The sequence below is a fragment of the Protopterus annectens genome, chromosome 1.part2, assembly GCF_019279795.1.
Source record: "Protopterus annectens isolate FY-2018-M chromosome 1.part2, PAN1.0, whole genome shotgun sequence".
In the NCBI taxonomy this organism is placed as follows: domain Eukaryota; kingdom Metazoa; phylum Chordata; order Ceratodontiformes; family Protopteridae; genus Protopterus; species Protopterus annectens.
In genome coordinates, this window is record NC_056727.1 from 1212235977 (window position 1) to 1212380155 (window position 144179).

Below are 144179 nucleotides of genomic sequence, written 5' to 3' on the forward strand. Positions count from 1 at the left end.
TGAATCAGTTATATCACTATAGTCGAGCTAGAAAAATATTTCATTAATAACTGAAATCATAGCTAAATAGACAAGTCTCTCTTGTAGCATAGTACTTCTTGAATATGCTTGTGTTAGTTTTAGTTTGGAGAAGCTTCTCTCCCTAGGCACAACTGTCACTGGCAGTGTTAACAAAATGCGTACAGCTACCACTACCTTTGGGAATATCTCCACTAACTCTCCCTTTTTCATTAAGTTAATGACATCCAGCACTGATAATCCCCTCAGAATAATGTGACAAAGGGTTTGTAATTCTTCATACAGCTCTACTGTATCAATATCAGTGGAGTCATTCTGGGTTAAAACTTTGTGTAAATCTTTGCAGAGGTGAAGCATTTTTTCATCAGTAACTGCTGTTAGCTCCTGTATGTGGCAGAGGAACCCAAAAGCAACACTTTGAGCTGTGCGTTGAGCAAACCTGTCCTTCACTGATGATAGTGCAACATCAACAAGAGTGTTGAAAAAGTTAACTTTAAAATTCTGTTCAGGATTAATTAAACAATCATCATTTGCTTCATAACTGAAAAGCCTCCTCTTTTTCTTGGGTTTCACCTCATTCACATCAGGAAACTTCAATTCTACATCCAGTTCTTCAGCTAGCTCAATAGCCATCATCTTTGCCTTTTCATACCCAATGGCCCTGTATTCAGTTAAAAAAGTTTTTCGCTTTATCAAGTGGATTCACTATCTGATCAACCTGAATGGAAGAGCTTGCAAAAGTTTACTGACTTGTCCAACTTTTACTAGTATTTCATACCAGAACACCAGTGATATTAAAAGCTTTGGACTTTTTATAGTGCTACTTAGGGATGCTGCTTCAGAATATGCCTTAGGATCTCTATCTTTTCTAATCTCTGTTACCAAAACTAAGGCATCATAAACTGCACCCACTTGATATTACACTGCCCTCACACTTTCTACCCCACACTGCCACCTAGTCTCACATGATGGTTTTATAGTTAAATATGACACATAAGCCCAGAATATTTTGTACCTCTGAGTAGATGACGCAAATAGAGTGCACATTCGTTGAAGATTACCAAAAAGTGGGAGTGGTAAACACTAGGTAGACTATCTACCACAAGAGTGGTTTATGGCCCAGAAATTGTAGTTCACTGGCCGTTTGGGCAGTTTTTCCATCTCTTTCAACCTTCTGGTTTAGAAGCCCATATCTGTGCTTGTCTCCCACCTTTCCTGTAATTAGTCTAGTCCAGATAAAGATTTGCTGTATCCAGGACTGCTTGTAAGCTTCTAAGCCCCCCCAAGCCTTTCTGTGTTGGAGAGAAGCCTTCTAGCTTATCAGTGGAAGTGGTAAGCACTAGGTAGCTTATCTACCACAAGAGTGGTTTCTGGCCCAGAAATTGTAGTGTATTGGCTGTTTGGCCAGTTTTTCCATCTCTTTCAACTTTCTGGTTTAAAAGCCTGCATTTGCGTTTGTCTCCCACCTTTCCTCTAACTAGTCTAGTACAGATACAGATTTGCTGTATCCAGGGCTGTTTGTAAGCTTCTGAGCCCCCCCCCCCCAAGCCTTTCTGTGTTGGAGGGAAGCATTCTAACTTATCAGTGGGAGTGGTAAGCACTAGGTAGCCAATCTACCACAAGATCCAGGTACAGATTTTTAGTTTTAGCACTTGAATTTGCTTATTTGTGCTCAGCACTTGTTCAGAACTTGTTGTTAGCACTAAATAAGCTACAAATTACTACAGCACTCAACCTTCCTCTTTACCCAGAAGAAAACAGTTTTTGTACTTACGTTCCTCACTTGCTTAGAGAAAAACAGCTCTTATACTCACTTTCCTCACTTGTCTAGAGGAAAGTAGTTTTTATTCAGCTATGTCCAAGGGTCAGCTCCCAGTATTCTTTCCTGTCTATCTGATGAATCTGGGCAACTTGGGGCAATGTAGCAATTGCCTCATGTACACAGACAACTCTCTCTTTCTGCCACCCAACACCACAACCTGTGAGAGATGCACTTATCTAGCCAAAATGGAGGTAAAGCTCTTTCCAACCAAGACTGAACTTGACAGTCAAGATGAGAAGATAAACACTTGCACCACACCACATTCATCACATAGTCCCAATAAACCTACACCACCAAAATCCACACATAGAAACACAAAAACATTTTCAGAGGCTCTCAATAATAATCTGCTCAAGCAATACAGACCTCTAAAGCAGAAACGCAAGCAACCTCCACCCCCCCAACACAACCCAAATGACACATAGCCCACAGACTCAGTGTGCCAATAAACCACAACCCATAAGGCAAAACAATGTACCCAACACACTAGTCATAGGTGACCCTATAGTCAGGCACACTGATGTCCCACTCACCAGGCTAAACAAGGAGAAGGTTACTGTCAACTGCCTGTCAGGTGCCAGGATCTGCCATATAACCCATGCACTCAAGTCACTCCACAACAAGTACAAATATGACTCTGTCATTGTCCATGTTGGTGTGAATGACCAGAGACGCACCTCCCTGAACTATATGAAAAGAGACATGGAAGAGCTCTCCAATCTTGTAGCCCAGGCAGGCATGACCCTAGCCCTGAGTAGCATCCTGCCATCGCCCAGAATGATATTGCAGTACAAGGACAAAATGATTGACTTCAACAATTTACTAAGCTTCTGGTGTCATTCTAAGGGATCCAGTATCTGTCTGCCTGGGATGACATGGTCGACAGACCACGATGCTTTGCCAGTGATGACCTGCACCTGTCGCCCCTGGGATTCAGGATACTGGCTAAGGGCCTTGCCGCTCCAATAGTGCCTTTTTTAGGCAAGATTCAAATGACAAATTCACCACCATAACAGGAACAGGCAAGCAAAAACTGAGGGTAATACTACTCAATGATAGAAGTCTAAATCACAAAATGCACTCACTCGAGGCACTCCTTAAAATGGAGAACATCGATATCTGTGCAGTGACTGAGACCTGGTTCAAGGCTTCAGAGAGCACCCCTGCTTTACCAGGCTATAACTCATACCACACTTTTCGGCCATCTAACCTGGACCAGAACACCAAAGGCGGAAGTGTGTCCATATTCATTAAGGATATCCACACCTCCAGGCTAGTTGCGCAGCATAATGCATCTGAGGTTATCCAAGTGCAACTAACTCTGGGCAAAATTGCAATGCAAATTGTAGCTTGCTACAGATCCTCCACCATGCCCCAGGATTCAAACTCCTCTTTTCTTGATATACTGGAAAAAATTAGGGTTCAACCCAACACCCTAATAATGGGTGCTTTCAACTACCCCACCATTAACTGGGAAAACTACTCATGTACCAAATCCTTTGCTCAACGCTTTCTGGAATTCATAAATTCCAGTGCCCTGGATCGACTTATCTACACCCCCACCAGGGGCAACAATATCCTAGATCTAGTCATTACCAACATGAGTGACCGGTGTTCCACACCTGAAGTCAACTACTCGTTGGTCAGCTCCAACCATAAGCTAATCACCCTAGATATCCGCAACCCGCCCCACCCACCATTAAGGAAACCACGGTAAAAAATTTCTCCAAAGCCAACTTCATGCTTCTTAAGACAGAAGTGGCAAACTTCATGACACCCATGCAGATGGACAATACAGTTACAACTGCTGAATCCTACACAGATGCACTCTATAACCACTTACACGAGTGCATGAATCATGCTATCCCTAACAAAACCAAGACACTATCCTCCAAAAAAGGAAGAAAATCTGGTGGTCCCCTGCCATAAACAAACTCTACAACAGAAGGAAGAAACTGTTGCAAAAGAGAGTAAAATCACATGAGTGGAGGAGCACCCTGGTTAGCCTCAGTACGAAGCTGAGATCCCTTATATGATCCTCTAAAGCTAGCTACGAAAAAAAATAGCCACTGATTCTAAGGGCAACCACAAAGCATTCTATAGCTATGTCAAGAATCTCAATGGCAACACCCAGATCTGCTCTGAGTTACAGCACAATGACACGAAAATTACAGAACCAACTGATATTGCCAACATCCTGGCAGATAGGTTCAGTGCTAACTTTATCCCCCTCTCACCCCCTAAAGGGCCCATATCTATACAGAAAGAATGCAGAGTCTCTGTAATCACATCTATGCAGGTAAAATCTGCACTCTCTAAAACCAAAAACACAGCATCCATGATACCGGTCAACATCCCAGGCTGCGTTTTACACAAACTTCAGAACGAACTGGCTCCCCACCTAAACACCATGTTCAATCATAGTCTCACATCAGGCTTTCTGCCCACTGAATGGTGCACAGCAACAGTTATCCCACTCCACAAAGGGGGAGCCACCACTCATCCTGGGAACTATTGCCCTATTAGCCTGACGAGCCTGGTCTCCAAGGCCATGGAACGTATCATCATGGAACTCATAAACAAAGACATTGGTAACCTCTAAACTCTGGACCCCACCCAGTTCAGGTTTGTGAAAGGCAGATCATGCCTTCTGAACTTGATCGGCTTCTTTGAGACAGTCACCAAAGCCATAGACGAGGGTAATGTGGTTCACACACCCTATCTTGACCTCGCCAAAGCTTTCAACACCATCCCCCATTCTGGAATTATAGCTAAACTCACTAAACTAGGTATAAATCCCTATGTCACAAGATGGGTTGCCAACTGGCTCACTGACAGGACCCACACTGTAAAAGTTGCAGACTCCAAATCTGACTTCAAACCAGTGACAAGTGGAGTACCACAGGGTTCAGTCCTGGGACCTCTCCTGTTTGGTATCTACTTCTCTGAAGAACAGGCTAACACAGAAGGCCTCTGGCTAATGAAGTTCACAGATGACTGCAAACTAGGAGTCATAGTGGAGTCCCCAAATGATGTGGACATCCTACAGAAGGCCTCACTGAGACAGATGCCTGGTGTCAGAGGCATGGCCTCAAGCTCAATGCCAAAAAGTGCATTGTCATCCCCTTTGGTAAAAACTCTGTACCCATGAACTACCACATAAACGACAGTCTACTTAATGCCAAATGTGTGATAAGAGACCTTGGGACTCAGGTGGACAGTAGTCTTTCCTTTGATAATCACATCGCCACAGTAGTCAGGAAATCCTTCTATGTGGCATACCACATTACAAAAGGGTTCTCATCCAGGAAAAAAGAGGTCATTGCTCCCCTCTGCTCGGCACTCATTAGACCCATTATAGAGTATAATGCTGTTTTTGAAATGTATCTCACAAGACATCTGCAGCAGCTGAAAAGGCCACAGAAGTACCTCACAAAGAGGATTACTGGCCTCAAACAGATGCCCCTACACTGACCGTCTCAAAAAACTCCAGCTTTACTCTGTAGCATATTGCCTACTCCGAGGTGATCTCTGCCTGACATATAAAGCTATGTTAAACCCAGAGCTGTTGGACATGCTACACCTAAAGAAATTCCAATCCCTCCGAGCTACATGCTCTAGGGACCTAATCCTTGTCACCACAATAAACAGGACATGCTGGAGGGATTGATTCCTGTCCCAGAGACTTCCTATACTCTAGAACAAGCTACCCATCTATATCAAGCAAAGTTCCTCATTAGCACTCTTCAAGAAAAATGATGAGTGGATGGGAAATGGGAAATACACCCCGGGGATCACTTCTGTGGCTCTGCTCGACAGGGGCACAGGAAATTAACTTTCTTGGGTGGCATTAGCCAGGGAACCTTGTTGGCTAGGCTTACTTAGGCCCTTGGGCCAATATCCTAGTACCTACCTATGAACCTATAAACCTATAATCTCTTATCTTTTGCAAAATACTCTCTTGGACACACTTAGGCATTGGCACTATCAACTCATTCTGAATGGTTTTCCCCAAATAGTGGTCATGAATTTCAGCATTACTGATATGATGAAGATGATCTTGTATTACTGGATCAAACTTGACCAACAGCTGCACTAACCCAAGGAAATTAACATTACTACTTGTAAAAAGTGGTGGTGGTGATACGGTAGTGTTGTCACCTCACAGTAAGATGTTGTCCTGTTCGATTCTCAGCTAAAGCGTCTTCTGTGTGGAGACATGCATGAATGGATGTACCTTCGTTGAAGGTTGTGAGTCAGGGCTGGCAACTTGGTACGTAAAAATCTACTGCCAATCATTAACAGACCAGTGTTCTGCTGTGGCGACCCCTAACCGAGAAAAGCCGAAAGATACAACAACTTGTAAAAAGACAAATCTTCACTACCCCTAAATGCCAAGTTATGTTGTGACAAGTACTGATAGATTGCAAGCAGTCTTTCTAGAACATTTCTCCAATATTTTTTCAGATTGTATTGTGTTCTCACAGGGTCTATATTATAGGAACAAAAACTGACAAGAGCGAATATGGCTTGAGCAACACATACTGAACGAATGTCCGTTATATCGAAACACACAAACAAAACACCTAACACAGGAAAACTCTCAAAAACTGTTTTATGCAAGGGGGCAAGCCACAACCCCTGCACCCCCACACCCCCACTACTTAAATATACCAACTCCGAGATCGCACTCCATTGAAGTAAAGGAAAGAATTCCCTATGGCTATCTCCATTCACATTTTCGATATTTGTGACATTCGTTCAGTATGTGTCGCTCAAGCCATATTCGCTCTTGTCAGTTTTTGTTCCTATAATATAGACCCATTCTCACAGTGATAGTCAATGATAGAGTTATTCTTAAGCCTCAAGCTCAAGTCACTCCACTTTGCCGCGGCTTCTTTATGTTTCACTGACTGTTCATGTTCTACAAGTTTTTGTCCCAAATATTTCCAGTCACATGTTCCTGTGCTAGATAGGGCAATTACATGTGCACTGCTGAACAGCTTACAATAAAAACAGAATACTAAGTTACTACTTTTTAATACACCAACCAATACCTTCTGACTGTCTCACCATTTGTAAGTCTTTTATTATAAAATATGGGGTTGAATCTTCTATGGTGATCATCATAGGGGGAAACCATATGTCATTATTTGAACAAGCCCTGTAGCAATTAACAAACAGCAAACTTTTTCATCCATGGGATATAGCCATTTAGCATGGTCACTATTCAGTTTTAGATATACTTCTCATCATGAGTTATTCGATCTACTTTCTTATCATATACTTGGTTATTACACACAGTGTCTTCTTCTTCTTGGTCAGATACATGACTTGCTCCTAGCTTTGAAAACACAGGGATATCACAGTCAAAGGATGCCCCTGACACTGAAGGAGCAGTTTTACACTCTGTGTCATACTCAACATTATCACCAGCAAGGTCAGAGTCACTACCATAGATCTATTCTCAATGTCTACCATGCAATAAGCATAGCCACTCCCTCCTAGTTGAGCTAGCAAGTACGACTGGTGCAAGGCAACATAAATCCAACAGCATACAAAAAGAAAGGCCAGCACCAGGGACTCAAGCAAATAATCAGTTTATTTCACCTTAGTTCAGACCGGTTTCGGCAACATGCCTTCCTCAGTAATAAAACATTCATTTTCCATATTCCTTATATAGCATACATGTAAATCATTATGACATCACTTCCTTAACAAAATAAACACTCCAAAATATGCATACAAAAATACAGCATATGTCTCATGACCTTGTATTTAAAATAATATATCTACATATACCCCTTTCTTTCTATAATCTTTATTTTGAAAATTCATAATTTATCATTCAGCCCTGGATGGAATAACGCTCCTAATTTAAAGGAACAATCCCACCGTTTAAAATTCGGGTCCACACTATAGCTGACCAAAGTCACACCCACTTTACGACATCACTCAGATTCCCACCCACAGTGTCTTTTCCTTTTAAATATCCTGTCCCACTCCTTTTGTGTTTCCCCATGTAAATTGAATAGCTGACGTTCGAGTTCCTAATGATTTTTCAGTAAAAACTTCATGTTCATGCTTTTTATATTAGCAATATCGCAACAAGAAGTAGTAGGCATTTGTACTACTGGTATTTACTTAAGTGGTTATTTTAGCCAGATCAGCCCGTAATTGGATTGACATTTTCACTAAGGTTGCCAGTTTCTGAATACTCAGAGAAGTAGAAATAAAGTCTGTGGGTAATGATAACAGAACAGACTCTTTGCAAAAATAATCTATTTCTTTTTTTTTGTAATTTAATGAATTTTACAGTGGTGGGGCTGTTTGTGATGGTGAGCAGCAGCGGTTTCTGGTGACAATAGCAAGTGGTCTTTTTTTTTTTTTTTCTTTTTTGAGAAAGAAGCACTACAGGTCAGTTCCCTGGAGCAGCCGAGCCGGGCCTACCTTGAATGTCAAATGGAGTAAAGGCTCCCAATCTTGAACATATTTTTTCTAGAGAACAGTTGCCACATTAGTGGGCAGTGGTAACAGTACACACTGACCACGTAAACAATCATTTTGTTTTTACCCTTTTTTCAGTATAACAGTGATCGGTATCATCAGTAAGAAGACAATAATAATAATAGCGGCCAAGTTCGGTGCAACGCGGTCAGAACTAGCAATCGGCTTTCTAGTTGAGCCGATCTCCCATTGCATACCAGCGATGTTAAAGCGATCGAGTGTTCCTGTGCTTCAGGGATGTCTTTTCTCTTGCAGACACGATGTCGGTATGCATCCATGGGCAACAGCAATGTACAATAAGCACTGCCCACAGCAATCTGTTTTTTTTTTTTTTTCTAAACTTACAAGTGAATACAAAGGGTCTTGGTTTTGCCTGAGATGCTATTTCTACACTTGCTACACTGATGGGATTTAGTACTGCTGAGACTTTAGATTGTCACTTAGGCATGAACTTTCCTTTTTGCAGGAGTTTTTCTAAATTTTTACAAGGCGTCCCATACAACGTTGGGCAGTGATAACAGTACACACTGTTCACAGAAGCAATCAGTTCTCCTTCTCTTCTTAATTCTCTTTCTCATCTTAATCTCGCTGATTAGTGACCAACTTTCGGCTCATACCTCCCAAATGAGCAGTACTTCCCAAAATGTTCAAATGTGTTTACCTCATATATTTTATTCTCTTCCTCATAAAATTGTGGGTTTTCTGGTAATTCAGTGAGGATTGAAGTCACTAAATACCGACAGACACTTGAGTTTCAGACTTCACATTGCGTAGAAAAAGATTAATGCAAACATGTTATACGACGTTTGAGTAATATGTAAAATCTTCCCCCATTCGGTCCTTTGCCCACCCCCCCACCCCCCAATTAGTTTTTGCTTTGTCCAGATTTTTTTTTTTTTTTTGCTAACAGTTTGAGAAGTATGCCCTAAGATTAACTTGTACTGCCATTATGGAATGTCTTTCAAATTATTCTCAGTTCAAGCAGTTAGTGCATCAGTGGATATCAAAGATAATTGCAGGTAGCCTGTGCTAGTACAACAGACTGATAAACCCTGGATTCTGGGAAACCCAAGTTTGATCAGTGGTTTGGACACTTAATGGTACATGAAGGAAGGCTGGACATGACCATGGAGAGTATGGCCTGTGGTTATCACATTACATTAGTCATGTCTTCTGTGCAAGGTCCTCTGTGAAGAACTGAAGCTTTTTATGCAATGAGGGACAGGTTGGGAGGATGAGTACATGGTCATCCAAGCCAGTGATTGTAGCTGTTGTAAGCGCATGTGAGGCTGAATGAATGAATGTAGAAACTGAGGGGACATAAGCAGTCTTTGCAGTTTTGAAAATGCCCATGTCACTACTGTGGGAGGGAGATTGTTTTATAAAAATAAAAAATGCTGTCATTTATGGTATACTGAAAACATCACAGTGTACTTTCATAGCTGATCAGCTGATGCCCCCATAGAAGACTGATAGTAAGCATGGAGCAAAACTAATATAACTGAAACAAGATAGTTGCAAACCATACTTCTCAACTGCACAGATTTTTGCAGAAGGTACACATTTCTGCCTTATATTTTTGGACTGTTTCTCATAAAATTGTGTTTTTCTGGCAAATCATTGAGGGCCGAAGTCAGAAAATGACTAGACATTTAAGTTTCAGACTTCATACCCTTCAGAAAACGCATGGTAACACAAAACCTGTTCTATCAACTTTCTAAGTTTGTGAGAGCAATATTTAAAAAGTGTCCCTATTTTGGGGCCTTTGTCCCCCCATTATTTATACCATTGTCCAGATTTCTTGCTTTAAGAGGTTGAGAGGCATGTTACAAACCAACACAATGAGAGAGACATCAAAAGTTACAACTTGGAAAGGACTGCAGATAGTGAGCGACGGTAAAGATTATAGGTAAGTATTTTTGAGCAGATTTTATACAACAGATAGGACATTTAATGAATGGATATGTGATTTGATGTAAATAAAGATGGAATAAGACTGCAGTAAACTATCACTGCTTGCTTCTAATGAACTGAAGTCTGATTAAAAAGTAAGAGCAATTGTGGGATTTACTTTCAGTAATGTCCCAATATTTAGTTTATTGTAATCTTAAACAATATATTCTTTCAAGACGCATTTTTTAAAGATCTCTTTAGGGAAACACACTCATACTTGAGATCTTGTGTTTGCCATTTCTTTCTTTGAGATTAGTGACTCTTAGATGAACTCACATGAGACGTGAAGTTCATAGCTTGTCATGATCTTTCAAAACTCTCTATTGTAATCGGGTTTTACTGTCTTTTATGTGGCAGGTTAACATTAAATTTATTTTATTTATGTATTTAATTTTTTGGTTAGTGTAAGTGTCTTGATTCTTTTATGTATGTGTTGTTGTATAGCCAGGACTAAGATGTGGGAAGTTATGTTTTCATTTTAACATGATGAAAGCTTTTTGTGTACATCCAAGCTGTTCCAGCTATGCCAGCTGAGAACTTTCTTCTTTTTAATATAGATGCGTATAGTAAAATGGTTTTCTTTGGCAAATTCTACAGTGTTATCCAGTGTAAGCATGTAATTCTGCTATAATGAGCATGCACATCGGTCTATGTATATAAGCAAACAATATTTTCTGTCAGCTATATCTTCTGTGTTTTATATATCCTGCAGGGTTTTTTTGTCTGTGAATATGCTACCAGTGTTTCATCAGTGAACATTCTGTGTTGTATATATCCTGCTGGATTTTACCAGTTAGTGCTTGGGTACAGTAAGAGTGTTTCGTCACCTGAATGTTCTGTGTTTCAGACCACCTGAATTTTACTATTTTGCCTTAAATTTTTTAGGGGAAGTGACAGGTTTTTTGTTATATTATCAGTTTTAGTGCATTTTTATTTTCTGGTAGATATGCTTTATGGTGTGACCGTGTAATAACTTAATGTTTCCAACAAGCTGTCTAGAAATGGAGTGCACATTGAAACTAGTAAATACATTATTTTTACTTTCCTCATTTCCTAGAGGCTTTCATTGCTTTGCTCTGTATCATACTGGCTCATTTTTATACTGTCTACCACTCCTCAATAAACTATCCAAATCCCCAACGCATGACCTCAGGCTTAGTGACACTCTTGCTCTTGAGTCTTAATTTCATGTGTCTATGCCATGGCATGACCCACCTCTGGTTTTGTCCAGTACTCTACTGGTGTCTGCAACTGCTCTACTACTGATAATTTGCTACTAAATGCACAACCACCTTTTATAGCCTGCCTTTGGATGTTATAGGGTCACAGTATGACAGTCCATGCTTATACATTCCAGTCTGATTTATCTATTTATTATTCATTTACATTTGTTAACCCGGTAATTCTATACTAATTCCCCCATCTCAGACAGACACACGGGTACACACCCTAGCATATTGCTTTCACTTCTTCACCTTTCTTTATGCTTCTGGGCCGATTCTGTATTTGTGTGCTCTCTCTGATACAATACTCTTCATCTCCATTTAATATACAGAGTACTTTTCTGTTTTATTTAAAACATTTATGGACATTCTTGTTTTAATATTTTGCTCCTCATTTTAATGCTTTTCAGCCTGTATCCTATTGCTGTCATGTCCCTCTTAATACCAGCAAGCCCAGCTCTTCTGACAGTCAAATATTTACCAACAAATTACCCACTTAATGAGGGTTTTCAAAAATGTCTGCCCTCCCATCTCTATGACTTGTTATAGTTTATCTACTTTACAGACGGAATACTCACTACAATGAGACAAAGTTTCAGGCACTACTTATAGGTGGTCCAGGTCAGTGCATTCACCACTCATTCCTGGGACAAGTGGGCTTGATGACCACATATCTACAGTAGTGGTGGGTAAAGTCAGCAATCACATGTTGTCCTGTGGATGCAGTCACTGCTCATCTGAAGTACTGGGAGGTACAATCAACACATCTCTGGTACTGATAGGTGAACTAATCCTTTATCTTTGATACTGTCTGTACAGTCACCACATCTGTCATATTGGTGGGTGCAGCTAACACTTATCCCTGGAAATGGTGGATATAGTGACCACTTATTTGCAGTACTAGTGGGTGAACTCACAGTTCATTTTAGGTACTGGTGAGTACAGGTAATACTTAACTGTGGTAATATTGGGTAAGGTCACTACTTACCTGTGACTCTGGTAAGTGTAGTCACCATTTACTTGCACTTTTGGCACTATTATTCTTTCTGACAGGATTTTGTAAGTTTGCTTTCTGTTTATCTAAGGCTAATTTAGGCTGTTTTTATTCATATGTGGCTGAAATTAGGCATTTTTTTATTTAATTGGGGGTGGTCATGATATGCATTTGTGCTTAGTATTGGACTACCGAGATTACTGTTTTTTTCCTCAATACAGTATTCTGTTTGTTTCACTATATACATAGTCTTTTTATACTTATTTAAAAGGTGAATATTGGGGTTTTGTTTCTTTGGATACTGAGCTTATTGTTCCACCTGCGGTTGGTTCTGATTTGGCTTTTTGCCACCTGTCTTGGTGGACTTTGATACTGCTCCCCTATCTACCTTACAACTGCCACTAAAATCACTCTCTCTACGTCCTTTCTTATTCCCTCCCTTCTATATGGAGCTCCACTACTAACTAACCTACAAATCTCCCTGAAAAAACAACTTTCCTCCTGCTACAATAAAATCGCCAAGTTTGCTACCAACCAAAAGTCTTACACCCACCATTGCTCCTCTCTCCAACAACTAAAATGGCTAGAACTACCCCATCAGCTCACCTATACACAACTACCCCTTGTTCATAAACTTATTTTCAACCCCTCCCTCTGTCCCTCCCTGTCTTCTGTGTTTAAAATGCACATACCTGATAGAATATTAAGGTCCAACAACCAAAATCTATTAGAAGTGTACAAACCAACCCGTCCCCCTGGCAAATATCTTCTCTCACATGGGTTAGCTCGCCTCTGGAACTCTCTACCTCCATCTATCCGTACTACCTCTAACCATTTTATGTTCAAAAAATCTCTTCATTCACATCTACTTTCCCAGTGGGAATGCTCTTGCTCCCACCCTACTTAACTACACTGAACATCCCCATTTCCTCCTACTCCTGCTTACACCCTTGATTTCTCTCTCTCATTATCCATAACTCCCACTTCCCTGTTATTACTATAGAATATGTAAGAATACTCTACACTCTACCTCTCATATGTTGAACTCTCTTTATGAAATAACTTTAGTAGAATTTTGAATTTATGTATAATCCCTTCTAATCTGCCATCAGGTTTTAACACTGTTAAATTAATTGTAATTGTTGTGCATTGCATTTGTATTTGTCTACTGAGATTTTAATAATGTTTAAGTATGTCTAATACCTACTGTAATCTATATTGTCTGGAGATTTTCTCCCCAGGACTCCATTGAACATGGGTTCATTTTGGCCCAATGGACTATCCTGGTAAACCAACTGCAAATAAATAAATAAATAAAATCTTCCATCTACCTTATCTACACCTAAAAGCATAAAACTATATGGCTTGTGACTCTGCAGTAGCCTCAGCCAAGGGCAGGCTATCAGGCCACTCACTTTCTTTTATCTCCAGGTCCTGTGATGATGTATAGGCACCACATCTGTGCATGACACAGGAGTCATACACATCCTCCAGGGTTGTACTATATCCTGGCAAGCATAGGGCAGAATCCCAATTCTGAATATATATAGGATGCCAGTCTAGTCTATTATAGGACATACATAGACACTTGAGCAGTTTGGGGCTTCATCAATTCAGTATGCATAAATTCATCCAAACAGTAGTATATCATTAACAGAATGATACAATTTCAATAGAGAAACCTATAAATGTATCAATTTCTTAATGTTGTTGTTGTGTCTTTTGGCTTTTCCTGGTTAGGGGTCGCCACAGCGGAACTCTGGTCCGCTAATAAATGGCAGTATATTTTTACGTGCTGAGTTGCCAGCCCTGACGTACAACCTTCAAAGAAGGTACGCCCATTCACACATGTCTCCACACAGAAGACGCTCTAGTTGAGAATCGAACAGGACAACGTCTTACTGTGAAGCAACAACACTACCGCAGCACCACCACCACAGTAATATACTGTAGTAAAATTTCTGCTGCAACAAGAAACATAATGTTGTCAAGTATACTTCTAGGTACCTGGATAAATTGGCATGTGGCATTTTATGATTAGACGTTTGTGTTATTTACAGTAACTTTATGTCACTAATCACTATATGAGTAACCTTTTAGCAGTGTGCTGTTCTGGATTTACTGTGTCTGCTACCGCTCTGAATGAGTGAGATCGGGGTAAGGCACTTCTTCAGCTGCATATGCATGCATTAGCAGAGTCTCTGTAGGCAAGATGTGTCAACTTTTTTTTCTTTTCTGTTTCTCAAGTTCTTTTACTCTAGCTAGACAATATACACATACAATGGCTGCAATTACTTGTGGCCCTATTAGCATATCCAATTGATAAGCAAACAAGAAATTGTTACCACCTTCTTTCTCCTTGCTCAAATGTTAACTGAGGCTGCTGATATGACACACAGTGTCTTAGGCCTCAGAAAAACTCTGTTGGCTTATGGCAAGTAAGAGTAATAGTATACTCATAAGTTGACATTAGTGAGTCACCAGTTATAACATTGTGTGTGTTGCGGGGTGTTAAGGTACATGCTGGCCATTGGTTAATAATGAGATGGAAAACTTTTCTAGCATAAAGTTGCTTTAGTAATAGGACATAATTCTGCTGCTCTACAGGGGCACAGGAAAATAATTTTCTTGGGTGGCGAAAGACAGGGTACCTTTTTGGCTAGGCTTATATAGGCCCTAGGGCCAATAGCCTAGTATCTACCTATGAACCTATGAAAACATTGTTGGAACTGCATTGCAATACAAGGGTTTGGCAAATTCTACAAAGAAAGTCCAATTCTCTATAATAAAGAATTGTGAATGTTGACTACTATTGTTGATAAAACCCTGAAGATAAAACTGTTTGGGCAGCATAGTGCAGTGATTAACATTTTTGTCTCCCAGCACTTAGTTTTTCTTGTTTGGTTCTTGGCTGAGGTGCTTCTATGCAGAGTTTGCAAATGCTCACTGTGTCCGTGTGTTTTTTTTTCAGTGGGGGCTCTGGTTTCTTTTATAACTCAATGACATGCCATGCATGAATTGGTATTTCTCTGACTAGCCCATAGCTGCATGTGTCCTGTAGTAGACTGGATCTCCATTCAGGATTAGTTCCTCTGCTTTGTACCTAGTGAGTGCTAGGATAGATTCTGCCTTGTCAACACCCCTGCCTTGGGTTAAGTAGGTAATCTGTGAATGAATGAACAAGTAAAACTGACGGTGACTTGTGGAGATGGTAATGAATGGCTTTTCCCTGGGCAGAAAGTAGCGTACTCCCACAGAATAGCATAGGTTCATAGGAGATTACTAGGCTAATGGCTTAAGGGCCCTTACAAGCTTAGCCAATATAACTGATTTTACCCGATATATGGCCCCTAGGGGCAGGAAGATGGCATGGATTTGTGCCTATGCCTTGAGTATCTTACAGATTGCCCCTGTTCATTAGGTATATAGGCACCTTTGTTCTGCAGTTATTTGCGGCTCGGGAATTATGATGAGGGGTTACAAGATTGGTAGGGGGCTGTGAGAATGTTGCACAATGTCCAGATGTTTGTTAGCTTTGATCTGTTCATCAAAAATGTGGGGTCACACAACGCATGTTACTACAAAATCTTATTCTAGCATCGTTATTAGTTCATACGCCCAATATTTTAAATCCCTAATGTAATTTCTTTGTCTTGTGGTGTTTTTGCTTCATCCAGGCTTATTATAGCAATGTTTAAAACTATACCTTCATCTCAGTAATCCCCTTGGCTTTCTCATGTATGTCTTGTGTGTCTGTAGTTTTTTCTCTGTCTATTCCATGGCTGGATTTAAGTGCCTCTGCAGTGTGACTGTTCTGCATATCAGTAGCTGCCTTTGTCTTGTGTAATGGCATCAGTTTATCAAAAGTTTGTGTATTTCAGTCTTGCTATAGTGCTGTCATCATCTTCTTGGGGGTCTGTGTGGGTGTCTCAATTCTGTCCTGCGGTAGTGCTGCCTACATCTTGTGGGGGTCTCTGTTCAGTCTTGCTGTAGTTTTGTCTTGGTCTTGTGTGTGTCTCTGTCCTGAGTGAGGGAGTCTGCATATCTGTTCAGTCTTGTTATAATACTGCATTTATCTTGTGTAGGTGTCTGTCCTGTATGTGGGAATCTGTATAGGTGTTGATGTTATCTTGCAGTAGTCATCATGTGCATATGTCTATGTCCTGTATGCAATAATCTGTGTAGATGTCTGTCATGCATGTACCTGTCCTGTGTGAGGGACTCTGTATGGGTGCCTCTATTCAGTTTTGTAGCAGTGCTGTCTTTGTCTTGTGTGTCAATGTCCTGTGTGTGTGGGAATCAGTGTGAATGTCTTTGTGCACCTCTGTGGGACTAGTTACCTTGATGCAGTACAGAGGCTTGTTGCAATGTAACAATATTGGTAATAAATTCCAGTCAGTGTGTGCATGCACCTCTGTGAGTGGTTACCTTGCTGTGATACAGGAGCTTGTCATAATGTAACATTGGTACTAAATGCCAGTCAGTGTGTGTAACTTGGCACTTCCAAGTCTTTTTAACCATCTGAATGTAGTAACACCATAAAGTGATGGTTAAATGGTGCTGGATGAGCTTGACAGGGAAGGCGGCATGATGGCAATGTGGTCACACTTTATATTCCCCCTTGTGTGGCCCCCAACTGGAAACTTGCTGGGGGTCTCCAAAATGCTAGCACCAGCCCTGACAATAAGCATCTCTGGGACTCTGGCAGGAACTGTTACTCTCACCCTGTCTGGAAGGAATACTTGGCAACTCAGAGAAGTCTGATTCTTGAAGCATTTCAATGTCCCTGTCTTGCAGTTGATTGCTGTCAAACATCTGACTAGACTGCATAAATCACATCATTGAAGCACGTAAACTAGCCACTTGCAATTCTCTCTGAATGTTTCTTTTCCTATTTGCTGCACCAAAAAGCTTCTTTGGACCTTTTCCAGACTATCTGTTAAAAATAAATTTGTAAAGTCAGAGGTACTGGGATTGGAAATTGCAGTCTTAATGTTCTTCTTTCGGCTTTTCCCAGTTAGGGGTCACCACAGCGGAGCTCCGGTCCACTAATGATTGGCAGTAGATTTTTACGGTGCCGAGGTGATAGCCCAACCTTTAATGAAGGCACGCCCATTCACACATGTCTTTTGAATGCCACTTGACCATGGGGAGGACATGCAGACTCCAAAGAGAAGGCGCTCCAGCCAAGAATTGAACGGGAGAACTTCTTGCTGTGAGGCGACAATGCTACCGCTGCACCACCACGGCTAAATTGCAGTCTTAATAACCTTCCTTAAAATATTACATTAGAACTGTCTGCCCACTAAAGTCTTGCAATTATGACTGACCACACAACACAGCTTGCCCAACTTGGCCTTGTTATTACAACTGCTTGCATAACTGTAAAGTACATGCATTAGAGCCAGTTTCATACTATATAAAGTTAGAAGACAAGTGGAATAGTTTGTACAGACTTGGCTTTTCTTATTTTCGGGCACTAGGCAGCTAATTCAAATCAAGTACCAGCCACCTGAAATTAGACCTTGCATAACCATATTGGACAGTCACATTTACTTTCCCCTCTCTCAAAGTAGTATGCATTTAGTACCAAAAGGAGGAAAAAGGTGCAAAATGTAACAAACCAAACAAAAGAAGTAAGCACCTGGATAGCAGTTCAACCCGACCAAAATTTATTTATTTGAAGCACAGCAAACGCATAAAATGTATATGTACACATTTAGTTGTAGACATTTAAAATACTACAACTCTAGCCGTCAAATCACTTTGTGAAACACAGTCATTTTTTCATCTCATTCACAGTCCATAGTGATCGCACCTACCATGTAAGCTTCAGGAATTAAAGCTATTAAGTTTTCATGTTAATGTTTACCGATTCACAGATGGAGAAGATGTATTCATTGGAGGGGATGTTGCATTCATTGCACTACCGGAAGCTTCAAAATACGTGAACAGGTAGTGTTTTCCAGCAACAGTGGTTTCTATCAAGTTCAAGGTAACAAATCAGTTGTTTCCTGAAGATCCATGGACGACCAAAACAAAGTAAGCAATACTCAAAGATAACAAAAATATGGTGCAATAAATAAATAAATAAATAAACAGCTGACAGCATTGGTGCCTCCCACAGATGACCATGTTACTTTACAGCCACTTGTATGACTACTCTTCTGAACGTTACTATAATCATATGAACATACTTGCAGAGTTGCTAGAATGTATATTAAATTCTTCAGAGAAAGCATTCTAATGTATAAAGTCTGAGGCTCATGACTGCAATACTGATTTGCTGAAAAATGCAAACTGTAGGACACAGAAATAATCAAGGACCTTCTGTAAAATCTGGAGCAGCTGAGAGCAGTTATACCCTCCACACACAAACAAGCTTAAAAATGGGACACACTTAAGGCCAGTTACTGACTTGACTATAATCCTTGGTGATTAGTACAAACATCTCATGCAGGACACAGAAAAAATGTCGCATTGCAAAATTAGTGCCAACTGGTAATGAAAACAGTCATTAATAAAAGCAGGTCAAGTATACTACCATAAAGCAAAACACACACACACACACACACACACACACACACACACACACACACACACACACACACACACACACACACACACACACACACACACACACACACACACACACACACACACACACACACACACACACACACACACACACACACACACACACACACACACACACTCACGCACGCACGCGCACACACACACACACACACACACACACGACTTTTCTCATTACAGCCACTTGTATTACTGTCTGCTTCCCATTGCACAAGTTATTACATAATAAAAATGGTTATATTAATACATGATAAAAATGGTCATGAAAAATTTCAGCTAGCTGCTTTTGAAACCATGAAGTGGAACCCTCTGAACATCTCATGCCCTCTCAAGACTCATGAAATACACCCCCAAAATTAAAAAAATATTTTGCATACTGCTTCCTCTTACATACTTAGAAAGTTGGTAGTACAACATGTTTTGTGTTACCAAGCATTTTCTGAAAGACTTTAAGCCCACTGTTTTATTTCATGACTGCAAAACAATGTCTTGATTCCACAGCTTTTCTGGTCAAAAATATGAGCCAAAATCAGAGCTAGCCAAGAACTACACACACACACGCCATGCAACAGTTGAAGACACTTGTATAATTGTTGTATCTTTCGGCTTTTCCCAGTTAGGGGTCGCCACAGCAGAACTCCAGTCCGCTAATGATTGGCAGTAGATTTTTACATACCGAGTTGCCAGCTCTGACGCACAACCTTCAACGAAGGCACGCCCATTCACACATGTCTCAACACAGAAGACACTTTAGTTGAGAATCGAACATGACAACGTCATACTGTGAGGCGACAACGCTACCGCAGCACCACCACCGCAGTCTGAACAACTGAAATATCTGCTCGAGATCAAATAAATTATGGTCTGGAAATGTACTTTACACAGCTTGTTTCTGTCATAAACACATAGTACAACCACTGCAACCCTCTGCCATCCTCCCCAAATTTTTAGGTCAAGGACATTTCAAATACTGCTCTTATACACTTAAAAGTTCTTACCATAACAGGTTTTACATTACCAAGCATTTTCTGAAAGTTATGAAGTCCAAAATTCACATGCATCGCTGATGATTGACTGCAAAACAATTTGGCAATACCAAATTTTATCTGAAAAAAATACAAGCCAGAATCAGAGCCAGCTGAGCCCTGCACATACACACACACACACACACACACACACACACACACACACACACACACACACACACACACACACACACACACACACAATGTAACAATTAAAGATGCTGTTACAATTCTGTACATCTTCAATGTATGCTTGACAGATCAATTAAATAATTAGTACAAGTTAAGAATTCCCCCTCCCCTCCTCTCCTAACTTCTTAGCTCAAGACTTAAGAATTAACAAATAAATAAATAAACCCATGGGCAGATTTCAAATATTGTTTTCTGTATTATCATGGCACATCCGCAGAATACTTACGATGGACTGATTTTTAAATTTAGACAAAGGTACTAATATTCATCTTTACAAATATGCATTACTGATGACCTCATATACATAAATAAGGTCTTCTGTAATTCTTCTATAGACCAGACTGTATACGTTTATTCTTCTGCATGCACACAGACACACTGCTGTCAGTGATACCTGTAATGTGCACATTTTTATAAATATATAATGAAATATAAATGCATTGTAAGTTTAATGGTCTGAGAGTTAATTCGCCTTTCTTTTCAAGCTAACGGAAGGATGGACATTTTAGGTTGAGGGCAAGCTATCCAAAGGACAAATCAAGCAAAATAAAGTGCTGTGAATATCAATGTGACCAATGAAGTGAATGCAGACGACCTTGGTATTAATCACAGTACACATCCTTCCAGTCTAAAAACTTGATGCGTGAAAAACCTTACTTGTCCTCCAAAATGGAAAAACAGTTAACAGTGACCTATTTTGACAGCATTTTCATGTGTCCTTTTGAAGGAAAGTTCTGTCTTGCTTTCTCTAGAAGTAACTCTGTCTGTGTCTTTCGGCTTTTCCCGATTAGGGGTCGCCACAACGGAACTCCTGTCCGCTAACTATGGTACCATAATAAGAAACTAAATTGTGGCACTCATAAAGATGCTGTCAGCAGTGGTCTTTGTATAGACAGAGATCATACCTCTCAACATCTTAGTGCAAGAAATCTGAATAAGGCATAAATAAAGTGAGGGACAAAGGCCCAAATATAGGAACAGATTTTAAATATTGCCCTTATAAACTTAGAAAGTTGCTAGAATAACAGGATTTGTATTAGAATGCATTTTCTGAAGAATTTAAAGTCAAAAATACAAATGTAGGTCATGACATAGTGACTTCAATCCTCAGTGATTTGCCAAAAAAAAAAATTTATGTGGAACAGACCAAAAATATGAGGTGAAGATCTGGAATTTCTGCGAAAATCTAGAGAGTTGAGAGGTATGTGTATGCTTGTGTTAACAAGACAAAATTTTAATTATAATCTTGATTTTTTTTTTAAATCCCATTTGAATCAATAAGTCTTAGTAAAAAGAGTATAGTATCCATTGATTTATTTTCCTCAAAACAGATTTAGATCATGTCTGTAAGCTATCTTGGCTTTCCTTTTTTTATCAATCTTTTTCTATATTCTGTGCTTTTCTAACCAAAAATGAGTCTACTAGGATTCATTTTTTCTCCTAGCACAAAACTCCAGCTAACTCATAAAGCCAAGAGTTGCCTCAGGTTGGAAGGAGAGCTCAGGAGTGGTAACTAATTGCCTAACTGTCTTTAGGCCTGAAAAATTTGAGCTACTACAGTGCAGTACCATCTTTGATGCAAACGGGCTATTTGTTGGCTATTTGTTCACATTGTGTGCACCTAACCCCAATGCCGGCCTGCACACAAGATCCTATGACCTAGGCTGTACATGTTCCACTTCCAACAGACACGTAATTATCCCTTACAAATTGTGAGCCATCCATCCATTACAGTGACTTTCTGTTAAAGCAGAATGAGCAGCCTCCCTCCTCACTGTGTACAGTAGCTATTTTTCATTAAGGGGGGCACATAAGAAATGGGCAAAATCTAGACATTCTACTGTGAAAATCTGGACAGTTGAGAGACATAGATAACTTGGCTCTTACCTTTGGAGCATCTAATCTAACACAACAAAACCTCAAAATCAAACACCAGCCAGTAGTGAAGTTCAAAATTAGAGCTTTCATTCCTATTTATTTTTTAACTAAAGAGAAGTTCTGTTCAGTCTTCAATGCTGCAGGACATCAGTCACTGACTTGCCAGCACAGCACAGGCTAGAAAAATAAAGACAATCAGTCTCAACCTCATTACTGAAGAAATGGGATAAGAATTGGGATAAGTGAATTTTACACTTCAACTCAGACTGGAGGAGTCACCGGGGATGTCAGTGGCATGACAGAGTAAAGACATCTCTATTTGTATGCTTTAAATACTGCTCAGACATCCCAGCCACTGACTGATCATATGTTACTTGTAGATTCGGGGGGGGGGGGGGTGGAAGAGCAGAGCAGGGAATCAGGCTCGGTTTCTTGGCTGTGCATGCTTAAGTGTCCCTCTCCTCCCCATCCTGATTCAAGTTTTAATATTCAAGCACACCAAAAGGTATGGACAACTGAAGTGGGGGGAGGGTGCAAATGCCACAGTACAGTCAAGACGGACTCAGAGACAGGGCACCAAAAACAGTGCAAACTTTGTCTCTCAAGTCCTGGTGGCATAGTGTGTTTACAGATTGGAAAAAATAAATAAATTAAAATAAATAAATAAAAATTGTGCCTTTTTATGAGGCTGGCCTGTATGGTGCCCTAGGCAGTCACTTAGTTTGCCTGTGCCTAAGGCTGGCCATGAGTGGTGATGCCCCTCCATAAGGGTGGCCTTACAACTGACCTGGGTAATTGCAAACCTGCACAAAAGGAAAAACTGCTGTAAACTAGGTTAGGTAAAACCAATAGCCACAAAACAACCAAACCTAATGTAAAAGCAAAGCTTTCCGGCTTAATCCTTCCTCAGTGCTGACACACATTTTTGAACATTACAGATTATATAGGAAATCAATTAAATAACCACATGACAAAGCCATCCAATAAAAACACAATAAAAACAGACTGAATTCTGATGATAAACAGTGTGAGGACCAAATGATTGAGATGGCTAATGAGTTTAAAGAACGGGGATATAGCAGTACTGTCATACAAGAAGTTATGAATCATGTGACTCAGGATAGAAACGAGGGGATGACTCTTCTTGAATTGGTGGTAACTCAGGCAGATGTAAAAGATCTGTTGGCATGTATGACAAAGAGTAAGGGATGTTTCCCAATGCTCTTGGCAAATGTCCCCTTATAGTATAAATACCACCTCAGGTCCCCACTGAAAACAGGTCACTAGCCTAGTAGGACTAACCCAGTCAACAAAGGATAAGTAAATAAAACTAAGAAGGCAGCTTGCACTGAGGCCTTGCAGATGCTAAATGAAACAACATTTTTGACAGGGACTGAGAGTAGGGAGCCAAGCAATTCACCAATTGCTGTTATTGTAAATCCACATTGCTGAAAGCCATTTTCAGTGATCATTGAGTTTGCACTTTTGCCCACTATTAAACAGCTGTGGAGCTATTATACATAAGATCCCCTCTGCATACCTTTCAGTTGTCAAACATTTCACAGACTGTCCAGATATTTGCCTCATATTTCTGGTCTCCTCATGAAATGTGCGGTTTTCTGACAAATTAGTGAGGACTAAAGTCACATAATTATAGACATTTGAGGTTTAGACTTCATATCCTTCAGAAATGCATGTTAATAAAATTCAACTTTTTGCAGATGATGTTCTAATTACATCAGCAGGAACTAACTCTTCTATGCAGTCATTATTTGATAAAATGACAGACTTTAAAAATATCTCTGGTTTGACATTTAATGAAGAAAAAACTAAAATATTACCTATATACACACGAAAAAATGTCCTCTCTAATGATTTTCACAAATATATACCCAACTCAGGTCAGATAACTTACTTAGGTATAATATTAACTAAAGATATTAAATCTATTATACATAATAATTATAGTTACTGTCTTCATAATATACAAAATCTTTTCAATAGTTGTAACAATATGTTTTTTACCATGGAAGAGAGACTCACAATTATTAAAATGATAATATTCCCTAAGATATTATATTTAATACAATCAATAATACTCCCACCTACAAAAATAATTATTAAGAAATTGAATTCACTAATGTTAAATTTCTTATGGGCACCTAATAGACCTAGGATTGCTTTAAAGAAACATACTAATAGCTGGTCTCAAGGGGGCATTTCATTCCCAGACTTTAATTTATATACTATCTCTTCTATTATAAAAGTTATTACTTTGTTAATAGATCAGTCATATGTTGCAAAATGGAAAGATTATTGGGAACTAATTAGCATTCACTTCATGAAAATCTCCTTAATACATAAAAATACCTTTGTAAATAACCCCATGTTATGGTTATTGAAGGGATTTTGTACTTCATCTATTACACCAAAATATCTAGCTAGTTACTCATCAAATATTATTATTAGATATCGTGATTTTATATTTATGCATCCTAAGTATAAGGAATGGAATTTTATCCTATTCCCTATAATGTATACACAAGGTATTCTCTTATCAACCACCTCTGAAAGAATTCTTTTAGTCACAGAGAATGATTTAAAGTATTGGTATCAGTTGCTGTCTGACAACAAAGTAAAAAACTTAGACTTCTTAAAGCAAGAATTTGATTTGAGAGAAACATGTTGGTTAGAAATTCAGACTTTTAGACAGCATCTTATTAATAAAATTGATTTAATGTCTTTAACAGTTAAAGAATCTGTCCCAATTTTGATTGATTACTTGATATTAAATTTACAACATAGGGTTTCTGATAAAGGTAAGTTTTCACACATACATAAAATTATTAGAGAAGAAACTCATTACAGTTCAGATACTTATTGGAATTATTTTATTTCTGTTAATGGTGAATCACCAAAACAACAAGATAAACAATATATATTGGAATCTGCTTATAAAACTACTTCTTCCATTAATTGGAAACTTTTTACTTGGAAATTTTTACATAGATCTTTCTATACACCTTTAATGATGAGTAAAATAAATAATAAAGACAATTTATGTAAGAGATGTAATGTAGAAATAAATGCTGATTGGGCACATATGTTTTATGACTGTATAAAATTGAAGGAATATTGGATATTAATCAATGATTTTTTGCAGGCACTTTTCACAGATAATTTCATTGTCTCTAAATCACTTATATTATTTAACACTCCTGTTCCTAAAAGTGTCAAAAAAGTTAAACTTCCCTTGTTATGGTCTTTTCTAGCAGTGGCTAGAAAAATAATAACCAGAAATTGGATTTCAGATACTCCTCCTTCATTTAATGAATTTAAAAATGTTATGACAGAAGTGTGTCATATGGAATTAATGACAATAAAGTCAAGAACTACTAGAAAAACGTCTTACTATACTATATGGGATACTTTACAAAACCTGTTAAAAAAATCTTAGTTTCATTAGTAAGACATTACAGTTTAATCAATTGATTTGATTTGTAGTGGATGTCTCTGTAAATATTTTGGTTGTTTTATTAAATGTTATAACTATTTACATTTTAATTGCTTGTATAAGATTGTTATGATATTTATTTTGTATGTTAAAAACAATAAACTTGTTTTAAAAAAAAAAAAAGAAATGCATGTTAATGCAACATTTGTTATTGTAGTAACTTTTTAAGCTTATAAGAGCAATATTTAAAATCTGTCCTGAATTTTGAGCCTTTGTCCCACCATTATTTTTGGCTTTGTCCAGATTTCTTGTGTTGAAAGGTTGAGAGCTAAGGTCCCCTGCAAAACAAAGCATCTTTCATCTATGAAAGTACAGATGGCATCACAATTTGCAATAATTGCAGCTGGATGGCTAGTCTTAGATGAACTGATAGGATTGCAATGCATAGTGTCCCTGTCGGGAGCCAGAATCCACCACATAACACAAGTACTCAGGTCACTCCAGAACAAGTACAAATATGACTCTGTCATTGTTCATGTTGGTTTGAATGACTTGAGATGTACCTCCCTGGACTACATGAAAAGAGATGTGGAAGAGCTCTCTGATCATGTAGCCCAGGCTGGTATGACCGTGACCCTGAGTAGCATCCTGCCCTCACCAAGAATGATACCTCAGTAAAAAGAAAAAATGATAAATTTCAACAATTGTCTTAGCTTCTGGTGTCATTCAAAGGGGATCCAGTGTCTGCCTGCCTGGGATAACATGCTCGACAAGCCACGTTGCTCCGCAAGAGACGGCTTGCACCTGTCACCTCTAGGCTTTCGAATACTGGCCAAGGCTCTTGCTGCCCCCATAGTGCCTTTTTTAGGCAAGGCTCAAAACTCAAATCCACCTCTGTAAACAGCACAATTAACAAAAAACTGAGGGTTATGCTACTCAACGCCAAGAGTTTAAAATCTCAAAATGCATATGCTCAAAGCACTCCTCAGTATGGAGAACATCGACATCTGTGCAGTAACTGAAACCTGGTTCAAGGCTCCAGAGAGCACCCCAGCAGTACCGGGCTACAACTCGTACCACACGTTTTGGCCACAGAACACAGACCAAAACACAAAAGGAGGGGGTGTATCCATATTCATCAAGGATACCTACACCACCAGGTTAGTGGTGCAGTATGATACCTCTGAGATCATCCATGTGCAACTAACATCAAGCAAATCTGCAATGCAAATTGTGGCCTGCTACAGATCACCCTCCATGACCCAGGACCACCACTCCACCTTTTTGGAGACACTAGAAAACATAAAGGTCCTACCGAACACTATGATATTGGGCGATTTCAATTACCCTACCATTAACTAGGAAAACTACTCGAGTACAAACTCCCAGGCCCAGTGCTTCCTAGAATTCATCAACTCAAATGCCCTGGATCAGCTGGTAAACTCCCCTACCAGAGGTGAAAACATATTGGACCTGGTCATCACAAACATGGGCGACAGGTGTTTTACACCGGAGGTCAACCCTTCACTGGTTAGATCAGATCATAAACTAATCACTCTGGATGTCCACACCCCCACCACCATCCCCAACTAAGGAAACCACAGTAAAAAACTTTTCTAAAGCAAACTTCACCTTACTTAAGACAGAGGTGTTAAGTTTCACAGCTCCCACGCTAAAGGATAACACTGCCCAAGATGCAGAAACCTTTACAAATGCACTCTATGAGCACCTACAAGGATGCATGGATCGTGCCATCCCTAACAAAACCAAGACTCACTCCTCTAAGAGAAGGAAACCAGTCTGGTGGACCCCTGCCATAAACAGGCTATACAATAGAAGGAGGAAACTAGTTCAGGAAAAAAAGAAAATCCCAAGAAGGAAAGACATCCCTGATCAGTATAGAAACTAAGGTCCCTCATAAAATCATCCAAGGCTAACTTCAAAAGAAAAATAGCCAATGATTCAAAAGATAACCACAAAGCCTTCTTTAGCTATGTTAAGAATCTAAGTGGCAACCTGCAGATATGCACTGAACTAGTGAAAAATAGCACAAAATATACTGAACCTACTGATATTGCCAACATCCTGGCAGATAGATTTAGTGCAAACATCACCCCCCTCTCACTCCCAAAATGGCCAACAACAATATCGGAAAAGTGTAGTGTACCAGAAATCACAGACGCACAGGTGAAAGTAGCCCTTTCAAAAGACAAAAACACAGCATCAGTGGGGCCAGATGGTGTCCCAGGCTGTGTCTTGCACGAACTACAGAATGAACTAACCCCCCCCCCACCTAAACATGCTGTTTACCCTCAGCCTCTCCACAGACTATGTGCCCATAGAATGGCACACAGCAACAGTTATTCCACTCCACAAAGGAGGGGCCACAACTGACCCTGGTAACTATTGCCCCATACGCCTGACTAGCCTGGTCTGCAAGGCTATGGAGTGCATCATCATGGAACTCATTAACAAAGACATTGGGAACCTCCAAACACTTGACCTGACCCAGTTCGGCTTTGTTAAGGGCAGATCATGCTTACTAAACTTGGTTGACTTCTTCGAGACATTCACCAAGGCCATAGACGAGGGAAAGGTTGTTCACACAGCCTACCCTGACCTCACCAAGGCTTTCGACACCATTCCCCACACGGGTATTACAGAAAAACTCTCCAGCCTGAACATAAACCCCTACATCACGAGATGGGTTGCCAACTGTCTTACAGACAGAACTCACACGGTAAGAATAGCAGGCTCCAGGTCCAACTCTAGACCAGTCACAAGTGGTGTCCAACAAGGCTCGGTCCTGGACCCCTCCTGTTTGGCATATACTTCTCAGAAGTACAGGCAAACACAGGAGGACTATGTCTAACCAAGTTCGCCGATGACTGCAAACTTGGAGCCATAATTGACTCTCCTGCTGACATGGACATCCTCCAAAAGGGCCTTACTGAGATGGACATCTGGTGTCAAAGTCATGGCCTCAAGCTAAATGCCAAAAAATGCATAGTCATCCCATTTGGGAAAAACAAAACACCCATGAATTACCACATAGGTGGCAGCCCCCTTAATACAGAAGAGGTAATAAGAGATCTGGGGACCCAGGTAGATAGTACTCTCTCCTTTGACAATCATATTGCCAAAGTAGTTAGGAAATCCTTCTATGTGGCCCATCTAATTACTAAAGGGTTCTCATCTAGAAATAAAGAGGTTATAGTGCTGCTCTACTCATCACTCATCAGACCCATCATAGAGTACAATGCCCCATTTGGGATGTACCTCACAAGACACTTCCAACAGCTGGAGAGACCACAAAAGTATCTCACCAAGAGGATTACTGGCCTCAAACATATGTACTATGCAGCCCGACTGAAAAATCTCTGGCTGTACTCAGTGGCATATCACTTACTCAGTGGTGATCTCTGCCTGACTTACAAAGCCATGTCCAACTGAGAATTGATGGACATGCTCCACTGCTGTTTAAATCAGTTTGCATGTTTTCTATTGTTATATAAAAATGCACTTTATTCATCTGTTTTTACTGTATTTGTGTTTCTTCCTACTTTATTATTTTATTTTGCTTTTGCTGCTTATTCTTAAACGTACTTAATTGCATTTATTCTGCTGCATTTATTACTGCTGGTTAGTAGCCTGATTAAATTGTAACTGTTATTCTAAGCCTTTGGTTGAAGCACTTGGGTTTCAGACCAGTTGTTTACATTAAGTAGGTTTGTGGTCTGTACTGTTGTGGCAGGACAGGTAGCTTACATCCTTCTAAGTTGGGAGTTGCTGATTGAAGGCTGAGTGTCTGTTATTCTAAAAGTGTATTAGTTCTGGTTTAAGCACTTGGGCTTCAGGCCAGTTATTTTACATTAAGAAGGTGTGGTCTGCACTCTTGTGGGAGGAGAGGGTAGATTCTGCCCTTCTGAGCTAGGAGTTTCTGGTTAAAGACTTATTGTGCCTGCTTATTTGAACTGTTTCTTTCTGAAATTGGTAAGCCTTGTTTGCTGTAGCATAGACTAAATTCAGACCTGCTGAATCTAGCTTTGGTTGTATAACTTGAGCACTAATCCAGACCATCTTTTTTTGGAGCAAGTTCTCCTACATCCTAGTGGCAGGAGTGTGCAGTTAGAACTTGTCTGATTGAAGATTGCTGGAATGGGGCTCAGTTTTTAGCTTTTTATTGGTTAATTGGTTTAAATCAGTTTGCTCATTTGCTACTGTTATATAAAAAAAAAATACACTTTATGCATCGCCACTTAGCTAGGGTTAAACTATTCCCAGCGCCATAAAGTCTGCTCTTTAAATTTCCCCTTAAAACTAGCCAGTTTTTTAGTTTTAGCATTCAAATCTGTTTCTTTGAGCTCTGCATTTATTCAGAACTCAGTTTAAGCACCAAATAAGCTACAAATTACTACAGCACTCAACTTTCCTTACTTGTCTAGAGGAAAACAGTTTTTAGTACTTAATAAATAAGCACCTATCCAGGCATGTCTAAGGGTCAGCTCACGGTGTTTTCTCCTGTCTACCTGATGAATCTGGGCATCTTGGGGCAATGCAGCAATTGCCTCATGTACACAGACAACCCTCTACTCCTACCACCCAACACTACAACCTGTGAAAGATGCACTTATATAGCCAAACCGGAAGCAAAGATCTCTTCACCCAAGACTGGACTAGACAGTCAAGAGGAGAAGGTAAACACTCGCACCACACCACACTCATCACATAGTCCCTCAAATCCTACACCACCAAAACAGACACATAGAAACACAAAACACACACCTACATTCACAGAGGCTCTCAATAAAAATATGCTCAGGCAACAGAGACCTCCAAAGCAGAAACGCAAGCAACCTCTACCCCCCAACACAACTCAAATGCCACATAGCCCACAAACTCAGTGTGCCACTCAACCACAGCCCATAAGGCATAACAACATACCCAACACTCTAGTCATAGGTGACTATAGTTAGGCACACTAATGTTCCACTCACCAGGCTAAACAAGGAGAAAGTTACTGTCAGCTGCCTGTCGGGTGCCGGGATCCACCACATAACACATGCACTCAGGTCACTCCACAGCAAGTAGAAATATGATTCTGTCATTGTCCATGTTGGTGTGAATGACCTTAGACGTACCTCCCTGGACTACACGAAAAGAGTCATGGAGGAGCTCTTCAATCTTGTAGCCCAGGCTAGTATGACTCTAGCCCTGAGTAGCATCCTGCCATCACCCAGAATGATACCACAGTACAAAAACAAAATGATTGACTTTAACAATTGGCTAACCTTCTGGTGTCATTCTAAGGAGATCCAGTATCTGTCTGCCTGGGATGACATGGTCAACAGACCATGTTGCTTTGCCAGAGATGGCCTGCACCTGTCGGCCTTGGGATTCCAGATAATGGCTAAGGCTCTTGCCACCCCTATAGTGCCTTTTTTAGGCAAGGTTTGAATGACAAATTCACCACCATAACAGGTACAAGCAAGCAAAATCTGAGGATAATGCTACTCAGTGCTAAAATTCTAAACCTCAAAATGCATTCACTTGAGGCACTCCTTAAAATGGAAAACATTGATATCTGTGCAGTGACAGAGACCTGGTTCAAAACTCCAGAGAGTACCCCTGCATTACCAGGCTATAATTCATACCACACTTTTCGGCCTCTGAACCTGGACCGAAACACTAAAGGCGGAGGCGTGTACATATTCATTAAGGATATCCACACCTCCAGGCTAGTTGCTCGGCATAATGCATCCGAGATTATCCAAGTGCAACTAACTCTGGGAAAGAACGCAATCCAAATTATAAATTACTACAGATCCCCAGGATTCCCACTCCTCATTTCTTAATACACTGGAAAATATTAGGGTACAACCCAACACCCTCATAATGGGCAATTTCAACTACCCCACCATTAACTGGGAAAACTATTCATGTACTAACTCTTTTGCTCAACGTTTTCTGGAATTCATAAATTCCAACACCTTGGATCAACTTATCCATACCCCCACCAGGGGCAGCAATACCCTAGACCTGGTCATTTCCAACATGGGCGACCGGTGTTCCACACCAGAGGTCCATTCCTCATTGGTCAGATCTGACCACAAGCTAATCACCTTAGACATCCACATCCCCCCCCCCACCCCCCACCCCCCATTAGGGAAACCACTGTAAAACATTTCTCCAAAGCCAACTTCATGTTTCTTAAGACAGAAGTGGCAAACTTCACAACACCCATGCAGACGGACAATAGAGGTATGACAGCTGAATCCTACACAAATGCACTTTATAAGCACTTACACGAGTGCATGGATAGTGCTATCCCTAACAGAACCAAGATGCTATCCTCCAAAAAAGGAAGCCAATCTGGTGGTTCCCTGCCATAAATAAACTCTACAACAGAAGAAAGAAACTGTTGCAAAAAAGAGTAAAATCCCATGATTGGAGGAACTCCCTGGTCAGCCTCAGTAAGAAGCTGAGATCCCTCATAAAATTTTCCAAAGTTAGCTATGAAAACAAAATCGCCACTGATTCTAAAGACAACCACAAAGCATTCTATAGCTATGCCAAGAATCTCAATAGCAGCACTCAGATCTGCTCTGAGTTACAGTACAATGGCACTAAATATACAGAACCAACTGATATTGCCAACATCCTGGCAGATAGGTTCAGTGTTAACTTTACCCCTCTCTCAACCGCTAAAATGTCCATCTCTATAACGGAAGAATACAAAGTTCCTGTAATCACGGCTATACAGGTAAAAAACACACTCTCCAAAGCCAAGAACACAACATCCATGGGACCTGACAACATCCCAGGCTGCATTCTACATGAACTACAGAATGAACTGGCACCCCGCCTAAGCACCATGTTCACTCATAGCCTCATGTCAGGCTTTGTGCCCACTGAATGGCGCACAGCGGCAGTTATCCCAATCCACAAAGTGGGAGCCACCACAGATCCCAGGAACTGCCACCCCATTAGCCTAATGAGCCTGGTCTGCAAGGCCATGGAACGTATCACCATGGAACTTATAAACAAAGACATTGGTAATCTCCAAACTCTGGACCCCACCCAGTTTGAGTTTGTAAAAGGCAGATCATGCCTCCTAAACCTGATAGACTTCTTTGAAGCAGTCACCAAAGCCATAGACGAGGGTAAGGTGGTTCACACAGCCTATCTAGCTTTCGCCAAGGCTTTTGACACCATCCACCACTCTGGAATTATAGATAAACTCACTAAACTAGGTATAAATCCCTATGTCACAAGATGGGTTGCCAACTGGCTCACTGACGGAACCCACACTATGAAAGTAGCAGACTCCAAATCCGACTTCAGACCAGTGACAAGTGTAGTACCACAGGGTACAGTCCTGGGTCCTCTCCTGTTTGATATCTACTTTTCTGAAGTACAGGCTAACACAGAAGGTCTTTGGCTAATGAAATTCACAGATGACTGCAAACTAGGAGCCATAATTGAAACTCCTAACGATGTGGACATCCTACAAAAAGGCTTTAATGAAACAGATGCCTGGTGTCAAAGCCATGGCCTCAAGCTCAATGCCAAAAAGTGCATTGTCCTTTCCCTTGGTAAAAATTCTGTACCCATGAGCTACCACATAGGTGGTAGTCTACTTAACACCAAACGTGTGATAAGAGACCTTGGGACACAGGTGAACAGTAGTCTCTTCTTTGATAATCACATCACCACAGTAGTCAGGAAATCCTTCTATGTGGCACACCTCATCACAAAAGGGTTCTCATCCAGGAAAAAAGAGGTCATTGTTCCCTTCTACTCGTCACTCATTAGACCCATTATAGAGTACAATGCCCCTTTTGGTATGTACCTCACAAGACATCTACAACAACTGGAAAGGCTGCAGAAATACCTCACAAAGAGGATTACTGGCCTCAAACAGATGCCCTACCCAGACCATCTAAAAAAACTCCAGCTTTACTCCGTCGCAAATCGCCTACTCAGAGGTGATCTCTGCCTAATATACAAGGGTCTACTTTATTCCCGCAAAAGCCGAATCGCTCGAATACAATTCGCGTGACACATAACGAGTGAATCACGAGTACGTTGAATGCACTAAACCGCGAAAGTGGAAATATCGAAATCGCATAGTTGGCCCATCTACAGAATAGCTCCGTAAGGTAAGTGTGCGATAGTTACCGACCTTAGGGTTAGGGTGCGGGTTAAGGTAAGTGCATAGGTAGGTAATGTATGTAAGGTTTAGTGTAGGGTTTTGTTAAGTGTATCTGTGTAGAATATTTAGTTTGTTTGGGTATAGCTCAGTAAAGTAAGTGTGCGGTAGTTATGGACCTTAGGGTTAGGGAGGGGTTAAGGATAGTGCATAGATAGTTGTGTATGTAGGGTTTAGTGTAGGGTTAGAAGTAGGGTTTTGGTGCTTTACTTTAGGGTTAGAAGAAGGGTTTTGGTTAGTATGTGTATGTGTTGTTTTTTACTGTGTTTCGGTAGGCAGTCTGTTGCAGGTGGTGGGGTTGGCCAACTATGAGAGATCGTGATTTCGAATTTCGTGGTTTAGTGCATTCAACATATTCGTGTTTTGCTTGTTATGGTTCACATGAGTTGTATTCTAGCAATTCGGCTTTCGCGGGAATAAAGTAGACCCAACATACAAAGCTATGTCAAACCCATAGCTGTTGGACATGCTCCACTTAAAGAAATCCCAATCCCTCCGAGCTACACGCTCTAGGGACCTACACCTTGTCACCACAATAAACAGAATATGCTGTCTCACTGATTTCCCATGCTCTGGAACAAACTACCTATCTATATCAAACAAAGCTCCTCATTAGCACTCTTGAAAAAAATTTTGATGAGTGGATGGGAAATAGCAAATTCACCCCGGGGATCACCTCTGGGGCTCTGCTCGACAGGGGCACAGGAAAATTATTTTCTTGGGTGGCGAAAGCCAGGGTAACTTTTTGGCTAGGCTTATATAGGCCCTAGGGCCAATAGCTTAGTACCTTCCTATGAACCTATGAATTACATAAATGACATACATACAACTATTAAGAACAAGACAAACAACATACATGCAACTATTAAGAAAAAGACAAAAAAGTAAATATACATATTCATATACACATACACATACATATACATATACATATACACATACAAGGTGCAAAGTGCAACTCAGTGCAAGAAATACTGAAATAAACTCTGAAAGAAACAAGTATTAACAATATGTAAACAATACTGCAGAATCCTCAGAGGCTTGGGAAAAAGAATACCTCAACCTAATAAGCTGAGTTAACCATTTATGAACTTGATGACCTGTGGAAAAAACTGTTCTTATATCTGCTTGTTTTGGTGTATATTAATCTAGAGTGCCTGGCTGATGGTAACAGTTCAAAAAGATGGTGGCTTGGATGTGAAGGGTCAGTGATGATCTTCTCTGCCCTTTTCATGACTCTGGAATAGTACAGGTCCCGAAAGGATGGCAAACTATTACCAATGATATTTTTGGCAGACCTGACTATTCAATGTAACCTATTTTTGTCTTGATTAGACAGAGATTCAAACCACATTATTATGGATGAGCTGAGAACAGACTCAATGACTACTGTATAGAACTGAATCAACAGTTTCTGTGGGAGGTTGAGCTTCCTCAGCTGTTGCAGAAAGTACATTTGCTGTTGTTACTTTTTTATGATGGACCCACATTGGTCTCCCATTTCAAGTCCTGGGAGATTATAGATCACAAAAACTTGAAGGATTCCACAAAAGTGAGAATTTATGTTGACTTAAAGCATTTAACTGATCCAGTCAGAAAGGAGAGGTTTATTCTGCTTGCCTTGAAAGCCGTAGTACCTAAGTTAACTGAGGAAAGGGTGTTTTCCACATTAGATGCATCAAGTGAGTTTTTGCAAATACCCCTTAACCAAACCAGTAGAACATTATGCACATTTATTACCAAACCAGGACAATTTTGGAAATGATGTCAATAAATCAAGCTAGCATCTTTTAATGAGTGCTGAGCCTACAAATCAAACATGCTGAAAGTCACTTTCAGTGAACAATAAACTTGTTTTTTTTTTTTTTTTTTTTTTTTTTTGTAGGGGCATGCCCCTTTTCGCATTCCATGAGGGGGGACACCCCTACACACCCATACTTATACATGCCTATTCCATGGATGCTCAACCATGGGGCCATGAGCTCACTCTGTTAGTGAGAAAGTAGACACTGTCTTTGATTCACATAATTGGCACTCATTAAAAGAATGTTCCCATATTTTGCAATTAGGTGTGGGTGTTACCTTTTAGAATTACGCCAACACCAATATCTTTCAGCATGAAATAAGCATACTCCTCGAAAACCACAAGAGCACAGTGGTAGTGATGGATGAGACTTGGTGTTTGGGCCTGACAAATGTAACATGACAAGAGGCTAAAGACAATGGATTAGAGGAAATTATTATTTTATTATCTATTTATTGACATGATAGACCAGATCCAAATAAAATAAATGCTGTGACTGATGTGAGACCAGGTAATGTCATGGAACTCAATTAGATGCTTGGTATAGTAAACTATTTCTGAAAATTAGTGCCAGGATTATTTTTTACTGCATAATTAAACTAGGAAAGAGACCACAGTTGTGTATCTTGTGAGTCACACAGACATTAAATGTTTCCCCAGCCTCCCACCCTGCTGCCATTGTGTTTTTAAACTCAACTGTCTTTCTAGTCGCCTGTCCCTTATGTTAATTTGACCACACTATCTACTTCCCTCTCCTCTTTCATTGGCTATTCTATGTAAGCACAAAATTATCATTTTTTCAAATCACTCCCTTTCAACTATTTAAATTTGTTGGCCATCTTTCTGTAGTCCATATAAGCAGAATGCAAAGTGCCCACCCCTTCCAATCTATATTGCTTTTTTTTTAATTAGTGGCACTCCACTTAGATAGCTAAAGATTACGTTATCCCCTCTTTCATATCTAACTGCTTAGTGCACACTGCAGCTGTTAGTATATTAACCCATTTTCCATCTTTCCTTTAAAATCTGCAACATCCACTCCAAGACCACCAATTACTGGAGAGCCAACACTCTGCCTCCGTAGTCACCATGGGATTAGTGTTTCTGTTTTGCTCCTGGTGAGAGAAGGAGTATAGGAACATTATTTCCTGGGGACTGCTGATCACCAGAAAGCCTGATAACTGCTTTATAGGTGCCAGTTTGAAATTTGTGTTTATATTTTGCTCCTAGTGAGAAAAGGAGCAGAGTGCATAGATTCCTGACTCTTTCTGGTTGGGAAGTGAGTGCCTGTGCTTGACTTTCCTGATTGGTCTGGCTGCTATTCAAGGCATCTTCCAGGAAAAGGCTACAGTAAGCCTACAGACCCTTTTATCATCTGGGACAAGACTGTGGATCACCAAACAGGCTGTGGCCTGCTTTATATCTTGGGATTAGGACTATTCTTTTGCTTCTGATGGCAGAAGAAGCAAGGGATCATTGTATCCCAGCAGAGTGAAGCTGTGGTGAAACCAACACTAGTAGTAGTTAGACAATAGCCATTCAGTTGACTCGCCTCTTTCATCATTCTTGACAAGCTAATTCTTTCTTTTCAGTAATCCCATGTTATTCCACTCCACAAAGGCAGAAGTTCAACAGAACTGTCCAATTACAGACCCATTGCCATTCTTTCACCACTAGCCAAATTAATGGAGAAGTGCATTCATAAGCAGCTTATGAACTATCTTATTCAGAATGGTCTGCTTGCCAACTCTCAGCATGTCTTTAGGCCACATCACAGCACCACCTCTGCCCTCCTTTCTTTTACAAATACCATATTCCAAAATAGGAACAACAGGCTATCTTCAGCCGTATTTCTAGAACTGTCGAAGGTCTTTGATATGGTCAACCACAAATTACTCATCCATTCCCTAAAGTCCATCTCCCTAGATAACCATGCTCTTCATTGGTTCCTATCTGAATGGCAGACAACAGGCTGTATTATGGCAGGGCAAACTGTCCACCCTGTTAACTCTCACCCTTGGTGTCCCTCAGGGCTCTATTCTAGGTCCTCTACACTTTTCTATCTTCATCAACAATCTTCATACTGCCATCCCTGATGCAACCTGCATTCAATATGCAGATGATCTACACTGATCTGTATGGCCTCCTCCCCTTTAGACCTGCAAACCTTAACACCAAATACATTTAACATAGTTGAAAATTGGCTCTCTAATCACCATCTGTTGTTAAATCCCAACAAAATTAAACTGCTCCTCTTTACCCCCACCAGTAGATCCACCCCATTTTCCTTCTCCATAACATCCAACAACGGTACCTCTATCTCTCCAGATGACCATACTAAGCTTTTAGGAGTAATAGTGGACAATAATCTCAAATTTGATCTGCATATCAAAACTATAAAAACCATTAATAAGAAGCTTGGCTCATTCTATAGAAACAAACTTTTTCTAACTCCATTAGCTCGGACTGCAATCACCCGCTCACACCTACTCTCTACCCTTCTATATGCCCCCCCCCCCATACTCTCCAATTTGAGCAGAACTGAACTTAGTAAGCTCTCCACTGTTACAACTGTATTGCCAGATTTGCCAAATGCTCAACATATAGGACACATCACTGTCAAACCTCACTCTGAACTGCCTAGATTATAGTAGCACACAAAATTCTGTACCACCCTGAAAATAGTACAGCACTTAAAAATATCATAAAGCCATACAGTAATTCAATTCAACTACGATCATCCAATAAACTGTTGATCCAAACCCACAAAGCCATTAATTTAGCCGGCGACTCCCTGTTTGCCAACGTCGTTGGTAAAACTTGGAATTCACTTCCATCTAACCTTACCCTCGAACCTTCTTTAAGCCTCTTCAAAAAAGGCCTCAAACAGTATTTTAAAGAGTACTGGCTTTGTCCCTGTACTTACCTTGATTAATGACTACTTATTCAGTGCCTTATTTAAATTAATATTGTATGCATACCTTGCTCATGATAGCTTGCTGTAACATGTTGTTTTTGTATACTATTACACACTGTGTATATTTTGGGTACCTACTAGAGGGCTTTGCAAATATGTTTGACTCATATCTGTTATGTTCCATCTGTGTTATCTGGAGCTTTTCTCCCCGGGCCTCCGCTGAAAATGGACATGTATCCAGTCGGACTATCCCGGTCAACAAATGTAAAATAAAATAAAAAAATAAATAAAAGTACTGTTTATTTGCTTCCAAGTTCAGAATATCTGCCTAAATACTTTATCCATAAATCATCAGGCTCTACTTATTTATTTCCCCTCAAGTATTTGACAGTGCCCTCTATAGTTACAGATATATTATGTTGACATTTGCGCTGTAAAAGCACCTTTGAAATTTCACCAATAACTAGTTGCACACAGGACAACTAATTTGCAGTGACAAGCACTGCCCCCAGAGTTGCAAACCAGATACTCCTGACATTACTTTATATTCTCACTTCAACTGTCTAATCAATAAAAAAGGGTCTATTGCCATGGATATGAATTTTCCCACTATCTCAGTTGCCAGCTTGGTGGATATGGGCATCCTAAGGCAATGTAGAAATTGCCTCATGTTTACTGCCAACCAGTTAATTCTCAAACAAACTGATATGGTATGTGAGAGATCTATTTACACAATGCCACTAAAGGCAAAACTCTCACATAGCAGTACTCCTAATGTCAATAAGGTTGTCAGTAGTATACGCACTGCATCCATCACACACAATTCAAAGCAGACACATAGACCCATATATGCTGAGGAACTTAAACGTAACTTTCCTAAACCCCAAAGACCTCCTAGACAAAGTACACATAGCAAACACCTTCAGCAACCCCAAATGCACTCTTTTAAAACAATATCGGCATCAGCACATGCAGCCACATCTCAGGGAGCTCTACTTCTAAGCCCATAAGGCAAGCCACCACCGAATCCAACATTCTAGTCATTGGAGACTTCATTGTGAGACACACTGATGTCCCTCTCACCAGGCTGAGTAAGCAGAAATTCACGGTCAGTTGCTTATCAGGGGCCAGGATCCACCACATTACACATGTATTCAGGTCATTGGACCACAAGTACCAGTATGACTCAGTCATAGTCCATGTGGGTGAAAATGACCTGAGATGTACCTCCCTAGACCATATGAAGAGAGACATCATGGAGGTCTTGGAATGCATGTCCCAGGCTGGTATGAGTTTAGTTTTGGTATGAGTTTAGCACTGAGCAGCATTTTACCTTCTCCAAGGATGATGCCACAATATGAAAAAAAGATGACTAATAATTGGCTTATTTCTGGTGTCATTCTAAGAGGGTGCAATATCTGTCAGCATGGAAGAAGATGTTTAATAGACCATGCTGCTTTGCCAGGGATGGTCTGCACTTCTCCTCTCTTGTTTTTTTTAAATATTAGTTACATCATTGTCCTCCCCAATAGTGCCTTTATTTAGGTAATGCCAAACTGAAAGTACTTCTGATATAGCAAATCAAAACCAAGAAAATCTAAAAGTGTTACTGCTCAATGCTAGGAGTCTAAACCGAAAACTCCACTCCCTAAAAGCTCTCTTCACCCTAGAGAATGCTGATGTCTGCACAGTCACTGAAACATGGTTTAAAGCTGTGGAGATCACACCGATAGTGCCAGGTTATAATGCCTTCCACACATTTAGACCAGCTACTACACAGACAGGGACTAAAGGCGGAGGTGTCTCATTTTACATCAAAAATAAATATACTTCAAGGCTCATCAAACAGGACAATGCACTTGAGGTTCTCCATGCTCAAATCACCATAGGCAAAATCCAATACCACTTCCTTGCGATAAATGGGTCCCTCTCTATGACCCAGGATACCCATACCGTGTATTTAAACTTATTGGAAACATTCACCATCCAACCCAATACCATATTCATGGGTGACTTTAATTACCCCACTACTAGCTAGGAATCATATATGACACCAAATGTACAGGCACAGAGATTCATGAATTTTGTAAACACAAACTCCCTGGACCAGATTGTCAGTACACCAACAAGGGGGGCCACCATACTGGATCTGGTCCTCACCAATATGGGAGAGTGTTGCATATCCCATAGTGTAATGTCTTCTCTGGTAAGGTCAGACCACAAAATGGTCTCCTTTGAAGTAAAAGTAAAAATAAAACCTGGAACTCCAGCTAACCCTGGAATATTCAGAAACTACTCTAAGGCTAACTTCCTACTATTAAGTTATAACCTGCCAAAATTTCAAGCCCCCATAAACCCCACGAACACTGCTGCCTATGCAGAGCTGTTCACAGAAAACCTATACAAACATGTTACTAGCTGCATAGAGGTAGATGTACCCACCAGAAAGAAGTACAGAACTAAGTCAAAAAAACAAGCCACACTGGTGGAATCACAACAGCAATAGGCTGTATAATAGAAGGAAGAAAATCATGGCAAAAAGTAGGAGGTGCAGTACTCAGCAGGATAGAAGCAAACTCATCAAACTAAGCAAACAACTTTGAGGAAAATAAAGTCTACCAAATACAACCTTGAGGTAAATTTGTCCTCCCAGGCCAAGGACAAATACAAGGCATTTTTTACCTATTTCCTCAAATTCAAAGGCACTACACAATTGTGTGCAGAGCTCATTGTAAATGGAGCTATCTATACCGAGCCAGAAGATATAGCAAACCTACTGACCAACAAATTCATCTCTAGCTTTACCCCCCTCTCCCCATCAATCTTCCCTCAGGAAATACCATCAAATATAACTCCTCCTGCTATCACTAGGGAGCAGATCCTTAATCCTCTCTTTATGGCCAAGAACACTGCATCAATGGGCCCAATCAGTATCCCAGGCTGCCTTATAAATAGCATGATATATGATCTATCAGGCCCTCTGAAGTTGCTAATAAACTGTAAACTCCAAAGAGGCTTTGTGCCTCGTGAATGGAGAACAGCAACACTCATTCCTCTGCACAAAGGTGGGTCATCTACAGACCCTAGAAACTATAGACCCATAAGTCTCACTAGTCTCATATGCAAAGCCATGGAAAGAATTATCATGGAAGTGATCAATAATGACATAGGAAACCTCCAGTCATTGGATCCAACCCAATTTGGTTTCATCAAGGGCAGGTCATGTCTACTCAACCTGGTGGACTTCTTTGAGAAGGTCACCAAAGTAATGGATGAGGGCAATATGGTTCACGCTGCCATCCTTGACCTGGCCAAGGCATTTGACACAATCCCCCACTTGGGCATTATTGACAAACTTAAGAGGTTAGGCACAAACCCTTAAGTCACCCAGTGGATATCCAGTTCGCTCACAGAGAGGACCCAAGAAGTTAGAATTGGGGAGTCCACCTCTACAAAGAGGCCAGTCACAAGTGGAGTCCCTCGGGAATCAGTGCTGGGACCGCTTCTTTTTGGTATTTACTTCTCTGAAGTCAAGGCAAACATCAATGGCCTCTGGCTGATTAAATATGCAGATTGCAAAATAGGAGCTGTCACTGAATCGTCCACTGATACAAATGTTCTCCAGGAAGGGCTGACAAAGACAAACACATGGTGCTGGAGCCATGGACTAAAACTAAATTTCGTGAAATACATAATAATACCCTTCAGGAAGTCATTCACCCCTGATAACTATCATATTGACAAAACACCCCTAAAAGATAAGGCAGTAGTCAGGGACATGGGGACACACTTAGACAGTAATCTAGCCTTTGACCATCACATGTCTACAGTAGAGAGGAAATCATTCTATGTTGTGCAACGTATAAACAAAGGTATAGCATCTAGGTCCAAGGAAGTCATTGTTCCACTGTATTTGGCATTCATCAGACCTATCATTGAGTAAAATGCCCCCTTTGGTATGTACCTAACCAGGCATATACAACAACTGGAACATCCACAGAAGTTCTTCACTAAAAGAAAACAGAGTGTAAGTAACATGTCCTATGCAGACCGCCTCAAGGTCCTATCCCTGTAGTCTATCTCCTTCAGCCTGTTATGGGGAAATCTATGCCTGGCATAGAAGGCATTGTCAGACCCCACTCTGATGGACCTCCTATATATCTGTAAAACAAGCAGCACCAGAATTACCCATTCAAAAAACGTAAACCTTGCCCGTGATATAAATAGGACTTGCTGGAGAGACAGGTATGTATCCCCACAGTCTACCCCTTCTCTGGAACATGCTCCCCATCCATGTTAAGCAGAGGTCCTTCCTAACCCAATTCAAGTGAAATTTGGACAATTGGATTGGAACAGGAAATTTACCCCTGGTTTGGCATCTATGTCTCTAATGCACACAGGTACTCTGTAAATGGATCATCTCCCAGGCACCTGCTTGTAAATGTTTCACCTCCCAAGCCCCTGCTTGTAAAAGCTTCACCTCACAATTCCCCTGCTTACACTTATCAAGGATACCAGAACTTGTCAGAGATTTGGGATGCATGGTTAGGCTTAAGAAAGTCCTTGTGTTCGTTAGCCTAGTAAACACCTATGAACCTATGTCTAGCAGTCTGGTGATTTCCCATAGCAAGATGTTGACAGGACCAAATAAATAGAGACAGAAAATGCATTAATTATACAAATATTTTGTTATGAAATCTTATTTGTCAGAGCATGAGGGGCTTTTGGTTTATCAAGATCAGATTGCTGTGGTAAATTTATAAAGAGCAGAAGTCCTGACACAAAGCCATAAAAGGTATCAAAAGGGTTAACCAAGTGCAGATAGAAACAGAGACATAGAGAGAGAGCAAGAAGGCAGCATGTCTGTGTGGTTGTCAAACAATAATGCTGATACAACCAAGCTTGTGTCCATATCTCAGTTTTGCATGGCACATGGACCCACTCAAAGGAGAAAATCTCTGATTGTATCTCTGTTGCCAAAAGGGATTGACTAAGAATTGCAGCAGACTTGAGTGAAAACAATGGGAGAAATTTCCTAGATGCAGTGAACTATTATTTGACAGACTTTGAGAAAAGTGTTCTATCAACAATAACAAGCCAACACAATGTTTTCCAGATTGGAGAATTCCTGTCAAATTAACAATGGAACTAATTTATTATCCTCAGAGGTTTAACAATTTGTAAAAGAATATAGGTTCATCCATAACAACATCAAGTCCAAATTATCAACAGGTCAACGATGTTGTTGAAAGGGCAGTACAGGCAGCGAACAGAAGCCTTACCCAGCCTGATCTACACTTAGTTCTCATGCCCTACAGAGCAGTGCCATGTCCAGCAAGTGGAGTGAGCCCAGAACAAGTAATGCTGGGCATGCAGATTCAAAAATCTTCCCGGTGCCTAAGACTATACTATGAGACTGGAACAAAATGGCCAAAATGCCAAATCTGCATACAAAATTTGTATGATAGAAGGTATTCATTTTGTTTCTTGTCTAACATGAATCTAGGTCAGATTGCACGTCTCAGGCCAGAGTGGGAAAAGAGATGGGAGACCACTGGCATTACTGTTGCCAAATCCACAGAACTGAGATCAAAAGTAATCTAAAAGACTGATGAGGTGTAATAAGGAGAATTCCAAAATACATCAAGGCCATTCCTGAGATGTTCAAATTGAGGAGATTGTTGGCACAACCATAGGAGCAGATCCCACAACCAGAAGAATCCAAAGATTAGATACTTTGAGTCAGTGTCTTCAGAGCCAAATGACTAAAACAAGTCACAATGCACCAAGAGAGATAAGTTTACTAAAAATGTTTTATTGTCAAAAAGTGACATTTTACCTGGAAGACATATCAGAGACACACTTATTAATAGCAACTTATCATAAATTACAAGTCCCTCACTTACACAACTTGAAAGGGTTACTACACAAGGCATTAAGATAAAGTTTCCTTTAAGGCATACCTCTCAAATTCTTGGCATAAGAAATCTGGACAAAGTCTAAAATAATAGGGGACAAAGGCCCTAAAATAATGACAGATTTTAAATATCATTCTTATAAACTTATAAAGTTGCTAGAATAGCAGGTTTTATCTTAGCATGCATTTTCTGAAGGATATAAAGTGTGAAAGTCAAATGTGTGTTATTATTTAGTGACTTCAATCCTCAGTGATTTGCCTGAAAACCACAAATCTTATAAGGAACAGACCAAAAATACAGGGTAAAAATCTGGACATTTAGTGAAATTCTGGACAGTTGAGAGATGCATTTTGATGTTCCAAGACATGGGAAGGTTCCACAACAGGTAAGCATTGAAAATGATTCCCAACAGAAAAGTATGCTTAGAGACTGAAAGACGTAAAATGAAGAAATATTCATTCAAGTGTTTTAAAGTATAATTGTATACAATATACTTTCTCAAAAGAGAACTGCAACCTTTTCTCCAAGATGGGGAGATGTGATATCAGCGATATCAGATCACCTTGATGATCTGTGTGATCAGTGGTAGGCTGATCGTGCCTGTCTAAAGCCTAAAATAATTTTTACCCATAATGCATGACAGTATAGACATTGTGAGTTGACTTTGAACTGTCTGTACGAAAAATAAATACAACAAACTTATACCCACCAATCTTGGTCTCCAAATAGGGTTGCCAACTTTTCAAAAACCCAAAGTGGGACATATTTTCTAGAAATGTGAAATTTTGCAGGACAAGCCATTCTCACAGCCAGTGCAAAGGACAGAATTTCGTTTTTTTGCCAAAATACAAGTTTATTCTTGCAGCAGTTAAGATGAATATGCTGTTTTATATAAACATTTAGACATTTCAGATACAAAATAACTGGTTTATGCAACTATTAAAAATCTAAGAAAATATTATTTTGTCCTAAAATCTAAGGATATTTGCCATTTTTTAGTATTTTTTTCTGCAGGACACAACTGCCCAAAAAGGGACTGTCCTGCACAAAGAGGAACAGGTGGTAACCTAACTCCTAAATGTGTGGTGTACTGAAATACACCACAAAACAAGATAGCTACCTTAACTTAATATGTATACAGTGTATGTATATATACAGTGGAATAGGTATTTGTAGGGTAATTCATTGTGTTTGACATCTATTAGACATTTAAGAAATGGTAATCTGAAATGAATAAAGGTGCTGTGATTCTTATCCCCATCTCAGGTCACAGTGTGCTAAATCTTGAGTAAGAGGCATTAAGTATTACAGTATAGTGTCACTTAGACCCTTAAGAGATTGTAAAACTTGAAGCATAAATGGCAAGTTGAGAGATGCACCCTTTCCCATCTTCTCCTAAAAGAGGAATGACACTCTTAAGAACTAGTAATTTAGCCTGGAAAGACTCTTGCATAGGTTTTACTTTTAGTTATTTCATTTCTTCAGCAGTCCAGTTTTTTCCAGAGTTAAGGAAGTAGCTATTGGCATAAAGAAACAATGTTCATACACGCGCACACACACACACACACACACACACACACACACATATATATATATATATATATATATATATAAATATATGTGTGTATGTGTGTGTGTGTGTGTATATATATATATATATGTATGTATATATATACATGTGTGTGTGTGTGTGTGTATGTATGTATGTATGTATGTATATATATATATATATATATATATATATATATATATATATATATATATATATATGTGTATGTATATATATATATATATATATATGTATATATATATATATATATATATATATATATATATATATATATATATATATATATTATTCCAGCATGTGTTTCACCATAGTTTTTTTTTTTCTACCCTCATGCTCAGGACATTAGCTATTTCTACCCTCCTGTACACGTTAGTGCATATTAAAGAGACTCATCATGATCAAAAATGCTTCTCAGAAGTTAAATTTCCATACTGAATCTAATGGTTGTGTGATGGGTAGTGCTGTCCAAGATCTTTGAGTATATATTGTAAAGAACAGCTGCTACAAGGAACTTGGGTTATATTCTGAAACAGCTTTACTGTTCATAACATTCTGACTTGGTCTGACTCCTATTGCTAACCTTGCTAATGTTTCTAAGCAGATGGATCTCAGAAATTCCCCTTGCATACAACCAGTATGTTAGCTCATCTAGACTTAGTAATTGGCAAGACATACAAACACATCTTTTGTATTTTATTGTGATTCACCTGATGGCTGTCTGACCCCCACTCTATCAAACCATTTAATCCTCTGTGAAGGTAGGTGTGAGCTAGGACCATTATTCACCAGACAGGGTAAGAGTATTCCATCCAACACATTCATCCTCCATTTGGGCAAAAGACTCATCAGCCTGTTTATTTCCCTACAGAGTCAAGACTCTGGTATGTGCGAGTGGTCAAGCCTACAAATCATGTAGTCACCTCTCACCTACCGAATTCCCTCCCCACAGTGGCCATTGACTTCATAGAACCTATTGCTCTGGGATGTTTTAATGCATGCCTTTGCATGTCCCGCTAATGCCTGCCTGGAATATGTACAGTGAGATCTGTAGCAACCCAGCAGTTGCTGCTTCTATTCCCCAATACCCTGTTGTGTTCACCAGGGCAGCAGGGCATACCTTCCCTCCCCCCAGAGATGGATAAACCAGCATTGACCATTCATTCCCACCCTCTCCTGCCTGGCTCTTTCAGTGCCAGAGCTGCTAATGGAAATCAGTCATCTGGTTCATAGTCAGGGTTTTATCCTTATCCCACTAACCCACAGAGCCAAGCTAAGGTAGGACATATTTTAAATGAATGAATCAGTGTTTAAGTATCTTTCACACTGCAAACAAAAAGTAGCAAAATTGCGCAGCTGAAGCAAAACAAATGACCAATAAACTGTAATTGGATTTATTGCTTGTTTTGCTTCAGCAACTAATGCCAGAAGCAGGTTGTGTGAATTTATTTGTTATCCTTCATACTTCCTCAATATTCAAGCCTAGCAGTCTTTCAGCTTATTTTTAAATCTGTGACTGAAATATCCAGCAATGTTTCTATTTATTTTTAAACTTGTGGCTGAAATAATCTCATTTTGTGTTTGTGTGTTTTTGTTTTTTTTTTTCTGGGGGGGGGTCTTTGCCCCATGCCTGATAGCCATCAGTCCTTCCATGAACCTACCAGCTCATTTGCTTCATTTTAGGTGACAGTCATTAGAGGCCATCATCCAGGCAACTATTGTTTTGTTTTTTTTTTTCTGTTACCTGTAAATCCCTGGATCCTGCAGCAACTCTAGATGACTGCATTCCCAAATGCTTGCAATAGAACACACCCATATGTACATGCATATGCTTGTGCAACTACAGCTCTTTTACATCACACTTTGACTTAGACACATGAGCCTACCAGTTGCTGCTGCAACTGTTCTATAACAGCCAGCATCTACTGGGTATGAGCCTTACATCAGGCTGAATTGCCTCCCTTCCCCTAGTAGGCGTGAGATAGCGATGGCTGCTCATTCTCACCCCCCATGATTAACTTTTCCAGTTCCTGGGTTACTAACTGAACTTTGGTCATCGGGATCAAACTTAAGACTTTGTGCATTTGCACAGCAGAACATTTTTTTCTTCCTCAACTTTGGCTAAGTGCTGGTATTATAATGGCTTGGCTGACTTTAATGTAATTGGTAATATATAATCATTTATTTTACTTTGAGAATGTATGCGAATTGGACTACTAGGGCCCACTTTCTGCCATGCCCAGGTATAAACAACTAAATGACATTAAATTAAGCAGGAGACTTATCATAACACTACCATGGTATGCATCTGTGGGTTATAAAGAATGAAACAACAATGAAATACTACATAATTAAACATGACAGGAAAGAAGCAAACAAAGCAAAAAAGGGCAGTAGACTAAAACAGTTCAGTATTTATTCATACACCCTCATACAGAATAATGCAGTTATGCTTTATTTCAGGTCCTTCTCCCACTTGGGGGTAGGACAAATAGTGTTTCAATGGAGACTGCTTAAGTTGCAGATGAAGCAGCAAGCTCAAGCTACCTCAGATGACTGGTGCTTGAGGCAACCTGAATTAGAACTGAAAGACTGTGAAGAGACTTGTGGATGGGAATGTAAGCACAGTAGAAAGTTTTTATTATTTTTTTTTTAAATTAAATCCCATAATCAGTATTGCCAGGCAGGCTGTGAGATGGTAGTGTTGTGTGTGTTTCTGTAGGGGGTGCTTTGGGTTGCAGTGTATGTATGTTACAGTAATGAGCCAAAATACATTACTGACAATTATTTATGCATGATTTCATTTGATTATAGTCAGAAATCGGAGATACATGCTCTCAATAAAGTGGCTGCTGTAATTACTGGGTATATGTGTGGGAGAGCTGCAATGGTTTTCACTCTGTGTCTGACAGCAGTGAGCTCAGAGGCATTACTTTGGCAATTATTTATCTATTTATTTATCGATCACATGCAGACATCTGAACTATAGACTGCCAATAATGTGGTTGTAATTGGTGGTCACACTGTATGAATGTGCTTGTGTGGGGTTACAGTAGATTGCATAGTATTCATCTGACAGCAATGAGCTAAAGTATATTACTGTGGCCATTGTTTATGTATTATTCATTCATTTGATCCCAATTGGGCATCCAAGGCATTCAGAGTCAAGTAAATTGGCTGCAATTGTTTCATATTTGGAAGTATAGTTGGGGTTGCAGTGGGTTGCACTGTGTGTCTGACAGTAATGAACTGAAATGTATTACTGTGGCCATTATTCATGAATCTATTCACCCATTTGGTCACAATCAGACATCTGAGGTGCACATAGTCAGTAAAGTAGCTTTAACGTGTGCACACAGGCAGTCTGTAGCTGAAATTGACTGATCCCTGCTGTCATTTGATCAGAGTTAACTGATCTGGTTTACCAGTGTGTGTTTGAGTAAAATAAGCTAAACTACATTACTGTGATTATTATTATTATTATTATTATTATTATTATTATTATTATTATTATTATTTGGCTGTATTTGGACATATGATGTGTACATAGTCTATAAAGTATCTATAATGATTGGGCACTGAGGTAGTCTGTGCATCAAAGTGACTGATTTCAGCTATAGTTTGATTACAGATAAACACTCAATGGTCTGCCATAATATAGATCCACCCTAGTCCAGTTAGTCCTGCTTCTTACATCCTCCTTGCTTTGAAATTACCAGCTGCCACTGGCCATGTATTGTCCCTCAGATGCTGTAATTATTATATTAGTAAGCGAGGACTTTCAGTTTCCTCTGATATACTGGCATTTACTAGGGTGTATGAAGTTACAAATTGTAGGAATGTGTTGTGGAAGCAAGTACTACCTCCACATCAGTGATGTCTAAAGAAAGCAATTTAAGTGTGTTGATATGGAGCAAAGGAGACTCAGTATTTTAACAGAAAAGAACAACACAATAATCAGGAGTATCGTAGTTTTCTTTTTCCTTGTTTCTTTTTTTTTTTTTTTTTTTTGAAGGACTAAATGGAGGTGGGTAGGGCAATGGTCACTGAGGAAGTTTGGATGGATGATTAGCTCTGAATACCTGTCTGGAATGTGGATTAGAATACTGATTAAGAGGAACAGTGTACTCTGGTCTGAGTTTGTTTAGATCCAGTTAGGGATTCAGTAAGGGAAAATGCAAACCTAGTTTATGGTAGAGTGGATCAAACCTGTTTAGATTTAGTCATTTAGCAAGGTAAATATTCTTTTTTTAACACCATGGTAATACAGAATCAAAGCTGGAGATGAAAACAAGCAGTAGAGTAGATTGTGGTAGGTATGCAGAACAGAAAAAAATATATATTTGTGATTTTTGCCAGAATGAGTTGTATAATGACCCACTTTGGAGATGAGCCATTGTTAGAGCTTGGTTAGTAACTAGGTTTAAACTTTTTGATCAGAGGTATGGCTCCACCTCAGTTATCTCACCCAAGAGATCTTTAACTAAAATGTTATGAAATTTAGTTAAATTAGTAGATGAAACCTGGAGAGGCTGTATAGCCTTGGTTGAGGGCAGATGCGGAATCATTCCTGGCTTGGACGTCTGTACCCTTATATCCGGGGTGTGGGAGAAGGTCTTAGTCATGAATCACCCTTCTTCAAAGAATTATTTTGAGCACAGTTTTTGTGAGTGAAGTGGTCTGCTCAGCCACTACTTGACTCACTGTGACCCCATGTTCAAGTAGTGGGGTGTCATGGCAAACAGGAAACACTGTGTGGATACCCTATTGCAAAGTGGGGTAACACATCTGTACATCAGCTACCAGAAGACATGATGCCTTGCTAGAAATTCTAGGATTGAACTGCTTGGTCAATCACAACTGTCTTGCTCTTGCAAGAGACACCAGGAAACCTTCATCTTTATATTTTAACTTGATGTTGCATAATTGTGCATGCTGCTTAAATTTTTTTCTTGTTTTTTTGGGAGGGGCATGGATAAGGAGGAACAGAAGGGAGAGAGAAGGAGCAGGCTTAAAGAAAGTTTTCTGTGCTCAATAAAAGCTTGCACGCTTATAGCTCTCCTTGGTAATATTTCTTTTCTATTAAAAGTGTTATCATGTCTTCCCTTAAATGAAACAAACACTTTGAAAATCTTCCCAGGATGTTGGACATCTACAAGATCATTTTCAGTAAGTTTCTCTAGAGAGTCAGTGTAAAAAGACATATACTTAAATGGTATGCTATTCTTCTGTGTGTACACATGGCAGAAATATTTCTTCAACAATGTTCAAAATCTAGGCCTGAAGAAATGACCAGACTATATGAAGCTAGTGGATCAAGTAGTTCACTTCAGCAACAGCACAAACTAAATAGGGTGCATGGTTGCCCTCACGTTATGGATGGGTTCCCCCTTAATGACCACATTACAAAAACCATGTGCACCCTGGGATGTCTGATCACTGGACTAAACTGAGGACCACCTCTGACTTTATTCAATTCATATTCTCAAGTCCTGCAACCATTATCATTGGAGTTGAGCAAATTTCCAATACACCACATAAGTGTAAGCACACATAGAAGCTAACTGCAACCATAGCTGCGTCTCAAGCTTGCTGGTACTACTGTTCTTTAAAAAGAGGGCATTATTTTCTACCACCAGTTGGGTCAACATACAATACAGTCTGCATAATCTTGTGACTAACAATATGCAAACAATAGTCTGCATAATCTTGTGAATAAGTATATACAGACAATAGTCTGCATAATCTTGTGAATAAGTATATGCAGACAATAGTCTGCATATTCTTTTTCACAAATTCTCAGTATTCCAATAATAATCATGCCAAAAAGGCATTTTTTTCATGAGGAATAATTATATACAAAAACTTGGTATCCACAGCAATAAAACATTAATGGCCTTTTAATTTAACTAAAGTCGTGTACCAAAACAAAATTAAGCGCAAGAATCCTCTCCAAAAACAAGTAACCGTAATTCCCCAATATATTAAAATCCTTCTAGGAGGAGATATACACCATAGTCCTGACCTCACCTACTACAATGAACAGAAAGATTATTCTCTCCCACACATTTCTGTAACCCAACAACACCCATTTCCCAACTCTGGTGATCTAATTTTTATTGCAATAAATGTTAGAAGTATAAGAAATAAAACTGCTGAACTACATGCCTGGATTACCCAACATAGGTTCATAGGTTCATAGGTAGGTACTAGGCTATCGGCTCAAGGGCCAAAGTAAGCCTAGCCAACAAGGATCTCTGGCTTACACCACCCAAGAAAGTTAATTTCCTGTGCCCCTGTTGAGCAGAATCACAGAAGTGATCCCCAGGGTGTATTTCCTATTTCCCATCCACTCATCAAGATATTTCTTGAAGAGTGCTAATGAGGAACATTGCTTGACATAGATGGGTAGCTTGTTCCAGAGTATAGGAAGTCTCTGGGACAGGAATCAATCCCTCCAGCATGTCCTGTTTATTGTGGTGACAAGGTTTAGGTGCCTAGAGCATGTAGCTTGGAGGGATATAGATTTCTTAAGGTGTAGCATGTCTAACAGCTCTGAGTTTAACATAGCTTTATATGTTAGGCAGAAATCTCCTCAGAGCAGGCGATATGCTACAGAGTAAAGCTGGAGTTTTTTGAGATGGTCAGTGTAGGGCATCTGTTTGAGGCCAGTAATCCTCTTTGTGAGGTACTTCTGTGGCCTTTCTAGCTGCTGCAGGTGTCTTGTGAGGTACATTCCAAAAGGGGCGTTGTACTTTATAATGGGTCTAATGAGTGCCGAGTAGAGGGGAACAATAACCTCATTTTTCCTGGAAGAGAGCCCTTTTGTGATGAGGTGTGCCACATAGAAGGATTTTCTGACTACTGTGGCGATGTGATTATCAAAGGAGAGACTACTCTCCACCTGGGTCCCAAGGTCTCTTATCACACATTCAGCGTTAAGTAGACTGCCGTTTATGTGGTAGTTCATGGGTACAGAGTTTTTACCAAAGGGGATGACAATGCACTTTTTGGCATTGAGCTTGAGGCCATTCCTCTGACACCAGGCATCTGTCTCAGAGAGGCCCTTCTGTAGGATGTCCACATCATTTGGGGACTCAGCTATGGCTCCTAGTTTGCAGTCATCTGTGAACTTCATTAGCCAGAGGCCAACTGTGTTAGCCTGTACTTCAGAGAAGTAGATACCAAACAGGAGAGGTCCCAGGACGGAACCCTGTGGTACTCCACTTGTCACTGGTTTGAAGTCAGATTTAGAGTCTGCAGCTTTTACAGTATGGGTTCTGTCAGTGAGCCAGTTGGCAACCCATCTTGTGACATAGGGATTTATACCTAGTTTAGTGAGTTTAGCTATAATTCCAGAATGGGAGATGGTGTCGAAAGCCTTGGCGAGGTCAAGAATGGCTGTGTGAACCACCTTACCCTCGTCTATGGCTTTGGTAACTGCCTCAAAGAAGTCAGTCAGGTTCAGAAGGCATGATCTGCCTTTTACAAACCCGAACTGGGTGGGGTCCAGAGTTTGGAGGTTACCAATGTCTTTGTTTATGAGTTCCATGATGATATGTTCCATGGCCTTGCAGACCAGGCTTGTCAGGCTAATAGGTTGATAGTTCCCAAGACCAGTGGTGGCTCCCCCTTTGTGGAGTGGGATAACTGTTGCTGTGCTCCATTCAGTGGGCACAAAGTCTGATGTGAGACTATGACTGAACATGGTGCTTAGGTGGGGAGCCATGTTCTCACTGTAACTGAAACTTGGCTTAATCCCAGCATAAATGACTCCTAAGTTATACCTCCTGGCTATAATATCATCCATAATGATGTATAAAGAGGAAAGGTGGTGGTATTGCTTTAATATTTCCCAATACCTACCACATTTCCCCTTACAGCAAACCAACACCAAAATTTAGTTCAGCAGAGCTTCTTATTGCTTTCTTTTCTCAAAATAAACAATTATAAACAAATATATATTACTGTCCTTTACATCCCTCCTGGTGACTATACAGCTATACTGGAAGATATCCTACATTGGATATCCATAACATTTCCACAAGATAAAATATTAATAGGTGATGTGAATGTCAATTGGTTGGACATAAGCTCTAACTCCCCTACATTTAGCATGAACTTATATGGTTTCAGACAGCTAATTAATAGCCCCACACATTATAGCAAGGCATCAAATTCTCTATTAGACTGGATCCAAGTATCAGACCCTAGCAAATACTCCACCACAGATACATTGTCAGAGTCTCTCAGTGATCATCTCCCACTATACAACTAGACATCTCATACATCCAGTTAAACAACATATTTATAGAACTACACATAACCTTTCCAAATTTAACCCAGAAACATTCATTACTACACTATCATCTATTAACTGGAACTTCCTAAAAATCCACCGGTGCTGTAATTGAATTCATTACAACTTTTCTAAATATCCTAAACAGCCTTGCACCTCTTAGATGGAAGAGACTGAAAACAAATAATGTAATTTGGCTATCCCAAAAAAGTAGAATGCTAATACAGGATAGAGAAAAAGTGTGGAAATAATGGCAAAAATATAAAACACTTCAATATCTTGAAAATTTCAGAATGCTTCACAATCATGCTAAAAAGCAAATAAATGAAGACAAAAAACTATACTATAATAACTTTTAGAATAATACTAAATTTAACCCCCCCAAAAAAATTTTGGACATTCATTAAAGAAGCCTTACATCCTGGCCAAAACTTCAACCTAAATCCCTCTCCCGATAACTCACCACTCAAAACTGCACTACAGTTTAACTCTTATTTTATAGATAGTATAGCATCTCTAAACAAGGATTCCCCAACATCTAATCCCAACCCTGCCCAACAGCTACATATCACCACATCCACTTTCACCTTCAAACCTGTGCCCACATCCCATATAAAACTACTCTTAAACAAACTAAAATCATGTTGTTCTTCCACTGATTACCTTCTAAGCAAGTACCTAAAATAGCAGCCGATATGTTGCCTGTCCTGTCTCAATCCTTATAAACAGGTCAGTACTATCAAAATCATGAAAGGCTTATTTACGAGTGTTTGGATTACTGAAATATAATGCCGGAAACTGTCATGCAGACTGTTCAAAAAATGTCAATTAATTTGAAAGGCAAAAATCGACATTCAGCATATTATGTACCATTCAACATCTGCAAAACATCCCTTAACAAATCATACATTATGTTACTGTCTTGCAGGGAGGCAAACCTCCCTGCACCCCCACACCTCTGACAAATTATATATTCTAACTCTGAGATGACACTCCGGTGAGGAAAAGGGTAATGTTCCCAATCCCCACTGTAGTGCAATCCAGTTGTAAACAGCGATGCTCAAAACAGTGAATGCGAGCTACATCTCAGCATTCCAGAGGCAACCTAATTTCAGTTTGGGATTTTCACCTGTTGCACCTTTACCCTCGACCATCTGAACAACGGTAAGTTACCTTTCAGGCTTTTGATAGTAAACCCAATCCTGGAATCCCAAGTAGCCTTTCTCTGGAAAAAGTCACACATTATCCTTCTGCACAAAGGAAGAAATTGAACAGACATTAATAACTTTAGACCTATAACAATCTTATCTCCCTTTGCCAGAATACTTGAAAAATGTATTCAAAAACAATTCCTTCATTATCTCCTGCAGGAAGAACTATCCCGTGCACAACATGGCTTATGTCCTTCCCATAGTACTAGCACTACCCTTCTAACCTATACAGATACTGTCAATAAAGCTAGAGATAATGACAAACTAGTCTCTTCCTTATTTCTTGACTTGTCTAAAGCCTTCGACACAGTTTGTCACAGCAAACTTCAGATGTTCTCACTAGGTCTCTCTCAGCTCACCCTTCTAGTTAAGAGCTAGCCAAGGAGCACGGGGTCTGGGGTGTGTGTGTGTGTATGCACACACACAACAGAGTAGGTCAGTGTGTCTATGCATGTGACAGCATGTCAGTGTCTGTGTTTCTGTGCATGAGTAATAAGTGTGTGAGCATGCATGTGACAGTGTCTGTGAGTGACTGTATGTCAGTGTCTGTGTGCTTCAGTGTATTATTGTGTCTCTGGCAAGCAAGGGTAGGTGTGTGTGTGTGTGTGTGTGTGTGTGTGTGTGTGTGTGTGTGTGTGTGTGTGTGTGTGTGTGTGTGTGTGTGTAGGTGGATGGGTGTTCGTGAATGTGTATGTGTGACATTGTGACAGTGACTTTCAGGAACAGCATGTCCATGTTTGTGGTGACAGTGTATTATTGTGTCTGTGTACAAAGCATGCATGTGTGTGTGTGTGTGTGTGTGTGTGTGTGTGTGTGTGTGTGTGTGTGTGTGTGTGTGTGTGTGTGTGTGTGTGTGTGTGTGTGTGGAGGGGATTGGCTGCTGCATTACATTACAAGGGTACCTCTCTGCATGGCCCATTGTCTATCATTCCCTGTTTTATACTGTTAAGCATTGGCATGGTAAGAGAGCTACTCAGCTCCTGCCATGCAGACAAACCACATATACAGCACACAGTCCATAAATGGGACTGCATGCTTTGTCTCTGAATGATAGAGCTCAATATCTGAAATAAACTTGCATAATATGACGATTCCCTTGAAGTATACATTTTAAACCTTCAGCATGTATCGAATGTGAAAGTGCATCACTGACATTTGCTCCAGCTGTCAACATGAAGGTTAAAACCTTTGCTCATAACTTTTATTTCTATGTTAGTGAGACAGTAAGAAGAAATATTAAAACTTATATTCTGTGTATGAGTTCTCTGTCTCCAAACTCTGTTTCCTCTCTGTACTCACTGTGGCACTTGAATCAGCTTGTTCCTCTCTTTCTTCTGTTGGCCCCATGAAACAGACCTCATTTCTTTAGAGTGGGCTTCTGCCATAATGCATGGGTACCATCTCCTGTAACTGAAAGTTTGATATTTCTGCTTCTCACATCAGAAACAATGTTTTAAATTAATGATGTTATCAAATGTTTGCCTATCAGGCAGAAATCTGCATTGACCTCAGTGAAAGCAAAACACTCACGAGATTTTCATTTTTTTATCAATTAAAAAAGTCCAAATACAAAATTGTCAATAATCAACCAGTTCCTAATTCTGACTCTAGTATCATTCTCAAAATCATTACTTAATACTATTGAATTACTCTGAATAACTGATACAAACCAACAATTACAAATGACTGGCTGAAATTCAGAGGTAAGTCCTATGCAGATTGAGCAGTACTAGTAATAATGCAGTAATAATAATAATAATAGTAATAATAATGCAGTAATGTACAAGGAGCTCACTGTATGAAGCACCAGAGACCTAATTACAGATATAGCAGGCAGGGGGTAGCACTAGCATGCACAGCAAAGGGACACGTAATAAAACAGAACTGCAGTGAAAACATGAAGAGCACAACCATAGTTGCATATGGCATGAATAGCACTACAGCAGTGCCAATGGGAGGCATGCATAACAATAGGGTTAAGGCATGCTCCTGTGCCCTAGTCAGTGCATGTAGCAGCATATACCTGCAGCCAGCTGTTGACAGTCACAAGAAGCACCACATCTTTGCATAGCAGTCAGGGTGTGTCTACAACAAAGCATCATCATTTTCTGTAATGATACTCCCATTAGGACAAGAAAAGCACCTTTGGATGTAATGCCATATACTGAGCTCAAAATGGGGGATGCCAGTGGTACTTCTCAACAACTGGCCCAGCTCATACCAGACTTCAACTTATTTACAAGGACCATCATAATGGCAGCAGGGGCTCTTTAAAATTTCTAAATTTCTGTGCAGGAAGAACAGTTAAATCAAGCTGTCCCTGCTAAAAAGTGTAGAAGTCCTGCTTTTACCACATCCAGAAGCAGCCATGGCCACTCATTATGTCCTCTCAAAGAACAATATGTTAGTCATGTGCAGTGGTGGGTCCAGGAATTTGTATAGGGGGACGCAGTCTGCAATGTAGGCCATCAGAGGAGAGGATGCTGGGAGTAAGAGGTTGTTGAACGATCATCTTGAGATGCTCTGACAGCATGTGTGGAAAGGACAGGTTGTATTGAGATAGACTTGTGTGCTCTTTCTTGCTATTACTTCATCCATAGCTGACAGTGCTGGGCTTCATAACCTTCAGTGTCACAGCTGGTGGCATCCTGCCATCTCGAGATCACATTGTGGGCAGTGGTGCCAAACTCCCATCAAACTAGTGTCAGTGATGCCATCCTTCCATCACTATGAGCATGTGGACTCAAACCCTCCACCCTACACCTCCTACCTGGATTATATACTTTTGGTGCAGTTGCATATGGTAGAATCATACCTCTTAACTGTCCCTGATTTTGACTCAAATTTTAGCTCTGTCCCTCTTAATCCCTCCTACAACTGTTGACTTTTGAAGAAAAAGTGGTGAGTTACACTTACGAAATAATGACAATAATTAGAGTTTTAGATTTCTGGACATTAATTCATATTCGCTTGTTCTGTCAATGTCTGTAGGTAATAGTATTAATATTTTACAAGTGTCCCTGATATTTCTGGATTTTTTCCCCAATTCTGTTGAGATTTGCTCCTGATTGATTGAGAGCTATGGGCAGAATTATAGTGAGAAACTCCGTTCTTCCAAAAATACAAACCAGCAACTGCTATTCATTTAATTTCTCTCCAGATTGCAACCTAATGCCCAGAGACGTAACCTAACCTGGGTCAGTGGCACTGCATAAAACAGTCTATACAGAAACTGCACAGTAGCTTCATTAGACTGCAAGTCCCCCCCCCCCCCCCCACACACACACACACACACACACACACACACACACACACATACACGCAAACACACACTATTTTGGAAGCCCTGATATCCTGGAACTAACTGCCTAGATTAACCAACCTCCCTTTTTGAACTGAATGATTGAATTATCAAGTGCCAGAGGCTGAATGTGCAGTGTGGATTTTCTCTGCCCCTTGTACCCCATGAGTCAAGTGCCAAACATGTCTGCATAATGCATCTGCTTGAGACTATAGAGAGAAAGGCACTGTAGATGTTCGCTTCATTTGCTAAGTATGCATGTGGAACCATGCTGTGTATCCAAGAAATTTACAGTAATGATAAAATGTATGCCAGACCTGAATCTAAATGTAGTACAGTGGATCATAGACTGTTATTCTCATGGATTGAAATGCCAGTTTGTTAGCAAATAAAAGGATGTGGAGAATAGATACAATCATACAAATTCTCCAACCTTTTATGGGCCTGTGATCATACTGTTTATTCTACCCAGCACCCATAATTAGGTGCATTGATAGCACAACTCTTTCAAGGCTAGCCTTAGGTGTTGCAGTTGCTGCTGGTAGAGTTGAATGCGATCAAGTGCCAGAGGCTGAATGTGCAGTGTGGATTTTCTCTGCTCCTTGTAGCCCATGAATCAAGTGCCAAAAGTATACCTCTCAACTGTACAGATTTTCGCATAATGTCCATATTTTTGCCTCATATTTCTGGTCCATTTTTCATAAAATTATGGTTTTCTGCCAAATTAGTGGAAATCATTAAAGACTGAAGTTAGAAAATAATGACAGGCATTTGAGTTTCAGACTTCATACCCTTCAGAAAATTCATGCTAATACACAACCTGTAATTCTATGAACTTTCTAAGTTTGTAAGAGCAATATGTAAAAAATGTCCCTATTTTGGGGCCTTTGCCCCACTTTTATTTATGGCTTTGTCCAGATTTCTTGCTCTAAGAGGTTGAGAGGTATGAACGTGTTTGCATAATGCATCTACTTGAGACTATAGAGAGACAGACACTGCAGGTGTTTGTTTCAGTATGCCATTACTTGCTTCACTTGATTAAAACTAATGTGTGGATATAATTTCCCTTGAACATGGGGACATTTTCATTGTACATTTCATGTTTGACATGTAAAGCAGATTCAGTGTTCTTACTGCACTATACTAACTTGCTAACATCTTTACTTCCCTTATTTGCTTGTCCTCTATATCCTTCATTTCACTATTTCTCCACTTGCCATTTCTTATATGGCAAAGTTCACCAAATGCAAAGCATTTTGAAGCCTCACATACATGTATCTCGACCAGTAACTGTATCACACTGGAGTCTATTTTGGATTTGTGTGCATAATGCATTCATGCACAGCAGCAGGATATATTTTGATTATGCTCTCAGTTTGCACTAACCAAAACCATTATTGCTATGACGCAATAATTGTGTGCATGAATGCAATTGTGTGTATCATTTGTTGCCAAATGTAGGACTGCACCACAACAATATTCATGCTCAAATGCAGTATGCACAAGTATAGTGGTCAAATGACTCAAGCTACACAGTGCGTACATGGCTCTTGCTGATGTATATTGCTAGCGCGCTATGCGTAGGAAGCAGTTTGCAGACACTGGTGGTTCCAACCCTCATTTCTTTAGAACAGATTCATGTCATGATGCATGAGTAGCATCTCTTGTACCTGCAGTGAGCTATATATGAAACGTTGCCACCAAGAGCTTTAACTGACTCATCTAGCAACCTGTGTCACTCTCCATTCTAGAGTGCCCCTCAACACGTAGCCACTTAGATAAGGAGCAAAACAAAAAGATCTGTTCTCTGATCTGGCACTCTAAGGAGGAGGAGGAGCTTCAGGTCTATGTGCCCACCCATCATCTCCAAATAATGTGAAAAAAGAAGCAGTGAAACAAAGCATGTGCTTCACTCCTGAACACAGAAGCAGCATTTGAAAATTCCCATATGGAAATTAATACAGGTATTGAAATCATGCCCCCTAACATCTTCCAGCTGAGACAGGTGCCCCTTTGCCCCACCGTAGCTACACTTCTGCTGCTGCAGTCGTGTGGAACACAACTTACAGCCATATGACTAAGATACAGAGGAACTGTAGTAAAAGCTGTGTAGATGAGGAGCACTGCAGAGTTAAGGAAAGAGTCCTGCCAGGTAAAGTATGTTATCCACAGCTATTTACCCTGGGGTGACTGTCAAGACCAGTGAGAAACATGTCTCATTGTATGTGTAACTAGGATCCCATCACACTTGCATGGCACATTAGTGTCTGACTGTGTGGGAAGATTAAGCCATAAACATAAGATACTGTGGGAATGACATACCATATAGGGAAGAGGTTCCAGGGTCATATGTAAAATCATACGTACATTACCATATAAGGAGGTTAGTCTGTGCATAGCAGCAACTGCAACTGTTAACCAGATCCATACGGGGAAAGGGGCATGATCGTTTTCATGATCACTTTCATGAGCATGGCAGAGTGTCCCATATGCACCCTATGAATGACATATTTCATCCTTAGGTGTACAGGTACATACTGGCATAGTCACCTGAAGATAGTAGTGCCCAGAGAAGTCCATTAGCAAGTAGAATGAAGTGCTACAGCAGGCCCTACACACAGACACACAAAGACAGCATGTACCTCCTGGGTAAAGGTGTTGCAGACAAGCAGTGCTAGATCATATTTGGCAGGGAATGGTGTGAGACAAGAGTGCAGTGGGCTGTCATGTTAGATTCCAACAACAAGTACTTACTGATATAATATTCCACGTAAAGGAAAAGGCATGGGACAGACAGGTATACCACAGTGGGTAGACTGCTGAAACAGAAGCGAAAGACAAAGGTTAAATTATTTTAGCGTCACTTTCAAGCCACGGGATCAGCTCCTCAACACCTTAAGATGGTTTGGATTGGTAGTAGACCTGGCACTAGCCATGTTTGTCAGTAAGGAAAGCACCAGGTTAGTAATGTTTATTACAGTACACTATAGCCCAAACCTCTGTATAACAGAAAAGAAAGACTGACCATTGCTGACCTGCATATCTTTCTTTCCAGGCATCTATAACCTGCATGTGCATTATCATACTCAAAAAGGTACATCTTCCAATATATTGTATAGTACTGCTTCCATGTCTATCCATATGCATTCCACAGAGGGAGATGGAGGCATACGTGTAGGTAGACCATGGTGTAGTATGTATTCATGTTTTCATAGATTGATGACAGCATGCAAGTGTCATGTTCTGCAGTACTACAGTGGAAGGGGGTCACCTGCATCCAGCAGTACATATGGTGCTGAAGGGGGTGTGGCTTATCATACAGCTTAAATTGGAACATTACAGATGATCTGTACCTGAGTATCCACAAAGAATCCACCTCTGTCTCTAGTACACACATCATCTGACATAGACATCACCTCTGAGGTCAGTAAACCCACCACAGGGGAAAGATGCAGAGGAATGCATTGCCACCATCACTCTGGCATTGTCTTTGATATGTGAGCAACACTCATAATCAACCAGCAGATGTGCAGGTCAGTGATCCAGGCATAGACGGCTCTTAGACACAGCACATGGTGTTTTTGAGTGTGTTCCATAGCTTGCAGGAAGACGTGCTCCAACTGCACAGTGATCTGAAGTATTAGCACAGGAAGACAATAATGTTGTTGAGATCACTGGTGACAAATGTCTCCAAAGGTGCATCCATGGGACATATTGCAGCCTCCATCTGGCCTGTCTCAACACTTCATACAGTTAGTGGCCATGAGAGGGTCTGGATGTAAGGTGGTCAGGTAAAGACCATCCCATGTCAGACTACATGAAATGTTGGTGAGACAGTGTTGGAGTTACCTGAGGACATCATTCAGGTAATGGGTATGTCATTTACTGGGATTAACACATGGGATACTTCCTCAGGGTGCATCTGGACAGTCTCATAGTCCTACTTCATCATTGTCACAGACCAGATGCAGCCCTGACACTGCAAGCCAGTACAGTGAACATGAGCAACAGTCACATCCTAGCAGTCCAACCCCACCACTGGAGAATGCACTTTCTGACTCCCCACAATCTCCTAGAGTACATGGCTACCATGTTCACCTCATGTAACCTTTTCCCCACATTTCAGTGCTGCAGTCACCAGTCACTGTGGCCCTATAGCTGTGCAAGTGATGATGATGACTGTGTCTTGCCCATTCTGTAACCTGTGTAGGTATGGCACAATAAGGCCTGTGACCTGCCCCTGCACTGACTTGCATTGCCTGAGTGTAACAGGCTCATAGTTTCATAGGTTGTTACTAGGCTTACAACCACTAGGGCCCTTACAAGCCTAGCCACACACCCCAAACCATTTGGGTCTTGAGTACCATGGGTATCTATATGGGGCGGGGGCATGTTAGCATGTTAGCAGGGAAGTAACTAAGGGTTTGTGAGGGAGTGTTAGGATAATATTTTTTATGTCCTCTGCCCATAAGGGACATGGGGGTCAAACCAGGGGTTAATTTATGATTTCCCATCCAGTTTGTCAAGGTTTCATTCGAATAGGGTCAGGGATGAACTCTGTTTTACATAGATGGGGAGCATATTCCATAGTGCAGAGATACTCTGGCACACATATCTGTCTCTCCACCACATTCTGTTTATGTCACAAGTGAAGTTCAGATCCCTGGATCTAATGTTTCTGGTGCTGTTTGTTTTGTGCGTGTGCAAGAGGAAGTCCTGTAAGCTAGGCAGAGATCCTCTCTCAGCAGTCTGTAAGACACTGAATACTGAGACAGAGCCTTGAAGGAATCAGCACAGGACAGGGTATTCATGCCCCTAATTTTCCTGGTGAGAAATCTTTGTAGGCATTCCTATTGTAGCAAGTGTCTGGTTAGACACATGCCAAAGAGGGCACTGTATTCAATGATAGGTCTGATAAGGGCCGAGAAGAGTGGTACTATAACTTCCTTAGACCTGGATGCCATATTATTATCTATAAGTTGGGTGACATAGAATGATTTTCTTACTATCTTAGCTACATGTGCGTCAAAGACCAGATCGCTGTCTACATATGCTCCCAGATGACTTACTACTGTTTTATCGATGGTGTAAATAACTTGGGTTGAAAGTTTCTCAAGGGGCATTATAATGCATTTTTAACATTGAGTTTTAGGCCATGGCTTTGGCACCAGTCATTTGTCTGTGTTAAACCCTTCAGTAAGATGTCGGTGTCTTGCGGGGAATCAACAATAGCTCCCAATTTATAATCATCTGTGAACTTGGTGAGCCAGATGCCTTAAAAATTAGCCTTGACTTCTGAGAAGTAGATGCCAAAGAGGAGTGGACCCAGCATGGAGCCCTGGAGTACACAACTGGTAAATGGTCTTGTGGTGGATTTGGTCTCATCAATCCTGACTTCTTGGATCCTGTATGTGAGTCAGCTGGCAATCCAGAGAGTTATGTAGGGATTTATGCCTAGCTCAAAGAGCTTGTCAACAATCCCTGAGTGGAGTATTGTATTGAATGCCTTCGCTAGGTCAAGATAAGAAGTATGCACAGTTTTACCCTTAACCATTGCCTTACTGGCTCTCTCAAAGACAACCAGCCAGTTAAGTAGACATGATCTTCCCTTAACAAAGCCAAAGTGGGATGGTTCCAGTTTCTATAGGGTGCTCATGTCCTTGTTTATCATTTCCATGATAATTTATTCCATGGTTTTGCATATTAGGGTTGTTAGAGCGATGGGCCTGCGGTTCTCTGGGACAGATGATGGTCCACCGTTGTGGAGGAGAATTGTTGTTGTGGTCCTCCATTCACTTGGAATGTAGCCTGTTTCAAGGCTATAACTGAAGAGTGCCTCAAGTGGTCCTGATGGATCATATTTTACACTGTTCAGGAGGCAACCAGGGATGTCATTAGGACCCATGGAGGCAGTGTTCTTGGCTTTATCGAATGCTGACAGTTCCTGATCCTTGCTAATAGTTGAGGGTAGTATGTTGGAAGGAATTGCACCTGGTGGAGCTAGGGGCTGAAGTATGAACTGAATTTATCAGCCAGTAGATTTGCTTTGTCACCCTGATCAGTGAAGGTAGTACTGTTTGCTTCAAGTTCAGCACACTGCTGTGTGTTACCTTTAACATTCAGGACCTAGTTGAAGAAGGCCTTGTGATTGTCCTTAACCTGCAAGACTATCCTGTCCTCATAGTTGGCCTTGTTAGACTTAATTAGACCTCTTAGCTTCTTGTTTAGTTGTTTAAGACAGCACCTGTTTTTAAGGGAGTTGCTACCTCTGATTTTGGCCATTAGTTTTCTTTTTTCATTATACGCTCTGTTTAGGTGAGGATTCCACCAGTGGGGTTTGTTTTTAGTGTTTGTTTTGTGTTTATTTCTGCCCGGTATGGCAGCCTGTATGCAACCATTCACGTTTGTATAGAGACTCTTTAAATAATTTTGTATTAGTAGCTCTGGTCTAGGGGCTAAGGGAGCCTTGAAATTTGACAAATTGTCACTTTATAGGATGTAGTTTGCCTTAGAATAGTTCCTAACTGTTAAAAGTTTAGCTGGATTTTCCAGGTTGATTTTTACTTCAAAGGAGACAGTTTAGTGATCCAACCTCACCAGTGTGGGGGGGGGGGGGCAACACACCCCCATGTTGGTGAGTGCCAAATCCAATATGTTTGATCCTCTTGCTGAAGTGTGCACTAAATGTTCAAGGGTGTTTGTGTTAATAAAGTCCAGGAAGCATTGTGCCAGTGAGTCTGTTGCAGTGTATAAGTCTTCCAGTCTATAGAGGGGTAGTTAAAGCACCCATGAACAGGATGTTTGGTTGTATGGTAAGCACCTGTAGTAGGTTTAGGTAAGACATGTTAGACTCTAGGGGCATAGAAGGTGACCTGTAGCTAGCCATAATAGAGTGAGAGACCTTATCTATGGAGACTTGCACATGGATGAGCTCCATGGTATCATCCTGTTTAACCAACCTGGAGGTATGTTTACTACTAACATAGATTTTGACACCTCCAACTTTGGCTCCAGTTCATGCTGTTGGTTTAAATGTGTTTAAGGCTATGTAGCCTTTCATCTGCCAGAACATTTTCTATGGCATTAAATCAAGTCTCGGTCATGGCACAGATTCATTTTTCAGAGTGAGGAGAGCTTGAAGGGTGTGAAGTTTTTTATTTAGGCTCCTGGCATTATGCAGTAACACCTTAAGATTGCTTGGAAACTTTTTCACTATGTTGATAGTTTTGCCTTTTTGGCATTGCATAAAACAGCTCTGAGGGGGTGGATAAAGTTTTAGCCAATATCTGAAAGCCAGGGGGGAGGACAGATGCAACTCATCTTTGGCAAAGTGACATGGTATATTGATCATTTCCTCCCATGCTGACAGCTATTGGATCTCCCCAGAGTAACAACAGAAACTAAGCCAATTATTAAAATAAATCATTTTATGTTTGTATAGCGGCATCACCCGTGGTGAAAGTAGAATGCTATTCAATGCAAGACTCATACCTGTCTGTGACACGTATTCTGAGAGATCCATTATGTCTCTTATGAAATGTATGAAACAGTCTCAGGTCATTTACATTCACACGGACTATGATAGAATCATATAAAATCATATTAATACCTGTGGTGCAGTGATTTGAATCCATGTGTGTTACTTTGGATCCTGGCTCCAGATAGGCAACTAACCATTCTCTTTTACTGCTTCTTGTCTAGCCTCATGAGTGGGGCATCTATGTGTCATACAGCGGAGTCCCCAATGACAAGAGAATTGGGTAAAGTATATACCTGCCTTATGGGCTTTGCTGTTGGGGGACCACTGGGTATAGGCTTATGTGAGATATGTGGTGTTGCTTTTGAGTATGCTTTAATGATTGCTGAGCAGCAGTGCTGTCATTAGGTGACTTTGGAAGTCTTTGAGATTTGATTTAAGTGCCCTGGCATACATAGCTCTCAACCTTCCATCTCCAAAATAAGGAACACTAGCCCTCATAACGTGGAACAAATGGACAAAATGTGGAACCCATACTAATGGCTTACTAACAACTTCAACTAGGAAGGCTACAAGATGGTTAAAATATGCTGGTTTTACTTATAAAGAAGATCTTTTAATGAATTAATATGATTCATTTCTATTTACCATAGATTTCACTTAAAAAAATTCCGAACACTGAATGTGTAACAGTCTTTCAATGTGGACCATTAAGGAACTTTGAGGAACATGATATTTTAAGACCCCAAATGAGGTACGTTCCTCGTAATGAGGTACACTTGAGAGGTATGCATAAGACTACTCATGTGTGGTGAGCAGAGTGTGTGGGAGATGTATTGTGGGTATTTCTGACAACTTCATTTGTATGTGAGATTTTTGCCTCTAAGAAAGTTGTGTATTTACATCTCAAGCATACTGTGTTATTTTCTTTAATGATTAACTAGTTGAGAACATGAGGCAGTTAACTGGTTGCCTGAGAACATGAGACAATTGCTATAGTGCCTTTGGATGCCCAAATCTACTGAGCTGGACAGAGACATATGGTACTTGCATATCCATGTTGTCCTGTCCGGTAATAGGGTGGGCTATTTAGGACTGAGTTTTAACAGGGGGGTCTCCTAGGGTAGTTTCTGGTGCTACAAGCAAGATGTTATATAGTGCTAGGATATGGTAGTGCTATTCCATGTGCAAGCTAGCTTCCCTAAGCTTAATTCCACATAATGTCACACTATTTAACAGGTTTGTGCCTAGTCCTAACTTTCCAGAGAAATTGTACTGTCTAGGCATTTGCTAATATACAGGGCATGTCTAACTGCTGCTGCTTGGAGGACAGCTCAGCGCAAACTTGTTTGATTTACAACAGAGAAAAAAGCTTGAAAACCGACTTCTATGCCCTCTAGCCAAAAAATGACCACACTATCAGCTCCTCGGAGTGCTTCCCAGCTCAGAGAGACCAGATAAACAACTTCTGCCACAAGATGGATGAGCCTGGAATTTCTTAATATAAAAGTACCACAAAAGCAGCTCTCAAGACTAGATTAAACAAACTATTATCAAACAACTAAGCCCCTGGCTAGTTTGCCCTTCTGCAAGGTTATTTGGAGGCAAACAAAAGTAGAAAAGCCAACAAACAGAGATGAACAATTTTGCTACAAAATGAAATAAATGCTTTAAAAATACTCAAAAGCAGGAGTGATCAATGTATAAAGCAAGTACAAGTGCTGTAAATCATGAAGATATTCTGAGAACGGATGTCTCTGGATGCAGCTGAAAACTTGAAAAGCACAAATTCTTGCAAACTTGCCTGATTGATAGCAGAGAAAAAAGCTTGAAAACTTACTCCTATGCCTTTAAGTCAATAAGCAATCACACTTTGAACTCCCTAGAGTGCTTCTCAACTCAGAGAAACCAGATAAACACCTTCTGCTACAAGATGGATGACCCTGGAGTTTCTTAATATAGAAGCACAGCTTACAACATAGATGCATGTACAAAATTTCTATTACTGTGGTAATTTCCAGTTTCTGTTACAAGTACAGATTAATTTTTTAACCCCCAAAATGTGACTGTATGGTGAACACAAAAATGATTTTATTCTGTGTTTTCTGTATCATGACACATAACTGAGGAGCAGATCCCATCTCTTTGCCAGTGCTGCAATATATTATGTCATCTGTGCCATTGCTGTGGCTCTGATGTGCCTGCTCCTCCCCATCCTTCAACTTCTACTGTGACTTGTATGTCAGGCCCTGCCATGGAGTTCTCCTGACCTCAGGAATGGGCATTCCCTGTGTTGCCCCTTGACTTTTACTGCTGGGTGACAGTTCAACAGGATCCCATACAGTATCCCTTTCCACTTGGAAAAGATCCCCTATCTGTTGTTCTATCAGGTGGTGGAAGGTCAGGTGTTGTCTGTAGCTCATCCATTGGCATGGATGGCTGTGACATATAACTTTGGGAGCACTGGTTCTGATGGCAGCTGCCAGCACATTCTGTATTACAATTACTGCTGCTGCAACTCCCTGCGCAGCTTCCATGATGTGCATGATAAAACTTAGCATTTAAAATTGGTAATCACATCTGTGCAGCACCACCTTTTTATTCATCTCAGAATCTGTCCACCATTTGTCTTCATGTTTTGCATATTCTGTGTGGCTCATTTGAATGGGGGTTGTCATTTACATGTTGTTATGCACTCATTTGCATGAATTTCATAATGCACTATTTCCACCATTGTGCAGTCATTCAGCTGGGGTACTTAAATCACCTACACATTATGCATGGCTACTTTCTAGTCTATTGTGCAGTGCATACTGCACTAACTTTCTATACATTCCAGCCTTTATTTTTAAAGTCAGATATATGACATTTTTATATAAACCAGTTTGAATTTATTTAAATAAGGCTCAGCCTCTTAACATGAATGCCATATTCTACTGTTTCATCAGCATCCCTCTAAAACCATTAAGTTTGTACTACAAAATTGGAAAGGAGAAATATTGGGTTTCAGTAGCTAGAATTAATTTCAAATTTAATTTCCTTTATAGATTCAAATGGAATAAGAAGTTATGTACCTACCATAACGTTCCATGTTAGTTGTCTTCTTCTCGCCTTCTTTCTTGCTGGATGGGTTCGGAGCCGATCCTCGGCTCCAACTCGGCCTATACTATAGCTCGAGAGCTATTTTTTACCGGCTCGAGGCAGCCCTATATCCCACAATACCATGCGCTAACTCCCCAGATCTCATTTGGCAGCTAACACATAGCATAGAATTTTTTGTTACCAACAGAAAAAACAATATATATATAAAACAGTCTCCCTGGCAATAGTAGTCATGATATGGGAACCTTGGAAAAAAGGGGCAACATCATGAAATAGAAGGATCTCAGAACCTTCAAGTCTGTCTAGGCTAGGGGGCAGGAGGGAGGGACGCAAGAAAGAAGGCGAGAAGAAGACAACTAACATGGAACGTTATGGTAGATACATAACTTCTTAATGTTAAGTTGTCATTCTCACCTTCATTCTTGCTGGATGGGACAGCGTCCCTAGCACCTTGGTCCTGGGTGGTTCAACAGAACAGACTCCTGAGTACAGTGGAACCAAAGTCAGCTCTATTTCTGGAGGCTATATCCAGTTTGTAATGGGTAATAAAGGTATGTTGAGAAGCCCAAGTAGCTGCTGCACAAATGGCATCTAAAGGTAACCTTGCTTGAAAGGCTGTTGAAGTCAATAACGCCCTGGTTGAATGAGCCTTAGGTTTTGAAGGAAGTTGTTTATGTCTCAACTCGTGGACAAAGGTAATGATGGAAGCTAACCATCTGGAAAGGGTTACCTTTGAAACTGGAAGTCCTTTCCTCCCATCAGCATAAGAAAGGAAGAGCTGTTCTGACTTCCTGAATTGTTTTGTTCTGTCTAGATAATACCGCAATTGGTGATGAACATCCAAGGAATGTAGTTTCTGTTCAGCCCGGTTTGAATAATTTGGGAAGAAAACCGGCAAGTGAATAGTGTGATTCAGATTTGATTCAGAAAAAAACTTTAGGTAGAAAGGAAGGGTTTGTTCTGAGAGCTACTCTGTCTTTATGAAAGACCAAATAAGGGGAACGGGTAGACAAGGCTTGAAGCTCCGACACTCTGCCGGCAGAAGTTATAGCCACCAAAAACAGAGTCTTCCAAGAGAGGAGCTTGAGGGAACAAGAAGCTGCAGGTTCAAAGGGAGGAAGAATTAGTGAAGATAACACTAAATTCAGGTCCCATTGTGGAGGAGGATCCTTAATGGGAGGTCTGAGTAAGAAAATGCCCTTGAGGAAAGCTTTACAGAGTTTATGGGACATAATACTGGTTTCTGAAAGTCCTACATGGAAATTGGCAATGGCCGCTAGTTGAACTCTGATAGTGGCTGCCGATGAACCTGCATGAAAAAGCTCTGCCAGAACATCAAGAACTTTGTGAATTGGAGCATTAAAAGGGTCTAAGGACCTAGCTTGTGCCCAGAAAGAAAAACGCTTCCATTTGCTCGCATAAGTCTTCCTGGTATTAGACTTATGGGAGGCAAGAATAATGTCACGGACAGGAAGAGAAATGAAGGGAAGCCTGGCTATGGTTGGAAGTGGAGCAACCAAGCTGTGAGGTTGAGGGACTGAAGAGACTGGTGCAGCTTGCCTGTCAGATGGGTCAAAAGATCTGGAAATGGTTCCAGATGCCAGGGCTGTTCCAGAAGGTATCGGTGCAGGAACGGAAACCATACTTGTCGAGGCCAGTAAGGAGCAATGAGGATCATTTTGGATCTCAATGTGGTTGCTTTCTGAATTAACTTTGGGATCAACGGAAAAGGAGGAAAAGCGTATAGAAGACCCCGAGGCCAATCGTGGACTAGAGCGTCTCTGGGGGGGTGGCCTGGTAGGGGGAAGAGAGTGAAGAAGTCGAGGCACTTCCTGTTTTGAGGTGTTGCAAAAAGGTCGCAGCAAGGCTGGCCGCACTTCTGGAAAATTCTCTCTGCTACCACTTGATTTAGAAATCACTCGTGAGGCATGAGAATTGTTCTACTCAATCTGTCTGCTATGACGTTGGATCTCCCGGGGATGTGCGTTGCTATCAGAAACCGTTGAGAGGAGATCGCCCACTGCCAAAGTCTGAGTGCTTCTCGACATAGGGGGTAGGACTTTGTTCCACCCTGCTTGTTTATGTACCACATTATGGACATATTGTCCATTTGAACTGCTATAGTGCCCGTGGGAAGAGAGTCCTGAAGGGCTCGCAACGATAAAAGCACTGCTCTCATCTCTAGGACATTTATGTGCAGGTGGTATTCTAATTGTTGCCACATGCCCTGGACAGTCCTGCCCTGATAATGCCCCCCCACCCAATCAGGGAGGCATCCGTTATCACCGTGGCAACTGGAGGGGGAAGAACAAAGGGTCTGCCCTGAAGAAGTTGAGGGGAGACCATCCACCAGGCAAGGTGTTTCTTGCAAGTCGGGGTTATCAAGATGTTGTGAGTCATAGGAAGTTGTTGGTAGGACCACTGAGAGAAAAGCATCCACTGAAGAATTCTCATGTGGAAGCGGGCTAAGGGAAGAAGGGGAATCGCTGCTGCCATGAGGCCCAAAGTTTTCAGTACTAACTTGACTTGAACTTTGTTGGACTGAATCAGAAGGTGGACATTCTGCCGTATATCTATCACTCTCTGAGGTGGTAAAGTTGCAGACATTTCTGTGGTGTTTAACACGGCGCCTATGAAGTTTATACATTGACAAGGTGACAAGAAGGATTTTGCAAAATTTATCGAAATACCTAACCTGTTGCAAATGTGAATGGTGTAATCCCTGGTTATGATAAGATGCTGCTTGGTGGTAGCGGTAATGAGCCAGTCGTCTAAATATGGAAACACCTGGAATCCTTTTTGTCTCAGGTGAGCTGTGACCACTGCCAAACATTTGGTGAACACCCAGGGGGCTGTGGTGAGACCAAAGGGCAGGGCTCTGAATTGGTAATGACTGGCTCCCAGCCGAAAGCGGAGAAACCTCCTGGAGCCCCTGTGTATCTTTATGTGATAGTACGCGTCCTGCAGGTCTAACGAGCACATCCAGTTGTCTCTGCCCAAAAAGGGCAGAATGGACTGCAGCATTACCATCCGAAATTTTGTCTTCTGCACAGATTTGTTCAGTCTGCTGAGATCCAAAATGGTTCTCCAGTCTCCTGTCTTTTTTGGTACCAAAAAGAACCTGGAGTAGATTCCGGATCCTAGCTGGTCTGCTGGGACTGCCTGGATGACTCTTTTTTTTAACAGCTTTTCTATTTCCAGCTGTGCCTGACCCTTTTGTCCAGGTGGTACATCTGGGAGGGGTCTTGGCAATTGGTTTGGAGGGAAAATGAAGGGGATTTTGTAACCCTCGGATATGATCAACTGTACCCATTTGTCTTGAGAGAGGGATTGCCAGGCTTCCGGGTACAGAGATAATCTTCCCCGACTGCCTCCCAAGGTGAACAGTCAGGCAGGTTCTCAGGGATGCTGAAAGGGTTGGTCAGGGAAGGACTCCCTGGAACCCTGGTTCTGTGGACCCCCTCTGCCCCTGGGGCGCCATCTATGGTTGTTCCCCCCCTGCCTCTAGGGTGAATTTCACCACGTGCGGCGGGTGTGACTCCCTGTGGTTTACGGAACCACATCTTTCCACCCTTCTGACCTTTGGGGTATGGTCTAGATGGTGTGGAAAAGTGGACTCCCATGGCAGAGAGAGTCTTACCATCTTGCTCACACCTGGTGAGGGTATTCTTCACCTGAGGTCCAAACAATTCTGAACCATCAAAGGGGGTGTTGGTGAAGGACACCTTGAAGGGATCAGCAAAATTACAGAGTCGCATCCAGGCATGACGTCTCAGCGCAACACCTGTGCCTGCGGCCCTACTCGCTCCATCGGCTGCATAAGAGATAAGCCGCATGGAGGAATTGGCAATGGAATTCAGGGTAGCCAGCTGGGAGTTAATCTTTTACAGTTTCACCCAGTTCTTTGAGCAAATCTCTCTGAAGGCGGGTGAAATGACATAAATAGTTCAGCGATCGCATAGCAAAGGTTGCCGAAGCAAATGTCCACTTACCGTACCTGTCCATGGTCCTGGACTCTTTGTTAGGAGGATGAACAGGTACAGAAGGATCAGCTAATTTCTTCTTAGTGGCGGCTGCTACCACCATAGCATCTACCGAGACACCTTTGGTGAGAAATGGCTTATCCACCGGAGCAGAAATAAATTTTGAAGGCCTCCTAGGGGTAGGTTCCATGGAGTCAGGAGCTGCCCACGCCTTTCTGGCCACCACTTCCATCAGTGGGTCGAAAGGGGGGGGACACCCAGGAGGTGGAAGGGTGAGATCCAAAGGCATCAAGGTAAACCGACTCGTCCTCTGAGGGTTTGAGTGTGGACCAATTCCCCCTCTGTTTCAGGATCTCTAGTATGTCTGAAAAGGAGACATCTTCAGAGGGGGATCTGGGGGAGCCCTCCGACTCATCCAAGTAAGTGTCTGAGGTTAGAGACTCAGGGGAGTCTACGTGCTTCCTCTTGCACTTTCTTTTCCTAGGTGGCTCTCCTGAAGCTTCAGGAGAGGCCTCGGAGGAGGATGAGACACCCAAAGTGGGTACCGTATGCATTGGATCTCTGCTATCAGTTGCAAGAGGATGGCCAGAGACCGTAACAGGCACTGTAAAGGGAGGAGCTGAAGAACCCAACCTTGGAGTGGACACTGGATCCAGCATGCTCCTCATCACCTCAAAAGCCCCCCCTATCAGGCACCAAAGACAGTCCCGGCTCCGAAGACACCAGAACCGCCCCCGGCACCAACAGGGAAGGCTCCGAGAAGGATGTCGGGGCTGAACTAAATAGAGCTGATGCTCCGAGAGGGAGAGCAGGGTCAGACAAGGGTCCAATGCCACTCGCCCCCTCTGAGCCGACAATGGAGTCTCGGCGCCCGGACTTCTCCACGGACGGAACCAATGAAGAAGTCAGAGCCAACAACGCTGGAGCTGAAGGTGGAAGTATCGGCTCCAATGTGGGCAAGGTTACAGTTCTGACAAACTCCGGCTCCGAACTCGACTGGAGATTCAGAGGAGGAATCGAAGGCGGCACCGAGGGAGCCACAGTCTGGTGAGACAGGCTTTGGAGCATTTGGGCCAGTGCCTGAGATTTTATGAGTCTACTAATCACCCTCTCGATATCATGGTCAGAAAGCCTAGATGACCTGGAGGAATGAGTCCTATGACTCCGCTCCGATAGAAGGGGTGATCTTGGAGCCAATCAGACGGACTCTAATGAAGGAGATCTAGAGTGCTTGCGCACTGATGTCGGCTCCGATACAGGTTTCGGAGTGGGTACGATCTTGCTCGCATCGGCTCCGACTGGAGCCGATGGAGCAATCTCAGTTTCGCCAGCCCTCAACTCAGAAACTGGAGCCGAGGGCTTGGCGGGCTTAGATGACTTCCCTGAGCCAGACTTGGACGGGGAGTCATCTGGCTTCAATAAGCCCCTCAAAATAAGCTTATTACGATGCTCCTGCAGGACTCTTCAACTAAATCCGTGGCAGACGGAACAAGAGTCCTGCAGGTGCAAAGGTCCCAAGCAGTAGACGCAAGAAGTGTGACCATCTGTCAGAGACATTTTCTGACAGCATGAGTCACACTTCTTGAATCCCGAGACCTTAGCGTCTTTGGATATTGTTACCCTAAAGACAGTAACACAGTCAGCACACACACTCACTCGACTTTCACACAAGGGGGAGTTAAAGGGGCTGACTAAAACATCAACTCACACACACAATAAGGGGGAGAGTAAACAAAAAACTAAAGCCCGTAGGCCTGATTATAAAAATTAACTAAAGGGGTGGGTAGGGCTTAACGAAAAATTACTAATAAGTAATTAGGTAAAACAATATCGATAGGGAACTAATCTAAAAAAAAACTAACCTCAAGTTTAGGAAGAATTTGCTGAAATTTCTTTTACTGACCTGAGCCGGCAAAAAAAGGCAACCTCGCAGCGAAGTGGCTAACGAGATCTGGGGAGTTAGCGCATGGTATTGTGGGATATAGGGCTGCCTCGAGCCGGTAAAAAATAGCTCTCGAGCTATAGTATAGGCCGAGTCGGAATGAAGGCGAGAATGACAACTTAACATCTAACATTATTCTCTTTAACTATTAATGGGTTAAATAATCCAAGGAAAAGATCAAACTTGATGAGATTCCTGAATAAAAATAAAGCACAGGCTGTTTTTTTCTTCAACATACTCATTTTAAAACAGATGAAAAAGATACTTAGAACAATGGTACATTTTTAACTCTGGCTCATTCCTCATATAAAACCAAGAGTAGGGGGAGTTATGATTCTTTGGAAGAAAAATATTATTAATTCTCAGATAATATATAAATATGAAGAGCAAGATTGGCTTTTCACACTTATCTTAAAATCTAATAATAGGATCTGGACATTAGTCAATGTCTAGTGGTTTCCTGGTATCGGGATAAATATTGCCAAAAAACATCTAGATTTTATTACAAATATTTATAAAGATAAGCTTATTTTAGGAGGAGACTTTAATTGTATCCTGGTCAATTCAGAAACCACTAATAAATGAATTCTAAGATTTACTACCACAGCAAAAACTCTTAAAAATGGATTGAATGTATTGTATCATTTAATTTAATAGATACATATAAGGTGAAAGACAGCATATCTTTAAACTTTTCACATCAAGATTACAGATTTGGCACCCAGACAAGAATAGACAAACTTTTAGTCTCCCATGATCTGTTCGCCAAAATTTCACATTTTCCATACTTCCTTGTCCATTGTCTGATCATGATTCACTTATATTTAAGTTTCAAATAGATTTCAAAAGACTTTCCTTTACAACCAGAATTCCTATTTACATTACCAAAAATCAAATATATTAAACCATGGCTAACTTCAGAACTATAATTTTTCCTTAATACAAACTTTACACCAGATATAAATATTGTTATGATTTGGAATACACTAAAAGCTTACATATATGGTAAAATACTTACTTGGTTTAAAAATAAGTTAAATGAATGGGCTCTAGAACTACAAGCTATTTGATCTCAATGTTTATTAGCTAAAACCAATCTTTCCAAAAATGAAACTGACAACAAAAAGCAAATTAACTAAATAAAAAGTATCTTGATATCTTATCTTATATGGCAAACATGTACATGCAAGAATTAAAAATGAATTTTTATTCGTCATCTCCCAAACATATGCATAACTTATCAATGAGAACTAACATGCATTCTAAGTCCAGTAATGTTATAAAAATACTACATGAAGGTACAAAAAAAGAAAATATCAGATATTGGAGAGATACTCAAAGCTTTTAAATATTATTATTCAGGTCAAAATAACTATAACAATATCAAGGTCAATTTCTCAAGATTAATCTCAGATTTTCTTAACAATATGAACATTGCTGAAGGATTAAAAAGTAAATCTTCAAACACAGATTTCATATAAAGAAGTTACAGATAAAATCAAAAATTTCAGATCAAAGTACCAGGAATGGATGGCATAATTACAGAAATTTAGAAACTTTTTCCTCTATCTATCACACCCTTTTTTCATAAAACTTTGGTTGAAATGCACACACAAGATAAGATTCCCCCATCTTGGAGATATTCATTAATTACCCCCATTCTAAAGAAAAACAAAGACTTTCAATTGTGCAGTTCTTATAGACCCATTGCTCTCTTAAACAATGATTACAAGATCTTCATGTCGATTTTCACAGACAGAATAAAATGCCACTGTCTTATGTAATCAATGATGATCAAACAGGTTTTATATAAAACAGACATGCACATGATAATATTAGAAAAATATTAAACCTTATTGAATATTTAAATAGGGATAACAAAGAAGCCTTGATAATTGGTCTAGACATTTAAAAAGCATTTAACTGTTTACATTGGGAGTTAAAAGCATTTGACTGTTTACATTGGGAGTATCTGTTTAATGTTTTAAATGTATTTAATTTTACCTCTTTTTTCTTCTCTTTTAAGAAATATCTATAATAATAATTTATCTTATGTTAAATTAGGTCCTTTCACTTCAGATACTATTCCATTATCAAAAAGGACTAAACAGGGCTGTCCTTTGTCTTCCATTTTGTTTGCACTGCCTGTTGAAATTGTTGCATTCTAATTAGAATGAATCCAAAGATTAACAGTATTAACATATATAATCAATATTGGTCCAAAACTGTGTTATTTGCAAACAATATTTTCTTAACATCACCTAACTTAGAAGTAACTTTAGCAGAATTAGAATCCTTAATAAATATACTTCAATCAATGTCTGATCTACAGTTTAATAAACAAAAATCAAACTATGTATGTCTAAACAAAAATCAAATATACAAATTTGTAAAAATAACTTTATTGGGAAACAAACAAAATCTCTTGACTACCTGGTTACAGTTCTTCATAGTATAATAAAAGAAATAATTACAACAAACTTTGATAATGTTATAAATATAATTAAAAATTCTATAGACAGATGGAACAAGAAATGTATTTCCTTTGAGGACAGGCTTCAGTTAATAAAATGATTATTTTACACAAAATGCTATATATATAACCCAAGCCCTTTCAATAATTCCTGATAAACATTTCATCAAATATATAAATAAGCTACTATTAAAATTTCTATGGTTTCCTAATAGGAATAAAACATCTTTCCTGCAGCATATCAGACCTTGGGACAAGGGAGGGATAAACCTTCCAGATACTGAAAATTATATCAAAGCTTCAACTTTTAAAATTGTTTAAATTTGATGGATCCAAATTATTCTTCCAACTGGAAATCTTTACACTCAACTGTTTTACAAAATGAAAATAATCTAAAAAAAATTCTTTAGAGGATCACCCCAATACATTCTGGTATTTTCTCTGTTGTATCTTATAATACATCTTTACACCAACAAAATTTAATCATATAAACTCTATTTTCAACAATTTTAGGAAAGGTATCATTTCTAATGTTGATATTAAAATCTAGTTTGAAGTTCTAATATCCTTTAATATCACAAAAAATGATTTTGATAAAGTAAAAAAGACACATTTACCTCAAGGAAAACTAAACATTTTATTTGTTGGCAACAGTGTATTAAAGAATACAAAGTCACTGATCTTCATCATGTTATGAAAGATTTTGACTTGCCTCACATGACTGTTTATTACTACAAAGTATATTAGTTTAGTCACAAGATCTTTGCAAAACAATTAGTAATTATTTTTTCAAAGATAGACCCAAACTAATAAATTATTTATAGGAAATTGTATGCAACAAATCCAACACAGAAAACATTATTTCCAAACTATATAAAATATTAAATTATAAAACCCATCCACAAATTTTGGAATTATATCACTATGAGTAACCTTCCTTGTTTATCTCAAGAAAACAAATCTAATATCTTATCTGTAAAATTTACTTCTTGGACACAATACTGGAGCATATTCACTTGGAAATTTTTACATAGAGCTTTTCTAACCCCTAAAAGGACAGCTAAATTCAAAAACATTTCTTGTCTGAGGTGTTCTCAAGTATGCAAAGTAGATTGGCTACATTTTTTATGATTGTCCTATGTTAAAACAATTTTGGAATGATCTATATGACTTCTTAAAACCTTTATTTTTTTATTCTTTTTTATTACCTAAAGCTTTAATCTTATTTAATGTCAATGATAATTTTCCTGTGAATAAAAATAATCTTTGTTCTTAGTATGGACAATACTTGTGATTTCCAGGAAAAGTATCACAAGGAAATGGAAATCCATTTCTCCTCCACTCATTGAAAAATTCTTATCCATGTTGAAAGAGACTGTGTTTAAAGAAACCGAAGATAAAGAACACAGAATTCATCCCAAACCTTTCACCAACAATCTTTGGGAAACAATTATGCCTCTTATTGAAACTCTACAAATGGATTCTAGCTCTCCTCAATGAATAACTGAATGTCATCTTCATATAGTTTTTTTTCCTTTATTTAGTAATGTAAATTTTATAGTTATATTTTTTATTTTATTTTTTAAGCTAATGTACATATTGTATATAGTTAAGGTTGTTAAATTTTGTATTTAGCAACTCTTAAGTTTTATATATGTATTATTAATTATCTCATTATTAAAAATAAAAATCATTTGAATAAAAAAGTTTGTACTGCAAAATGTTTGCACACTCATAACACTATTAAAATCTATAAATCCATATTTACATAAATGTTGAAAGATGCTCATTTTCAGAATTTAATAAACAGTTTCTCCATGCTCCAATCTATTAATGACATGCTTCAGAATATGAGCTTTTTTCACATTAAGGCACAGCCTGCATACCTATCATGTTTGCTGCAAGTTTCTCTAGTCTATTTATTACCATACAAGCATGCCATTTTTCAATATAGTATTTTTTTCAATATCTGATATGGGGCTTTTTTCATAACTCCCCTTCCTATTCTTCATTGGTTCATTCTTTCTTTCTTTCTAAGGCTGAGAGCCAGGCATCCTTGGACTGGATATTTTGCATTTGTTTCCATCCAATGGGAGCCTTATCAGCCCATTTTCCCCCTGGAAGGTGAGAATCAGGCATCAGGGAGTGGACCAGATGCTGAACCTGTGGAGGTCCTCACCCCATCCTACCTAACTCTTCCTCAGAAGGAAGCTTGCAGACTTACAATGGCATTCTGGGCAGAAAGACACAAGTGTGCTCCCACACACCTACTTCCCTGACATGCAGCTAATTGAACACTGCCCCACTTTTGTCAATGTCAGGGCTTCTTCTTTTTATACAGTGAGACTGGGATCATTCTCCATTGAAAAGCACTTATTCAACTTGGGGGGTGGGAGTAAAGTGAGAGCAAAGGCTCAAAATAAGAACATATTTTAAATATTGCTCTTATAAAAAACAAAGTTGTTTGAATAATAGAATTTGTCTTATCATGCATTTTCTGAAGCACAAGTGTGTTTGTGTGTGTGTGTGTGTGTGTGTGTGTGTGTGTGTGTGTGTGTGTGTGTGTGTGTGTGTGTGTGTGTGTGTGTGAGAGAGAGAGAGAGACCTCTTAGCTCAAGAAATGTGGATAAAGCTAAAATAAAGAGGGGAACAAAGGCTCAAAAATAGAAACAGATTTAAATATTGCTCTTATAAAATTACGAAGTTGTTTAAATAACAGTATTTGTATTAGCATGAATTCTCTGAAGGAAATAAAGTCTGAAACTCAAATGCATGTAATGATTTAGTGACTTCAATCATGAGTAAGGGACCAAAGTATGAAGTAAATATCTGGATATATATTTTTAAAAGTCGACTCAACTCAACAAGAAGACAAACTATTGAAACACAAAAAGAACGCCACCTCCCAGTCTAGCAAAAGCTAGGCACTCAGTCGCAGGTCCTGCGAGTGGTTAACAGAACAGTAAATCCAGAAAACGTACTAAAAAAATAACGCTTTTATTTATAACGAAGAAGAGCGTTTACGCCGTAGTATCACCACAGCTTCTTCAGAGTAAAACCATTTTTTAAAAAAAACGCCAATTAAATACACACAACGTGCATGACGTGGTTAAATTGAACCATACATTTAAAGAACCACTGTGTCAAAACCACGCACTATGCACTCAAAAGCTAAAATCATGAAACTGTTTTCACAGTTGAGCCATTTAAAAATGCCCTGTATTAAAGACATGTAAGTGACTGTTCATTTTGTATCAAATTGTATTGTAAACATGCATGTCACTGGAATGGACAGGAAAATAAACACAAACATTCATAATAACCAAAAAAAACAAAAACTCCTCATTAAAAATCTAAAGACTGTCTGCTACAAAGCTCAATAACTGGCAGTCTGAAGGATGGTATCCTAAATAAATAGCAATTATAATGTGTTGACTGATACAACAGTTTTCAAAAATCCTAAACAAAGTAAATAAAATGGAAAATAAGTAAATATACTAGTGTTCATAAATATGAATATAAATACTTATGACATAAAATAACAAAAATATACAAATAATCAATTAATTTGTAACCTAAAAAAGTGATAAACAAAATGATGAATTAACAAATGTTATAACAATGGACCCTTACTACATTTTCGTCTCAAGTAGTTCCTCATTTTTAGTATACAAGAAATGTTGCAGCTTTCATTTAATCCTGGAAAACAAAAGGAATTCAAATGAAGTTGCCATTCCAATTCATGGATCTCTAAGAGAATATTAGTAGGTCCTCCCCACAAAGATTGTGGTACTAAATCAATGGCCGTAAAACTAAAGCTGTGTCCCTCATATTTTACACAATGTTTTGCTAGGGCATTTTCGCATTTTTTCGTTCTTATTGCATACAAATGCTCGTATACCCTATCGCGTAATCTACGGTCAGTCTTACCTACGTAGTGTGCTTCACAGCAGTTACATAAGGCCAAGTAAACAATAGACCTAGAAGTGCAGTTAAGTTTACAATTGATGTAGTACTTGTTGCCACCTATCTGAAATGTACTACAATTTTTGATGTATTGACAATATTTACAAAATCCACACTGCAAACACCCCTTAAATTTAGTATTGTTATTAGACCTATTATTCCTTTCGAGAATAGATTTCAAGTTACTCCCTCGTTTATATACAAATTTAGGTCTATCGCCTAATTTTTCAAGTAGTTCTTCATTATTCAGAATGAAATGCCAGTTTTTCATTAGGATTAATTGAATACCAAAAGAGTTACTACTGAAAGTAGAAATAAAGCTAATTTTAAAGGAGTCGGCCCTCTTAAAATCACTGCTGTTGTTAATGTTCCCTGATGTTATGAGGAAGATGGAAGGTGCAAACGTAACTAATAATGCAAAAACATGCACCAAAACCCAGCGGTAGTGCGAAATTAGGGCTAAAAGTTTTGCTGTACTCAAAAGTTGTAGTGAGCAATAACCAGCTCAAAGCAGTAATCTAAAACACACGATTTATTAGGAATGAACCAGACGTACACACAGTAGGCTTCACGTATCGTCAAAAACTTCATCAGAATAATGAACAGTCATCTGTCACACTTGCGTAGACCGAGAACCACAGGTCAATATATATCAGCTCTCCATCTCGCCCACTGAGAGATCGAATGAGGGAGCATGTGTATCATATGAAAAAGGGCACTCTACATAATGCACTGGCTAAGCACTTTATAACTCATGATTCTGAGCACACATTTTTATTCAAAGTATTGGAAGTAATAGTCCCTAATCCAAGGGGAGGTGATATAAAAACCTATACTGAAGCAAAAGAAACAGAATGGATTATTCTGTTGAAAGCTGATAAAGACCATGGGCTGAATGAAAGAGCTTCAATTAAACCAAAATTGAGACAAAGGAGAAATATTAAATAATATGAGTTTTTATATGTTCATACTGTGTATTTTTATTTAGCACATTTTATTAAGCATGCTTTAAGCAATGTTTTTATGTGTTCACAAGTGCTTGAATTAGTATATATATATATATATATATATATATATATATATATATATATATATATATTTGATGATTTTATGCAATGTCTCTTATGTCTCTTTAAAAGCTATATTTAATAGATTGCTTAAGTACTTAATTAGTGCACTCAGAGAAGTATATATTACAGAGACTTTTATTGAGTATGTGTTGGATCTGAAGAAGCTACATAGCGAAAGCGCTCATCCTGTCTGTTTTCCTGTCTATTTTGGATTAAAGCTGGAGTTTTTACATCATATACCTTTGGATTTTTTCATTTGGTGATTGGTTCCTGCTAACGCTGTGGTTTACCTTTGTTCAAGATACTTTCCAGGTTGTTACATTCATTATAGAAGGCTGTGTCCCTATTGCACATCCTGGCTGCTCTTATGAGTTGTCCTTTGATGATGGCTCTTTTTTGTCTAAAAGGGTGGGAACTTTTAAAGTGTAAGAGGGAATTGCAGTATTTTGATTTTCTATGTATTGTGGAAACATATTCAGAATTAGTAACATCCTTAGAAAGTTTTACATCTAAATAATCTATTTCAGTAGTAGAAAAAGTGGATGTAAATCTTAAAAAGGAAGTGGAGTTATTAAAAAATTCTACTAGTGCCATAGCTTCAACTGCGTCCCTAGCAAAAAGGATAAACACATCGTCAAGGTACCTAGTATATAACTTGATTTTCTCCATAATGGTGTTCCCAAATAGATACATCTTTTCCCAGTATGCCATAAACAAGTTGGTGACTGTGGCCCAACACGGTGATCCCATTGCCACACCCTGTGTTTGTAAGTACACTTTCTCATTAAACATAAAATAGTTGGATGTCAGTATGATGTCCAATAGTTCAGAGACAATATCCATCTCATTTTTTGAAGCACCAAGTTCTCTGAGCATAAGTGAAACCCATTCCACAGCTTCTAGGTGTGGTATAGATGTATAGAGGTCAACTGTGAGAAAGTTAAAGGAGTTATCAAAGTCAATGTTGTTCATACTGCTAAGGAAAGACCATGAATCCTTGCATATATTAGGTATTAATTTCAAATATTTAGCAAGGATTGTTTCTACTAGTTTCTACTACTTTCTACTTCCAACTATTTTATGTTTAATGAGAAAGTGTACTTACAAACACAGGGTGTGGCAATGGGGTCACCGTGTGGGGCCACGGTCGCCAACTTGTTTATGGCGTACTGGGAAAAGATGTATCTATTTGGGAACACCATTATGGAGAAAATCAAGTTATATACTAGGTACCTTGATGATGTGTTTATCCTTTTTGCTGGGGACGCAGTTGAAGCTATGGCACTAGTAGAATTTTTTAATAACTCCACTTCCTTTTTAAGATTTACATCCACTTTTTCTACTACTGAAATAGATTATTTAGATGTAAAACTTTCTAAGGATGTTACTAATTCTGAATATGTTTCCACAATACATAGAAAATCAACATACTGCATTTCCCTCTTACACTTTAAAAGTTCCCACCCTTTTAGACAAAAAAGAGCCATCATCAAAGGACAACTCATAAGAGCAGCCAGGATGTGCAATAGGGACACAGCCTTCTATAATGAATGTAACAACCTGGAAAGTATGTTTACAAGTAGAGATTACCCATTAGATTTGTTTTTAGAAATTCTGGATGAAGTTGATAACAAACGGTTGAATGGTTTGTATTTTCCACTTCTTAAAAAGAGAACTATAGAAGTGGATACTCCTACGGCGGTTATTGAAGTAGGAGAGGAGATCATAACATCAGAGAACATTAACAACAGCAGTGATTTTAAGAGGGCCGACTCCTTTAAAATTAGCTTTATTTCTACTTTCAGTAGTAACTCTTTTGATATTCAATTAATCCTAATGAAAAACTGGCATTTCATTCTGAATAATGAAGAACTACTTGAAAAATTAGGCGATAGACCTAAATTTGTATATAAACGAGGGAGTAACTTGAAATCTATTCTCGAAAGGAATAATAGGTCTAATAACAATACTAAATTTAAGGGGTGTTTGCAGTGTGGATTTTGTAAATATTGTCAATACATCAAAAATTGTAGTACATTTCAGATAGGTGGCAACAAGTACTACATCAATTGTAAACTTAACTGCACTTCTAGGTCTATTGTTTACTTGGCCTTATGTAACTGCTGTGAAGCACACTACGTAGGTAAGACTGACCTTAGATTACGCGATAGGGTATACGAGCATTTGTATGCAATAAGAACGAAAAAATGTGAAAATGCCCTAGCAAAACATTGTGTAAAATATGAGGGACACAGCTTTAGTTTTACGGCCATTGATTTAGTACCACAATCTTTGAGGGGAGGACCTACTAATATTCTCTTAGAGATCCGCGAATTGGAATGGCAACTTCGTTTGAATTCCTTTTGTTTTCCAGGATTAAATGAAAGCTGCAACATTTCTTGTATACTAAAAATGAGGAACTACTTGAGACAAAAATGTAGTAAGGGTCCATTGTTATAACATTTGTTAATTCATCATTTTGTTTATCACTTTTTTTAGGTTACAAATTAATTGATTATTTGTATATTTTTGTTATTTTATGTCATAAGTATTTATATTCATATTTATGAACACTACTATATTTACTTATTTTCCATTTTATTTACTTTGTTTAGGATTTTTGAAAACTGTTGTATCAGTCAACACATTATAATTGCTATTTATTTAGGATACCATCCTTCAGACTGCCAGTTATTGAGCTTTGTAGCAGACAGTCTTTAGATTTTTAATGAGGAGTTTTTGGGTTTTTTGGTTATTATGAATGTTTGTGTTTATTTTCCTGTCCATTCCAGTGACATGTTTACAATACAATTTGATACAAAATGAACAGTCACTTACATGTTTTTAATATAGGGCATTTTTAAATGGCTCAACTGTGAAAACAGTTTCATGATTTTAGCTTTTGAGTGCATAGTGCGTGGTTTTGACACAGTGGTTCTTTAAATGTATGGTTCAATTTAACCACGTCATGCACGTTGTATGTATTTAATTGGCGTTTTTTTTTAAAAAATGGTTTTACTCTGAAGAAGCTGTGGTGATACTACAGCGAAAACGCTCTTCGTTATAAATAAAAGCGTTATTTTTTTAGTACGTTTTCTGGACTTACTGTTCTGTTAACCACTCCCAGGACCTGCGACTGAGTGCCTAGCTTTTGTTAGACTGGGAGGTGGCGTTCTTTTTGTGTTTCAATATTTTTAAATGTTATATTTTGGATGTAAAATACTTCCTCCAATACCATTTACATATACTACAGCAAGTTTAAAACATTAGGTGGAGGAAATATTTTACATCAAATATATATATATATATATATATATATATATATATATATATATATATATATATATATATACTGTATATGAAAATAATGTAGTCATAAAAAAAATTAGTAAAACACAATAATTTTACAGACAGTCCATTCTCTAAGTGCAATAATGCCCTCCAGGGTGTTTGTTACTGTGTAAATAATGCCCTTCCAGGAATGTATAGGGCATCCAGCCTCATAACACTTTTGGACAGGCATTATTTACACATTAACACACACCTTGTTTGACATTATTGCTTGCATACAACGCTCTTCCTTAAAGTGACAGTATTGTCTGTTTTTCTGCATTCAAACCCCATTGATGGTAAATCTGATATTTCAAAATCATGTAACTTTCCTTATACAATAATAGCATAATAGTTGTGTTAAATCCCCTGTTAAATGAGGTGGGTGTTTCAACAAAACTACACACTTTATTGAATCTACAGTATATCCACATTTCATTGTTTTTGCACATCATGTCTGGTTAAGAGCATAACTACAATAGCATAAATTGTTAACTGATAATTTGCTGAAGAAGAAGATTCTACATGAATCCCCATTGTTTGTATTTTGGAAATATCAGATTTATGGACAATAGAGGTACGACTGCTGAATCCTACACAAATGCACTTTATAAGCACTTACACGAATGCATGGATCATGCTATCCCTAACAGAACCAAGATGCTATCCTCCAAAAAAAGGAAGCCAATCTGGTGGTCTTCTACCATAAACAAACTCTACAACAGAAGAAAGAAACTGTTGCAAAAAAGAGTAAAATCCCATGATTGGAGGAACTCTCTGGTCAGCCTCAGTAAGAAGCTGAGATCCCTCATACAATCCTCCAAAGCTAGTTATGAAAACAAAATTGCCACTGATTCTAAAGACAACCACAAAGCATTCTATAGCTATGTCAAAAATCTCAATGGCAACACTCAGATCTGCTCTGAGTTACAGCACAATGACACTAAATATACAGAACCAACTGATATTCCCAACATCCTGGCAGATAGGTTCAGTGCTAACTTTACCCCCCTCTCACCCCTAAAGGGTCCATCATTATACCAGAAGAATGCAAAGTTCCTGTAATAACGGCTGCACAGGTAAAACCTCACTCTCCAAAGACAAAAACACAGCATCCATGGGACCTGACAACATCCCAGGCTGCCTTCTACATGAACTACAGAATGAACTGGCACCCCACCTAAGTACCATGTTCAATCGTAGCCTCACCTCAGGCTTTGTGCCCATTGAATGGCGCACCAGGACAGTTATCCCACTCCACAAAGGGAGGGCCACAACAGACCCCGGTAACTACCGCCCCATTAGCCTGACGAGCCTCATCTGCAAGGCCATGGAACGTGTCATCATGGAACTCATAAACAAAGACATTGGAGAGCTCCAAACTCTGAACCCCACACAGTTTAGGTCTGTAAAAGGCAGATCATGTCTCCTAAACCTGATAGACTTCTTTGAAGTAGTCACCAAAGCCATAGATGAGGGTAAGGTGGTTCACACAGCCTATCTAGATCTCGCCAAGGCGTTCGACACCATCCCCCACTCTGGAATTATAGATAAACTCACTAAACTAGGTATAAATCCCTATGTCACAAGATGGGTTGCCAATTGGCTTACTGACAGAACTCACACCGTGAAAGTAGCAGACTCAAAATCAGACCAGACCAGTGACAAGTGGAGTACCACAGGGTTCAGTCCTGGGTCCCCTCCTGTTTGGTATCTATTTCTCTGAAGTACAGGCTAACACAGAAGGTCTTTGGCTAACTAAATGTGCAGATGACTGCAAACTAGGAGCCATAATTGAAACTTCTAACAATGTGGACATCCTACAAAAGGGCCTCACTGAGACAGATGCCTGGTGTCAAAGACATGGTCTCAAGCTCTATGCCAAAAAGTGCATTGTCATCCCCTTTGGTAAAAACTCTGTACCCCTGAACTACCACATAGGCGGTAGTCTACTTAACACTGAAAGTGTGATAAGAGACCTTGGGACACAGATGGACAGTAGTCTTTCCTTTGATAATCACATCACCACAGTGGTCAGGAAATCCTTCTACATGGCACACCTCATCACAAAAGGTTTCTCATCCAGAAAAAAAGAGGTCATTGTTCCCCTCTACTCATCACTCATTAGACCCATTATAGAGTACAATGCCCCTTTTGGTATGTACCTCACAAGACATCTACAACAACTGGAAAGGCTGCAAAAATACCTCACAAAGAGGATTACCGGCCTCAAACAGATGCCTTACGCAGACCGTCTCAAAAAACTCCATCTTTACTCCGTCGCATATCGCCTACTCAGACGCGATCTATGATTAACATACAAAGCTATGTCAAACCCAGAGCTGTTGGACATGCTCCACTTAAAGAAATCCCAATCCCTCCGAGCTACACGCTCTAGGGACCTAAACTTTGTCACCACAATAAACAGAACATTCTGGAGGGATAGATTCCTGTCCCAAAAAAATAATGCTTCTTCATTTGCTTGTATATCATGTGATGTCTACATTATTTGTGTTTCTTTGAAGAGTACTTGGTAGCAGATTTGTCTGAAATACCTGCAGGGCCAGAGTTACTACCTTCATACTTACATGAAGGTGGTGTTCTTTTTGATGATCAGAGGCCCTGAATTCATAAAAGGCAAGTGCAGTCTGAGTTGCTTCTTATTAGACTGAAAGGTGAAGATGGAGTTCCTAGACTCCTCTTGTGTGATTGGGTTTCCCTGCTACTACTGCTAGAACTGGAATGAATCCTTGTAAACAGTCTATATCATGTCTGTGCACAATTTTAAGAACCAAAAGACTTCCTTCAAATCCAGTCTCATAGTTGGCACTTCAGGAATGCAAATTATATTAATTCCAGAACTTTAAGGTATACAGATCCTAAAAAAGTTTACTGTGTTGTTCATAAATGCAGAGATTTACTTTATTTTTCACCGAGGGAATGAAAAATAACTATGATGATAACTCCAGACATAGTTACCTGGTAGCCCTAAAAGCACTGCAGGCTGCAGCAATTGGTGACTCTACTGTGCAAAAAAAATGACAAATACCTTATTGCACTTTATAAGAGATCCATAAGTCTGTGATGCCTGCTTAGGGCCAAAATTAAGGACATTTTAACTATGTTAACAAAGGTTTAAGTGCCATTAGAACATGGTCAATATTCATGGTGAAATGAACAATATAAAAGGCTCCTACATGCTGGCAATGTAACATCAGGATTGTTTGCCTTGAACTCACCTTCTAAATGGGCTGCCTACCTAGTTGTTTAACTTAGTTTGTGGTAGCATTACACTTGTGTCACTCTTTTAGTGTGATTTTACATTAGGAGGACTAGGATTATTCATCTGGTGGCAGTAGGTGATTACCTGGCTATCTGAGTTTGGAAACATACAAAAGGGCTCTAAGTGTAGCCATTTTACTGGCTCAAGAGCTCAGTAAGTTAGAATTTATGTATTTTCAGTACCCTTTATAAATTTGACACGTTTGTGTGGAGTTGCTCATTAAGCAGTGGCAAGTTAGCAGTGCCATCTGCTGATGCAAACATCTAGAAAGCAAATTTCCCTGCAAAACTATCCATAAAACTGTACCCTGCAACTCAGTCAGTACCAGCAACTATCTTGCTCATGGACAGGCCTAGAGCAGCTAGTCTGTACATTGGGTAGCATTGCCATTAAAATTTAGTATTGTATAGTCTAGCCTAGTCCCTAACCTCAGAAAGCACCCTTGGTAGCCCTTTGCTAACCTCCTGTAGCTCACCAATTATAGGAACTGACAACATGGATATGCAATTTCCATATTTCTCCATAGCCAGTTTGGTGGATATGGGTATCTTGATACAATGTAGCAATTGTCTCATGTTAACTGGAAACCACTTAATCCTTAAAAACAGATGCAATGTATGAGAGAGGTACATGCACAATGTCACTGGAGGCACAACTCTCGTGTACAAGCACAGATAATATTAATCAGGTTGTCAAAATCACACACACCTCAGCCACCACACACAGTATGCACCACATACACAAACCACCTTATGCTGAAGCTTTTAAATGCAAATTACCAAATCCTGAAGATCTCCTAAACTTTCCAGCTGTAAAGTTTATCCTCAACAAAACCAAAAGCACTCATTATAAGCAACACCTATCACACCACATACAGCCATATTCAGTGGAGCCCCAGATGCAAACCCCATAAGGCAAGCAAACACATTACCCAGGACTCTTGTCATAGGGGTCTCCACTGTACAACATACTGATGCTCCACTCACCAGGCTGAATAAAGAGAAGAACTGTTGCCTATCTGGAGCCATGATCTGCCAAGTTACACACACACTAAAGTCAATGCACCACAGGTACTAGTATGATTGGATCATAGTCCATGTAGGTGCAAATGACCTGAGACATACCATGCTAGACATATGAAGAGACATTATAGATCTCTCAGACTGTGATTCTCATGCTGGTATGTGCCTAGCACTGAGCAGCATTCTAACTTCACTAAGGATGATGCCACAGTATGAACATAGAAGACTGACTTCAATAAATGACTTAGTTTTTGGTGTCATTCTAGGAGGATACAGTATTTGTCAGCATAGCAGGACATGGTTAACAAACCACATTGCTTTGCCAAGGATAATGTGTACCAGTCCCCACTAGCCTCTAGGCTTTCAAATACTGGATAAAATATTGTGCTTCCCCACAGAGCCTTTATTATGCAATGCCAAATTGACAAACACTCCAGCATAGCAAATTCTACCCAAGGAAATCGAAAGGTGTTACTGCTCAATGCCAGGATCTTAAACAAGCTGCACTCCCTTCAAGCTCTCCTCACATCTGTGTACCCTAAAAGAGCAAGATTTTACTGCATTCCTTGCATTTAGACTATCAAATTACACAGATAGAGACTAAAAATGGAAGTGTCTCGATCTACATTAATAAACATCTCGAAGTCAGTTAAACAGGATAAAGTGATGGAGTTTCTCAACGTGCAAATTACCACACGCAATGTCCCATATCATATCCTAGCAAGTTCTAGATCACCCTCTATGTCCCATGAAACCCATGCATCATACATTTACTTACCAGAGACACTCACCATTCAACCAAACACTTTGCTTATGGGGGACTTAAATTACCCTTCTATAAACTGGAAATACTACACAGCCTCAAATTTGCAGGCACAGAGATTTCTGGAGTTTGTAAACACAAACACCCTTGACCAGATAGTGCATATGCCCACTAGAGGTTCTAACATATTCGATCTGGTACTCACAAATATGGGAGGATGCTACACCCCCCCACCTCTACCCCCCCACCCCCACCCCCAGTGTCCTGTCCTCCCTGGTAAGGTCTGATCACCAAGCCGTCTCCCTTAAAATAAAAATCAATTTGGTAGCACTAATAAACCCTGTAATATTTAGGAACTATTCCAAAAGGAAAAGGTTATGCCTAAATCAGGAAGTGTAACTCCCATAAAGATAAGAATTATCTCATCAAACTAAACAGGCAACTAAGAGAACTAATTCAGTCCAATTAAGTTCAATAAAGCCAATTGCGAGGTCAAGATAACCTCCCAGGCAAGAGACAACCATAAGGCGTTATTCAGCTATGTCAGAAACCTCAAATGCAGCACACAACAGTGTACAAAACGGGTGGTTATTGGCGCCTAATTCAATGAGCTGGGCAATATAGCGAATCTGCTGGCTGATAAATTCACCTCCTGCTTTACACCCCACTCACCCCTAGCTAACCCCCAGGAAATACTTTTAAACATAACCCCTCTGACTATAAATATGGAGCAGGTCCTGGCTGCACTCACTAAGGTTAAGAACACAGTCTCATTGGACCCTGATAATATCCCAGGATGTCTCCTGAATAGCCTAAAATAGGGCTTTTCATGGCTACTGGAGTCACTATTTACCTAATGTTTCAGAACAGGCTTTGCGTTATGATAATGGTGGGCTGCAATGGTCATCCCTCTTCATATTGGCAAATCAACATATCCTGGAAACAATAGACCCATTAGTCTGACTGTTCTTATGTGCCAAGTCATGGAACCAATTATCATGGGAATGATCAACAAAGACACAGGAAACCTTCAGATACTGGACCTGACTGTTTGGTTTTGACAAAAGAAGATCATGCCTACTAAACCTGGTGGACCTCTTTAAGAAGGTCACCAGGCAATGTATGAGGATAAAATGGTGCATAGAGCCTACCTTGACTTGGCTAAGGCATTTGATACAACACCCTACACAGGCTTTGTTAACAAACTTACAGAATTAGGCATAAACCAATGTATAACATGATAGATAGCCAGATGGTTCACAGATAGGACCCAGGACATTAGGTAGGTCTTGTGAGACCACCTCCACAAACAAGCTGGGCACCAGCAGAGTCCATCAGGGCTCCATGCTAAGTTTGATCCTCTTTGGCATCTACTTCTCAGAAGTCAAGGCCAGTGTCAAAGACCTCTGGTTGACCAAGTTCACAGATGACTGCAAATTAGAAGCAGTCATAGAATCCCCCCAAGAAACAAACATATTACAAGATGGTCTAACACAAACAAATGAATGGTGCCAAGCCAACAGCTTAAAACTCAATGCCAAGAAATGCATAACAGCACCTTTTGGGAAGTTGGCCACCCCAGGAAAACTACAGCATCGATAAAACACCCCTAAGAGTTCACCTGAGAGTCAGGAATTTGGGAACACATGTAGATATATTCAACCATGTTCAAAAGGTAGTAAGGAAATCATTCAACTTATAAGTAATGACATGGCATCTAGGTCCAGGAAAATCATCCTGCCACTGTATTTGGCCCTCATCAGACCCATCATCGAGTATAATGCCCCCTTAGGTATGTACTTGAATAGACACATGCAGCAACTGGGATGGCTGCAAAGGTTCCTTACAAAAAGAATTCAGGGCATAAGCACAATGTCCTGTGTGGATTACCTCAAAGCCCTACCTCTATACTTGTTCTGTTACAAATTACTGAGACTGAGACAACTTATAAGTAAGGGCATGCCATCTAGCTATAATACATACCTGCTACAACTCTTCTTCTTCTTTCGGCTTTTTCCCGGTTAGGGGTCGCCACAGCGGATCACCTTGTCCGCACATTAATTGGCAGTGGAGTTTTACGGTGTCGAGTTGCCAGCCCGGCGCCCAACCTTCCACAGAAGGCACACTCACACGCACACCTAGGGCCAATTTAGAGTGTCCAATCCACCTGCAGCATGTCTTTGGGATGTGGGAGGAAACCGGAGCACCCAGAGGAAACCCACGCGACCACAGGGAGGACATGCAGACTCCGCACAGAAGGCACCCCAGCCGAGGATCGAACCGGAGAACCTCTTGCTGTGAGGCGGCAATGCTAACCACTGCACCACCGTGGCCGCCCACATACCTGCTACAACAAAATCTCAAAATTTGCAACCAATTCTAAGTTTTGTTCTCATCACTGCCTCTCCCTAAGATAATTAGGATGGTTAGAACTCCCTAATCTACTAAAATACAATCAACTTCTCCTGACCCATCAACTGCTACACCAACCAAATGAAATACCTGCCCTCTCTGGTCTGCTCACCTTCCATAATACTGCGCATCAACTAAGATGTTCCAATACCACCCTACTGTTACCAATTGCTTACATAGCTCAGGCCAATCTCTTTATTCCTGTGTAGTTGCTAAGGCCTGGAACTCTCTTCCCCCTGACATTAGATGTCTAAATAGTAAACATACTTTCAAATCCCTACTAAAAGATCTCCTATTCAAAACTTGGATATGGTCCTGTACAGAACCAGTCTAATTTCATCTGTTCCTGACTTTCAACATCCCTAGACTACAGGTGTACTGTGTAGTTTCACTTAGTGCATAGTACTGTGAACCAAGTGTTTAGGCCACCTTTATAGTTATGATTTCTAGTTTATGACCCTGTTTGTCTATGGAAACTTCTTTTTGAGTTTATGTTCAAGCAGTTCTATATTTGTTGTATAACATCTTGTTTAATTGTTTCTCAATATTCTAACCACTGTACGCTGCATCAGCTGTAAAACTCTGATTTTTACTCCTTTTATATGTTCTATGCTCTTTGTACAAAATAGCTATGTTTATATATTTTTTTTATTATTTTTATTATTTTTTTATCATTTTTTACTATGTATTTGGAGCTTTTATGCTCGGGCCTCTGCTGAAAATAGTCACCTTGTGTCCATTCAGACTAGCCCGGTAAAAAAATGGAAAATAAAAAAATAAATAAAATAAAATAAATAAATACTGAGAGCTGATCTATGACTTGCATACAAGGCATCCTTGGATCCCACTCTGATGGACCTTTAGCATATGTGCAAAATAAACAGCATCAGAACTACAAGATCTAAGGGCCTAAATTTTGCTTGTGAAATAAATAGGACATGCTGGAGAGACAGATATGTATCACAGAAAATTCTCATTCTCTGGAATAGCTTCCCCATCCATGTGAAACAGAGTCCATCCTAAACCCTATTTAAACTTAACCTGTACTAGTGGGTGGGAAATCGGAAATTCACTCCAGTCTGTCACATGTCTCTGATGGTCAGAGATAGTCAGCAAATCATGTCTTCACTAATATGCTCCCCTTAAATAAATATCTAATATACAATAACTCATGGGACATATTTGGGTTTCGTGGCTAGGCTTATAAAGGCCCTAGTGGTCATTAGCCTAGTATACACCTGTGAACCTATGAACAGGATGTGGCAAAATCATTAAACATATCTGCTTAGTGAAACACTCCCTTCACCTCACAAGGCCCATATGGATCAAAACAAAATGTTAACATTCAGTCAGTGACTAATGACCTGGTTTCATAGACAGGGCAGTCAGTGCCTGTTAGTCTGGCGTGAGATGTGCAAAGTACAGTTGTCATACCATAATTGCAGATGTTTGAGTAGATCAATGTTGCAGCACTGATTCTTGGGTCTTCTTAACATACAGAAGTCCACAATTGGACAGATTTCTAGAGACTTTACATCATCCTGAGTCAACAGACATTGGAGGACTGATGTCCGGACATCAAGGTATAAGAAGGGCATCCATCTACACTATCTTGAGCAGGTCTTTCTAAGCAGTGAAAAGCAGTCTGATGCCTGAGGATAGCACAACCTTCCCAGATGTCTGAGTTTGAGAGAGCAAGTATGAGACAACAGAGGAAAAGGAGGGGATGATGATGAAGCATGGAGCTATCTGCAGGAATCTCCTCTCTCCCTTGCTCCCAATAAGGGGGGAAACAGGTCAGCAGATAGAGGGGTTGGAGGATGGGAGTTTTTACAGCAACACTGATCTACTCGAACTTCAATTATGGTAAGTGTGACACAACTGTATTATGTTCTTTGTAGTTAGTTTGCAGTACTGATTTTTTAGGAGGACTCCCAAAGCTACAGGTTGGGTGGCAGATAACCTATTGGCCACTGGAAAAACAGGTTTTGCAAGATAGCAGTAGCAAACCCTGTTCTATCCCTGTGGGCAAAGCCTAAATGGTAGTGGTTAGTAAATGTGTGCAATGAGTTCCAAGTGGCAGCTTCTAAGATGCCCTAGTTAGGAACTCCTTTGAGGAAGGTAGCAGTTGTTGCACTGTGCCTGGTAAAATGGGCTTTGACCTGATCAGATAGAGGTTTTCCATGCTAAGTATAACAGAACTTAATGCAACTGGCAATCCATTTGGAGATGGCTTGTTTGGAGACAGGTCTGCCCTTTTCTCCTGTGCAAAAGCCACCAAGAGTTGATCTGTTCTGTTCTATTTGGGTTTTTGTCCTGTCTAACTAATACCTGATTTGTCTGTGCACATCCAGAGAATACAGAATTTGTTCTGCTAGGTTCTCTTGATTAGGTAACTGGAAGGTGGATAGCTGGTTTAGAGAAAGTTCCAATACCACCTTAGACATGACGTTCATAGATTAGTACTAGGCTAACTGCCCTTTTGGGCCATTTTAAGCCTGGGCAATTACCCCTTATGAGAGTCAGACCTTGTGTCTATAAGGTAAATACCTTAATCATTATGCCAACCTCTCTCTATAGGCTCATAGATTAGTACTAGGCTAACTGCCCTTTTGGGCCATTTTAAGACTAAAATAGGTTCATAACATAGTATTAGGCTGAATGCTCTTGTGGGCCATTTTAAGCCTAACCAACTATCTGATTTGAGAATCAAACCCTGCACCTTGTGTCTATAAGGTTAGCACCTTAACCATCATATCATCTCCCAACCCCAGTAGGATGGATCAGTTCTAAGGATTACCCTATTACTGTAAAAAGTAGTGAAGCTCTTTGCACATTAGGACTTGTACCTCTGAGACCTGCCTTGCTGAGATGATAACTGTTGGTAAGGTGGTCTGTGATGTAAGTATCTTTAGAGGGCCAGATGCTGCTGCATCAAAGGGCGGCAAGGTGAGTTTCTTTAGCACATAGTTGAGAACCTAGATAGACACCAGGTTCCTTCTGGGGTGCCTTCAGTGAATGATCCCTTTCAAGGATAGCTTCAGGTGGGGGGCAAGAAAGGCCAGCTAAAATGTCAGAAGCATGCACCTTAATACTAGTGTAAGAAAGGCCCTGGCTAAACAGACCCGGAAGGTACTCCAGGACTAAACTAATGTATTCCTGAGGAGGGCTGGTGTTCCTGCTGTGGTGCCACATGGAAAATCTCATCCATTTTATCAAGTAAGATTTTCTGGTGGTAGGGTTCCTTGCCTCCTTCAGGATGGTTAGCACTTCAGAGGAATAGTTAACATTTTCCTCCAGGCAGTGAATTTGAGTTTGGCGAAGTGGGGATGGAACACCGAGCCCTTGATTTGGCTGAGGAGATCTATTTTCTGTAGAACAGTGTAAATATCCCTTTGCTGAGGGTCAAGAGGAGGGAGAAGCAGTGTTGGCTCAGCCAGAAGTGAGCTATGCGGATTATGCTTGACCTTTCCAACCTGAGATTTATCATCACACTGGAAGTCAGAGTAAAGGCAGAAAAAGAATATAAGAACACATTTGTCAATTTGAATGAAAAAGCATCTGTTCTCCATGTCCCTGTCTGTTGGTTTCTGGAGCACAGCCTCTCAATCAGAACCTCTGAAGTTGTCTGTTTTGTTGAGAGACAAAAAGATCTATTGAGGATATTCCCCACTGCAAAGTTAAGTCTGGGAATATCTCCATCTTCAGTATTCATTTGTTGTGGTGTAGAAAATCCCTGTTTAGTGAGTCTGCCAAGGTATTGTTTTGCTTTAGAATATAAGCTGCTATAAGTGTTAGTTTTAGTCCTTGCACTAAGCCAAAATCTCTGTTGCAAGACTGCAGAAGGGTTAGGAGAGGGTACCCCCTGATTGTTTATTTACCATATCACTGTAGTGTTGTCTGTCCAAATCTATAAAGTTCCTGAAGTCAGGTTGTGTTGAGAGGCTTTTATGGCCAAGTAAACAGCTAACATCTCCTTTTGGTTTGTGTCGTAGAGACTAGTCAGAAGTGACATGTTGCATACCTCTCAACTGTACAGATTTTTGCAGAATGTCCAGATTTTTGCCTCATATTTTTGGTCTGTTTCTCATGAAATTGTGGTTTTCTGACAAATCACTGGTAAATGATTGAGGGTTGAAGTCATAAAATAATGACAGACATTTGAGTTTCAGCCTTCATATCCTTTAGAAAATTCATGCTAATTCAAAAAGTTTTATTCTATCATGTTTCTAAGTTTGTAGGAGTAATACTTAAAGTGTCCCTATTTTTGGCCCTTTGTCCCCCTGTTTTTTATGGCTTTGTCCAGATCTTGCTTTTAGAGGTTAGGAGGTATGGACCTGTGCCTTGCATATACAGCAATCTCTGACACAGCTTTAATTGAAATGCTGCACATTCATAAGTCAAATGGCACACGGGTCATTCACTGATAGTACCTTAACCTGGTATGTGACATCAACAGAACCTGCTGGAAAGACAGATTTGTCTCACACAGGTTGCCCCACCTTTGGAACAAGTTTCCTGTTCATGTTAAACAAAGCCCCTCATTGACCCTATTTAAGTGTAAGTTGAGCAATTGGATGAGTAACCAGAAATTCACCCCAAGAGTTCCACCTATGCACTTCTTGGACTTGCATTAGGTTCTCATTTTAGTGTCTGCTTGAACCAGACACCCTTGGGAACATAGGTTGAACTTGGCTAGCTTTGTAAGGGCCCTGGAGCTATTAGCATAGTAACTTCCTATGATCCTATGATATGCAGCTTCTTCTGATCTGGAGTTCAAATGATCTACACTTTCATGAGCCCTAAGTGAGTTCCCCAGGCTATGTGCGAACTGTCTGTGGTGATGGTCTTGTCTGCCTCAGATAAATTTGCCCCTGGATTCTGTTGGATGATGTTTTTTCATGATAGTAGCTCATTTTATAAGCATGGTAAAAGAGGCATGAGAGTTTCCAGGGGTTGACAATGCTGTCCCCAGCTCATATTTTTGGCACTATTAAAGCTTTGACAATGTAGCTTCATTAGGCATTCATCAGTATACAGGATGCCACTTAATTTAAGATCCTTAGAAATTCCCCTTGCTGAGATTTACTGCTATGGCAACAAGAAGGTCAGGCCCACTGTTTTTTTGTTAATGAGCTCCCGTTGGTGTAGAAAGGAGGAGAATCTTCCTGCCTGAGGGTTGAAGAAGGGAGGGGAGTCAGTGGCTGAACATATTCATAGTTGGTCTCTGTGGTTAGTGGGCTCTCTGGAGTTCCCTGGTCTCACGGTTTTTCTCAGCCTGCCACCTCCCAGACTGTCCAGATCTCTTAACACAGGAAGGCCTCCCCCTGTATTGTCTAGAGGGAAAGGCAAAGCTCTGGTGTAGGCCCAGTTTCTCAAATACCTTTTCAACTGGGGGTCCAAAAAGGAATTCTTTGTCTAGTGGGGTTGTTGAGGAGTTCAGGTCTGGCCTGGTCTGAGAGAGGGTGAGTCCTGAGCCAGGCTGCCTCAGAATGACTGTCTGTGGCAGCTGCTCTGCATGATGAATCCAGTGCATCACACCCACATTTTAAGGAATGCCTGCAGACCTGTAAGGGTACTCTAGCAATCTCCTGAACTTCCTTAACACACTTTTGTCATATTTAGACTCTGCCTAAGGAAAATTTTGGTCTTGTAGGGACTCTAGATACTTTAACATGTAAAATCGACAAATAAGTGCCCTCATAGATAGGGTAGCTGAATTATAAGTTTTTTTTTTTTTTTTTTTTTGCCAAATCTGTCTGATAGTCTACATTCGCTATCATTAGGCAAGGTTTGTCTAGTTGCACCCTTTGCTACTCCTTTATTGGTTTCTGTAGAAACTAGTGAGGGGGTCAGCTTTAGGGTTCTTAAAGAGGTGCTTGTGAGAGTCAAGCACACTGTAAAAGTAGTGAGTCTTCCTGGGGGCAGGTGGGAGGGAATCAGGGTGCAAATATATGTCTTCAGAGACGTCATCAAACACTATATGCACTGGAAGGATAGCTAGAGGTCTTGGGGATGATAAACTCAGAGTTCCCTATAATGAGTTTAAGCCTGTGAGAATTGTTTGGTTTTCCAATTGAAAGCCTCCTTCATTTTATGAAGGATATCCCCGAAAGAGAGGTCCTCTTACGGGGGAGCAGAAGACAGGGTATCATCTGAGTCTGAGTCAGGATAAGGTTGAGGTGGGATGTGCTCAGAGTAAGAAAACTCCTCCTCATCTTCAGAGTCTAAGGAAGTTCTTTTGGAGGGGGAGACTTCAAGGGTAGTGGTCTGAGTGTGGCTGGGTTCCCAAGATTTTATGAAGACCATGAATTCCTGAGATACTTTCTAGAGGTTTTTGGGCTTCAATCTGAGCAGAAGGTAGAGAAAATATTGGTAGCCTGATTGTTTTTTTTTTTTTTTTAGGTTTAGGCATCTGTTTAGTCAAGCTAACCTGAGGACATTGTCATTTGACCATGACTTCTAACTGGGACTCCAAGGCTGAGGAAGATAAAGGTGTCTGCCTCAGTACCCACAACACAAATGTCAGATGCTGAAGTCTATGGAGTGACCTCAGACCCATCCAATGATGCTGTGAAAATGAATGAAAGGCCTGAAGCTAGGGTGTCCTCTTGAATGGTCATGCCAGAGGGTTTGGGCCTAGCAGTTGCCAGAACAGGGGACTGCAAAGGCACCTCAACATAGCTGTCAGTCTACTTAGTGGTGTGGACCAAAGCTTTGACAATATCTTCAGAGTGTTTTTCCTTGTATGTTTTGTCTTTGTGTTTTTTAGGAACAATGCTGGCAGAAGCCAGGATTGTGAAGTCATTGACGGAACTAAAACTGAGGATGCCATATGAGCTACTAAGACTTCAACTCTACATTTAAGAGTCTTCTCTCAGAATTTAACACAACCAGGACAACTACAGACATCATGCTGGGGACCCAAACAAAATAGACACAAAGAGTGAAAATCTTTATGCGGTATTTGCTTCCCGCACTTCAAGCAGTTAAACATTAATTTGAAGAGGAAATTCCCCAGCTGGGTACTTATGTGACTGGTAAATTGTAGAAACTCTGGAAAAAGTGAGCCGACGGATGGACTGAGCATATTCTATACACAATGAAGCAAGTTGGACTGCATGGTTGGGAATAACTTAAGATGGCACCGACAGATGCCATTCTTATAACCTGATGTCTAGATGTTAGCTGTCAGATGTCCATTGACTATGGATGATGCAAAGACTCTGGAAATCAGGCCAGTTGCAAGCTTCTGGATGGCAGGAAGACTCAAGAATCAGTACTGCAACACTGACTATGAAAAACATCTACTGTGATTTACCTTTGGGGCCAACATTAAGGACATCTTAACTATGTTAAAAAGGACTAAGTATGATTACGTCATGTTGGATTGAGCAAGTTAAGAAGGCCCATCATGCTGGATATGTAACGAAATGTGGTAGAATCATCAAACACATCTGCTTAGTGAAATCTTCTCAATACCTTCCATGGCACCAGAGACCAAGACAAAATGTTGAAATTCAGTAAGGGCTAAGGACGTGGTGGTCACAGACAGGGAAGTCCCTGCTTGGCATCCTGGAGTGAGACATTTAATTATTATGCTTCATCTCTTTCTCCAGTAGTAGAAATTTTAACGTCACAATAGTGCCATCATAGACCTCTTCACATTCTGAAACAAACTAAACTGAAAAATCCACAAGTTAAAAAATCAGAAGTGAAGGTGTCATCTCTAAATGCCAGAACTCTCAAAAATACAACTGATGATTTAAAAGGTTTTCTCTGCTTTTGAAAATGCAGGCATCTACACCACTGCTAAAACATGGTTCAAAGATCCAAAACACATATCACAAGCTCCTGGATACATACACTCTTTCACTATTATAGATACAGTGGGGTAGATCGTGGTATTTCAATATACGTAAAAGAAAACAAAGAGCCAGAAGACAGAGAAAAAAACTTTAGACTAGAAATCGTTCTAACAACAACATCAGTGATACTTAATATAGTATTTATTACAGGAACCTACAGTATGTTGCACAGGTCACACATGCAGAATGAGTTTTTTTGACTTTGCAAAAATAAATGAAAATATAATAATTATGGTATATTTTCTCTGCCCAACCAAATACAATATGCCCAGTTATGCAATGGAAACTTCTATGTATCCAAACTGTGAACAATCATTGGTTGTTCATCCATGCATGTAAACATTACAACAAAAACTGCTACACAAACTGCAAAAATGCTGTTTTATGAAATATAACACTAAAAATACACTCAACCAATGCATAAATTCTTGCGCCAAATAGCAAAAATCCGCAAAAAATGTAAGGAGGAATCAATTGTCCACAGATAAAGGATTAAGTGGTTTCATCTTTTATTCCAAAGATTTTATCACAAGGCTCCTTCTTCTGTTTTTTTTTTTTTTTTTTTCTGGATGAAATCTAAAACATCAACCACAGTAAAGTCATTAACAGAAACACAATAAAAAGAAAGAAAAAACATATTACAAGTTAAAAAGAAAACACAAAGTGCAGTTGTTAAGGTAATACCCAGCTGGAACTACTGACAAAGTACAGTTGTGTACACTTACCATAAATGTAGATGTTAGAGTGTATTCACTGTTGCAGTCATTACATTTGGGTAATCTGCCCTCAGTCGGCCTGATTAACAAAGTCTTGGGTCCATGACGTTAGGGGTATAAAACATGCAGCCGACGCCATTATATCAGTTTCTCTTGCCCCAGATGTCAGGTGTCCCCCAAATGGGGAGCAATATATATATATATATATATATATATATATATATATATATATATATATGTATGTATATAATTTAAAACACAAAAAATATACCACCAAACAAAAGCAAATACAACAAAAAGGCTTTTTAGCATAGTAAAAGAAAGGAGAGGTATAGTAAGAGAAAAATAGGGGGCTGGAGGGTGGTAAACCAGGACTACAACAGTGAATACACGCAAACATCTACATTTATGGTAAGTGTACACAACTGTACTATGTTCTTCTTCTTCTTTCACTGTTGCAGTCATTACATTTGGGTAGAATCCCAAAGCTATGGTTGGGAGGATGGAGTTATACAGCATTTGGAGCAGCTATAAGGCCCTGCAGGACAGCAGTGGCAAAGCCAGCTCTGGATTTAGAGAAGATAGGCAAATGGTAATGTTTGGTGAATGTATGAACTGAGCTCCAGGTAGCAGCTTCTAGAATGTCTCTGGTAGGAACCCCTCTGAGAAAGGCTGCAGAAGTAGATGCAGCCCTGGTGGAATGAGATCTGATCCCCTTGGGGATAGGTTTACCATGCTGCATATAGCAGAAATGAATGCAATGGCATATCCATTTGGAAATAGTCTGCTTTGACATAGCCTTTCCCTCTGCCCCTGCAGCAAATGCCACCAATAGTTGTTCAGTTTTTCTGAGAGATTTTGTCCTGTTTAAGTAGAATCTAAGTTGTCTGTGTACATCCAATGAATGCAGAATCCACTCACCCTTGTTCTGTGGATTGGGAAAGAGAGTTGGCAGATGAATAGTCTGATTAAGAGCCACACTGGATACCACTTTAGGCATGAAAGATGGATTGGTCCTGAGAGCCACCCTGCCTGGATGAAAAATAATGAAAGGCTCCACTGCCATAAGAGCCTGTAATTCAGAAATCCTTCTAGCTGAAGTGAGTGCTAAAAGGAAAGCAGTTTTCCAAGAGAGGAATTTTAGGTCCGCAGTAGCAGCTGACTCAAAAGGAGGCAGGGTGAGTTTTTCTAAAACAAAATTGAGGTCCCATGCAGGAGTTGGTGCTCTCCTGGGAGGTCTTAAATTTTTGACCCCTCTGAGACACTGCTTTAGCAGAGGATGAGAGAAGAGGGGGAGGTTCTGTGTTGTAATGAGCTGAAATGGCAGAGGCATGGATTTTTATGAAAGAAAAAGATAGGCCCTTGTGAAGCATCTCAGTTAAGTATTGCAGAATCTGAGGAATATTGGGCATTGCTGTGCTTATTAATTGTGATTGATTCTAGGCACAGAATATTTTCCATTTGTCAGCATTAGATTTTCTAGTACTAGGCCTTCTAGCCTCCAAAATGACATCTATCACAGGTTTGCTGAGAGATGTCAAGGGTGAAATTAGTTGATAAGCCACACTGCGAGATTGAAAGTTTGGAGCTGAGTGTGCAGAATTTGGTAGTTCTGCTGAGACAGTAGATAAGGTGTCTGAGGCAGGTGCCACAGAGGGAGGTGTGACACATTGCGCAGGAGTGGGTACCAGTGTTGGCGAGGCCAGTCTGGAGCAATCAGAATTATTTTTGGTTTGTCCTGTCTTTTAGTAGGACTTTGGAGAGCAGAGGCAGAGGGGGAAAAGCATAGACTGATAGGTTTTTCCAACTGAATGATAGAGCATCCACTTTCCAAGCTTTTTTGTGATGAATTCTTGTACAGAATTTGTCCAACTGAGAGTTCTGGGTGAGGCAAAAAGATATATGTCTGGGCTCCTCCATTTGCGTGTCAACATGTTGAAGACTTGTGGTTCCAGTTTCCATTCGTGTGGGTCCATAAGATTTTTGCTTAGATCGTCTGCCAGAGTATTTAGCTTTCCTGGCAGGAATTGAGCTTGTAGATGTATTTGATAAGTCAAGGCAGTGTTCCACAATGCCATGGCTAGTCTGCAAAGGGGGTAGGAATGCGTGCCCCCCTGCTTGTTTATGTACCACATGACTGTGGTGTTGTCTGTCTTTATCAGTAGTTGTCCTGGATGAAGGTAGTCCTTGAAAGCTGCCAGAGCATTCTGTACAGCTAGCATCTCTTTCTGGTTGATATGTAGGTGCATTTGATTTGGGCTCCATTTGCCCTGAATGCACTTCCCTGCCAGATGAGCCCCCCAAGCATAGTCTGATGCATCTGTAGTTAGGGTTTGGGTGGCAGGGAGTAGAGTGAATTATAGTCTCTTGTTTTGGTGGCAGGCTTCTGCCCACCATAGGAACTCTAGTTGCAGGCAAGGTATAATAGGAATCATTGTTTCCAGGCTGTGACAATGTTGACTCCATAAACTTTTTAAGTACCACTGAAGTTTCCTCATATGCAGTTTTGCATATGGAATTAGAAGAATGCAGGAGGCCATGAATCCCAAGGCTTGCAGAATTTGCCTTGCATATAGCAGTGTTTTAGTGGCCACCTATTTGAAGTAAGTCACCAATTGAATTTGCTTTTCTGGTGTAAGGTAAGTCATCTGGGCAGTTGTATTCAAGCTTGCACCCAGGAATGTAATTTTTTGATAGGGTACCAGTTGTGATTTTTTTTCGTTTATAGTGTACCCTAGACAAGTTAGAACCCTGTTTACAAATGCCATATGCTTTAGAAGAATGTCCTTGTTTTCTGCCTGAATTAGACAATCGTCCAGGTATGGATATATTTGAATATTTCTTTTCCTGCAAAAAGTGATTACTGGAGCCAGGCACTTTGTGAAGACCCTGGGCACAGTAGATAAGCCAAAGGGCAGTGCAGAGAACTGGTAATGCAAGTAGCCTGCTTTGAAGCGGAGGTATCTCCAGAAAGATTCCCTGATTGGGATATGCAGGTAAGCCTATTTTAAGTCTAGAGTTATCAACCAAACATCTTTGCCTAGCATAGGTAGTAACTGTTGAAGAGTCAGCATCTTGAATTTTGGAATGTCCAGAAAAGTATTTAGCGTGGATAAGTCCAGAATTGGATGCTATGATTTGTCTTTTCTGGCTACCAGGAAAAGTCTTGAATAGAAACCTTGTCCCTTTTCCTCTTCTGGTACTGGTTGAATAGCCCCCATATTCATGAGGGACAGAACTTGTTTCTGGGCCTCTGCCCACTGATTTAGAGGCAGATCTGGCCATCCGTTTGGGATTGGCAATGTGTGTAAATGAAATCTGTATCCCTGGGATACTATATTTTAAACCCATTTGTCCTGGGTAATCAGTTGCCAATTTCATGCATGAAGTGCCATTTTTCCCCCCAAAGGGGTGGCTAAAAGGTAAGTGCTTGGTGGTTGTAGAGGAAAGTCATTGAGACTGTTTACCATAGGGAGGTGCCTTGTTGCTTCCAGATTTGGAGGTGGAAGCACCCCATTGTTTTGTTCTAAAAGTTCCTTGTGACTGAAACCTGGAGCCTTTGGAATGTCTGGATTTGACTTGAGCAGCTCTCAAGGGAACTGGAAAGGACCAGTTCTTAGTAGGCCAGTGCCTACTAAATCTGGGAGGCTGCACTTGTAAGAAAGCTTTCACAGTTTGCACAGATTTGCCTTTATCTTCCATCTTTTTTAAAACTCCTTCAGCCTTATTACCAAAGAGATGGTCCTGTTGTAAAGGAGCATCCAACAATTTTGCTTTAACATGGTCAGGCAGATTTTGTTCTTTGAGCCAAGCATGCCTTCTTATCACAGATCCAGTAACAGCAACTCTGCAAGAGGCCTCCAAAGAATCAAAACCACATTGCAAAGTATGTTTTCCAACTTGTTCAGCTGAATGTAATAAATCCTGCAACTTTTTATTTTCCACACAGTCAGAGATCAACATAATTTTCTGTTTAAGTAATCCCATGACATACTGTTGATATTTAAGCTTATGAAATTGACAGTTTACAGCCCTGATTGCCAAGGTTGTAGATGTGTAAACCCTCTTAACCCATCTATCCAGCGCCCTGGAATCTCTATCAGAATGGGTAGGATTTTTAGCAGTAGAGGCCTTAACACCTTTGGGACCCTGAAAAATGGTTTCAGGATCAGCAGTAGGGTTTTTGAAAAGGAATTTGTAGAAGTCAGGAACCCTGTAATATCTGTCTGGCTTACTAGCAGCCGGAGGCAGAGAATCAGGAGTCATACTAGATTCTGAAAAAACATCATCAACAATGTCTAGAACAGGAGGTATAGCCAAAGGCCTGTGCTGAGGAAGAAGAAGAAAATCCCTAAGTCTCTTTTTAGATTCAGAGAAATCCTGACTTTCCCAGTGGAAATGTTCCCTTAAGGTATGTAAAGTTTATCCAAAAGAGAAATCCTCTGGGGGAGAAGCAGAAGGGATGGAATCTTCTGCATCAGAGTCCTCATAAGTAGGAATAGATAAATCGTGTTCAGTAGAAGGAACAGAAGAAATAGAATCCTGATCTGAAGATTCATAATCAGTGCCTTGCCTAGGCCTCTTAGCAGGAGGGGGTTGGCTATCCCTGATCAAGGTAATTAAATCTTCAGCCATTTTGATCATTTTTTTTTTAGGCATTGGGGCCTGCTCATGTGGCCCAAGCATCAGTTTTTTAGACATAGAAGTAGATTTTGGCTCTAGATTTGAAGATGAAGCCGGTTTAATATACAAATCTTTAGGCCTGAAAACACCCTCAGAAGCCGGTGCCTGCACAGCGGCTACGGACCCATCTAAGGTAGAAACATCCGCGGGTTCAATACTTAAAGCATCTTGTGGCATACCGGACTCCGAATGGGTCTCAGTAGAGGCCTGTGAATCAAAAGTAGCGGGTATCAGGGGCTGCAAAAGTGCCTCACTGAGTACTGGCAAACTAGCGACTGGCTTAGGAGAAGCGTCGTCATCAGTTTTGGACCTCGACGGTCTGTCTCTGTCTTTTTCTTTGCATTTTTTTAGGTATTCCGGTAGTCGGATTGTTAAATCGTGAACCAAAGTATTTAGAAGCAAAAATATACCGATGTTTAATAGTGCGTTGATTAAATCTAGCACAAAACTGACAGCAAGGTACGTTATGATCAGGGCCTAGGCAAGGAATACAGTACAAATGAAAATCCTTATGAGGTATTTGCTTCCCACAAGTGATGCAATTACTAACTTTTACTGACATCTGTAAGGAGCAAGAAAAAGTTTCCCCAACAAGGTGCTTAGCTTTTAGTTGAAGACTTTGGTACTTAAACTTGAAAATGAAAATTTCAGAGGTCGGCCGACCGGCACTTGAGAACTGCTTCTGCTTTGGGCACCGCACGGCAAGAAAGACTGATGTAATGGCGTCGGCTGCATGTTTTATACCTCTGACGACCTGACATCATGGAAGAAGGGACAGCAACCAACGCAGGACCCAAGACTTTGTTAATCAGGCCAACTGAGGGCAACCTGCCAGCAGATTACCCAAATGTAATGACTACAACAGTGAAACACGAAGAACATCTTCCATATTCCAAACAGCACTGAAACTGTTAACAGAAACAGCAATACATTAAATCATTTTTAAAAAGGAATACAAACTATAACTCTCGGAAATGCAAAATAAACATGAATCAGCATAAAAACTAGTGTTTCCTCCAGAATAGCACACCATAATATAAATTAGTCAAATAAATTAAACCCACTAAAGTAGCAGTATGAGAGAGGCGGCATCATATACATGGGTTTTTGCATGAGCACTACATCTGCAAAATGTCCTCAGGCAGTACATGTGCAGGAGAAAAAGGTCCATAAAGAAAGTTCCATGATACAATGCCAGTATTTAAAAAGACAAGGTATTTATTTTGGAATAATGGTGTTGTATATTAGCAATAACTCATGTTCAGGTGTGACTAATGCAGATTTGTACACAGCCAGAATTTCTGATGAAGGCTTCATCCCCATGGCCATACCACAGCAGCTGTGAGTAAACCAAGCACCATCTAGCAAACAAACAACTTATTGCTGAAATACTAATTAGCTATGTTAAAACTATATGGAGCAAATAATATAAAATCCAGCCACTGAAGGCAATATCTTAAAATATCATACCAACAAAACTTGGATCTTTCTGCTCCCTCCATGGTTATACCTTCTGTAATTAAAGATCATGATGCCATCATATTTAAAGAATGAAATCAAATTTGTCCACTCATAAATAAAACATCTCTCCCAGATTTTACCAATAGAAACAATGATGTAATGAATGATAGTGGAGAGGAAAAGGCAGAGGTACTGTTTTGAATTAGCAAAATAAATCTGTCAGGATACTACAAAATGAATTCTGTAATAACTTCTGAATTCCTGAGTATGTATTAGTAAGGCACAAATATGCACATAAAGTCAGCAAAATATCCTTTGGCAGCATACAGTTATGATATACAGCACAAAAGGGCATTGTTTAGCTTTGTTAGCTACTACTGGCATTATTTAAGGTAATATTGCAATGTTGTCTGTTGATCATACTAGGTATATAAAAACAAATTGAATTATTATCTCAGTAACTGACTGCACTTTTTGATCATTTGTGTTACTGCAGTTTTGCTTGTTCTAATTAGTATAGTGCTACGGTATTTAAATCTACTGCTCTGCAGTACCACAACAGAGAGTATAAGGTTATCTTTGTGACATACCTTTACTACTTGACTGTTATAGTGTTACCGCACTTGAAAGTATTCATTTAGATTATCTGTAGCTATTATAGTTACTGTATCCAGATCCATTGTGTTGGACAACCCATTGTTCATTGCTTGTACTTTATAGGTATAAACCACATTAGCCTACTGTGTAAAGTTATTCAGTTGAATTTGCCACAGTTACTGATTTTCTTACTGACCCTACATAGCCTGTCACGTTTACATTTTTTTCACATTCTGACTACTACAATAGTCACAGCTCAGTTTTTATCCTTTAGCCATATCCTATGTTATCACCTTTTTCTAGCTCAGTCACTCTCTTCTTAACCTGTCCTATATCCCTTCATCTTTACCTGACATTATGGAATCTCAGTCAGCTGTTTCCCCCTCTGTAGCCAGCCTGATAGCATTAGGTATTTTGAGGCAGTATATTGGCTGCCTCATGCTTACCAAAAACTCTTTAGTGTTACCTCACAACAATTCAGTATGTGAGACATATAAGTATTTACTTAACTTGGCGGCTACCTTCGCACTTCAGAACACATATGGTGAGCACAACACATAAATACAGCACAGAACATTTCTACTAAACCAACTTATGCTGAGGTTGTTAAGAGAACACTGCCTAAGTCTCCCAGGCTAAAGACTAAGAAACTTCAGACATTAGAGTACACAGCAACACACTTACCTTCACACCACCACCTAAAATGCAAGCCTTGAAGAGTCACAAGGGTGCAAACTCCAAGCCATTATGGCCCACTGAGACTCCATCTAACCATGGTAATATTTTAGTAATTAGTGACTCAATTGCAAGGCATACAGACACCATACTAACCAGGCTGGATAAAAATAGGGTGACAGTAAGCTGTCTTTCTGGAGCCAGGATCCCTGATGTAACAAGGGCTCTTAGATCCCTCCATCCTGAAAAATGCGATTATGGCCTGATAATGGTCCATGGGGGGGGACAACTTTAGACACTCTATCCAGAGGGAAATGCAGAAGGATATGATTATGCTCGCTAGCATGTCTGAGGCAGGCGAGACACTGGTCTTGAATGGTATTTTGCCGTCACCTAGAATGATACTGAGATTCAAAGACAAGTTCATTGACTTTAATAATTGGCTGTGTAGTTGGTGGCTTTCCGGGGGGGGGGGGGTTCAGTATGTGTCAACTTGTGGTGAGATGGCTGACAAATCATCCTGCTTTGCCGGGGATTGTCTTCAACTCTCTTACCAAGGTTTTTACATTCTGGCTAAAGCTTTTGCTGTCTCCATAGTGTTTTTTTAGGGAGAATCCATCTGATGGACATTATTCCAGCCAAGTAAACTCTAATGTGGCTCTACTCAATGCCAGGAGTCTTGACAAAAAAAATGCCCAAACTTGAGTCTTTCCTGCAACCTGAACACATTCATATACATGTAATTACAAAAAAATGATTTCAGAGCGATTAAAACTCTCCTATTCACAGGTATAATGCCTATCATGTCTTCGCCCACTGGCACTTGAGGGGGAGTATCAGTATTTGTCAAGGATGTCATCACTTCCTGGCAGATTCTTTGTGAAACTATATGTGAACTCCTAGAAGTCCAAATCACCCTAAACAACACTAAATACCACTTCATAGCTAGCTATAGATCACTCTCTTTGCCCCCACTTCTGCTCACCATACTAAATTCCCATAAAACCCAATAACTTTCCACTGGGAGACTTGAGACTTACTATCCATCATTAAACTGTCTGACCCACACTGCCAGTGATCAACATGCCCAGTGCTTCCTTGACATTACAAATGCTAACACTTTCACAAATAATTAACCATCCTACTAGAGGGGGCCCCAACATTCTGGAGCTAGTCCTCACAAATATGGCAACGTCTTGCATATCTCCATATGTATCATGTCTGGTTAAATCAGACCACAATTCAGTGACCTTTTCCTTTAAAACTGGTGGTATTTCCCCTGTAAATAGCTCTGTGTTTAGGGATTTCTCAAAAGGAAAACTGATTACTTAAATAAATTTTGCTATAATCTTCCTCTGAAGGATCCTCTTGATTAAGATGCTACATATGCCTCTGACTTCTACTCCTACTTAAACAGATTTATTGATAAGGCAATCCCTATCTGCAAATATGAGAAGTTTAAAAACAAACCCCTGTGATGGAATACCCGTATAAATGAATTATATAACAAGAGAAAGAAACTGCATAATGCAGTCTACCAACTTCAAGAGCACAGTTATGCAGAATAACAAAGAGCATAAGGGAATCATTAGAAGCCCAAAGATAAGTATGAACTTAAAATTGTTCTTTAACTATGTCAGGAAGTTAAGAACTAACACCCAACAGTGTTCTGTCCTAGTTCACAATAGTGCTAATCTCTGACCAAAGGGAGTATCTAATAAATTTAGTGTTAAATTTTACTCCAGCCACAGTTATAGCTATCCCACAGGTTACACATCCCCTGCCATCCCTTTAATTACTATGCAACAACTTCTCTCAGTTCTTTCAAAAACAAAAAATACTTGCTCCATGGGCCATGACAACATTCCGGCTTGCCTGATTATTAATGCCAAATGTGGCCTTTCTGAACCCCTACTTAACCTCTTTAATCAAAGCCTCTTCACCGGTTACATTGCTGAAGCCTGGAAAACAGCCATTGCAATGCCATTACATAAGGGTGGCCCAGCCACAGACCTTGGTAATAATAGATCCATTCGTCTCTTTAGCCTCATATGTAAAGCTATAGAGTGTGTTATCTCAGACTTCATTAGTCTGGACATTGAAAATGTCTTAACCTTGGACCCTCATCAGTTTGGCTTTATCAAAGGATGATTGTGCCTCTTTAACCTCATTAATTTCTTTATTAAAGTAACTGAAGCAATGCATAGTGGTTATGCAGTACATACAATACATCTAGACATGGCCAAGGCCTTTGACACTATTCTCCATGTAGGCACCTGTAAATCTGAATACAAATCCTTATATTATACAACAGATACTTCACTAGTTGTCTGATAGAACCCATGTGGTTAGAGTAGCATGTGCCACTTCTGAAAGAAACAAGTTACCAGTGGTGTACCATAGGGTTCAGTTTTGGGCCCTCTCTTATTTGACATATATTTCTCAGATCTTTAGGCCAGCACTTGACTGTAAATTAGGTGTTATTATTCGATCTCCAACTGACTCACAATTGCTCCAGCATGGATTAGACCATGTTAAACAATTGGTGCATGGACAATGATCTCAAATTAAATGTAAAAAATGTAGTTCATTTTGGTAAACAAAACAGTTTCACTTACCATATAGGAGATGCACCCCTCCAATTAGACAGTGTTGCAAGCGATCTGGGTACTCTTGTTGATAAATTCTTTATCATTTGATTATCATGTCCACATCAGTTCAGAAAATCTTTTATCTGGCACATCTCCCATTACTTAATATAATGCACCTCTTGGCATATTTATCTAAACATATCACACAACTTGAGACCTCTACTACTCATAACTAAAAATAAAAATCAGTGGCCTCAAAAATCAGCCCTTTTTTTGTACTATGTCTCTTACAGACTCCTCTGTGGAGAATTATGTCTAGCCTTTCATGCTATGAAAGATCCAACTCTACTTAATCTTAAATCCCTTTTCAGAACTAATGCTACATCACATACTTGGTTAAAAGAACTAAAACCTTCATTGCCAGATAAATAAGACACATTGGCATGATATTTTCACATCCCAACGTATCCCTCACCTCTGGAACAAATTTCCACTACATGTCAAGCAGAGTGGCATCCTTGCCATTGTCAAAGTAAACCTAGATAATTGGATGGGCAGCCTCGAATTATTTCTCAGTCTATGTTGTCTTGTCCTCCTTGATGCTAGAGGGAAATTTTGAATACTTTTTTTGGCTAGGCTTGATGTGGTCTGCAGACTGATTAGAACTTATAAACTAGGTCAGTCCAACTAAACTGGTGGTCTATTTTCAGGGGAGACTCTACATGGTATTTATAATACTTGGAGAAACTGGGACAGGTCATCAGGGAGCTTCCCCTACTCTTTTTGAAAGGTGCTGTGAGATCTTTTATATCCACCTGAGCTACACCCAACACAAGTAAACATGACCTCATTTTAATGTCTTATTAAAGGGCTGGTTACAGCATGTTCCAACTCAGAAGATAAGAGTAGGCCACAAACATCAGTGAATAGTTTGAGTTGTCACTGGTATCTACATAGAACGTAAGAAGCTATTACTACTTCCTCAAATGTGGATCAGGAGATACTAAGTAGGTGGGAAGAGAACCTTTGCTATTTATGACTTCCTGCTACAGTGATTATTCTCAAAGAAGATCCACAGAAGTGATTACTTTTCTCAGAAATAAAATTAAAAACCCAAGTTTCATGTGAACTAAAACATTACTGGTGGTTTCCAACAAAAAAAGTTGAGAAAAAATGAATTAATGGCATTAATCAAAATCTTAACATGTAGACATATTGTCTGACCTACAGCGATAGGCTCTAGTGGTTCCCAACAAAACACTAGGGGACCACATTACACCTAAACAATTTCAAGCTAATCAGTCTAGCAAGTATATCATGTAAAATCATAGCGAGAAAGTCATAATGGAGCTTATCCAAACTGACACGGGATATACCTTTGTTAGAAAACAGTATGGTTTCAAGGAAAGTCCTTGCCTTATGCATCTTGTGACATTCTTTCAAAATGCAACAGCTGATAAAGGACGGACAATGCATTGTGCTTATCCCGTCCTTTTAAATCGGTCAGCTCTATTCCACAAGAGGGAATAAATGAAACATTAAAAACTCAGAATGTCATTGTATGGGTAGCTCAATGGGTTAAACAATGGTCTTAAGCAACAAGACACAGGTCAGAGTGTGGGGAGGGTAATTACCCATCTGTTTTGATAAGGCCTACCAGTGGTGTCCCACAGGGCTCTGTACTGGCTTCTTTTTGGACTAGTTGTCTCAGACATTAAAGTGGGAAATAGACTGAGGATAACTTAATATATGCAGATGAATGCAAACTGGGCTAATAATCACTTAATAAAAGATGCCAAACTTCTCCAAGATAGTCTATATAAAAAATACATACCTTGTGTAGTGGTCAAATGTAACATTGTAAGATTTGGCAAAAAAGTGCATAAATTATGATTGCAAAATAAATGGTCAAATCATAGAAAAAATATACTCACCCTTCAAGATTTAGGGATAATGACGACAATTTAAACTTTCACCACTGTATATTTACCAAAGTAAAAAAAGCATATTCTATAGCTACTTTAATACTGAAGGGCAAGCCTTGTCACTCCAGGGAGATAATTACACCCTACATGCCTAAATAATCTGTCCTATTACCAAACGCCAGCATTAATTAATGAATAAAATGCTGCAGTCTGCAGCCTTCAAATAAGCCATCTGAAGCAACACTGTGTTTTATTTTATTTGAATTTAACAGGGTTACAATCCTGATTCTTGTGGACTATTTACAGGTTCAACTCAGGCATACAAGAAAAATAAAATAGACAGCAGAATATATTTCAGAGTAAACTAAATGCGATGTATACATCAGATATCAATTTAAAAATGATTACATAAACCAGTACAAATATAATTTATTCAAGTTTAGAAGTAAACACAAAATAACAAGATAATAACAAATCAAATTGAAAAAAGAAATGAAAAGGTACTATAACTCCATACTAATAAAATCATACAGTTGGAAAATCTAATTAGTCAGAAAGGCTTCAGGAACTATTATATTATTTCTCTTACAAAAGACGTCTTCCTGGTCTAAAAGGCAATGCCTGATTTTGTTCTGTTTGAAACTTTATGCATGGAAAACACGAGAAGAAATGACACCACACTGGGGAATCCAATACTAAAATCAAAAATCAGTAAAATATTAACATGGGGTTTCAGCATTCATGCTTTTTGAAGGCCCATAGATCCATAAGGTTAACAGCAGAACCAATGTACCTTGACAGACCTTTAGAGAAACGTTCTTTACATCTGCCTGGCTTTTTATATTATATGGGTGGCACAGAGCTGATTTTCCAGTTCACGTGTCTTTTTGTACTGTCTCCAAATACTTCCTGTGTCTGTTTACGTTTTCGCTGGGTATTCTAGTTTCTTTCTACATCCCTGAGAGGTGGTACAGATGTACAAGCATTCCTCAAAATTACTTACAGGTGTAAGATGTGATTTGGACGGTACAGCAGTGTCACCTTATAGCAAGAGGTTCTCCTGTTCAATTCTCAGCTGGAGTGCCTTCTGTGTGGAGTCTGCATGTCCTCCCTGTGTTTGTGTGGGTTTTCTCTGGGTACTCTGGTTTCCTCCCACGTTACAAAGACATGTATCTGGAGCATTTCTTCATGGGCCGCTGCTGAAAATTGGCTTTGATCCCAGTCTGACTTTCCTGGTAAACAAATGTTAAATAAAACAAAATAAATAAAAATGTTAAGTGTGCATGTCCTGCAATGGAATGGCACTCTGTTCAGGATGAGCTTCTATACTTTGCCTCTTTTGAATATGGACATAAGGCTATAGCTCCTATAAGACACTGCACTGGATTAAGAGGGCAGCTGAAAATTGAATGAATTTTAGTCTAGTCTGTTTTAAGTTTTGATACCACATTCTATAAAAGAAAAACTTTTAGTACTTTATTGAGTTTTACTTAAGTAGATCTGTTAAATACAGCTCAATGATCACAGTTATCAGTATTATTCAACATCATCAGACAAAAAAAATGTAATTCTTAAAAAAAACACCGTAATAAGTCTTCATATGGTATTTCTCTCTCACAGGCACACTTACTAATTCAGCTTCCTTAAATCACATCACTGCCCTCCAATAATACAACAAGCATTAACTATTTCTTCAAATTATGAAAATATAGTTATATATTCTTACATGTTCAAGTACAAATTATTCAAATTTTGAATCAAAGAGAAGACAATTGTCAAGGCAAAATGCAATTGAGTCAGTCATGCTACAGCTCTGAATGGAATTGTGGAAAACAGGAGCAAGTAATAAAGCCCTAAAAACACCATTACGGAATTTCATAAGCATTATAACATGATATTGCCAAAAGGGGTACAGGGACCTGTTCATTTTAATCAAGGCAAATCCCTTTCTATGGAGAATAGAATTTCTTCAAGCTGACTGTTTTGGCAGTACAACCATTTGACAATTTCTATTGGCCATTCTGATCTTTATTTTACCTTTACACAGAAATAGCTCTGTAGTTTGTAATTTTAGGACAAGACAAGCCTAGTGGGATTTAAAGGATTCCACTATATCTCAAGCTGAAATGGGTCAAAGCTTCAACTGGACAAAAACAGTCAAAACTACAAATGTTTTATAAAGGGAGCAGTCCTACACCCCATTATTTAAACATACTAAAGGTTACAAAACTATGATGAAGAGAAAATCATACATGCAGCAAATCTTACCTTTCAACCTCTTACTGCATGAAATCTGGGCAAAACCATAACAATTTGTGAGACAAGGGCCCAAAAATAGGAAGAATTTTTAAATGTTGCTCTTATAAACATAGAAAGTTGATAGAATAACTGATTTTGTATTAATATGAATTTTCTAGAGGATAGGAAGTCTGAAACTCAAATTTCTATCATTATTTTCTGACTTTGCCCTCAATGATTTGCCAGAAAACCAAACATTTTATGAGGAACGGACCATATGATGGAAAAATCTGGATATTCTGTGAAAATTTGTACAGGTGAAAGCTATGCAGCAAATCACTGCTCGTATGCAAATAGTAATGGAAATTAGAATAATTTGCTGTTTATATATTACTGACAAGCTCACCATCAATGTTTTGAAATTGATGAGCTGAAATCTCAACCCAGATGAAACTCAAAACAGAGCAGGATAATAAAATTCACAAACATACTACACAATGAACACAGTGCTCAGATATACTAGCAGCTACCACTACACATAATCCATACATGTAGTGAAAACTCTTTAACAGAATACATATGCACCTGTGCACTATGGGGGACTGTGTGGTACAGTAGAAATAAAACCAAGGAATGAACCATATATACCTTGCAGTTTGCTTGGCACTGCTAAGTTAATCACTGTCAAAGGCACTACTCTGCAAGATGCTGAGGAAGAGGTGCTAAATAGTTACAGATGGTCACCATTAGGAAGCATGTGACATGTTTAACTATACAGTACCATAGAAGCATGTGAACTATGCAATCTATGAGACAGCAGGGGTTGGGAAAACACTTTATTCTGCTACTGAAACACCATAATCAGCTGTAATTATTAAAAGGCTCCTTATTTTCTGTTTTTGGTAAATCCATTGAGACACAAAAGCAGTTTGAGATAAGACATGCTGAGCTCTTAATAATGCTAGCTATCAGAAACAGATTTTTTTCCTATTACAATTACTTGATTTCTTCAGATATCATTGATTTATTTTAAATATGGCTAGAAGTCAGAAGAGTGATGACTTTCCTAGATTCTTGTCTACATCACATGTTAAACCATGACTGTTTTTCGCTCCATTCTGAAGTTAGTGAAGTATTTCCTATAGTCAGTATGTGAAAGCATATTAGACATATGTATGGACAAATTTGCCCCTCCTATAATGCTGATTAAAGTTACTACCAATTCCAATTTGCCTGGGTTGTTTAAGCAATAATCCACGGATGGGTGTAGGTAATGCTGGATGTACCCACGGTTGGTGGCAACCGTGGGTAAATCCAGCATTGCCCACACCCAGCTGTGGGTTATTGTTATTATACAATGACATTATTTAAGAAAAAAAATACTTACTTTTCTTTAATAATGTCATTGTATAATGACTCCGTGCTACCCTTCCGCAGGTACCCTGGGACATTTCTGATGTACTGGGCATGCATAAGGGTCGTGTTCCCACTCTTACACAGTACATCAGTGCTGTGCAGAGGGAGCAATGTGGAAAGGAAGATCTCCGTTCCTTTTTAAGTATCTCTCTATATTAAATGAGTTTAACATAGTGAGATATCTTTGAAAAAAACAACAGAAAAAGGAAGATCTCCGTTGCTTTTTTTAAGCTATCTCGCTATGTTAAACTCGTTTAACATAGCGAGATTAAAGCAACAGAGATCTTCGCTCTCCGTTGCTACCTCTGGACAAGAAAAAAAAATCAGGGGATATACTAATGGAAAAAGTCTGGGCGACCGGAATGTTTTCCTTTAGTATATTCTCGGATTTACAATGGGCACGCTGGTTGGGCTGGCCAATCGGTGTGCTCGTTTTTGAATATTTAGGGCCAGTCATTGTATAATTACCTTGTGACAATAAGAAAAACATGCAAGTTCAGTCAAAACAGCTTTTGCCAAATAATTTACAACTGCAAATTTTCATTCTCCTTGACAATAATGTAATTTTAAATAATCTGGTCTGGACCATACTAAATGGCATAAGTTATCACCCTCTCTGTAACTAGAACATTCCTCTAATATATTAATCAATAAGCATATAACCCACTTGTTGATTATTTTCCTATCAACAAATGCAGTCTGCAAAAATCACATTTTACCAAGAAATCTGATTACTTTCAGCTTTATCTTTGTTGGAAACGTAACAAACCAAAACCAAATATGTTTTGCAGCATCTAAGGGCCAATTAGGCACACAAAAAAAGAAGTTATGTACCTACCTAATGTTCCATGTTTGTTGCCCTTCATCTTGCCTTCCTTCCTGCTGGTTGGGTTCGGAGCCGATCCTTGGTTCTGACTCAGCCGATTTACTATAGCTCAGAGCTTTTACTGGCTCGAGACTAACCCCTATCGCAATATGCCTAGCAGTAGCTACCCAGATCTCGTTTGTAACAGCCCACACTAGACATTCATAGTAAAAAACAAATTTTACTAAGCTCTTTTAAACATTTAAGATAGGAAGGAAAGAGGAAAAACAAGGCATGGTTAGCTAACTTGGTATGTCAGCAGGAAACTCAGCCAGTGTAACCAATAAAGGAACTCCTCTTGAACTTCCAGGAAGGGGGAAGGAGGGGGGGGAACGCAAGAAGGAAGGTGAGATGAAGGACAACAAACATGGAAGTCTATGGCAGGTACATAACTTCTTTATTTTATGTTGTCAAATCTCACCTTCATTCTTGCTGGTTGGGACCATGTCCCCAGCACCTGGTTCTTGGGTGGCTCACTGTAACAAACTCTTCAGGACTGTGGAACCAAAGGATGCCCTATTCTGGGGGACCACATCCGCTTTGTAATGAGTGATAAAGGTATGAAGATTTGCCCATGTTGCTGCTGCACAAATTGAATCTAAAGGCAATTTAGCTTGGAAGGTAACAGAGGTGGCTAAGGCCCTGGTTGAATGTCCTCTGGCCCTCCCTGGAAGCATCTTTTCACTCAAATCATATGAATAACTGACTGTGTCTGACAGCCATTTTGATAAGATCACTTTTGAAACTGGAGAAGGTACAGTTGTGTACCTACTATAAATGTAGATGTTCGAGTGTATTCACTGTTGCAGTCATTACACTTGGGTTATCCTGCTGGCAAGCTACCCACAGTCGGCCTGAATTCCAAAGTCCTGGTCCGGCATCGGTTGCTGTCGCCTCTTCCCTGACGTCAGTGTGCCAGGGGTATAAAAGATGCAGCCGACGCCATTTTCTTCAGTTTTTCTTGCCCCAGATGTCAGGTGCCCCCAAATTGGTAGGCTAAAAATTTATGGCAATAAGTATGCATGCAATAACAAACATTTCCTTAATCTACAAGCAAATACACCACATAGGTTGTATGTGATAGAGAAGTACAGATAAGTCCCAGCAAAGAAAAAGGGGCATGGTGGGTGGGTAACCTGAACTGCAACAGTGAATACACTCAAAACATCTACATTTATGGTAGGTACACAACTGTACTATGTTCGTTGTGTTTCACTGTTGCAGTCATTACACTTGGATTGAATCCCAAAGCTGAGGTGGGTGGCTGGGTCTAGATAGGATTAGGAGAGGCTATAAGGCCCTGCAAAACTGCAGTGGCAAAGCCTGCTCTGGATTTAGAGTAGAGCGGTAAATGGTAGTGCTTGGTGAAAGTGTGCACTGAACTCCAAGTTGCAGCCTCTAAAATGTCTTTGGTTGGTACCCCTCTGAGGAAGGCTGCTGAAGTGGCTGCTGCTCTGGTAGAATGTGGCCTAATGCCCTTAGGGATTGATTTGCCATGTTGTGAATAACAGAATCGAATGCAGTGGCCTATCCATTTAGAAATAGTCTGCTTTGAGATAGGCTTTCCTTGTGATCCTGCAGCTTATGACACTAAAAGTTGCTCAAACTTTCTGAAAGCTTTAGTTCTGTCCAAGCAGAAGCTGTCTGTGTATGTCCAAAGAATGCAGGAGTCTCTCGCCCTTATTCTGTGGGTTTGGATAAAAGGTAGGCAAATGAATGGTTTGGTTAAGGGCCACACTGGACACTACTTTAGGCATAAATGTCAGGTTAGTCCTCAGAGAAACCCTGTCTGGATGGAAAATGATAAAAGGTTCCACAGCCATGAGAGCCTGTAATTCTGAGACTCGTCTTGCAAAGGTTATTGCTAGGAGCAGAGCTGTTTTCCAAGATAAGAACTTTATTTCAGCTGTATTGGCTGGCTCAAAAGGCAGTAGTGTGAGTTTCTCTAAGACATAATTGAGGTCCCATGCAGGTATTGGTGCTCTCCTTGGAGGTCTTATGTTTTTGGCCCCCTCTGAGGTACTGCTTTAGCAATGGATGAGAAAAAATAGATGGTTCCGTATTGTAATGAGCTGAAATGGCAGAGGCATGGATTTTAATTGATGAGAAGGATAGGCCTTTGTCCAGCATCTCAGTTAGGTATTGTAAAATCTGAGGAATATTTGGTACAAGCGTGTCAATTCCTTGTGCCTGGTTCCAAGCACAGAATCTTTTCCATTTTTCTGGATAAGATTTTCTGGTACTTGGCCTCCTGGCCTCCAAAATAACATCCATCACTACTTTAGAGAGAGGTGTGTTCTGATTATTCACCATGCTGCCAGATTTAGGGTCCTGAGTTGATTGTGCAGGATCTGATTGTTTCGTTGGGTCAGTAAGTGAGGAATTAGAGGCAATGTCCAGGCTGGGCCTTGAGACAAGCTCTTTAGGATTGGGTACCAGTGCTGGCGGGGCCAGTCTGGGGCAATCAGAATCATTTTTGTCTTCTCTTGTCTGACCTTTAGGAGTACCTTGGGAAGGAGAGGCAGAGGAGGAAAGGCATATACTGTTAGGGTTTTCCAGCTGAATGATAGGGCATCCACTTTCCATGCTTGCTTGTGATAAGTCCTTGTGCAGAATCTCTGTAGTTGGCAGTTGTGAGGGGAGGCAAAAAGATCTATGTCTGGGCATCCCCATTTATTTGTTATCATGTTGAAGACTTGTGGATCCAGTTTCCACTCGTGGGGATGCGTAATGTTTCTGCTTCGTTCGTCTGCCAGAGTATTTTCCTTTCCTGGCAGGAATTGTGCTTGCAGATGTACTTGATAAGTCAATGCTGTGTCCCACAAAGTCATGGCTTGTCTGCAGAGGGGGTAGGAATGTGTGCCTCCCTGCTTGTTTATGTACCACATGACTGTAGTATTGTCCGTCCTTATCAGTAGTTGTCCTGGATGAAGAAGGTCCTTGAAAGCTGTCAGGGCATTCTGAACAGCTAGCATCTCTTTTTGATTGATATGAAGATGCATTTGCCTTGAGGGCTATGTGCCCTGAATACATTTTCCTGCCATGTGGGCCCCCCAGGCATAATCTGAAGCATCTGATGTTATTGACTGCCTGGCTGTGGGTAGGTTGAATGGCTGTTCCTTGTTAAGGTGACAGGACTGTGCCCACCATTGAAACTCCTGTTGAAGGCAAGGAATGAGGGTAATTAATGTTTCCAGGCTGTGGCAATGTTGAGTCCAAACACTTTTTAGATACCATTGTAGTTTCCTCATATGCAGTGTGGCATATGGTATTAGCAGAATGCAGGATGCCATGAAGCTCAAAGCCTGCAGAATCTTTCTTGCAAATAACTGGGTCTTTGTTGCCAACATTGAGAAGTAAGAAGTCAGTTGCCTTTGTTTGTCTGGCGTTAGGTAAGCCATCTGGACAGTTGTATTTAAGCTTGCACCCAGGAATATTATCTCTTGAGAGGGTACTAATTTTGATTTCTTTTCGTTTACAGTGTACCCTAGGCATATCAATGATCTTTTTACAAACGCCAGGTGCTCTAGTAGAATGTCCTTGTTCTCTGCTTGAATAAGGCAATCGTCCAAGTAAGGATATATTTGAATTCCTCTTTGTCTGCAATATGCAGTTACTGGTGCCAGGCCTTTTGTGAAGACCCTAGGCGCAGTAGATAAGCCAAAGGCAGTGCAGAGAATTGGTAGTGCGTTGAGCCAGCTATGAATCTGAGGTATCTTCTGCAAGATTGTCTGATTGGTACATGCAGGTATGCCTCTTTTAGGTCCAAAGTTACAAGCCAAGCCTTCTTGCCCAGCATGGGCAGAAGCTGCTGCAAAGTCAACATTTTGAATTTTGGGACATCCAGAAATGTATTTAGAATAAACAGGTCCAGTATTGGTCTCCAGGTTTTGTCCTTTCTGGGTACCAAGAAAAGTCTTGAGTAAAATCCTTGTCCCTGCTCTTGCTGTGGTACCCGCTGATTGGCCCTCATGTCCATGAGGGATGAAACTTGTTTTTGTGCCTCTGCCCATTGATTGTGTGGCAGGTCTGGCACACCTTTTGCCCTTGGCAGGGTGTGAAAATGGAACCTGTAGCCCTGGGACACTATATTCAAAACCCATTTGTCCTGGGTGATCATGTGCCAGTTTTGAGAAAAAGAGTGTTAGTTTTCCCCCCTAAGGGGGCTGCCAAAAGATAAGTGCTTGGTGCTGGCAGAGGAAAGTCATTGGGACTGTTTTCTGTATGGCTGTGATTTGTCTTTTCCGCTTTTGGAGGTAGAAGCACCCCACTGTTTAGGCCTGTATGAGCCCTGGGGCTGGGATCTGCCTCTAGAGCATCTGTATCTGCATCTTTGTGGTCTGTCTGACACTGGAAAAGACCAATTCTTTGTAGGCCAGTTCCTGCTAAATCTGGGTGGCTGTACCTGTAAGAAATCCTTTACTGTTTGTATAGATTTCACTTTGTCCTCCATTCTCTTCAACACCTCCTCTGCTTTGACACCAAATAAAGTATCATGCTGTAATGGAGCATCTAGTAATTTTGCCTTAACATAATCAGGTAGAGTCTGTTCACTTAACCAAGCATGCCTCCTAATGACAGAACCCGTAACTGCGGCCCTGCAAGAGGCCTCTAAAGAATCAAAACCACATTGCAATGTATGCTTTCCCACTTGTTCAGTTGCATGCAATACATCCTGCATTTCCTTATTTTCTGCACAATCAGAATTTGACATTTTCTGTTTTAGCAGTGACATTAAGTATTGCTGATATTTAAGCATATGAAATTGACAATTTAAAGCCCTCACAGCCAAAGTAGCAGAAGTGTAAACTTCTTTCCCCCATCTGTCTAGTGCCCTAGAATCCCTGTCAGAGGGGATAGGGTTTTTTGCAGTAGAAGCCTTGACCCCTTTGGGACCCTGAGAAATAGTTTCTGGATCAGCAGCAGGGTTTTTATAAAGAAATGTATGTGAGTCTGGAACCCTGTAGTATCTGTCTGGTTTTACAGGGGCAGGGGGTAAAGAGTCAGGAAAAAGGCCGGACTCTGAAAATACATCATCTACAATGTCTAACACAGGGGGAATAGCAAGAGGCCTGTGCTGAGGCAGTAAAAGAAAATCTCTAAGCCTTTTGAGTAGTCTTGGCTCTCCCAGTGGAAGTGCTCCCTAATGGTATGCAGGGTTTCCCCAAAAGAAAAATCCTCAGGAGGAGAGGCTGAAGGAATAGATTCTTCAGCATCAGAATACTCATAGGGAGGAAGAGTATATTCCTGCTCAGAAGAAGAGTCAGAGGAAATGGAAACCTGATCTGAAGATTCATATTCTGTCTCTTGCCTAGGCCTCTTATCAGGAGGGGGATGGTAACCCCTGATCAAGGTAATTAGGTCTTCGGCCATTTTGAACATCTGTTTTTAGGCATGGAAGTCTGTCCAGGAGAATGCTGTACTTGTTTCTTTGTCTTTAGAGCTGCTTTAGTTTTTGCTTTGGAAGCTGAGGTAGGCTTTACATATAACTGTGTAGGTCTGAAAACACCCTCAGAAGCTGATGCCTGCTCAGCGGCTCCGGACCCATCTGAGGGAATGGTTTCCAAGTGTCCAATACCTTGAGTATCCAGAGGCCTAACTGGCTCCACGTGGGATTCGGCAGTGGCCTGTGGCTCTGAGGTAGCGGGCATCAGGGGCTGCGAAAGCGCCTCACTGAGAACCGGCGACTGGCTTAGCGGAAGCCTCGTTGTCAGTTTTGGACCTCGGATGCCTGTCCTTTTCCTTTTCCTTGCACTTTTTATAAACTCTGGTCATCAGTTGTTCCGACGGCATTATATAATTGAATCTTCAGCCAAAGTAATGAAAGGCAAAATCGTACCAACGCTTTATAGTGCATTGGTTAAATCTAGCGCAAAACCGACAGCAGAAATGCAATTGTTAACTTTTTCTGACATCGGTCTGGAGCAAGAAAAAAGTTTCCCCAATGGGGTACTTAGCTTTAATGAAGACTTTGGATATGAAATTCGATTTTGAAAATCTCAGGAGTCGGCTGACCAGCACTTGTGAACTGCTTTTGCTTCAGGCACCGCGCGGCAAGAAAGACTGAAGAAAATTGTGTCAGCTGCATCTTTTATACCCCTGGCGCACTGACATCAGGGAAGAGGTGACAGCAACCGACGCCGGACCAGGACTTTGGAATTCAGGCCGACTGCGGGTAGCCTGCCAGCAGGATAACCCAAGTGTAATGACTGCAACAGTGAAACACGATGAACATCCTTGTTTATTGTCAGCAAAGGATACAAACAATTGGTCTGATTTTCTAAGGTCTTTGGTCTTGTGCAAATAAAAACATAATTGTCTATAAACATCTAATTGGTGGAGTCTATACTCTGCCTTGTTGCCGTAATTGGGGAAGAATACAGGAAGCTCAATGGACTGATTTAAGTTATACTCTGAACATACCTTTGGCAAGAAGGAAGGATTGGTCCTAAGAGAGAGTCTATCTTTGTGAAAAATGAGATACGGCGGGTGAATAGACAAAGCATGTAATTCGGAATCCCATCTAGCTGAGGTTATAGCAACCAAGAAGAGGGTTTTCCAAGATAGAAATTTCAGAGGACAAGATGCTGCTGGTTCAAAAGGTGGAAGAACCATCTAAAACCAAGTTTAGGTCCCGGGGGGCCCTAAAAGAGTTGTACCTCGTAAGAATGCTCTGCACAACTTATGGGACATGATGTTAGAACCCAAGTCTCCTATATGAAAATTGGAGATGGCAGCAAGTTGGACCCTAATAGTAGCTGCAGCTGCCCCTCTTTCAAAGGTTTCAGCCAGAAAGTCAAGAATCTTGTGAACAGGAGCAGTGAAGGGATCAATGTCATTACTCTTCGTCCAATAAGAGAACCTCTTCCATTTGCTAGTGTAAATCCTCCTGGAAGTGGGCTTGTGGGAGGACACTAGGATGTGTTGTACAGCAGGGGAAATGTTTGGGAGCCTGGCTAAGACTGGAAGTGGTGGAACCAAACAGTCAGCTTGAGAGTTTGGAGGGAAGGATGAAGCCTGCCCGACTGATGCATCAGGAGGTCCAGAACTGGGTTCAGAATCCAAGGCTCCAGTTGAAGATGATGACGAAGAAATGGGAACCATATCTGACGAGACCAGTAAGGAGCAATGAGGATGAGTTTGCAACCCAGTGACTTTGCTTTCTGAAGTACCTTTGGAATTAAAGGGAAACCTGGAAAGGCATAGAGTAGTCCCGGAGGCCAATCATGAACAAGTGCATCCCTGGGTCTGTCCCAGAGGGGGGACTAGGGTGAAGTAGCTGCTGCATTTGTTGATGAGGGGAGTGGCAAAAAGATCACAGCATGGCTGGCCCCATTTGCAAAAAATCAAGTCCGCAACTTCTTGTTTCAGGGACCACTCATGAGGCATGAGGATAGCCCTGCTGAGCCTGTCCGCTATCACACTGGATTTTCCAGGAATGTGCTTCGCGATCAGAAAACGTTGGGAAGACATCACCCATTCTCATACTCAAAGCATCTCCCGACACAAGGGGTAAGTTCTGGTTCTGCCCTGCTTGTTGATGTACCATACCACTGACATATTGTCTGTCTGAATTGCAATGGTCTCAGTAGGTAGAGAGTCTTGAAGTGCTTGCAACACCAGAAGCACCGCTCTCATCTCTAGAACATTGATGTGCACATGGTACTCATGAAGTTGCCACATTCCTTAAACAGTCTGTCCCAGATAATGCTTCCCACCCTATCTGGGAGGCATTTGTGGTCACTGTGGCTACAGGATGGAGGTCTAGAAAGGGTCTGCCCAGAGTCACCTGGGGGGAGACAAGCCACCATACTAAGTCCTTTTTGCAAGCTTCCGTGATCAAGATCATGTGTGACATTGGTAAATCCTGGAAAGACCACTGAGCAAAAAGAAGTCACTGCAGAATCTGCATGTGGAAGGAACCAGTGTAATTTCAGCAGCCATTGAGCCCAAAACTTGTAAAACTTCTCTTGCCTGAACTCTCATCTTCTTTATGAGAAACAAAACTTGCTGACAAATGGTGACACTCTGTCTTGAGGCAGTTTTGCAATCATGCATCTTGTATCCAAGTCTGCCCCTATAAAGGTAATAGACTGACAAGGCAACAAGGCAGACTTTTTGTAGTTTATGGTGATGCCTAGCTGGGAACACGTTTGGATTGTGTAGTTCCTTGCTTTGATCAGTTGATGCTCAGTGGTAACAGTGAGGAGCCAGTCGTCTAGATATGGAAACACCTGGAATTCTAGATGCCTCAGGTGAGCCATGACCACTACCATACACTTGGTGAACACCCTGGGGGCTGTGGTGAGACCAAAGGGCAGGGCTCCAAACTGATAATGCCTGGCTTCCAGCCAGAAGTGTAGGAATCTCCTGGATTGCCTATCAATTTTTATGTGGTAGTACGCATCCTGGAGATCTATGGAGCACATCCAATTGTCCTGACCTAAGAAGGGAAGAATGGACTGCAGTGTTACCATCCAGAACTTTGTCTTTTTTACCAATTAGTTTAGCTTGCTGAGATCCAAAATGGGTCTCCAGTCCCCTGTCTTTTTTGGAACTAAAAAGAACCTTCAGTAAGTTCTGGATCGGATTTGGTCTGTGGGGACTTCTTGGATGGCTCTTTTTTCTAGCAATCTTTGTACCTCTAGGATTTGAAAAATCAAATTAACAACTAAAGAATGAAGTATGAGTGCAGGCTGGTTGAAAGAAATAAATAAATGAAATTTAATTGAGCGCTTTTGTCACAATTACAATGATTTCTGAAGAAGTACCTCTAGGATTGCATGATCCCGATGACTGGGTGGAACATCTGGGATAAAACATTTTTCTTTTGAGGGGGGTAACTGAGAAAAAGGAATTTTGTAACCCCTGGATATTATTGACAGTACCCATGTTTCTCTTGTGATAGTTTGCCAGGCTGTTGGGTACAGTGATAGTCTGCCCCCGACTGCCTCCAGAGGTGGACAGTCGGGCCTCCCTTCAGAAGTGCTGGGAGGGCCTAGCAGAGAATGTATCTCTGCCACCCTGCTGTTGTGGACCCCCTCTGACACAAGGGTGGTGTCTTCCATTGTTGTTTCCCCCTCTGCCACTGGGGGAAAAATCTCCATGTGTGTCAGGCGAAGCTCCGGGGGATTTTCAGAACCACATCTTTCCAGTCTTCTGACCTTTAGTACAGGATCTAGATAGAGTGGAAAAATGGACTCCTACAGCAGAGAGAGTCTTGCCATCCTGTTGAGAGTCTCTTTTACCTGAGGCCCGAACAATTATAAGCCATCAAAGGGGGTATTAGTAAATGAAGACTTGAAAAGTTCCACAAACTGACAAAGGCACATCCAGGAGTGTCTCCTCAAAGTTACTCTGGTACCTGCTACCCTACTCGTTCCATCTGCCACATAACAAATGAGCCTCATGGAGGAGTTAACCACTGAGATGAAGGTCGCAAGCTGGGAAGCTGCCCTGTTCACAACTCCCTCAGCTGTAGGATCTTGCAGGTTATCCCCTAGCTCCATCAGGAGATCCCTCTGAAGTTGTGTGAAGTGTGACAAGTAATTCAGTAACCTGAGAGTAAAGGTCGCTGAAGAAAACATACACTTCCCATACCTGTCCATCGTACGAGACTCCTTGTTCGGCAGATGGACAGATGAAGAAGTTTCCACAAGTTCCTTCGTATTGGCTGCTGCCACCACCATGCCATCAACAGGGACCCCTTTGGAAAGGAAGGACTTATCCTCAAGGAGCAGTAATAAATTTATTCAGTCTCCTCGGAACTGATTCCATGGCCTCTGGAGTGCTCCAAGCCTTTCGACTCACTACAGACAAAAGTGGGTAAAAAGGCGGAGACACCCAAGAGGTGGTGGGTCAGGAACCAAATGCATCCAGGTAGATAGACTCATCCTCAGAAGGGGCTAGGGACTTCCAGCCACACCTCTGTCTAAGGATTTCCAAAATGTCTGAAAAGGAGACATCCTCAGAGGGAGACATGGGGACCCTTCCCATTCATCCAAGTCTGTGTCTGAAGTGATAGACTCAGGCAAGTCTAGATGCTTCCTCTTACATCTATTCTTCAAGGAAACTCCTCTAAATGTTTGGGGGAGGTTTTAGAAGAGGTGGGATTGCCCAATGGGGCATTCTGGGGCACAGGTTCTTTATGCTTGGAGGCAGGAGGGGGGTCAAAGGCAGGCACAGGCACAGAGAGAGAAGGAACCAATGCAGTTGAGGGTGGAGCAGTCTCAGGAGACAGCACACTCCTCATCACCTCAAAGGCACCATGGTCCCGAGTCAAAGGAGCCCCGGCTTTGAAGAGCCAGGAGATCTCCTGTGAACCGAGAGCAATGGCTCAGAGGCCGATGTGGGAGCTGAGCTCACCTGCGCCAAAGCTCCGAAAGGGAGAGCAGGGTCAAACAAGGGTCCGATGCCACTTCCCCCCACGGAGCCAGCAAGAGAATTTTGGTGCTCAGATCCCTGGATGGACAGACATCGAGGAGATCAGAGCCGGTGTCAGAACAGATAAAGGAGAAGTAACTGGAGCCAGTGGTTCCACCACCATGACCTCCATGCACTCCGGCTCCGAGCTCAAGAGAGTTGGAGGAGGAATCGATGGAAAAGCTGGATGGGCCGAAGGAGCCAATTCCTTATGGGCTGAGCTTGATAGTAATTTAGCAAGTGCCTGTGACTTGGGAAAACTATTGACCACTCTCTCCACATCATGATCCAAAAGCCTGGAGGACCAAGAGGAGTGCGAAGAGGTCCATTGACTGCCTGCTCCAGGTTGCAGCAAAGGAGATTGTGGAGCAGAGTGTACCAGCTCCAAAGATGGAGACATTGCTCTCTTATGGGTCTGGACTGGCTCCAAGGACACAGATGGAGCCACTGGAGACTTAGCTTTGTTGGAGCCAATGCTGGGAACCGACAGAGCCAAAAGTTTTTCAGTGGATTTTGTCTGTTCCAAACTTGGAACCAATGGCTTAGTGTGTTTTTTGAACACTAGCTGGCTGAGGACCCTGAGATAAAGAATCTTGAGAGTTCTTCAGAAGGTCACACAAAATTAACTTATTTTTTCTCTCCTGCAGGACTCTGGAACTGAAAGCATGAAATATCGATCATGAGTCCTGCAGGTGAACAGCCCCTAAACAATATACACAAGTTGTGTACCCGTCCGTAAGGGAAATTTTTTGGCAACACAAGTAGCATTTTTTGAACCCAGAGGGTTTTGACTCTTTGGACATAGTGATAATTGACAGAAAAATTCTTCACAGCACTAAAAAAACAAAGCTATAAGCTAACAGCACACAACAACTAACTACTACAAGGTTGTAATGGCTAGCCCAAACAACAATAAAGGAAAAAACTTTTTTTTTTTTTTTTTTAAAAAGGGAAGAAAAAAGGGGGGGAGCCTCTAACTTAAACAGTAACTCCCCCAATAGGAGAGCCTCTAACTTAAATGGCTATCCCAGAAAGGGTGGGGAAAAGGAAGAAGAACCCTCTAATTTAAATGGACTCGAAGGGGGAAGAAGGCCTGAGTAGAAAATGACAGCCAAAAACACCCACAACAAGAAGAGGAAGGGGTCGTTAGACTAACATGGGATAGTATATGAAACCTTCAGCATTAAAAATGCTACATGAAATAAATCTAAAAACATCTGTATAAACCTTAGCTTGTGTCTATTGATTTATGGGGGTAGAATACTCATATACACCGAAGTATCCTGTGCATGTTTGTGTTTGTGTCCTTTTGTATACATGTTTTTGTACATCTATAATTACTTGTGCATTACTCTGCACATGCTATTTACATTAAATATTCAGAAAAATTTTCTGTTAAAAATATCAAAACACATTAGCATTAATGTGATATGCATTTATTTTCTGTGTTGAAGAATTACAGTAAAATACCTTTTCTACCCTGCAACAGAGGTCTTGTCATTAAAACATTATATCAGCACTAAATAAAGGTCCACACCATAACTTCACAGAAGTGTGAAAAATTAAATTTAACAATCTGTAATACCACTTTTATCACCGATAAGACTATTTTTCTTTTAAATTCATGAAACTTTACTGGTGATTTGTAACTGTGAATATCTCAGGCATATTGCCTGATTCTGGAAATCATTACATGTGAATGGCTGGAAACTTACAAGGAAACAATTTTTATTAGCATTAATACTTAGTTTGTACCATAACAATATTTAAAATTAAGATCTGTCTAAATGTGACTGTTTTAAAATGTCACTGAACATAGAACCAGTGAAAAGAAAAAAACTTTTTTTAAATCAAAGTATCTTTTTCTTCTCCCTTTAAAGTGTGTTGTCACTTTACTTAGCAAATGTAAATAACCAACACTTAGTGATGGCATCATCCTCCTTACCATATACCATATTATATTTGACACAAACTGTGCAATTTTTCAAATTAATTTCCTTTTTAAGCACTGTCCCTTGAGTATTTTCTTAAAACTGAAAATGCCTGACATGAATGGAAGACTGTACCCACAACACCTCATGACCAACTTGCTACATTCAATAACAAGGGTATCTTATATCCTAGTAAGACGAATTGTCAGATATTTCTCACAAGTGGAACAAACATCCTTAAAAACTTGACATGTGATGTTCTGTTACTGAAACCATAAGGTAAATATGTATCTGTTTCTCTAAAGCATGGTACTTTTAATTACCCAAAATCCTTTGCACATGTATGTATATTATTGTCAGTACCTTATCTGACATCATTTTGTTGGTGTGGGCCAAAGGAAAAACTGAGTCAACAGTTAAAATAAAATATCAAAAAATGTCATAATCTTTTTTTTCAAACCATTTGCAGATTTAACTACAAGGAGTATATCCAGAAAATCAATCAACTGTAAAGCACAGATGTATGAGAAGTGTAACAATACACTTTAAGGGATCTGGCTTTCACACGGAATGGGATGCAGTGTCTCTGCATAGGCATTCTGCTAAAGACTTTTTCTGCTGGAGCTTTAGGATTTATGGCACATAAGCCGGAAGTAAGTGGAAGATTCTCTCTCTTTCTGCTTTTTACAGCAAATGAATTGCATTCTAGCATAAGCTCCTGCATTCTTTTCATTTTAACAGTTCAATTTTTAACTTATCTGGGATTAGAAGCACTAAACACCACTGCCAGGTAGAATAGTCTATTTTAAATTACAAAATATTTTCATCATTCTTCTTGTGCAACTCTGAACAAAAGTCATATGAAAAACTTTCAAATGCTACTGCTTGAAGACTTTTGACCAGTTCATGGCTAAACTCTATAGTGCAAAAAAGGCAAATTTATATTTTTTTTGCCTTGTCTTTAAACATAACAGCTTCAGAGAATCCTGAGAATTTACATTCATCAGTCTACTTTGCCTCATCAGTCCTGTCTGCATAACAGTTAGATTACCTTGTGTATTATTTTTCTTGTTGGCCCTGCTATACAGCTGTACTACACCATACAAAATTGTCATTAATGCTCTCTAAAATAAAAAAGCATTAATTTACAGATAATTGACAACATGCAATTAAAAAAGAAAGTTTTCATCCATCCATCCTCAACCCCTTATCCCATTTTGCACATGGGGATGGGGTGTCACTTCAACAGTGACAATCTTGAGCCAAGGTTTACACCACCGGGTGGCTAGCTCTGCCATGGTAGTTCATTTGCACCACTCACTCACACATACTTTCTCACCTATGGCCAATTTAGTGTCTCCAATCCACCTACTGCATGTCTTTGGAATGTGGGAGGAAACCAGAGCAAAGAAAAACCACTTGACCGCAGGGAGAGCATGCAGACTCCACACAGAAGGCACTCCAACTGAGAATCAAACCAGACAAACCTCTTGCTGTGAGGCAACAATGCTAACTGCTGCACTACCACAGCCACCCTAAAAAATATTTTTTTAAATTTTAATTTATTAATTTTTTTAATTTATTAAAATGTATTGTTTTACATTTTTAAAAGAAAGTTTATCTACTGACATATATCCTGCAGAATGAAAACACTGAAATTGTATCTTTCAGTTCTTTTCTTCATCCAACAAAACATACTCAATCACGGGCTGAAGTTCCTGCTGCTTTCGCCCCCACATCTCCTGATTTCCATAAGGATATCCAGGTAGACTATTCTATGGGCTAACTCTGGTATTGTGGGTGATCCCTTTTTTTTCTTCTGCCATTACCTCAGCTTTCTTCTGCTCTGATCTGCATCATAAATTTTATAATCAGATTATTTTATAAAAAATGGCTGAGCACACTAATGTTAAGAAATTCTTTATTACCATTCGTCTTCAGGAAATCCACTAAAGACACAAAGGCAGTTCAAAGCAATACATTTATTGTTGAAAATAGCTTGGTAGCATAAAACAAACACTAACATACATCTAATGTAGTCTCACATAATCTAATCTAATATGGCAGCCAGTTACAGGTTTTTATTTTCATGAAATAAAGTCAGAATAGTTCTGGAAAATTCTTTCCAATCAATTCATAACCTTGACAGTAGAGTGACAATAGAAATATGCAATCATTATTCAGAACCTGAGAATACTGTTCTGCCTCTACATTTTCTCATACTTGGTACTACATTCCCATGATTTCATCCATGCAGTACACAGACAATACTGTATTCATTATAAAACATGACAAAACAAAGTCAGACTCTTAGACAAGCAATGTTCCATAATATTCTCTTGTTTCAAAGCAGTACTAGAAGCTTTAGCCAAAGTGGCAACATATAGTTGCTGCACCCATACCTTTCAGAATATGAACATGTTTCTGGTCTGAAATGCAGAAATCCATTTTGACAGTTGTAATCTCTTTAATAATTCTACCAGAGAAAATCCATTCTAAAATTTATATTTTTTGATATTTCAATAAATACTCATCAGTAATCAGACACAATGCAGCACTATATATCACTGTTAATGGAATCCACACCAGGGAAGCAGTCCAAGGATTTAATTCTATTAACCAGATGATAGCATGTCTGGGTCTGTATCAGTGGTAATGAAATGAAAATCAGGCTGGTAAGCATACATAATTGTTGAAATATGTACCAAATATTAAGCACTATGTTCATGAATTATGCACTTCAGCAATATGTGCCACTGCACAGCTCTGTGCAGCTCATCCCACAGGCCTGCATCAAACTTATACTATGATCACTTCCCTGAATCCAGAATCAAGATGAAGATAATGCTGCAGCAATTATAGTAGCAGTATGGGATGATCAACATTGCAGAAAGAGTATGGGGGCATGCTATCAGTAATATGAATTTTGACAGTGCAGTAGAACATTCAGAAACTGTGTAACCTCCTAAATGAATGCTAACACATATTGTGGAAATCATGATGTTGCATGTTTGAATGAGCTGTCAGTGTTCTTAACATGGATACTCTGCAAAGACAGCACAACCATTTTTTCTGTGACTGTGCACTATATGAATAACCTGGAGTACACCAAATGGCCCATGTTCATGCCTTCTGTAAGACAATGTGTCAGTGTCTCTGTTGTTACAATTTATGGTTGCCATCTTGTCAAGTGCTCAAAATGGGGCATTTCTAATGGAAACATGAGATTTTGCAGGGCAAACCATATCCACAGCCAGTGCAAAGAATCAGAATTCACTTTTCTGTCAAAATAAAAATATTATTTTGTAGGCTTATAGCTGTTTCTGAAGTTTATATAATAACACGATGCTTCAGATATAACATAATTGTTTCATACAACTAATAGAGGAAAGTTAGAACATTTCAGGACATTTAGCATTTTTTCTGGATGCAGTTACTTGGACAGGAACTGTCCTGAATAAATAGTGACAGGTGGTAACCCCTACCAGCATTGTCACCCTACTGCCACTATGTATGCTGTTCACAGACATAATGTACCATTTGTGATACTGCACTGTATTAAGCTCTTCTGATACTTGTGATGCATTTTCATGTGCAGAGTTCTATTTCTGAGAGGTGTTCTCTGCCAGCAGTGTAGGTCACTGCTCTTCCCATGAATCCTGCTGTGGTGGTCTCAGTCTTGTATTAGATGACGCATGAACTAAAATAATGAAACACAAAGAAAAGACACCTTAAATGCATGGATATTAACCTGCACTTGTCAGTAACATTAAAATTACATATCACTTTGAGAAAAATGTGGATTTTTTTAATTATAATATGACAATGTGGATATGAGTCTGATACTGTAACACATCATGCATATATGCATATTTCTTGTAAACAGAGCAGCACAAAGCTGAGTACTCTAATGGTTGTGCAGGCTAGAAGTAGCCCATACTAATATGGGACCATATATATGAAAGAGTTTGAAATGTTCTACAAAGAATTTCCAGACTGCAGGTTGCCTTTATACTGCTAAATTGCAAATTTATACCAATTTTCATCTTCCTAGTCACCTATACTTCAGAGGAAGGAAGTGTTAACATATTTCCAGTGAAAGTTGAGGTCACCTTTGTAAGGAGAAAGTACAGCTGTGTGAATAACTTGTCATAACAGTAGATGTTCAAGTATAAAATCCACCACTGAAGTATGAACTCTTATGCATGAAGAATTAGTCAAAGATGGATGTCTGTGTCTGTCCTTCTGGTCTGACTTCCTGAGCTTTGTAGATGTCTTCACTGAGCTGAGATTCTCCTCTACACTAAGCCAATTGACAGAGACAAGGATTAAAGGAAAGCAACTCATGTAATTTTTCAGTTCTTTTCTGGTCCAAAGTAATTTGCCTGGTGCTTTTCCTAGAAGTAGCCATGGCCCTTTGTTCTCAGTCTGTACATCCTGCAAAGATCCACAGCAAATGAGGTCATGATACTTTTCCCAGTGAAGAGACTCCTATTATCTCATGATGGCTCAGAAAAAAAAATGCCATAACCCTGTGAATCTAGTATTGTCAATTGCTCTCTGTTATTTCAAATAAACCTCTTTTTTTAAATAGAGGTCCCATGTGTCATATCTTTCCCCAGGACCTAATGCTTAAAGTGCATGATATAATACAAGGGGCAAGAGGAAGACACCCATACTCAAACATCTGCTGTAGTAGTGGGGTACGAACACAACTGTACTTTGCTCATCACTGGGATCTGTGCTGCACCATACATCCTTATCCAGGAGTTGAGTAGTAAAGCAGTCAGAAGGCTATCCATGTGGAGGATGCTGTTACAGCATGTCCAGCAACATTGCAGGGACAAAACCTGTCTTGCTCCTGCACTGAACACCAGGCTTATGGTGAACGAAAAAGGCATGGACAGAAATATTAGAATCTCTCTCACAAATCTACTGTGACCCGATACATTTTTGAAAACAGCTGCTACGGTGGCTACTACCCTGATAGTGTGCTCTTTCTCATTGCAACCCACAGTAGATTATGCTTATTATCACAGCAAAAAAAACTGCAACTAAACAGTCTTTTGGGGAAAGGTTGTTTGGAAATCGGTTTCTCTTACTCATTTCCAGGCATGGACAGAAAAGCTGGTTCATCCAAGAAATGCAAAACCGTTTGCCCTATGTTACAAGGATTAGGACAAAAGGCTAGATAGTCAGGCTGAATGGTAATACAGAGATGACTTCTGACATGAACAAAGGGCAGGTTCTTAGTCTTCTCTTCACTCTGTCCTTATAGTAGGCTATGTAATATTCATTGCACATAATGGCCTGAGCTTGAGATATTCTCCTAAATAATGTGAGAGACAACAAAAATATGATTTTTTTAAGACAAAAAACTTATGAACCACTGAGAAGATTGGCTCAAAGTTGGCCACAGTTGGTTCTGCAGTCAAACAATTAAGGTTGTATGGGGAGGCACTACTTTTTTTTCTAGTTGGTATCAAGTACAACACCCCTTTAAAGAAACTATCTCCAATGTAGGAAGACAAGGGAGAATACAGAGGGAGAAGATCAGTAATAACTGAAGGGTGTACTTTAATGTAGGCAAGCAAAAGGCCATCTGAAAATACTTTTGACATATGCTGAAGGATCCCTTGCTTATGGAGGCATGGCTTCCAGGAAACTTAGTACCAGAAGTTCATCCATTTGGACATAAATTTCCTAGTGCTAGGATTTTTCACCATCTGCAGTAAGGAGATAACCTCCTCTAAGTATTGCTCCTTGAAAGGTACCATGCCGAGAGGTTCCATTTTGAAAGTCTGACGCCATTTAGAAGGGTACATTACTTTCAGACCAGCCGCAACTCCTCTCTAGTCATTTGCAGCAGCTGAAAAAAATCACAGTTGTCTGTTATGGAGACTATCAAAAGGACTTTGGCCTTACCCATTCTAATCTGCAACACACTGGGGAGCAGAAGCAAGGGAAGACAGCATACAGAAGACCCTGTTCCTAAGGAATATCAAAGGCTTTCACCAGCAATGTCCATTTAACATCAGAATAAACTTAGCTAGTTGGCAATTTTCATCAGATGCAAGGCCGCCTTCTCAGTGGGAGACCCCATTTCTGCATTAGTGAATGAAGAAATTTGGGATCCAACTTCCATTTATGGCTGTACATCGTGTTCCTACTTAGCTGTCTGCCACTATGTTCTGGAATGATGGGATGCAACAGGCCTGGAGATATGCCACATCATCACTGCCAAATGGTAATTGTTTCATATTCTGAGACTTGTTATTATAGATCCTAGAACAGAGGGACTAAAAGAGTGAAAATGTGGACTCACCTATAATTAGGCAGAGATATCTGTGTGTTGTAATTTTCCTTTTCTCCATGGTGTGGTGATCTCACAGTTGGTACATATAAGTTCAAAGCTGTGAAGGCCTACCCCACATATCAGGTAGAGCAGGTGGATGTGCCTTCAGCAAAAAAACAACTTTAAAGCAGAGCAGTGATATTTGACACTTTCTCTTCCCCTGTATTTTCATGCTTTTTTGTAGTTCCTGGGCTCACACAAGTCTCAGAATTAAAACTGGGAGTGTTGTCAAACTGTACAGCTGGCAGCCTGAGTACCTACTGATTAAATATCACATTCATGTTGAATTGTTATAGACATGTTAAAGGTCTTTCCAGCACCAAGACCATATTCGTGGATGGAAATTTAAAGATATGTATCCTTTATATCTAAAGTGATCAAAAATGCCACTGAGATAAGCAGAGGCAAGACAGACAAAGATCAGTATCTTAAACTTTGTCATCCTTATTTTGGATAGGCAAGAGCCCAGAAGAAAATATTTTGCCTTACTTTCCTTAAGAGAATCTCTCTAGTGCCCCACAGGACAGAAGCTGATCTAGTAGTGGAAGGCACCAGATTAGCTCCGATTCCTCAGAGCCAGACCTTTCACATAAAAGAAAGGATAACGAATTCCATTTTATAGTGCATTATTTCCCTTTCCCACCATTCAGTAGTCATGCTAAAGAGATTCTGCTTGGAATGAGTCTGCCCTTCAAGAGTTGAGAAGGGGAAGGGAAAAATAAAAGAAAGGAGGGTTGGGAATGTAGTTGGTGCAGACCATTTCCTTCCTGAGAAAAAGGGGGCATCTCTCCTCTCCTCTTCCCATCACTTCCTAGGCACTATTTACTTAAATTGGTACATCCTGATTTACTTCCTAAAAAGTGGAAATGCTCTGGTAGATAATTTCTGCTATATCATGGGATGGGTGAACCATCTGCCTCACTAACATGACTACTTTGCCTTAATATTCAAGTTTATTGAAAATCTCTTGTGAAGGAGGGCCAAAATATATAACTTTACCCAAAGGGATGTCCTGTAACTGCACTTGACAATCTCTGACATCAGTTGAAACCTTAAACATGTACATTCTAATCACAGTACCAGTTGTTACTGCTGCTCTTACAAGTGTGCACAGTATTATAATTATACTCACCCACTTTAAATGCAGCTGACATAGTCAATATGCTCTTTCTTTAAAAACTGTGTTGGTGACCTCTGAAGCCATGTCCTCTGCCTGAAGGTCTTACTCTCATATTTTTGGATGTGCAAATGGCAACTGGGTGCCCTAAATTCCAAGGTGAAAGACATGTAAACTTTCTTCTCAAAATGATACAAGACCCTTTTGTTCTTATCATTGGAATCTATGCAGTCACAGAACCAGCTTAGATCCCCTAGCAGCTTTTGAAGATAATGTTGATCTACAATAGGATGCTTATACAAGCACTTGTTTCTTGAATCCTGTAAAATTATTATTTTTTTTTAAGTGAGTGGCTGGAGGTCTGGCTGGAGGGATACTGATTCAAAGGAATCCTCAAACCTGGAAAATGAGGGGCCACCAGGGACTTAGATTTACTCAATATAGTAGAACCTAAGTACCTTTTCCTAGACTTAGAAACATCCTTCAAGTCCCACTGCAGCTCTCTCGTGAGTTATTTTTAAGTCTATCAAAACAAAACATTTTTCAGTGGACAGTCTAAAGAAAAATTCCTTGTCTTCTGTCTTAAAACATATAGGCAAGGTCCTCATCTTCTAATTTAATTAAATCTAATGGTGGGTGCTTCCTTTTCCCTCTTGAAGAAACCCTCATACAGAGGAGCTGAGATACCTGGGTGCTTATTCTTGACAAAACTAGTACATACTCAGCAACTGTCTTACAATTAAACATAATGGGGATGGATTCTCGGACCACAGCCACTGGGCCTACAGCAGTTGTGAAAGATGATCTCTCTTGTTCTCTCTCTCCCTCCTAAATGGGGACAGCATTCTCTGTTAATTTCTCAACATGGTCAGGTCCTTGAACGTCTAACTATAACAGCAGGTAAATCCACAGCTTCACTTAATGCATGGGAAGGACTTAAAACTTTAGTGGGATAAAGACCCTCTGTTGGTGCCCAAGAACCAATGTCTGATGTAGAAGTATTCAGTACTTTAGAAGAGGCCTGCATTGAAGCAAGAGACACATACCTACTGTCTGCCTCCCACTTAGACAAGACAGGACAGAAACTGGTACAAACTGGCTTGGGAGTATGCAAAATGGAGTCGTGTTATTCCTAAGTCCTCAAGCTTTAGCTCAACTGGAAAGCTAAGGTATTGTATTCTCTGCCTGTAGATTCTTTCTTGAAGTTCTTCACCATCTTAATTCTCCTGTGTTTTCTGTTTTTAGGCCACAGGTAGAGCATTCTCTCTTTGACCAGATCTCTGTTTCAAGGCTTCAAGTTTTTTCTGGTTTAGGTAGGCCATCAGATTCCTCATCCACTAATGGATCATTTTTTCTTATTGAACGACATGCCAGTGGTGATCATCTCCAAAACAAAAAAGGCACTGCAAATTAACCTGCCTTAAACACACACATACATTTTGATTAGCCTTTCTGTGAAAGTCATGGACCTCAGAAATTTAATCAGAGTTATTAATCCAAAAATTTAAGTGCCACACATAAGATATGACATGATCCTATACTACAAAATGTAGAAGAAAGATTTCAAAACTTATTCTATGAAAGTCACCTGGAAGGGACCAAAGCACAGAAGGACTGATGACCAATCAATTCCTGCAGTAATAAAGAACTGAAAATTAGAAAATGCTACTCTTTTTTGATGCATATCAGACTTGTGTTCTGAGGTGGTGGAAGAGTTCAGTTCACATCCTCACAGCTCTACAAGTCAGATCAGAAGGGTGAATGCCCACCTTCAGCTAATTCTCCCATCATAAATAAGTATTCAAAGTGCAGCAATGATCCGTACAATGAGCATATTCACAATTTTACTTCTCTTACAATGCCAACACAATAGATATGTTCTGATAAATATTTTACCTCCAATCCTGAATAAAAGACATATTTGGCTTCTTAAAAATCAAATCAATTATAATGCAGCTTTGCAAATGATCACACTGGAACCTCCAAGCATGCATGTAGGAGACAAAATTTAAACACTTTTTGACATTTAGTAACAAGAAATTATACAAGGATTCTTGGTTGCACATTGCATCTAAGATTGTTTACCCTTAAAGGCTTACAGAAAGCTTGACAATTTAGTAGGTCTGTCTAGTTTTCTCTTATCATTACAGTTCGTGTGCAATTTGGCACTCTTTCAGTAATAGAAAATGCCACTTTTATGGAGAAATGCATTTAAAGTGATATTTACTTTTGTTGCAATTCCAACTCAGCAATGTTCTCCACTCTGAAAAGAACACATAAGCCCAACACCTTACATAAATCAAATATAATGCAACTGCAGCATGCCACATTGAAATGCCTTTGCACACAGCATCCAGCTGCCACTAACATTTCATACTAAAAGCTTCACAGAATTAATCTTCGACATGCATTCAATAACTATTTCAGATCATGTGCGAATAACTACAAAGATAAAAATTAAGGGTAATGAACTAAAAATGAAACAATGGTGCTTCTGCACCTACCTGTTAAGTGAGAAATTTAAGGAATAGTTAGTGGAAATTGTTCAATAGCAATTAAGAAAGATAGAAATGTATTCAAGAGTTATACATAGTAAAGGAGATAAAATGAAAGTGGAGTTTAAAAATTGGGTAGAAAGAAAGAGAGATATGGTGAAGTAGTAACAGGAATTATTTAGAAGGAATGACAAAGGTTAAAGAATTGCAGAATAAGGTGAATGTCACAGAACAAGAGGCACAATTGCAGAGTGCTAAAGAGAAAATAAGGGAGTACCTGGGCAATAGTTTAGAAAGACTGCTGTTAAGCAACTGTTTTTGACAATAACTCCAGACCACAACATTTTTTTAGAACAATGACTTAGGCAACAGAAAGTAGAAAGGGTTGTTGCTAAACTTGGGGAGCCAAAAACTAGAAAAATAACCAGAGATCCTGCAGAGGTATTAGAGATATTTTGAAAATTTGTATAAAGCAGAGAAATATGGAAATCAAGAAAGAGCACAAATGGAAATACTTATGGAAGATTTAAATATATCAAGGTTAGTGGTTGATGAGGTTCAACAATTAACAGTTAAGATAGGAAGACATGAGATAAAAATGGTGTCATACAATGAAGCTGCAGGAAAGTCTCCAGGAATAGATGGCATTCCTATGGAAGCTTGGGAATTAAGAGAAAAAGTAATAAATATCTGGAAGGTTTTGTTTAACAGTGTATTAACTTCCTTTAAAAGGAAGGAAATCACCAACATCCTGGAAGAAAGCTGTGGTGACTAATACCCAAAGATGGTAAGGATCCATCAGACACAGATTCACATAGGTTCATTTCAATTTTAAACCAGGATTATAAAGTGTTCATATCTATAATAGCTAAATGAATGTCAAAGGTGTTGCAAAAATTGATAGACATAGATCAGTGTGGTTTTGTGGAGGGCAAGCAAACATCTGACATTAACAGAACAATGATGATCCAGAGGAAAGCAAAGTGTAAGAAAAATACAGCTGTTGTTGGTAGGTCTTGATGCAGAGAAAGCATTCGACAGAGTGAGCTAGGATTTTGAGTAGAGAATGGAAGCATTTGCATTCCTTGACACAATAATAAGGTTAATTATGAGGATAAATGAGGGATTAGAGGCAAAAATTAAAGTAAGAGAGTTTTTCTTTGAGAAGTTGTGTTTGAATAGAGCAGTCAGGCAGGGTGTCCTATTTCCACTGTTATTTACTTTATATTTAGAACCAATGGCAAAGAAAATAAGAGACTCATAAACTCAAGGATATAATTGGCATGGTAGGCAATAAAAGCAGGCTATATTTGCAGATTATATTATTTTGCACCCCAACAAAACCACAAAGGGACATTACAGTGTTGTGGAACATTTTGAAACAGTTTCAGATCTTTCTGGGATACAAAATTAATGAAGCTAAAACAAAGGCAATAGTGGTAAATTATGTAGTCACACACAAATTGGTTCAGCAATATCCATATTTATGGGGACATGATGAAATAAAGTATTTAGGAGTGTCGATTAAAAAATTATTCCAGTGTGGCAGCTAAGGATATGTGGGAAGAAACTAAACAAAAGATGACACAAAAAGTGAGAAAATGGAAGCTCTGTTGTATTGATATCAGTAGTAAGATACAAGCAATTAAAATGCTTTTAGTCCCTTTAGCCACAGGGCAGATTGGGATTACCCAATTTGAAGAGGTATTTCAGAGCTACACAGTTAAGTCTCCTAGTACATAGCAGAAGCAGGAAATTAGAAGTTATGTACTCACCATAACGTTCCATCTGAGTAGGTGACTTCATTCGGATGCAACCTGTGGGTATCGGATCCGATCTCGGATCCGAGCCGGCAATTCAAAAGCTTAGGCTCCGAGCTCCTAGCTCCTCCCTCTTACCCATAACCCCTTGCCAAGCCCTGACTGACCTCAGATTGAGTTTGCCTCAAAATACTGACCACAGTATACTAAAACAGCATAAATACTCGCTCTATAAAAGTCAGGGGGATGGAGGGGGGGATGGTTACATCCGAATGAAGTCACCTACTCAGATGGAACGTTATGGTGAGTACATAACTTCTAAATCTGAAGTAGGCAGACTTCATTCGTCTGCAACCTGTGGGACAGAGTCCCTAGCTACCTGAATCTTGGGCGGCCGTCATGGAAGGATGTTCCGGAGCACCGCTGAGCCAAAGGATGCTCTTCCTCTAGAAACAACATCCACCTTGTAATGAGAAATAAAAGTATGAGGCGCGGCCCAAGTAGCTGCCGCGCAGATATCATCCAACGAAACACGGGACTTAAAGGCGGCTGACGTAGAAACTGCCCTAGTAGAATGAGCCGTAACCCTCTGAGGAGCAGGTCTGCCTGAAGTGTCATATGCCTGCAGAATGCAATTAGCAATCCATTTAGATAGAGTGACTTTAGACACTGCTTTACCCAGAGCAAATTTAGCAAAGGAGACGAACAGCTGATCTGATTTCCTGTGGCCAGCTGTCCTGTTAATATAAAACGTAATTGTCTATGAACATCCAATGAATGCAATTTGTATTCTCCTTTGTTTGAATACTTGGGAAAAAGACTGGCAAATTGATTGACTGGTTAATATTGGATTCAGAAGAGACCTTCGAAGAAAAGATGGATTGGTCCTGAGGCACACCCTATCAGGGAAGAAAGAAAGATAAGGCGGTTTGACACATAGAGCCTGAAGCTCAGACACCCTTCTGGCTGAAGTGATAGCTACCAGAAAGGCAGTCTTCCAGGAAAGGTATTTTAAATCAGCAGAAGCTGCAGGCTCGAAGGGAGGAGCAGTAAGGGCCTGCAGGACTAAAGACAAGTCCCAAGGCGGTACAACCTCCTTGACTGGAGGCCTTAACAAAAACTCCTTTGAGAAAGGTTTTGCATAATTTCGCTGTCATAAGGGGAGCTGTGTCCTGGCCAATGTGATAATGCGAGATAGCCGCCAATTGTACCTTAATCGTGGAAGAACTGGCCCCTTGATGAAAGAGGTCTGTTAGAAAATCTAGCACCGCAGAGATAGGTGCTGAAAAGGATCCACAGTTCTCTGTCCTGCCCATATAGAGAACCTCTTCCATTTACTCCGATAAACCTGT